This window comes from Barbatula barbatula, assembly GCF_947034865.1.
Source record: "Barbatula barbatula genome assembly, chromosome: 11".
Taxonomy (NCBI): Eukaryota; Metazoa; Chordata; class Actinopteri; order Cypriniformes; family Nemacheilidae; genus Barbatula; species Barbatula barbatula.
In genome coordinates, this window is record NC_136774.1 from 8209471 (window position 1) to 8352284 (window position 142814).

The 142814-nt window shown below is 38.6% G+C and overlaps 5 protein-coding genes across 8 annotated transcripts; 2 read left to right on the top strand and 3 right to left on the bottom strand.

The window, feature by feature from the left end:
* Window positions 1–3656: 3656 nt before the first annotated feature.
* On the top strand, window positions 3657–62414 carry adgra2 (adhesion G protein-coupled receptor A2). Its single transcript, XM_079467179.1, has 20 exons — window positions 3657–3969; window positions 4172–4481; window positions 29397–29468; window positions 44266–44337; window positions 45783–45854; window positions 46087–46158; window positions 46973–47136; window positions 49289–49502; window positions 49704–49868; window positions 49946–50144; window positions 50931–51080; window positions 51165–51326; window positions 51659–51859; window positions 52049–52238; window positions 52821–53029; window positions 55376–55503; window positions 55910–56033; window positions 56127–56275; window positions 57285–57374; window positions 58324–62414. Exons 2-20 carry the CDS (start codon window positions 4234–4236, stop codon window positions 59774–59776), a joined length of 4134 nt encoding a protein of 1377 aa, XP_079323305.1. The 5' UTR covers window positions 3657–3969; window positions 4172–4233; the 3' UTR covers window positions 59777–62414.
* Window positions 62415–62499: 85 nt separating this feature from the next.
* Window positions 62500–87033, top strand: rab11fip1a (RAB11 family interacting protein 1 (class I) a). Of its 4 annotated transcripts, XM_079467463.1 has the most exons (5): window positions 62500–63536; window positions 74868–75283; window positions 77064–77910; window positions 84925–85036; window positions 85257–87033. In XM_079467463.1, the coding sequence occupies exons 1-5, from the start codon at window positions 63193–63195 to the stop codon at window positions 85443–85445; spliced, it is 1908 nt and encodes a 635-aa protein (XP_079323589.1). In that variant the 5' UTR covers window positions 62500–63192; the 3' UTR covers window positions 85446–87033. The 4 variants fall into 4 exon arrangements, with proteins under 4 accessions (XP_079323589.1, XP_079323590.1, XP_079323591.1 ...); XM_079467465.1 differs by lacking the exons at window positions 62500–63536; window positions 74868–75283; window positions 77064–77910 and adding exons at window positions 79582–79685; window positions 80115–81671; XM_079467466.1 differs by lacking the exons at window positions 62500–63536; window positions 74868–75283; window positions 77064–77910 and adding exons at window positions 79582–79685; window positions 80202–81671.
* Window positions 87034–90713: 3680 nt separating this feature from the next.
* prlhr2a (prolactin releasing hormone receptor 2a) lies at window positions 90714–102821 on the bottom strand. The gene is made up of 3 exons (XM_079468382.1): window positions 102475–102821; window positions 93578–94063; window positions 90714–91990 (listed from the first exon to the last, which is right to left on the bottom strand). The coding sequence occupies exons 1-3, from the start codon at window positions 102555–102557 to the stop codon at window positions 91348–91350; spliced, it is 1212 nt and encodes a 403-aa protein (XP_079324508.1). The 5' UTR covers window positions 102558–102821; the 3' UTR covers window positions 90714–91347.
* Window positions 102822–132518: 29697 nt separating this feature from the next.
* On the bottom strand, window positions 132519–138119 carry got1l1 (glutamic-oxaloacetic transaminase 1 like 1). Its single transcript, XM_079468260.1, has 8 exons — window positions 137962–138119; window positions 137437–137618; window positions 136607–136727; window positions 135963–136180; window positions 135230–135380; window positions 134895–135054; window positions 133740–133882; window positions 132519–132907 (listed from the first exon to the last, which is right to left on the bottom strand). The coding sequence occupies exons 1-8, from the start codon at window positions 138071–138073 to the stop codon at window positions 132768–132770; spliced, it is 1227 nt and encodes a 408-aa protein (XP_079324386.1). The 5' UTR covers window positions 138074–138119; the 3' UTR covers window positions 132519–132767.
* A 199-nt stretch (window positions 138120–138318) lies between these two features.
* npm2a (nucleophosmin/nucleoplasmin, 2a) lies at window positions 138319–140336 on the bottom strand. Its single transcript, XM_079468356.1, has 5 exons — window positions 139793–140336; window positions 139532–139614; window positions 139293–139400; window positions 139111–139204; window positions 138319–138531 (listed from the first exon to the last, which is right to left on the bottom strand). The coding sequence occupies exons 1-5, from the start codon at window positions 139935–139937 to the stop codon at window positions 138482–138484; spliced, it is 480 nt and encodes a 159-aa protein (XP_079324482.1). The 5' UTR covers window positions 139938–140336; the 3' UTR covers window positions 138319–138481.
* Between the last annotated feature and the right edge of the window lie 2478 nt (window positions 140337–142814).

Below are 142814 nucleotides of genomic sequence, written 5' to 3' on the forward strand. Positions count from 1 at the left end.
TGCCTTTTCAATTTGTGGGAGGAGGACCTTACAGAATGTATCATTGTTCTGTAGCCTAAATGAGAAAGACCTATGACATTTTCCATGTACATCATCAAATAATGTTATAAAAAGTATAAAATATGCAAAGACAGAATTTAAAAGCATAAAACACATTCATTTAAAATTGTATATTTTCCACCGTGAACCCGGAAGTAACATCTGGATTTAAGAACATATAAAAGCATTTCAAACTAAAATAAAACATTAATGTTACCAATAATTTAACAGTATTGTATCATATACAAGTGCATTGTTAAAAAGACCACTTCAAGTGTTTATTAACATTGTAAGAACGCAGTTTCAGAAATTATATACGGGTTGAGGTAAGAAAATATAGTAAATCTGAGGTGTCTTGAACGCAGCATACGCAATTTCTAAACCAGAGATAGCCTACGTCAGTTCTGAGAGAGGCGTGCTTTCAATTTTCCAAACCAAAGGATAAATTTACACAAATATGTGAGCCAACTGAAGAATTTAGATGCAACAAATAAGAAAATGACAGAAATTGGAAATTTAAGTTACATTTGGGTATTTTTGTACAGTGTCAAAATGTTAATGATATGTGTTTTATGCTTTTAAATTGAGCCTGTGTATATACAAATACTTGAATAACAAGTATAAGAATAACATTTGGTGATGACCACATGAAAAGGGTACTAGCCTATAGACAACACCAGGTGGCGGTATAAACACAGCACTGCTAAATGCTAAAGAAATCACTAAACCTCCAAATCGGTCACTTGACTTCAGATCAAGTCGATATCCTTTATCAAGAGCCAAAACTGCTTTGAAATGAACTCACAAAGTGTTCTTTATATATATGTTGGCTGCGGTTTTGTTTTTGTGCCTTTCATTCATTTGGTAATGCTTTTTCAAGCAGTATTAATCTCTCTGAGGACTGTAGAGAGAGAGTGCAATGGGAACTAACATCAATCACCGGAGGTCATTCCTTTTGACCCTGGGAGCGCCTATCTCCTACAGTATTTCATCATCATACCAAAATGTCAAACCAAGAAACAAGAAATCAAGCACATTTGTTGATTAAAAGTAACATGTGGCTGAAAAATATTTTAGGGGTCTCTGTTTCTCTTAAGCCTAACAATATTTGTGTAATTTCCATTTCGCATTTGCCCATTGTAGGCTATTCTTTTTACCGTCGTTGCAGACTCGGGCTCCTCCATTTTTATTCCCTCTTTCTTTATTCCACCTGGAATGGACTCCAGATGTTTAACGGGGAGAAGGAGATACCGCTTGCTCGGCGATATGAGCTAGCAAAGAAAAGCAATGGGGGAGAAGGAGGGAGCAAGCGAAAGTGAGTGCGAGAATGTTGGAAAGACATAAAAGTTTGTCTGGATGCTATTAAGTACAATTTGATGTAATGTGCAGTTTGGGACGTGACATTTAAAATGGAAACTGCGCACCATATGATGAGGATTTAGGGGGTCTTGAAGGTGGGGAGGGAGTGCGCTGGAAGCGTTATTTTAAGTGCAGGATAAACAGACCTCAGTTGGAGGCGCCCATTTTTGCACGTTTCCGGAATTGCTCGGAATTGGCTTTCCTGCGGCCCTCATCCCGCAGCACAGTATCGAGTACAGCAATAACAAACGTACGTCTGCGCGGTTGTAGCCGGAGCACAGTCGCCCCTTTGTGCAAGCAGGCGGCACTCGGCCTTTTGAACCTGCGGCACCGACGCAAACGTCGACCTCAATTGAAAGCCTCTATCCGTTTTCTCGCTTGTGTTTTCAAATGGTGGTCTTGGTCTGTTTTTAAGCAAGAGCTAAGGTTTCCTCTCTTCTGGTATTAAATTAAAAGTTGCCATTTTGAAATAAAACAAGCCTGGACTTTAGCTTTGCTAAATTCATGCTGGGGACAGAGGTCTGATCATGCGTATCAAAGACTCGAGGAAATTATGGTTTGCGTGTGTCGGGAATTCTAGAGCGCCGGCTCATAAAGATGTCCGCAGTCCATATCTGGTTCCCTTTTCTTTCTTTAAAATGTAATATCAGCTCAACAGATTGGCAATGTTTTTAGCATGACAAAGAAAATCTTTTGGCTCTTTAAAATGAGCCTTAAAGTGACAGTTCACCCTAAAATGAAAACTCTGTCATCATTTACTTACCCTCTTATCATTTTAAAACTGTATGACTTTTTCTTTCAGAACACAAAAGAAGATATTTTCAAGAAAGTTGGAAACCGAACAGGGCCGGCACCGATTCCCTTCTATTGTATGGACACAAAACCGATGAAAGTTAACAATATCTATGTATCTAACAATGCCAAGTCTTCAGGGAAAGACATGATTTTTTATTGAATGCTCATAAATTTCCTAAATATAATTTAGATTTCATCGGAACTGTATATATATTTCGAAACCTTCTCACAACTGCATTACTCAATTCAACGGGTTTTCAGAACCATGAGAAACAAACTAAGAGGAAACTGTGTATAACACTCTTGGTGATCTGTTTCCTGGATGTATTCGATTTCTTCTTTTCGGTTCTCAGACCCCATGTGCTCTCTGCACATCTGAGCCAAAGCCTTATACAGCCTCCTATGGTCCAGTCGCACGCAAGAATCCAAGGCGGCATCAACAGCCGCAAAGACTGACCAACTGGGTCATAGTGCCTGATATGTAGTCAGTCTTGATCTTATCATTAATGCGAAGTATTAGCAGCGCTTATTTGATATACATGTTACATTCACACATTATATATATATATATATATATATATATATATATATATATATATATATATATATATATATATTAGGTTTTGTAAGTTGTTATTTACTTAAACTGCAATTGAATTATTGAGTCAAAAAGAAAGACATCTGACCCAGATGTTTACAAATGTTTGCAGTCATTTGAATGCGCTGAGGAGAGCAAAAGAGCAGAAATGAAATAAATAACTGATACAGCTTTAGAAAACAATTTTGGACCACACTAACATTTCTTTGTTTTCTTTGTTTCCATGTCGTGAAAGTTATAGTTCACCCAAAAAGGAAAATTCTGTCATCATTTACGGTACTTACCCTCTTGTCATTTCAAACCTTTTTGACTTATTTTCTTTCACAGAACACGAAAGAAGATATTTTGAATAATTTTGCTGACAGAAGTGCCGCCCTAGGCTACTCGTTCACTCCTATTGTACGGACACGAAATCAAAAGTCAACATCCTTTATAATATTTTTCTTTGTGTTCTGCAGAAGAAAGAAAGTCATACTCTAGTAGGCCTACATGTTTGAAAAAACAAGGCGGTTGTAAACAATGAAAGCATTTTCTTTTTGGTGAGAACGATCCCTTTAATTTACCCATGTAGTATACTAAATTAGCATTGAAAGTGCACGCAAATTGTGTAAGATCATTTGATCGTTTTCTTTAAAAAAATGGGCATAAAGATCTTCTTCAACACGCAATGCTGATATACTGTAATAGGTGAAATAAAGTTGACATTGACCTGTGTGCGCTAGGACCCAGCGCTCGGCGCGCAGTCGGGAGAGGAATGTGCGCTCTGAGGCTCAATGTGAGTGTGACAGGATGGCAGAGGAAAAGCGCCGGAGTCTTGGAATTAAGAACGGGACCGTTATTCACCGTTACGCTACGAGTGACACCAAACGCACCACGGAGCGCACCGGAGGACACACTGTCATGTTTGCTGATTGGCGGTCGGATCTTTATTATATATGAAATGCTGTTGTTTTTGGAAAAAACATGGGTAAAAGCTACTTTCAGGAATTTTGGGATGCACAGAAAACCAAGGGACTAACAACTTAAACACGTCATTAAATGTAGATATATATGAAGAGTGAGATTTTTGCGCATCCGTTTTTTTTTTTGCGTAGGTTTTAAAACGCATCGTTGTTAAAGAGGCACAGTTATGTGTTCAAGTATTCCGTTTCATTTTTTGACATGGAGGACCAGACAAGGTATGGAAATTGTACATGCTGGATTTCTTAATCATCAATGACACTTTTAAATTGAAGTGACAGTTTCACAATCCGACGTGCCGATCAAGCTATCCATTCACAGAACGCACGCTAAACTTTAAAAGCGAAAGGAGTGTCAAATAACTTTTTGTTTTCTCATTGCATTCATTCACCACTGATGTTCTAACTTATCACCACCAAGATAAACAAGTTTGTGATGTCATGGGCTGATCTGGGGCCGCACAGCTGATCGTGTGGGGGACAATGTCTGGACCCTGCATCCTCATCCCGTTTTGGGTCCGTTTGTTTCTCCTGCTGCTCATCCAAAGCAGCGCGTCGGAGTGCAAAGTCACCGAGGGCTGTCCGGAGCTCCTCTCCAGCGGCTGCAGCTGCACGGAGGAGCGCGGTAAAGCTCACCCTGCACCCGGAGCGCGGAGAAAAGTGAGCTGCGGTGGGAAGGAACTGACGGAGACTCCAGAAGACAATCTGCTCCCCAGTCGGACTGTTTCTTTGTGAGTATTACAATCTATGTATGTGGCATATTTTTCATGCAGGTTTAGTTCTAAATAAGTACAGTATTAGGCTAAGTGTATCCAAGTTCATCCAAAAGAATGTTGTTCAAATGTATTAAGCTGTAGTTACAATGTAATTACAATGTAATTGAAACATTAATGGACCATACGAGTTAAACTTGCAATGCAATGGTCTGTACAATAAATACTTAAGTTTGTAGAATGAGATGTGTCATTGTGAGTGGATGCGTCATGACGTTTGTAACTAGCAGTGTCACAATATACTGGTATTGTCAATAACCGTGATATACTACAGTATCATCCATAGTGATTAATGTCACATATGGTAATATTGTAAATAATTCAGCGCTGCCAGTGACTTACCATATCACAAAATATCCAAATCTAGGACAAATTTGAATGATCGCATTATTTTCAAAATTCCAATAGATATCACAATAATATTGTTACGATGAATTCTATAGACCACAGTAATGTTGTACTGTGTTATACAAATTATAACTTTTTAGTTGAAGTACCTTAGCAAGTAATATTGCATGCATGATTTATGATGTCATTGTAAAAAAACGTGATATGTTTGTCCTTCTGCCAGTGTTTTTGTGTTGTCTGTGTAGATATCGTAAAGTGAACATTCATATTTCCATCCTTCCTCATAAGGTTATCAAATTAGAAATTGGAGTCTGAGGAGAGAAGACACAATCTAACACACATACATTACACACTCTACACAATGGGGCCACGTTCATATTGTCTGTGCAGGAAGGAAATTAGATCCTTCATAGTATGTCTGGAGTTTTGATGACCTACTGTGCTGTTATTTTTTAGTCTTGATGAACGTAAACTATTCTTGGGTTTGAGGTATTGGACTGTGGGTGTTTGGGCGCCTTTATGAAAAACATGCAGAAAATATGCACTTAATCCCAGTATGAGACGAGGGAGAACAGTCTAGAGCTGTGTATATTTGTTTTAGGGAGGAGTATGCTATTTTTCGAATGTTTCTTGACATCTCGATTAGCGCGGAAAAGCAGGAATCGTGAACTTGCCTGTCACAAAACCCGCGTTTCGGGCTCCGCCTACCCATCGTGCCCTTCTGCTTCCTTTCCCAGTGGGAGCAGAACTTGCGTGCACATGGCCGTCGTAAAAACGTAAACATTAAAAGCACTCCAAAACCTGCAAACAAGCCCAGGAGAAGAGAACCATGCTAGGGGATTGGTTCCCTTGGAGGAGGAGGCCAGAGTAGCCAGGACTCCATTTAAAGAGGCCAGTGGTTCTGCTTAATAACCGTTCACATCTGCTCAACACATTGCCTCTGCTAAACCAGAGGAAATGGAGAGAAAAAAGCTATACAAGAAGGGGACAAAGCTAGGCTGGGTGGCAGACGACGGAGGCGTTTGGAGACAAGCTCTCGTGAACCTCGGCACCCTTAACATGGTTTATTTGTTTTCCGCACATATGGAAAGCGCACCGTGTGGCACTTTTATGAGACTTTGTGTGTTAGAAGTAAAGTATTCATAGTCTCCTGCCCCCTGAAGGGAAAATGAGGAGCGGTTAATGAAAACGTTTTAGTCAGCAATAGTTCGAGTGTTTCTAAAGGTAGTTAGGTCTGATTAATTCTCAGACATGGAGATGAAGGGTTTCACGCTTCCCTCCTAGATATACAATGTTGATGTTTTGTTGTCTGTAATGTTGCTCTCGGCTGTCTAGACAGTTTCCAAGGTGTGTTTTTAAAGGGCCAATGTGTATTTTTTAGGATCTATTGAAAGAAATGCTATATAATTTAAATAACTATGTATTCAGAGGTGTATAAAGATATTACATAATAAAGCGTTATGTTTTTATTACCATGGAATGAGCTATTTCTATCTGCATACACTGTGGGAATTCACCATGTTGTTTCTACAGTAGTCCTAAACAGACAAACTGCTCTACAGAGCATGTTTTGTAAATATGTTATCTCCTTCAGCAAAGAAACAAAAACGTGACGACATCTCAGTCCTGTGTTAGCCACCCTAGTGCTTCGAAAGTGAAGCGTGGAGCGAGTCATTGTTTGCAGTTCACAACTTTACAGCTATATGCCGCTAAGTTTCACACACTGGACCTTAAAAATGTGCTCATCAAGATTGGTTTAAAGCGAATGTAACACACACAGTTTCTGTCAATCTCATATTAATCTTGAGTACCTACAGAGTAGGTGTGCACTGGGTGGAACTACAGCACAAGCATACAATGCGTCATTGCATTATCCCTGCATAACTGTTGATTCACTATAAGTGTGCACGTTTTCCTTATTTACACATGCACTGATTGCCAACCAAACACACACATTTGACCAGAGGTGGAAAAGTACAAAAAGATTATACTCGAATACAAAGTATGAAATTCTACTTGAGTACAGGTAAGATTACCATGGTCAAAAAATGTACTCAAGTAAAACGTAAGAATAGCTTCTTTAAAATGTACTCCAAGTAAAAGTTACTTTTTAAAAGCAGGACCTCTCCTGTTTTGTTCAAAAGGACAAGGGGTCATTAAAGGAACACCTTTACAAAATAATGTGCAATTACAAAATAAAATATGTTGACACACAACATTTAAAACATTTAGGTTCATTTAGTGTCGACTGACCGAGCTGCAGCCCAGCCTGATGCTCATCTTTGTACTCCTGGTGTTACAGAGACTGCATTTCACTTTTATCCACTTCACTCATATTCACTCATATAACTCTAACATTTATAAGAGGAGGTTCTATGCATGACCGTAACTTGCCCTTAAGTCTATGGGATTTTTGGGAAGTGTGATCGAGGAAAACTGTAAGTCTGATCTCTTAGAAAAGATATAGCTCAAGTACGACCAGTCTGAAGATCTGTGTGAAGGTCGGTGGCTGTAGTTTGATAGCTGTAGGATGAGTTAGAGTCAGAAAATGTAGTCCCAAAAGAAGAAGATGAAGTAAAACATCAGGATGTTGGCTGTATAAATTCCACGTTTGTACATAAATGTGATGATTGACAGCTGTAACCAGGTCGTTAATGTGGCAAACACTTTTCCCAGTTTAATCCGCTTGATATGTATCTGCTATTGTCGGCCAAAGTCAGGCAATTTTAACTAAAAAACAGACGCTGTGTTTTGTTTATGTTCAGAGCTCCACAGCACGCTCTCGCTGTGTTGCAATGTTTACATATTTAAGAGCTTCGCATTTTGTTGTTTAGTCTTTTTGTATGAAGCTGCATATACATTATATAGTTAATAAAGTGAGAAGTGGTTTGTGCGTCGAATGTGTTGATTCGTAGGTTTTTTGGGGGCTTGTCATTGTTTACTGTTCTTTTCAACAATGAGATCTGGCAATCATGGTTATTGTTACGGCAGGGCTGGTGAGGCTTTTTTCAGGTTTGAAATGACAAGAGGGAGGGTAAATAATGACAGATTTTTCATTTTAAAGGCAAACTATTCCTTTAAGATAATCATTGTTGCAATAAAATATGATGTTAAGTGAATGCTAAGTGACAGCATTGAGACGGAGCTGTCTCTGACCAATCCTAGTTAAAAGACAAGAGATTAGAATGTGATGTTTGGGGTCAGTCATTTTGGTAAAGGTTATCTTATGGACCAGCTGCAGATCTGCAACAAAACATATGGCATTCCTCAGCTGATTAGGTTAGATAAGCAGATGGCATCCTTTAATCTGATTGGTGGAGGGGGAAAATGTGGGGGAAGGACTCCAATAATTACCCAAAACATTATACTTCTTGTTCCTCCATAGCCTGAAGAAATTACTGCGTGAATGTACAGTTGTTCGTGAGAAAATGAATGTGCAGGGGCAACACCATAATTCAGTTCACATAACCTCTTTTTATGGTAATCGGAATATATTTGAATGTATTCATTCCTTCTTTGTTTCTTAAAATCATCTGCCTTGTCTTTCTTCCATTTAATAACAGTTTTCGGGCAGAATCGGAAATAGGTTGTTTGCACATGACATCATGGCACTGCGCGAAGTGCCGGTGAAGTGGCAGAAGGTGATTTTCTGACTTTCTGAAACGAGTCTTAACATACCTAACCCTCGACCAGGTGAGCTCAAATTTACCGCTCAAGAACCTTGTCACGGCGCTGCAAAGATCAAGTTCTGATTACGTTTAGTAATATGATTATTACCATTATAATGAAACAGCTTAACGTACCGAAACAACGTCCTCTTAAAAAGAAGAAAAAAGTTCATTATAAAGGACCCAAATAACGTGGCTCAAGGCAGCGACAAACTGAGAACATAGAACTTTTGTGTTATCATGTTTATGTCTGATAAAAGTTTTTATTTATTTAGGTTTTCCGTCGTTGTTGTTTTGATACGTGATGTGAGATTTTTGTCTTTCTCCCTTTAATAAGGGCTCGTTGTTTTAACAGAAGCTAGTATTTATTACAAGTGAGGTTTGACTTACCTGGACGTTGTTCAGGTCCTTAAACATGTGGCATTTGAGTTTGTGAAAATCACTTGCTGCTCTTCAACCGCGCCTTGCTCATCATAAACACCACAACCTATTTAATGAGTTGGATTGGAAGTCACTTTTCCCGCATCCGCGCCGCAGCTCATTGTGTTGGAGCACGTGTGCTAACCGCTCGGCCACGGCCCAACCGATTTTCCTGCTTTTTTATCCCCACACTTGGCCTCTGCACTTCTTTCAAATGTATTTAAAACTCTGCATTACCCTGAATGCTCTATAGGAGCAGTTTAGATGCGGTTTGCATTTCATTGGCGTCTGCTTGTTGTTTATTAAGCAGCTCTGCAGAGGATTTGTGGCTACACCTCTGTATTAGAGTTTAACTGCTTTGACCTTTGCGGCTAACTGATCACTTTGTGTGTCAATGTGTCTGTGTGCGTGTTTGATGCTGTTCCACACATCAGCCTGTTCCAGGTTTCCATTATATCCCAAATTACCCATAAATCCTTTCAGTATATGCATACACCCATGGCATATACAAGTCATTTGGTGCTACTATGTGGTATACAGCCCAATATATTTGCCATGAACAGACGCTTTTCCACACAAGCACAAACCCACCCCCTCTTCACCCTCTCTCTCTTTTCCCCACCCCTCTTTCATGAGTTCATCCATACAGAGTGAGTCTGAACCTAAATATTTAGCTGTCCTGGTAGGAAACTGCCATGCCTAAACTCTTTCCAGATGTGGGGGAGAGCAGTGCGCTGTTTAGAGCTAATTATGTGCGGCTGCACAGTGACTGAGCTGATAAAGGGGAGAGAGAGAGCGAGAGAGAAGAAGGGTTAAAAAAGTGAAATGTGTGAAGCGGAGAGATCGAGAAAGGACAGAAGAAGAGAGGGATTAAGGGAAGGGTGTAATGGAGAGTCTTGTCGCTTTATGTCTGTTTGAGCGAAAATGAGATGTGGGAAAACGAGAGATTGTAATGAGGAATTTGATACTATGAGTATTGCAGTATAAAAGCGTGTAAACACCACATGCACATGGGTGTGTATGTATATTATATGTACCAGGTACATTTCTGTGTGATGAAGAGGAACTGTTCTGGCATTCTTCAATTGTTTGTTTGTAGGATCAGCAAATAATCTTCTCTACATAAGAATACTGGATTACCACTTCATGTGATCTTTTTAGATGTAGAAAGCTTTCAGTGTGATATTACAGTCTTAAAAAAATCAAAGTTTTGAAAGAGTATAATGCAAATGGAAAAATATACATATTGAGAGTATAATTTGATCATCCACCAATTTTATCTTATCTTTATGGATGTCCAGGATTTTTTTGAGCAAATTGTTGATTTGGCGACTCTAATTCCTGTGTTCCTGTGATCTTTCTGATGGCTTTGCTGTGTTTTATAAATCCATGGTCTGTTCAACTTGCATTTGCTCGACACGTAGAATAAACTCCACACCAGCATGCCTTATTTAAGAAGAAATTATTGAACAAAAAACCCATACCTGTGAATAACACAGCTTTTGATTCGACTGTCCTGTTACTTTTGGTCGCTTAAAAAAGGGAAAGGCTACATATTAAAGAGCTGTAATTCCCAAACCCTTCAGCTAATCTGGATGTAATAACACAAAAAGAAGATGGGAGTGTGCACTTTAAGACAGTATATATTATATAACTGTAACTCGAATACAATGTGGTACAAACATAGCTCTGTCCAAATACTTATGGACCTAACTGTATATATATAATGTTTATAATGAAGTGTTATCAATCTATATAAACACACATATATATATATATATATATATATATATATATATATATATATATATATATATATATATATAAACAATTAAATGAAGAGTTTGGTTCCAAAATGAGATCAAACTGCAGTTGGTTTGTTTAGATTTATGCCATAATAACTCCAAAATACAGCTGATTCACACAATAAAATAATGATCGCATAATAAAAACATGATTTTTGAAAATATTTTAAATGTCATTTTGGAACCAAACTCTTTATATACTGAATATATATATATATATATATATATATATATATATATACCACCAGTACCCATTCACATATGGACACAAACCAATGCAAGTGAATGGGTGCAAGTTTGCAACATTCTTCAAAATATATTTTTTTGTGATATGTAAATTTTTTTAAATTGAGTTATCATTTACTTAAGCTTATGATCCAAAAGTGTATTTGTAATGAAATGTTGAATCAAAATATTTCTTTCTGAAGCTACTTTTTGTCTCTTTGGTTTACATAATCATGATATGATTTTTTCTTTGGGGGTATCTTCTTCTTGTGTGATGAATTAGATTTCCCACCAGATCCTGTAATTAGATTAAATATATTCATTAGGTTAAAAATGTCAATCGCTTGAAAGCTCTGCTTATATTTAATGTTATAACTGCTTACTTTATGTACTTGAAGTCAAATGTCAAACTGACATTTCCAGCTAAATTGTATTCAACAAACCAACATATTACCATTATTATAAACGTACTGTGTTATGGTTGTCATGATTCTGCCGCATCATGTCATGTATGTGTGTGGTGCTACCCCTGCCACCCGTCTTGTCACGTAAGACTAGTCTGGTATAGTCAGTTGTTGTCATGTTAGTGTTGTATTTAGTCCTGTTAGTCTAGTGTAGTAAGTCATGTTCTTACCCTTGCCCTGTTATTTCACCCCCTCGCTGGTTTTTATTTTGTATTTTGTCTTTTATATTAAAATCTTTTGTTAACCCCTTACCCGCTGTCTGCACTTGGGTCCTCTTGTCCATGTTTCACCACCCCTGTTCATTTACATTTATTCATTTAGCAGAAGCTTTTATCCAAAGCGACTTACAAGTAGTTTTTTACAGTGTCACATTACTGCAGAGCAATCAGGGCTGAGGTGCCTTGCTCAAGGGCACTTCAGTCATGACCTGCCGGCAACCTTCTGATCACAAGCCCAACGCTCTAACCACTAGGCCACAGCTCACCCCCAGTTTATGACAATGGTACTGTAGGGAGTGTTCAGTGTTGTAGTTTCAATGCAACCAGCAGCACTAAACTGAATCGGTTGGACTCGTCACGTTAACATTTACATTTAGGCATTTGGCAGACGCTTTTATCCAAAGCGACTTACATAGCATTATCCTATACATTTTACATAGGTATCTGCAATCCCCTGGGATCCAACCCACAACCTTAAATTGTTAACGCAATGCTCTTACGATTCTACAGGAAAGCTGTAGTTTAAAAGATCGTTTCAAAAGATAGTTTCAAAAAAATCATTGTTTATTTTATTTGGTGTCACAGAAATCACACACTTCACCTTTATATAATTATTAACATTTTGCTGGTTTAAAGATTAAGTGTGTCCATAAGCATCAGACTTTAAAACCCGTTGTGGTTCTGTAAGTATCTTGTATGATATAATTCTTACTAAAGCTAATCCAAAGAAAACCAAAACTGAACCCTGAAGCGCAAGGGTGTAACTTTTGTTTGAGAAGTTGGCGTGACAAAAAATGGGAGAAAATGTTTATGATTTGAATCCAATCACAAATTAAAAATACCTATGTTGTGCGTTATTTTTGATTGTTCAAATTGATTACACCATGAAACCAAAAGGTGTTTTGAAGGGAGAAAATGGGAGTATTGACTGAGTAACGGAGTAAAACATGGCTTGTAAACCTGAATCTGCGATCGGAAGGAGACGAGCCGGATGAAGTGACCTTAACAACGTCCAGAGAAGCCTACGTTTCTGTAAAGCCAACTATAAATACTGCTGTTAAAAGTAATAAATCAGGTGTTAGGCTTAGACCACGTAAAAACTAATTTCTATTGAATTGAAATAAAAACCATGTGATTGAATCTTTCAGTGATCTATTTTTAGAGTGTGCACGGGACGCGTGCATCGACACAGGCTCTCTGTGTCCTGCTCGGTCCTAGTACATATCTGTGGCGATGACGCCGTGTGGTTAAAAATTTGAAAGTGAGGGGGACACGAATGGGATTTCGAAAAGTGAGGGGGGCATGCCCCCCCTGTCCCCAGAGGAAATTACGCCCCTGCTGAAGCGTAAAGTCAGCATACAAACAGCTGCCAAATACTTGACGACCAGGATTCAAGAACACCACATATGAGTATTTATTCTCCGATCAAGGTCGTCTTTTTCTATAACATAGAGCTTAAGTGACGTTGACACATATTTAAATGTTCGCTGACGCAAAGGTCCCACATACAGTCAAAGAGTACATGTATCAATCGCCATCTTAGAGTTACCCGTAATATAGAGACTCTTTCACTCAGTGTTGATACTGACTCAACAGTCGCTAATGTTTCTTTAACGTTATATCAACGTTCTCTCACCACAGATTTGCGCTCTAACATGCATATGACTTATAAATGGCTGTAAGAATGTGGGTGTGCAATGAATTTGTCATAAAGCTGTTTTGAGATGCCATTGATTCCAACTTCATCTTGACCTTGAACTGATGCCCCCTACAGAAAGCAGCTGCATCTGTAAGGCTCATGTTCCATCTGAACAACGTCTATTTGTATTACAAAAAACAAAAACTTCAGAGTGTTGTGCAATCATAACTCAGTATCCGTACGGATGTACTCGCGCGGGTCTCCTTCAGGTCAAGAGTGTGACAGGAGGGGAGTGTGTTTTCAGAAACCTTCCTGACAGACATCCGGGGAATTGTGTGGAGGGGCGTCCTCGGAACGACGGCATTCCAGGAGGGTTTATTTTTGTGGGAAAAGGCGACGAGAGCAGAGGAGAGAGAGGGAGGGAAGGGCACACGTGTTCAGAAAAGGGGCGGCGGTCCGCAATAAATCAAAAAAGCAAACAAAGACCCAGACACTGGATACCATGGGCCTAACCCATCACACCTGCCCCTGCCAAACACACTTTGACCCCTGACTCCCGATTCCGAACGTTTAGGTAGAAGTCAGCGCTCTTTGTGAGGAAATATTTTCTCTGTGGAGCTATTAAGCAGTTATGTATGCTGTGTTTATTTGTTTGACCGCTTTGGATGGGAGTTTGCGGACGAAAAATCCCCCAGCAGTGTTGTGTTCAGCGTACACACACACACACAGAGAAAGAGAGAGAGATGCTTCTCCCGAAACTCAGCGGGAATCTCTGTTTGGATAGTTTTTCCTTTCACTCTACTTGTCTTAACTGACTCCAAGAATTGTTGAACTCTCCCTCTCTGTTTGTCTTGCACTCTCTCTATCTTTTCTTCCTCTTCATTCGGATGCCTTTCTTTTTTCGATCCTTTGCGTAAGTCTGTCCTCAGCTGTCTCTTTTCATTCACCACAAAGCTTCTTTGGATCTCTGTCCTTGGTATCATGTGTCACACAAATGTGTTTTATTGTATGCAAAGTGTGAATGTGTGCGAACGGGGTAAGATCTCGCTGCATTGTGGTGATTTACTGTAAATGGTGTGTAATTTTGGTAGCTGCGGTACATTTGTACCCGGATTCTTAGAGAAGAGAATGCTGTTAGAAGAATTGCTTCATGTTCTCTTCTTTTCAGATTCAGTATTTGATGTAGTGCTCTGATACATAGTGTTGTTATTCAAGAAATATTTTGATTGGAGTTTGAGGAATCCATTTCTGGAACTTGCCAACATCAGACAGACAATGACATTAAATAGGTTAAAGGTACAGTTCACCCCAAAATTCTTCCAAATATCTTTCAGCACGAGCATTGCGTCTCTCTCTCAATGATGTGAATGTGTGTTATTTCAGGTTTGCTTGCTGTTAGTAGAAATGTGAAAGCATCGCTGTCTGTAAAGTTACAGTATATCAAATCTCTCTAATCATAGCAAACTAAAACAGAATACCCAATTACCTTTTCTTGGTTTTACACAAAGATACAAGGAAGGGACATTTTTGTGACTTTATAACTATTCACAACGTTAACACAGTCCACCACAGCAATAATTCTCTTATGAGAAAGTCTTCATTATCTTTGCATGAGAAATGTTCGTACACCATACCACATCTGTAGAGCGTAATGGGTTAGTTCATCCAAAAAGGAAAGTTCTGTCATCATTTTCTCACTCTCATGGACATTGTTGGTACATCATATTTATTTACAAAATTGGCCAAAAAACTTATTAAATCATGTTGAATACAAATTTGAACAAAATAATTGTCTGTGGTAATAGTAGCACTGTATGGACACAAAACCACCGAGACATTTCTCAAAATATCTTCTTTTGTGTGTTCCACAGAAGAAAAATTCATGTTTTTATTATGGGGTGAACTATCCCTTTCAATTCTGTTTAACCAAGAGGAAAAAACGAACAAACAAAAAGTGTTTGTTGTTGTTCACCTGATCATTGACCTGTGCATAATCATAAGCAAAAGGGAAGGTCCGATTCATTGTTCACCATGAGTTTTTCCAGCATCCGATCTTGTTATCTGGGTCAAACTATGCAAAAACAAATACAATGATACACACCACACGAAGAAGTTCCAGAAGTGCTTTCTGTTCTGCGATTTAACTGTGATGGTGGCCTTGTGTGGTTAACATTGTATAGAAATGATGTGCACATTCCAAAATGGCCAATTTTCCTTTACAGTACTACTGAAGTAGCTCGTAGCATTCTTGTATGTGTGTGCAATTCAATGCGTGGTTCTCTATTTACGAACGCAAGTCTCTTTTTCGGTTACTACTTATTGTGACATTTTCTAATCCCCGTTGGCTTGCATGGGCCGTATTTATGCGCCTGTGTATTTTCTGTTACTGTGCTCCTGCGTGTTTGTGTGTACGAGAAGGGCGTTCATGGCCACAGTTCCCAAAAATAGTGCAACGTCCTCTCCTCCATAATTAGAGAGCGTTTATAAAACCCAGATTTTAATTTTAGTCTGTGGAAAAGCCCAACATATGCGGGCAAACACACACGTACACACATACTCGCATACACATGCACTCGCTTTCGAGCACACACATCCAAAACGCAGCCTGTAATTTTAAAATAAGCAACAGTTTGTGGACTGCTCTGCGTTCTGTCCATCATGGGTCATTATTTTATTTCTCCACACACTCACAGACTTGTTTAATGTCTTCATTCTGTCTGCAATTCCCAGCAGCGTGAACGATGTTTAACCTCCTGTTTGTTGAATTTGAAGGATTTTATCGTGATGGTGGTTAACAGGTGCTGTGTTGACAACATCTGCCGTGATGTTAAAGACAGTCAGTTCAGTTATAGTGGACGTTTGGGGGATGAAAGTATGAACATGGTCATGCTGCATCCTAAAATCAAAACAAGTGTTAAAACAATGGCAGTTTTTAGACTGTTATAATATCGTGCATCTTAAAAAAACATTTTGAGTTTGATTTTCTATTTGTCAATGGTGAGTACCAGTAGTTTGCGCTTATATTAGAGAGTACTATATTAGTGGCACTAATACGCAACCTGATCTCAGGAATACGACGTGAATATGTAAAAACGTACTTTAAAAAAAGCAATACTGAAGCCCCTCCACTAACCCCGCCCCTAAACCTCACCGTCACTGATGCCAGAGCAAATCACATTAAAACTTACAAATAAGATCGTACAAATTTTTACGGAATAAACACCTTGTAACGTTTTTCCTGCCTGACTGTGTTGTTCTATGACAACTATATAATGCATTTAAAATAGGTTGTGATAGAAAGAGATATCTATTTAAAAAAACGTACAACAATGTATGTCCCAAATTACCTTAAAGATTCAACTTTGTTTTCAAATAAACCTTCATATTTCTTTCCTTTGAGTTTGCCAGGGAAATGTAACTCAAACACAAATACGCGAGATTCACTAAAAGGTATAGTTCCCCAAAAAATCTAAATTCGCTCACCATTCGTCTTTTGTGTTCTGCAGGAAAGAGAAAGTAATACAGGTTTGAAATGACCAGAGCGTGAGTAAATGACAACGTTTCCTTTTTTGAGTGACCATCCCTTTAACTTTTGAGAGATTCACATGTGTTTTTCTACATATCTGAGAAGGACTTCAAATTGTTGTATGATTTCTGGCTAACTCAATCAGCAAACCGTTGCCATACAATTACATGCATCCACTTAACTGCTGACAGTCTATGAGATGGATGGAGCCAAAATCTCCCCGTCCCTCTCTTCCTGCAGCCCGCCTGAACAAAGACATGCATTCACATCTCAAGATGTATTTAAGCAGTAAAGTGCTCGTTGTGCTCAAGGCTTGCGAACCCCGGTTCAGGTTCTGTGTGTGTGTCTATGTCATGAAAGTGTTCTGAATATGTCGGACTGACAATGACAACGACAAATAAGAATGACACCCTCCCCCATCTACATCTGTAAAAATATATACTGTATTGGAAGCCAGCCCAATTTTTTTGTCTTGCTCTCTGGACATACTGTAACTTAAGTTATAAAGTTGTGTGTCAGTATGTGATGTCAGGCTACGAGGAAATAAGCAAATTAAATATGAGTAAGTAAATAAGCCAGGGGTCTTAAAATACTCTACTTCAAGGGCCAGAATCCAAAAGTGTAAATCGGATGCGGGACAGTTTTTGTACCATAACCTTATTTCTTCGATTATTTTGTATTTCTGTTATTTCAATGCATGTTTATTACTTTAATGCTATTTTTTAATTGTTGTTGCAGTAACTTATAAGCCACATATTAAAACATGCTCACAAATATTGCATCCAGTATTTTGGGGATATTGTCTTTTTAGTTGTATTTTATAATAGTTAATGTGTTAGCTTACCCTAAATTGTATTGCTGTCAATTTACTTACCCCAGTCCTCCAGTAGGCTTCATCCAAGAGGGTGGCATTGTTTTTTCAAGTACACAACACAAAGTATTTTCATCACAAAAGTAATCCCTGCCCCTTGTGAAGTTAAATTAGAATCTTATTAAGCAAATCAATTGATGTGTGCAAGAAACTGATTGCTATTATCACAACTTCAAATGAATTCCAATCGTATTCATTGGCCCACGCACTTAGAAGGGTAGAATAGATCATTTGTAGTGCATCCGTTTACGTGGTATACCCATCCTGCAGTTACGTTCAAGGGTACAAGATGCATTATGGAACTCGAACTATGCCGTGCGCAGACCGACTGCCTGTGGATTGCCAATTATGATGTTGTAAATAACATCAAGTCCTTGGACAGACCAATCAAATCGCATTATAAGACAAGACTCGTTATGAGTAGTGGAAATTACTTTTGTATTGAATGTAGCAGCGATTTAGACTTTCAAAGAAGTATATCTCTTAAAGCACACTGTTCTCTTCACTTATTTGAAATGTCAAGGTGGCCCAGGTAAAGATGATTAGGCAGTTGACTTGGACATGGAAGAACCATTGAGATTTGATGTTAGCGATGTGCCACCATATTTCAATTTACAGCGCTGATCTGTGTGTTGATGTGGATATGGGACGTCTTTATTTCGCTAAATAACCTCAAAATATTTTTAGTTTTCTCTTAAAAAAGACTTTTATTAGCCCACTAGAATGGTTTGTGATTGTTTGGTTAGCTTTTTTGCATGCTTGTGTATTTTTTGTATGTTTAACTAAAGAAAGGTCTAATATACTGTATATCATAACATCTTAGATGGTTTAAGAGTGAGTACGTTTTTATATTTTGGCAAACTATTTAAAAAGGATGTATAGTCATATTGATTTGAACAACCTGCACACACGGTTGACCTTCGTCTTTGAGCTCTCGTGCACACATTACATGCTACTTTTCCTGAGTGGCTTTTTTCCTGCAGAGTGGTTCTCCAGACAGCCACCCAAGTCCCAGCCCGGCGAGTGGATCCGGGCTGGATGCTGGTGCGGGATGGGGATCAGGCGGAGCTTGAGAGGCAGTAAACTGTCAGGCAGGAGCAGTGGTACTTGAGGAACTCCAGAGAGAATAGCTGGCCTTTAACAAAGAGCAGAGCGGCTTCTGTTCTTTCTGCTGCTCAGACACACACACGCAGTCTCACGCTCACACACACACATGCAAGCTCTGCAGGACTTTGCAAAAACGTAAGAATGAAGACGTGTAAAAGACATATATGCTTGTATCGGAACACACCCACTGAAAACACATTCATCAAATTTACTTTACGTGGACACAAACACACAAAGACATGTAGGGACTGACAAAAGCGTCTACAAATGCACAAACACACACACTTGGCTGTTCCTGCTGCATGCGCTATGTAATTGGGCTCTTAGGCTTCATTAGTGGCAGAGCTGAGGGGACCTTTCTCTTTCTCGCTCACTAGGTTTCTCTCGCCCCTCTTTCTTTTCGCTGCTTTGTAAATTGCTACAAAACATAGCAGTCATTTTCATATGATGGACGTTTTTGCTACAATGTTGATTTTTTATAAGACTGTATCAACAATCAGATCCCAGAATGAACCATACATGAGTCACTTCACACGCAATATATCATCATTGTTCTTCTTTGCTATTTTTCAAGATATTAGTTCATTTTCTTTTGAAATGATAAAGTACTGTGTTGACAAAGTTGACAAGTACTTTTGAATACTTTTAACTGGCTAGATATTATAAAACACCTAGTGACAAGGGTATGATAATGATTTATGGCTAAATGAATAAATCACAAAATATGGAGATATAAGGTTTTAGAACTTAAATAAATTCTGTAATACTGTATGTACAAGTCGCTACGTGTCAGTGGTAAAACAGCTTACAGTTACAGTGCCAATGCTAAAACAAGTTTATGCTAAAAACAAAGAAAATATCAGACAATGGGTTAAGAAAAATAGTTTATTGAATGAATTGAAAAACGTGGATATAGTCAAATTCTTTATCATATTGATAGATATTTTTGCTTGTTTTAGGTAAATCCTACACTGTAAAAAAAATCCTGTTGAAAAACGGGTGCCAGAAATAAACCGTAAAATAACCCTTTTTACCTGCAAAATGCTCTTCTTGCAAATGTTCGGTCTTCTGGACCAATGTTGTTTATGTGTGGCAAAATGGTCTATATTACTTTGCAGTTTAATCTGTTTATGAATAATACGATGTGTTCAAAAATACATACTGTGACAGTACTGAACGTACTGAATTTGAATAAGCACCTGTCTATCGACCGTTAAAACAGTATGTTCTATATAGTATGAGTGGAGAAGTATGAATAAGTTTGCACATACTGCATCCGCCATGTTTTATTTTCATGTGACCCATAGGCTCATTCATGTCTCATCTCGCCTACTATGAAGGGTTCATTCAAATGTCCCTTATTTAAAAAGTTGTGTTTAAGGGGATTCTTTGCTAACAGTCTGTGTAAATATGCAGGATTTGACCAGACAGCTTGACAGCAGTGGGACATGAGAGGCGAGGAGGGTTCTTTGAGGTTAAGGGTATTTCAACATGCCACATTTGCTAGACAGAATACTTTCTCTTTTTGATAACCTACCACTTCACCATGGGCCCTGTGATAGGACACACACACACCCACATACACACACACACACACATTCTCTAATGTAGACTAGTGGCCCCTCTTGAGCTTTACAAACCACTATCAAACAACAGCAATCCAAAGGTTCTCTGTCATCCATCCTTCTCTTTATCTCCTCACTGTTTCATCACTTTTTTGGCCCCCTCCTCCTCCTCCTCCTCCTGCCCCTTTCGTCTTTTCTTCTGCTTTTCCTTTTGGTGAAAGGTGAATAAAAGAAAATAACCAAAATATTTCATAATGTGCACTGTCCAGTTTTGGCCATTCTGTTAATTATGCTAATGTTTGTCGTATGGAATATACCGTGAATAAAATGTAGTTGTCTCTGAAGTGCAAACTTTTTACTGATTGATCAAAGAGAGCAACTTGACAGAAAATGAAAATTCTGGCATCCTTTACCAACGCTCAAGTGGTTTCAAATCTGTATACACTTCTTAGTTCGGTTGTAGACAGAGGACGACATTTTGAAGAATATAGAAAGCAAACCGTTCTGGTGCACCATTGGCTACCATAGTAGATTTCATCATAAGAGGCATCATTAGGACCAATTTTGCAAGAATATCATGACATTGTACTATTGCACCCCACAACTTTGTGTTCATCTGTGTCTAATTAAATACTACATCTACTTTAACTAAGGTCTACAGCAGTACTTAATATTTGCTGAGGCAAATATTAAGAGACAACAGAGACAAGTGAATGTCTTTAATAGGAGCTAGTTGGCTGAACTGCGCAGAGGACCATTACATTTAAATCCCACTGTGTGACTCCAATCCAGTCTGCGGTTCCACTCTTTGGCAGCTGAAAGAGAATTACATCATAATATGAGATGCTGTCTTAATAAAAGAGCTCAAGTAGAGTTTGATAACTTGTGTAAACCAAATACTGTCATATTTTCATAGAACATGCCTACTGTAAAATATTTTCATAACTGTATAATATTTTATCAATATTGTATTCTGTATTTATTCTAACTGTATATCCTGCACTTGCTAATTGCACTTCTGGTTAGACCTAAACTACATTTCGTTACACTGTACTTGTATGTGTAATAATCTAATCTAATCAGTGGTTCTCAAACTTTTTCGTTGTAAGGCCCCCTTTTTGTAGGCTGCATCGCTTTGTGGCCACCCAAATAAATACTTATCATTTTACAATTAGGTTTTTAATTAAATAAAAAATATTTATTTATACAATATGTATCACATTCAGGTGGTCCTATTTGTCTTATGTTTGAGTGCTTAAAATGTATGATGTTTCTATCATGATATGATTTCTATATTAAAAATGTAACAAAAACGGTGCCCCCCTCGGAACCATCCTATCCACATCTCCCCCCCCCCATTTGAGAACCACTGGTGTGAACTACAGCAATAATCCCCAATGGATTACAGTGCATTTTATGACAGCTAATGGCGTTGTGGCACGACGTGAAGCCGAGTACCTAAAACACCCATAGCTGTTATAAAATGCACTTGAACCCACTGCTTTGTGGGACTTATTGCTTTTATAAACCAAAACGGTTATTCCATATGCATAGCATTGTTTCATAAAATAAAGTAAATTAAGTGATATTTAGGCTATGTAATGCGGTCAAATAACCCGATTTATAACGGCTAAGAACTTGGCTCAGCCAATCAGAATCAAGCACCAGAACTGACCGTTTTATAAACACAAATTAAAGCAACGTCAGTGGTTTATTACGAATGCTCTTTATTATATTTATTGTTGCAAAATAGAAGAGAAGGTCTGCTGTGATTTGTTCCCAGCAGATGCATTGATTTTTATAATGTGTTTAGTATCATGTACTAGCAACTTTATGACATTGTAATATTTATAGGTCTCCATATTACTTTTAGTTAAATCATGGAGCATATCTACAGTTTTTTTGTTTGAAATCTTTCTGTAGGAGATGCTTGGGAAAGTTTTCTCAAAGTAACAGGTTTCCTAAGTACAAGTAGCAGTCACAAGGGTCATTTGGCTGTCCGACGGGCAAACTGTCACTGCCTGTTGTTTTGCCCCAGAGGCCGTGTGGTTTGTGGGGACAAATTGAGCCAAAACCGCTGCATTGAGCGGCACGTAACAGGGAGGAGCTCAAAACCACCGCTGTCACCGAGGAAACGCTTTTCTTTGCCAGACTGTGTCACATTGTGCTGCTGTACAGCAGAGGGTATAATCCTGAGGAAGATGTCGACTGATTTTAGCTCAAGTTATATCTTAGTGGTGTTTTTCAGTGCGCTTAATCGGGCTGTCGTGGGATTTTTTATGGGCACCAGTAGTGGTTCTGGACTGCTGCTTTAGGCGGGATAGGACATGACCGAAGGGAAAGTCAACACTTTTAATTGACTGATATATTTTGTGAAAGGGTACCAAGGTCCGGAATAGATTTTGTCAATAAACCAAACTTGCAATACATCACAATTGCAACTGAATTTACTCAATCAGACATTGAAATCACATGTGAATAGTTGATGTCTGTAGCATTGATACTGAAAAAACACATCTTTCATCTACAAAAACAAATATACAGTTTTAGTATAAAAGAGCAAGATGCTTATAGCTTTAAAGTCACAACAGAAAGGTGTCTAATACCTAAGTGCTAATGTCCTGCTGTATTCTGTTTATGTTTGCTCTCAAATCTTGTCTCTTGATCTTGACTAATACGTGACATGACTCAGATGGCCCTAGATACTATAATGCATGAAGATGCCTTTGATTTCTTTGATAATAAAAGCATGAGTGTTTGAGTCTTATCGGTGGACTGGACAGATGGTGTATGTCTTTGATGTCATTATTGATTTATTTCAGCTCAGAAACTTAATAAAGAGAAGTTAACTCTTGTCTGGTTTATGTACAGTAGATTAACGGTTTATATTGTTCACCCTGTTGTTAAACAGAGCTGCTACTGGATATAAGCAGTTAATGTTTTCCTGTTTATCCTCCTGAACTGACTGATTTTACCCCTTTTACTTTGGCTCTCCTGTTTAACTCACTTTTACAAATGCCAAATGCTTTATTTTCACAACAAAAACTAAATCAAAGCAGAAAAAACACTTTAATCTAGGCAATACACTAAACCCTCATATTGAATGTGACCCATGTGTATTACAACAGTTAATGACCTCGTTGGTCAATTAAATGCTTACCAAGAAGTCATGTAATACAATCATAAAACAAACATAAGGGTGTAAACATTTTTATTCATGATTGTTTATTATGATGAAGACCCAACATCACCTTTAACTTATTGTACGAATTACAAAGGATTTGATTGGTAGATGTTCAGCACTGGAAAAATGTTGTCTTCGCTTTTTATTCAAATGCATTGTGAATGATTTATTAAGAATCTTTAGTTCATGTTGCATATTCCAGCTCTGGTAAAAAGATTTACATACAACAGTAAGAGTCAAGGGCTAGGAGAACGGCTACAAAATATTACCATAAGAGCAGTGGTGTAAAGTATTGAAGTAAATGTACTTAGTTACTGTACTTAAGTGTCTTTGTGGTTGTACTAGGTGTTAAAGATATTAGCATCTTTTACTCTCTACTTGACTACATTTTTGTACATTTGTTGACTACATGTACTCTTCACTCCACTACATTTTTTTTATGGCATCAAACTTTTTCTGCAGCGGTTTATTTCTGCTGCAGAAGAAGCAATAATGCCATTTACAAGGCATTGAAGCTACTCTATCTTGTGCATTTTTGCCCTTTATTACTGAAACTTGTCGACATGGCATCTTTATGTGAATGCGGGTGCATTATCAGTTAATTGACATCACTAGTGTTTTAAGTGGGAAGAGGACATGACTGCAGCTGGCTATAAGGCCAAAACCAGCATGTCCAGTTCCAACGTAGGCTATGGTGTTGATGGTTGTTGCTATTTTGAGGTGTTCAGTTTGATGCGATTGCTCTCCTCGCGAATAAACTGTTACTTGTTTTTCACTCACACGTCTCTTAAGTGTTGAGGACAAGTGCTCCTATGAGCCTACATTCAGTACAAGTAAAATACTGAAGTCCTGTTAAAATCTGACACTCTAAGACTTTTTCTCAAGTCGTTTTGGAATTTGTGACATTTCGAGTAATTGTCACTGCTGGGTGTCTGTACTTTTACACAAATATGGTTTTCAGGTACTCTTTACACCTCTGCATGAGAGAGATCAATAAATATGAATTAAATTAAATATATTTGCTTTATTTCCTGCAAGCTTTTGGTTAACCTTTTTTGTATATTTGAATATTCCCTGATATGCTTTTGTTTGCTTTTTAATTTAGTTTATTTAATTGACCATATACAGGTGCGTTTAGTGTTTTGTTCCATACATCTCATAATTGGATGGTTTAATCTAACCTGCTCAAAAGCAATTTTTTGTAAAATTTCACTTTTAGCCCCGGATATCACTTTGGCCAAGTTTGATCACTTTTACTGTAATTGTGACTATAATTTTTCCTGCATATACCTACCACCATGGTTACATCAACAGACAACACAAGTTGTTTTAAGGCTAACTCATTGATCCAACAACCCAAAGTGAACCCTCTGAAACACATGTTGACATTTATTGGATGAATGTCAATGAGAATTTATAATGTTGGTGTTTGTTGAGTCAATGAGAATTAGCCGTTAGAAGTTTCGATTTGATTGAAAGCTTTGTATTAGAATATTGTTGGATTTTGTGCTGGATTAAAGTGGAATTTCTGTCATTACAGGATGACAATTTGGAAACTCTGATCTGTTAATTCAGTTAAAATTGTGCCAATATTTTTGCTAAATGTTTCTAAAATTACATGTACAACACATTATTAGGTCTGCAGTGTTTTGCAATGTTTTCTTTAGGTTTTTCTTTAAGAAAACTGTCTAGAAGTGACTTCATATACATCATGCAATCTCTACTTAAGCGTTATTGTTACTTTAACTTTAACTCTCTCTTTGTCTCTTTACATGATGCTTGTTTTGTAATTTTATTATCAGTCCTTTTTCCTCTTTCTGCTTATTTACCTCTTCCCGTGTCCCGCTTATCTCTTCCCCTCATTCTGCAGTCCACCTGTTCTTGCTCTCCGCTCTGTCCATCACACAGCAGAGCAGGAAGCGCTCGCGGGTTGACCTCTGACCTCTGTCAGCCAAGCTCTGTATAAACAGCTCATTTTCTTCACTTCCTGTTAAGCCGAACGGGAGCACCGCCTGTTTTAGATTGTTTACAGAGCAGGGCTCTTTAAGTTCTCATGTATGCGTGCATGTTTATCGTTGTGTGTATTTTTGTGTTCGGCGGTCAGTGTGGATGGATTCCTGCCTGCTGTCTCATACCGCTTGTTCTCTCAATCACAAACTACCTTTTAAAAATTCGCTTTGAATACAGAAATAAGCAGTGTTAGATCAAAACTGTTATTGTTTTTAGGAATGTGAACATTTTATGAATTTATTGAGGCACAATAATGTTTGTTAAAGGGGCTGTGTGTTATTTTTTGAAGGATCTATTGACAGAAATAAAATAATGTAATATGCATAACTTTTTCTGTGGTTTCTAAAGTACTTTCTATATAGAATTAGCTATTTCTATCTACATACAGTACGCCTCGGGTCCCCTTGCAAGGAAGTCACCATGTTTACATCAGTAGCCCCGAACGGACAAACTGCTCAACAGAACACGTTCCGTAAATACGTTGTCTTTCGGCAAAGAGGAGAAAACGTGACAACATCTTAGTCCTGTGTCAGCCACCTTAGTGCTTTGAACGAAAGGGGTTGGTTGCAATTTGCACTAAATCTTATACACTGGACCTTAAATTATTTCAATAAATACTATGCTTAAATGTAAAATTTCCAACGTCACAACTCTTGGAAATAGGTAAATGGAATACAGGTAAATGATTTATTATTGACACTGTACAAACACTCACACAATCCTCAAGCAACTTTCAGCAACCCGAGACCTTACGTAACCTCAAACACACACTCACTTTCTAAATGATATGGTTTCTTGCTGAGAAAACATTCATTACTATCTATAGCTCTATAGTCTCTGGCTCCAATTAAAGAGTTTGTGTTGTGGCCAGCGATATCTCTTGACTCTCTGTGTTGAATTATGCAGCAGATATGTCTGGTCTTCCTCTTTTATCTCATGTCTGGCTTCAGTTAGCTCACGGTTCGTGTGCATAAGCCGAGCATTGGGCGGGGTAGTGTAGATCGGGGTTGAAATGCTATTTGAACATCTCGATGGCTGACCGTGTCCCGGTTCTCAGCCTCCTCATCCTCCCTGCGTCCTAAGAAAGTGGGATGACAGCAGTTGGTTATGGTTTGAAGTAATCAGCGTTAGTACTAACCTAACAAAGGCCAGTTGTCATTTGCATTCATTTCCAGCCAAAGGACGGAGACTCGGTTTTGGAGCACTTGTATGGGCTCTGAAATGTCCTCTTTAATTAATTAGATTACAAGCTAAATGGTTTGATGTAGTTTAGCTGTGTGCGTGTGTTTGCATCCGCGCACGTGCATGTGCGTGGTCGTCAGGATTAGCATTAGTCATATTAAAGACAGCTGTCATGAAACTGCTGGTAGACTTGGAGCATTTTGTGTGCGTGTGTGTCTGTAATGAAATCTGTTCGTTAACTTTTGTGAAAAGGGAAGAATTAAAACATCTGCTGCAAATGTGTGTGTAGAACAAGGTTCACACAAAAATTAAATGTTTTACCTGTGTTCTTTTGGGTATCACTGCTGTCCTTCTAAACCTTATATCTCCATAGTTTTCATTTTGCACTAGATCATTATTATTAGTCACCCTTTATGTTTTTCACTGGGTTTGGCAAATAACTGACCAATAAAACGTATTAAAAAGTGCTCAACTTTGACAACACAGTATTTAATCATTGAAAAGTGCAGCGTTTGTGTTTTTTTATCAGATTTTGTGTTCCCTGGTTATCGAAACAACCTGCTCTGTTAAAGTGACGGTTCACCCAAACATGAAAATTCTGTCATCTTTTACTCGCCCTCTTGTCATTTCAAACCTGTTTGACTTTCTTCCGCAGAACACGAAAGGAGATCTTTTAAGAATACTGCTGACTGGCCCCATTCACTTGCATTGGTTTTGTGTCCATACAATAGAAGTAAATGGGGTCCAGTGCTGTTCGGTTACCAACTTTCTTCAAATCATCTTCTTTTGTGTTCTGCAGAAGAAAGAATGTCATGAAGGTTTGAAATGACAAGAGGGTGAGTAAATGAAGGCAGGAATTTCCTTTTTGGGTGAGCTATCACTTTAACTCTGCTTATAGACGCTAAAATATTAAATACAGATGAAACAACTTGAAAATATATGATATTAAAGGGTCATATTGCGCGAATATGTGTTTTTCTGTGTCTTTGGTGTGTTATCAGTTGCCCATGCATGTGTTAGACACGTAAAATAGCAAATCATTAAGAGTCGGAACAAAAGATGCATTCTATCTAAAAGCAATGCTCATCCAGACCTGAAACGCCTTGTGTAACCACACACACACAAATCTACATCAGTTCATGGTGTGACTCAATTTACACTGCCCAAATGTAAACTCAGGTAAGGTACGCGAATATGTCATTACAGTTGCTTTGGAACCTGATGTTACAAATATGGTAAGAGGCATTCGGTTTCCGTCACACGCTTGCAGTCTTTGACCAATCACTGCGCACTGGTTATCTGTCCAATCATAGCACACCTCGCTTTTCAGAGCGAAGAGCTTTGTAAAAAATCTGCACGCCTCAGAGATACGGGGCAGAGTGGAGATACAAACATGTATGGTATGTGGAAAATACAGTGTTTTTTAACCTTAAATCGTGTAAACACATTGCACATCTAGATCAAACAATAATATTAGTTTTTGACGTGTCATATGACCCGTTTAATACCCTATTCCCTATGTTTACTGATTTCCTTTTACGGTGTAACTTTTTTATGTTGGAAAAGCATTTTGCCTTTGAACAACAAGACCTCGTCACTGTGTTAGCTTCTTGTTATTGTTAGTGTTTTCAATTATACCAGATCTATCAGGTTACTTATATTTGTGTTTTTGCTAAAAAAAAAAAAAATTCTAAATCCAAGCTCATGGCCAAGGTTTTCGATGCTATTGAAGAACCCTTTGGTTCCATAAAGAACATTTTACATCTGAAGAACCGTTCTGTTTCACAAAAGGTTCTTTGTGGAACCAAAAATGGTTCTTCTATGGCATCGCTGTGAAGATCCTTTTAAGTGCCTATTTTAAATAGTGTACCATGCACCATCCAAACTCTGACCTGCTCTCTTCCTCTTCCTTTCTCTTTTCTTTCCCTTCTCTGATAAGACACTCGCTGGTTTAAGGCCCATTAGCCAATGGCGAAAGGGATAATTGTTGTGGCAAAGAGCCGGGCGTGCGTTTGATGTGGACCCCGACTTCCTTTTGATGTAAAAATGTATCCAGTGTGATTATCAAGATTATCACTTCCTCCCCCTCCTCTTCCTCGTGCCCTCGCTTGTTTCTCATCCCCCATTTCCAACCCTCCATTAAACTTTGAGGATTAATTGGAAACAGCCCGCTGATGTTGATGCCGCAGTGGCGGTTAGGTCCCTGAACTTGTGTTTTGGCCGGTTCTTTCACTCTCCACACTGTACTATATATAACACCCCATATACTGTACTCTATCGTTTCATTGTAACAGTCTCAAAACTATGTGCAACATACCTTAATGGGCCCCTTTTGTAGCCTTTTCCCTCAGATTATGGGGGAGAAAATGCAGAAGTTGGCAAGAACATGTGCATTTGAGATCCCTGGTCACATAAGCATGCTTGTGTCAGGGTGTTTACAGTAGATTTGCTTTTTTTGGACACGAGTGTGAGTGTCTTGGTTCAGCAGGTGTGTTAGTGAGTCTTTATGACAGCATGTGTGTGGGGACTGCTTTCTTTGGATGCATGAGTGGATTTCATATCACGTCGCTGTCTGTGAATGTGTGTTCAGTACTGTCATCAAGCTGACCCATGTGTTTTTGCCTTTCTTTCATTTAACCAGAAATCTAAGCAACAACCGCATCCGTGTTCTGAAAAATGGCTCCTTCGCTGGCTTGTACTCCCTCGAGAAACTGTAAGTACACTCTTTCTCAACATCATCTTTATTATTAGGGCTTGACAGATGTTCTTCAACAAAGAGCAGAGATAACACTGATGCTACAGTTGCACTACAGACGACTTTAAAATGCACAAAGCAGAAACCATTAAAAACGCTGATAAACTAGGATTTGGGTGTAATTTAACTGTTATTGTTGTTTTGGGAATATTGGTATTGTTTAGTACAGCTGTTTTCAGCGTTTCCTTAACCTGGAAATGTCACATTGGGATGTATCAATCTATTATTGGTCACACATCTTCACATGATATGCATACACAGTTCATTATTTACCAAACTTGACCTTTGAAACGCAGAGAAAGGCCTGCGTTTCTGGTCTGCCACATTTGCATGCATATGGATGAAAGTATGTGGAACGAAAGGTATATACCAAGGCATGACCTGTTGTAAAAACATCTTGAACGCTCTCAGTTTTTGGTCAACCAGCTTTAAACAGTAAATGTTTTGTGATTTTTAAGTGCCTAGTTTGCTTTATGGAGCGTCCAACAACAAGTTTACGTACATACACGATGTAAAAACACTTCACAACAATTTCGGCTTTGCTTGGCAGGCTCCTAACATTCCCACACAGCAACATTACACACGCATGAAATGTAATTTAAAGGACATTGTAATAGTTACTCTTAAGAGAAAAGCAATGTCTGTTTTTTTCAGTGGTTTATAATTTTTGGCTATTTGTGAAATCATCATGTAATAAGTGAAGTGTTTACTGTATGCCCTAAACATTGACTCTTTGCTTCATTAAAGGGGTAGTTTTCCCAAAACTTCAGAACAATTCAGTCATCATTTACTTACCCTCTTTACATTTTAAACCTGTATGACTTTCTTTATTCTGCAAGACACAAAAGAAGATCTTTTTGAAGAATGCTGTTAACGAAAAACCTTTGGTCCCCATTGACTTCTATTGGCTTTGTGTCCATGTAATGGAAGTCAATGGGGACCAACGTTTTTTGCTTACCAACATTCTTCGAAATATCTTCTTTTGAGTTCTGCAGAAGAAAGAAAGTCATACAGGTTTCAAACGACAAAAGGGTCAGTAAATGATGACAGAAATTTCATTTGTGGGTGAACAAAAGATGCAGTATATGCCTCACTGTGTATACCATTACACTTTAAAAGATGAACTGTTAACGCTTAAGGGTCATGTGAAATTTGGTCTACAAACAGTGATTTGAGATCTGTTTTAACGGAAAATTCCATGTTTAGAGAACAACAGTTAAACTCTATTGATGAAATCTGTGGCCCTCTGTCCGTTAGCACAGGAAATAATTTACTGGCTGACGTTTCAGTAGGGAGGTCGAGTCAGTAAGTGTGGCTATCACAAAACTCTGGAGGAAAGAGTCTCATTACACATTCATATATCTCGCTGTGAAAAACTGTCTGGAGAGATAGCAGACGATGCAGAGGAGAGGGGAGTCTGCCAGGGATTGTGGGAGAAAGATATATGTTTAAGTTGCCGGTTGACCTGCGGCATTGTCATGTGTTACTGAATATAACCTGGCTGTTTTCTTTGGCAACAATTTACTTCATGCGAGTGTGTTACTTGTGGTTACAAGTATTCACAACACATTATAAGTTGAAATGATTTCATGAATTTATATGCACTGTTGATCATGTGTTTTAATGCACTGGATTTATGTATGAAAGGACATTTTCATTGCTAAGATAATATTGACAAAGACTTTTCCTTTTGCATATGGGTCGAGCATGGGTCTGATTACATCTGGCCGTGTGTGAGGTCATCAGTGTGTACACGTGTGTGTGTGTGTGTGTGAACACACACATGTGCACGTGTGCAGTGATTAGCCATGTGTGTGTAAGACAGGGCTGTTCTCTGTGAATAGGTGTTTTTTCGGGGTAAAGGGATCTGATTTGCTTGTTTTTGCAAGTGCAGTTTAGACCCCCAAGGAAAACCAGAGGTCAAAGAGCAGTGAAACTGGAGCTGTGCCCACAAACAGGCACTGGTACCTGGGATCGGGGTTAAACCAATGAGGGGAGCCGGTGTTTCACTGGACGTAAATAACATTTAAATGACTAAAGACAGTAGTGGGTGTTTCACTGGACACAGACTATGAGATACTTTAATAATACTTGTCTGAAGTCTTATAGTAATTATTTATTATGAGTTATTTATACATTTACATTTATGCATTTGCCAGACGCTTTTATCCAAAGCGACTTACATAGCATTATCCTATACATTTTTACACAGGTATCTGCAATCCCCTGGGATCCAACCCACAACCTTGCGTTGTTAACACAATGCTCTCACCACTGAACTACAGCTTATATATTTATTATTGGTTATCATTTTCTTAAAGCCACAGTTACCATATCACCAGAGTCATAAACCCAGACCTTAATCCATGTAGGCAAGTTCAAATATTGCATTTGTATAAGAGACATTAAATTACAAATAATTCATAAATCGAATACCCGAAACCCGCCTTGGGATCTTAAAATATTAATAACCAATTAAACAAATCATTCAGAGATACAGATTAGCCGATAAAAGATGAAATTACTTCACTCTTGAGAACCTGATCCCAGTTGATTGTATAATTTGTGACAAACACATTTTCCAGTATGCCCTGGGCCTCAACCTCCTGCGGAGTGACAGGCCTGCGTGATGTGTGTGCAATGTGTGTTATAGTGTATGCGCATGTGTATTTCTCCATTGTTGTCCACTGTTTATTCTTGTTTGATGCAAGTGTTTGGTGTGCGTTTGTGAGCGTGCACGCATCTCTGGTCATTGTTTCCAGTTTTCAGGCCGTGCGTGTAGTGTAGCGTGCTTGCGCGAGTGTGTCTTATCTGTGCACTCTGTCCAGCAGTCACTAGTTTCCCAGGTCACCATTCTTTCTCTGTTTCCCAAAAGCAAAAATGTATTTTATATTTATGTTTAATATGAATGTTTTTATGCTGTGCAAATATTAATAACAGATGTATCCGACTATTGATGCATACATACACTGCAACTTTCTTCCAGTTTCCAACAGTATTTGACTAAAAATGATGTCAAAGCATTTTACCATGACACATGTGTTATAGATACTACAAAAGAAAAAAACTTTACCTCTATGACTTTATTTGTCTGGCTGTCTCTCTCTCTCTCTCTCTCTCTCTCTTTCTCTATGTGTCGGGTGCTTTGCATCCTATTATGGACATCTCACTCAAATTGTTTTGGCGTGGCTTCAAGACTCGAAATATTGTCTAAATAGCTCTCGATCTCGTCTTAAGACATGTGTTTCTGTAAAATCACACAGAACTGTAAAAAAAAGAAATTGTTTAGTTTAATTTGGGTCTCAGGCACATTTGAAATGTGGTGCAGGATTGTACTGCCTTATGAAGGACGGTTATTTTTTAACATTGACATATGTGAGCATATTGACATATGTGAGCGTCTGGAGATGTTATCAAGTATAGCATCAGTTCTGGCATTGTTCAGCCAATCACATCAGGTGCAGTTTATCAATGTCAACCAACAGTGATACAATATACTAGACTATGTCCTTTTTACGATCCCTTTCTTAGCTCCTCATCAGCGTTCACTAGTCATGGAACAAGATTAAAAAAACTGAAAGATACAAGAACCATGAATAAACTGGATTGTGGAGTTGCAGAACAGATTTGGGAAGGACGTTATTCCTGGAAAAGAAATTTCATGGAAAGGTTGATTTTTTACAGCAAAGGATGTTTTCTATACTCATGAAAAGCATGAAAGGGAAGAATGGTGATGAGGTGTTGAGGTAAGCTAACGGCATTGGATTTGTTATATGGCTTGTAGTTTGAAAATAGTTTTTTGTCAACAACAAATCAATCTAAACCACACCTGAAGAAACAAGTGACAAAATTCTAGTCTGTATTTGGTTTTGTATTCTGTTCCTTTGCCTCAGTTCCTTATGAGTTAATCAATCCGCCCATGTTTTCCACCGTTAATCGTCGGTTATAATGTGTGTTACATATGTCCGGTTTCCTTTCCGTGGATTTATTAAAAACCGCTTGGATTATATTCAGTGAATTATATTCAGTGGATTATATGCGTTTTGTGGATATTGTATTCTGAAGAATGGTGCATTCTTCCTAACGTGGTCCGATCAACCACATCTCTCACAGCCTTCACAAAACTACTTAAAATCCATCTCTTCTGTGAATACTTGACAGGCAAATGAAACAAAAAGAACACTAACCCTCTAACATGTTTTGGTCTAGCCTTTGTTGAAACTAGTAACTTTGTATTTGCAGCTATCGTACTATTGCTCTTGTATGACATATGGCTTATTGCTCCCTGAATTCTTTGTAAGTAGCTTTGCATAAAAGCGTCTGCTTAATGAGTAAATGTAAATGTAAATATTGCACCTACTGCAAAAAGAAGGTATCTAACTGCTCAGCCTTTTCAGGCTTTTGTTCTGCCTCCAAACGAAGAACATAAACTACATTCATTCTAAGTATATTTCTGCCTTCAGCCCGTCACATGGCATGTATTAATACAGAAAGTCCTAAAGGTGCAATAGCAGAAACGACTATTTAAGGCTCAGACGAAATAACGATTGTTTTTGTTACCAGAAACGTTGACATTATAAATGCCATTCAGGGGAAATAGAAATGCTACAAATGGAATGCGTGGAATGCTTGTCATTGGGATGCATTTTTAAATATCATGTCTTGTGCAAAACAATTTGCGACATTTACGGGTGCATAAGCACACAAAATAATACCCTTGCATGCTCTAATAATGGAAATTAAGATAATTCCAAGCAAGAACGCATCTAAATATCAAGATTGAGCTATTTTTATCTTTAATTCAGAAAATATGTAAGTGCAAATCTATAAATGATTTCTGCATTAAAATGTTGCACCTACTTAACCAAACCCACATCATTCAGTTGTCACACAGTCAGTAAGATTACTCTCTAAGCATCAAAATATTGAAATAGAATGTTAAGATGTATGAAAGAATACTCTTCGGTTCACCCCCTATACGACACCAGCTGTGCAGTACAGTATTGCCGAAGGGCTGGACGAGAGTCCAGCGTTGGTTCTCTGGTAGCTCCTCTCACAGTTCTCCCTTTCATTAAAGCAGACCTCCTCAAAGAAAAGAAGTCCTTCATAGCTCGCCAAACCACCCTATGAGAGCGACGTTTAGCCATGTTTGTTTTATACCCTTATAGAACACAGCGGCTGCTGTACAGCTTCTAGAAGGCCACATGTGTCTGTGTGCGTGTCTTTGTGTTACGTTCACACATTCACAAGCACACATGATACTGTATAGCATGTATGAAAAAAGCTATTTCACCTGAACCCCCACAAGTACGGCCAACCCCGTGTTTTTTTTCCTTGATCTGCTAAATTACATTTTCCACCCAGCACTGTACCTCACAACCGCACAAGTACACGCACACAAAGATCTTCTAATGAGGTTGGACCCTGCTAATGAGCGTCAACTCTCCAAAGTGTGTGAACAGATCACAGCGGCCTGTCCGGTACTGATTTGAGCAGAGGTAATGAGAATAATGAGAGAGAGAGAGAGAGAGAGAGAGAGAGAGAGAGAGAGAGAGAGAATGAATGAAAAGTTTGGCCTGCAAGCCAAATCGGACCTGCCACCAAAATGCGTTAATCTATTAAGTGCTTATAATGTGACCGATCTAGTTTTGTTGACTGAGCTGGTTGACTTGCTGAGGACACCAAAACACTTTGGGAACAAAAACACGCCATGCCAGGCTCCCCACCTTTTGGAAAAACCTCTGTCGGAGCCACATCCAAATGCTTATGAATGCCGTCTAGGTAAGCAGCTAGCTGGGTTTGGAACAGAGCCACTTTGCCTTGTAGACTTTGCAAGCCCGAACGTTCCATCCAAAGAAATTATGCAGAGGAAACATAGAAGTTTATTCCAGTCCCTCAGAGCCTGAAGCGCATCTCAAGAGACGAGAGAGAATGCGAGGATGTTGAACTGACCCGCCCCGTCTAATATAACATAGTGCTCATGATGTTGTGTTTGGCGTTATGATTAACATCGTTTCCAATGGAGGTAAGCACATGACCTTAGCCAGCCAGAGAGTGTGTGTGTGTGTGTTGGTCACTCTTATAAAATCCTAAGGGTAGTGGCAGTGAATTTCACCATCTTTCCACTAATAAACAGCCAGACCAAGACAAATGTGGACTCAATTAACTTCTTATGTGATTTCAAGTCTTACAAATCCTGCAATGATTAAACCAGAGAGTAATACTTTCTTTTAACTAGGGCTGTCACGATATCAGCTGTTCAGGGCAAATCATCGTGGCAAAAACATCATGGTATTATCATGTTGACTAAGCACTTCATTTTAAATAAATAATGCTATCAGCCAAATTCATGTTTAATTTTGTTTATTTTGTATGTGTCTTTTACTTGGTCAAAGAATCATACCTAAAACGCAATTGTAGGGAGGCAGAGAGACTGTTTGGGTCTTACCAGAGCCGTTGAAAAACAGAGTTACGGCACTCGATCTAGCTGATTTTTGAAAGCGATATGGTGCCTCGCTGTGATGGAACAACCAGGGGTTGCTCATTTTCACACCAAAGATGACAGGAGGGATGTAGATGTGGAGCAGTGAGAAAAGGTGAGAATTTGCCTTTATTGTTCTGAAGTGTCAGCGATTTAAACTTGCTGCGGGCGGCAGCTGGGAGCCAGTGAAGTGAAATCAGGAGGGGAGTTATATATATATATATATATATATATATATATATATATATATATATATATATAAGATGTCCACCAACTTTTTTAAATGCCTAAACATGCCGCTAGTTCGCTCCATACTTCCGCATTCCATTCTTCCTATAAAGGTCTTTGCAAGTGTCGTAACTCTGTTTTTCAATGGCTTTAGGTCTTACTGTGTCTCTTAAAGTCCCAGTGAAATAAAAAATTGCACTGCCTATTTTTTCATGAAATATTGCAGTGTTTATTTTAAATAGTTTATCAATGTGGGTCATTATCTATTATTCAAATCTGTCCTGTAGTGACTATCCATCTTAAATGACGTATGTTACACGGCTTGGGGTCGGAGCATCTGTTAACTCCTCCCCTTCAACTGTCAGTCTGCTGCCAGTCCCATTTCAAAATCCAACAGATGTTTTATTCATCCAAGCAAATCGCAGAGAAAGACGAAAGCCACGGCCACTATTTTTCTCATTCATAATTTGATTTCACCCGGAAATGGGTTAAAATACAGACGTAAAACTGTCCCAACTTCCGGTTCACAGGGACTTTAAGGCAAACGTTTAATCGGTGCCGAATAGTTTTACGAACACATATTACGATACGTGTTTACACAATATCGATAATTGTGTTCTTTATATAATTTTTATAGACAATACTGGTATATGGTGACAATAAATAAAACAGACATCATGGTTGTGATTCTGGTGTAACTCTACTGAAGCTTCAGAGCTCTTTGGTTGTCAACATACAGTAGGCGGCACCTAACAACCAAATTACAGTACAGTCATCTGGACAGTATCACAAAAAAAAACTAAATCCAAGGGCTGTGGTAATGACTGTCAGGCTGTACATTATTCCACGGCTACTTGACAAATGCATAAATATACAATATGTTCATGTTTTTTTTTGTTAGTTGCAGTTATTGTTTAAGCTTGTAAAGACTGTGTAGCGACACAACACAAGGATGCACTGCCAGGTATGCATGCAGCGTTACTATGGACGGCAGTGATTATTTCGAAATATCTGATCGCTAAATGCCACAACTGATCAATCAGAATCACTCATGCCGGTGAGCCGTGTATGAGCCGTATGATTCTAGCATATGTTGTGCAGGCGTGTTAATATCAATATCATTTTTTAAACATTGCTAAACTGGTTTAAATATGACATAACTTAGATTTCGATCATCAATGCATTATTTTCTTCAAAGTGAATGTGTCTCATTGCATGTGTAAATATCTTAGAATGATTTATGTGTACCCACATCGCATTAAAATCAGTGTATTTTCAATAGGGCTGAATGGATAATATATATATATATATATATATATAGCATTTTATTTATTTATCTTTTTTTATATGCGATTTTCATATTTTCTAAACATCACTCTAAAATAAATGTTCTGCTTACGATATTGTAGACAACTTTATACAGTTAATAGCGGTAGCCTATTTAATGTATCTTGTGAAAAATATACATAGGTAATGCATTTAAATGCTATATACTTCATAAACCTATAATTTTGTAGGTTTTTTATGTACCTGTCTTCTCTATATTTACTGCTTTGTTGCTGTGAAATATTGTGAAAAGCACTAGAAAGATATTATTGAGATGAATGTGCCAAAGTCAGCACCTTTACCACCCTTAAAAGTCTTAGGGTGACATGTCATTGTCAAAATCTATTTCTTTTATTATTCTAAACCAAAATCAACATTTCACGGTGTATTATATTGAAAATATCACGATATCCGAACATTTTTCCAAGTTTAAGTCTGACTTTAAATGGTGTTCTGTTGAACTTTTCCAAGTAGGAAACTGTCATATTTAATTTTGAATGAAACAAACCAGGAATGTGCATTGCAAAAAGGAATAGGATGACTTTAATTTCACAATGACCTTATTATCATGACATAAATAAAAGAGACTTTATATTAACTATACAAAGGTTATTCCTAAAATGTTCCTGATAAACTCCTCCATATATATATATATACACTATAATGTATCTTAATACTTTTTTAACCTTTTATTTTTATGCAATATACAGTTTATTGAAATGGCTGATGAGCACGCCTGACGTACATCAGGGGCTCATTATTCAGTTGCTCAGTTATCACAGGCCTGTGTATCCAGTAGCGATGTGGGGAAGAAAGTGTTAAAGGAGCGGCGGAGAGGAGGAACAGAGGGGAGTGTATGAGGAGGAAGGGGGGCAGACTGCCGCAGCTGATAGACTCCAGATGTGACTGTTAGATAAACTCAAGGCGAGGGGTGTGTTTGTGAGGCTGTGTATATGTGCTGGTGTGGGTGTGTTTATAGCGTCTGGACATTTCACGAAAAGGAAAAGATAGAGCGTACGTTCACACCAAGGAATCGGTGCGATTGAGAAGAAGAAAGTTGTTTCGGGGTGCTTGTTATGTGTTTGCACAACTCAAATGAATGTACATTTTCACTTAACAATAACGCATAACGTTATTTTTTGTTATGTTACTTGTTTTTGTGTAAAATGATACAAGCTTAAAAGTAAAAAAAATGAATTTGAGTTGACAGTATGCATGAAATATGTTTAGATATCTGCATCTGTAGCACATCTTGGAAGTGGAACTGTAGTGTAATGGACTAATGTTTGTATTTACAGTTATTTGGGCGATGCTTTTATCCAAGGCAACTTATATTCATGGTATGTATTTTATGGGGCTGTGTTTGCTGGAAATTGAACCCGATCTATAGGCTGTTAGCATCATATTTCTTCAGTTGAGCTACAGAAACAGAAACTGTGGCATTGCTCACTGTTCATTTGACTGAATCTGAAAGACTTGCATGCTCTTTTGATTCACTATGTCCGCTTTTCTTTTATTAGGCAAATTAAATCAAATATAGATTTCTGTGCTGATTCACTAAGTAAAATAAATCAAATGAACTGAATTTAACAGCTGACTACAAAATCACAAGAAATCCTTTTTATTTTTTCTCCGTTTCAAATCTCAAAGTCCACCCACATGCAGCAGTATTCGCACATAGCTTGTGATTGTCTTCCATTCATTGACTGATATTTTGTGTTCTCTGTGCTGTTAGACAGCTGTTTCTTTGTGCTCACGCTGGTTTAGTGACAAAGGTTCAGTTCTGTATTACCAAACTATTTTAGCCCGGGCTCATATGTGGGTCTGTGGCCTGATCACTGCATCTTTATTTATTGTTAAAGGGATACTTCACCCTAAAATAAAAATTCAGCATTTACTCACCTTCGAGTTCCAAATCTCTATAAATGTCTTTGTTCTGATGAACACAGAGAAAGATATTCGGAAGAATGCTTGTTACCAGACAGACTTTGCCCTCCATTGACTTGCTTAGTAGGAAAAAATGCAATGCTTGTCAAAGTGCCCCAGAACTGTTTGCCGTCCTACATTCTTCAAAATGTCTTCTTTGTGTTCAACAGAACAAAAAAATGATAAAGTAATTTTTCCTACTATGGGAGGGGGCAAGATTTGTCTAGTCATAAGCATTCTTCCAAATATCTTTTTCTGTTATCATCAGAATAGAGCTGTTCATACAGCTTTGGAACAACTGGAAAGTGAGCCAAAAAATGACATAAGTTTCATTTTTGGGTGAAGTATCGATTTATTCTGAGTTTTTTTAAATATCTGCTTGGTTTAAGGACAGTTCATAGGAGATTCTTTCTTTTCCTGGTATGTGAGCTTACATCAGCTTGTTCTATAGTTAAGAATAGTTGAATTCCATAACATGGAGGTCAATGTAAAGTCGGCTAAAAGGCACATCAATCATCTAAAAGCAACCTGCGTAATAAAATGACTGTATATTTATATTATATAATGACAGTCCAAGCCAAGTGAAAGAATATCCTAAAAACACAAATAGTCATTTTCAAATCCATGTGCCTAATTTATCTGCATTTCTGGAAGTCTGCACATTTCTAGCTCACGTCTGAGCAATTTTCCACTATTCGGTCTCCAGCGTTTATCTTGGCATTGTCCCCTCTTTCTGCAATTGGACAAGAATGAGCAAATCTATAATCAACATTAACCACGGAAATGTAGATCTTAAATAACGCACACTATTTTTATATAGGTTTAGAGAAATATCTGCTAAAATTACATCCTGGTCTGGAAACGTTGCACATACACTGAATCTTTTCAAATCTTTGCAAAATATAACGGTCTAAACGATATTTGGAAAAGCAAGTTGCAGTCATCTTGTTGTAAAAATATTACATATGAATTTGAGACATGCATGAAAGTTATGATAAGATTGTGTGTGATTCTGTTGTCTGACATTTCAACGACTCCTAAAACATCTTAGGTTACAGAAAATGAGATGTCGACTGTCATGAATTGCACTACACTTTTTGTACAAATACGACAGCATTCCTTGAATTGAAATGATAAATGCGGTTGCCATTGACTCAGGAAGGACTGGACAGAGGACAGCTATTGCAATAATCTGAGGAAGGAGAGGGAAAGCAGGAAATGAGCTGGAAAAATAAAAAGCAGGCAGATCCAGATTTCCTGTTTGGGTTGGGGTGGGTCGATGTAAATTTCAGGGCAGCGTTATAAGGACCCCATTGTGTAACACGCTGTGTATGTGTGCGTTAGTGAACCTAGTACAGGGTCAGTTCTGCACCCCCCTTCGTAAGCCAAACGGGAAAAGCGGAGTTTTAAAACGTAGAGAAAGGAAACCAGTAAAATAAACTAGAAACAACCTGTGCGGGGAAAGGAAATGATGCGAGACACCATCTGCACCTACATCTACAAATAAACAGGCACATATATAACACACATCCAAGAGAGCCACTCACTCACACATGCACTTTAATACACATCTTACCCTACTTTTGTTACAGTAATATGCCAAGCTGCTATACATTACCTGGAACTAAAAGCAACATACAGAATAATGTATTTGCCTTATTCAGTGTGTTACCTTTTGGCTGTGTGTTATTTTTTTTTCAGTATTATTATTTTAAAGTATTTTTGCCCATTTCTCTGACAGGCCCATAGTGTATGTGGGACTCTTGTCTATCACGGCATCTTTATATTGATGTTTAATGAAAGTCTAAAAATGTTTTTTGCCACAGATAGATGTTGTGTACTGTGTATTATTTTTAATAAAAATGCTAATTTTGCCCATATGTCTATGCTGTTATCAAGCTAGCTACTGCACTTTTCTGTATTTGTTAGAAACACCGTATGTCACATTCCTCACAGCATCGTATTCAAACTAATCTCACAAAACGGTTCATATCAAACCGGCTTTACATCATTTGTTCTCAGTTTTTTGTTTCTTAACCTAATTTTAAGATAATACACATCTGTTGCCACATGATCTTCTGGAGAGAATGGAACTTCAGGCATAACTTTTCCACATATAGTAAGTAAAAGTCACAAAAGATGATTTCTGTAGTAGACAGTCATGTCACTTACAATCAGCAATGGGTCAGACTATCGTTCTTACAGTTTAACTTAAACCATGTGTTATGTTGCAATTCTTATAAAGTTACCGGCCAACTGGATACGATGTTTAATTTATCCACCAAAGCCAGTTTATTCGTTGCTTGATAAGTGTAATTTTGGACTGAACTTAACTGTGTGTCACGTGGGCTTGTGTAAACAATTGACTTTTTAATAATATCATTAACTGGTTAAAAGTTTTACATTTTGACAATGTAAAAAATACTTTATTCATTCTAAAAGATGGAGGGGATGGGTTGCTGTGAGGGTTCTCCAAAATAGATTTTACCTAGGTCCTACAAATGTTAAGAACCAGCCCTGCCTATAAATCATTTAAATGTAGTTTTAGTATTTTTGTTGTTTTCTTTTCTTGTCTTTAAGTACCTGCTGGAGCTGGTACAACGCTTAAAACTCTTCATTGAAGAAATCCCTTTTGAGAAAAGGAATAGGCAAAAACGTTTGCCCTCTGCAGCTGCATCATAAACATTAAATATACTCTAACTGGCTGTGATTTTATCACCTCGTACGCTATTTCGCACATAAAACTGACAAAGGAAACGTGGACCGAACAGATTTCAAGGCACAGATTATGGAAACCAAAAGGCAAGATTTTTCCAAATCTCCACTATGAGCTGGGTCAGTGTATTTCTCGAAGGCTTTGACTTTGATTCAAAGTGATTTAGACACATGGTTCAGAAATTGTTTCGTATGTCTTTTAAGAAGTTCATGGAGGTTCATGGACCAAGACGTTAATGACATAACTGCATTTTAATTACCATGACAAAACAACAACACTAGCTTCACGCTTGTACCGTGTGTTTGTACTCCAGTCTACACTGCCCCACATTCCCCATCTCACTGATAAGAGACTGGCTGTGTTGATCTTCACACACTTTAATTTGACCTTTACCAACACTGTGTGTGGGGGGGGTGGTTCCGTATGTGTGTGTGTGTGTCTGAGGAAACAGTGGGTAGAGACTCTTTTCATCTCAGTGCTAATGAGGGTTAGGACACGTCGGCCAGGAAATGGCTATTGTTCCTTTTCCAAAAGCACTGCTGCTGGCACACACACACACACACACACACACACACACACACACACAGGTGTTTGATTCAATATTAGTGAGGGCATCTTTATAAATGTTATCACAAGGACACAAGTTGGTTTTATTATACTGCATTTGTCTACCCTATAGGCTAAACCATTAAACAGCCCTCAACCCGGTTACACGCTGTCTATAGCAATGAATAACTTTCTCTGATGGTCACTTTCTTCCCTTTGTGTATTTACTCGAAAAGCTATTAATGTGTCAGTCATGCAGTTCCCAATAAGTAATATGGATGTGTCATGTGTGGCACTGCTCTGCATTCTGTCATGCCCGTGTGAATGTCTTGGTACCCTGCAAAGATTTACAGCTAATCTGTTATCATCCTGACTAATGTTCATTGCCATTTTCAGCACGATGATATCATGCTGCAAATCTAAGGGTTTGGAACACCCATCTCCTAATCGAAAGAATCAATAAATGATAACTTTATCTATATTGAGCTTACTGATATTATACATTTTATTGTGGGTTTCAATAGATAATAGAAGGATCTTAGTAAAAATCAAACATTCGAATACTTGAACGCTACTTATTTGATGTTTCTATTTAGAAAAATGTACTTTTTAATCAAATCCTGACGGATAAATCCAACAGCAACAATTTTAAAGTTTAGTTTACAGAGTTTCTAAGCTGGGATAGGGTGGTTGTTGACTCCAGTAAGAAGTGGCCGAATGTTGCCTTCGGGATAATTGGGAAGTTTCTACCTTCATCATTCCCATAATTCTGAGCATTTAAAAACATGACATGACATTCAGAGGTTAATGTGCCATTATTAGGCATGTTATTCCTTGCTTTGAGGGAGGATATGCTGATACTGTGAGTGTTTCAGCATATGAGGACGCATGCAGCAAAGATCTTGGATGAGAGGGAGAAGCTGAAACATTATCTTCAAAGCTTCCATTGGAGATGAATATTTACGGTTTGACAGAATCGTGGGAATGGCCGCTTTAAAAACTTCACTGCATCTACACTGTCTCTTTCGGAATTCTTCTAATGTTTGGCTGTTTTCTCTACTTGGGATATTTGCCTCATTTTAAATCCCCAGGAACAGGTGGCCAGACAAATTGGGAAAAACATAAAAAAAGAAATCCTGTAAACGCAGACCAGTGTTTATATCTTGCAAAGTGGTCTATACAGAGATTTAACTTCCCTTTCTTTAAAACATGTGCACAAACAGTATTTGTTAAGCTTCTTGTGTATAGGCAATACACTTTAAACATGTATTGTAAACATTATTGCAAACTTTACAGCATTTCATTTTTCTTTGGCAAACCTTTTTATTCTATGCATTCAAGTTACACTTTTCACTACACTTTGGTGTTATATATATTTTTACTATTGTACTAGAAATCTTTGATGGCTAAAAATGAGCATTTATAATTATATAATTCCTTGGGAAATCTACATAAGGACAACAATTAAAATTCATTTAACAATATACATTGTACATCTGCTCAAAGGCTTTGTGTTTGTTCCCTTTCTGCAGGGACCTCCGGAATAATTTGATCAGCACCATCATGCCCGGAGCCTTTCTGGGTCTCGCAGCTCTTCGAAAACTGTAAGCACATCTTAAAATGTTTGACTTTTTGTCAAATCTGATTATGTGTTTAGTGATGATTTTGTATTTATTTGGTAACACTTCACAACAAGATAGTATTTGTTTACATTAGTTAATGTGAACTAACAATAAACAATAAGTTCATACAATATTCTATTTATCTCAGTGTATGTTCATTTCTGGATTTACTAATAGATTTTTAAAACAAAAGTGTTTACTGTTAACATTAGTTAATGCAAAATGAACTACATGCACGTTTGACATTCAATTTAAAATGAATCGTAATAAATGTTGAAATGTCAGTTTCAACTAATGTAAACTAATGTTCCCCTTCAGTCGGTCTCTCGACGTTGTGTAGAAAGACTGACTGGGGGTTTGATCTTGAGAACCTACCTTCTCCGAGATAATTGTGGCGTTTAGATAGATCCCCAGTCAGTCTCTCTACACAACGTCGAGAGACCGACTGAAGGGGAACGTCTCGGTTACGTCTGTAACTTCTGTTCCCTGATGGAGGTGTCTTCATGCCACAATGCTGCGCCGAACCACTGCAGTGACCGGGAGTGCCCTCTCAGGTTCCTCAGTACAAAAGATGAGTGAATGACCGCAGCCATCTTCCTTTATACCCGTATGTACGGGGCGGAGACTGGCGTGCACGTGCCATTCGCCAAGCCCATTGGCGTTTTATAATTAATTATCTCGGAGAAGGTAGGTTCTCAAGATCAAACCCCCAGTCAGTCTCTCTACACAACGTCCTCATCAGGGAACGGAGGTTACAGACGTAACCGAGACGTTTCCCGTACTAATGTAAATAAAAGCAATCTAGTAAAATATACTAGGATGAAAAACTGTAAAGATAAATTGTCATGATCCTGTCCTCCTTGTCAGGACTTTTCTAGTTCTGTGGACAGGGTCGTGACAGTACCATTTCCCCCCAAAGAAGTGAGCCTGGTTAGTTTTCGGTTTCCTATTTGCCCCATCGTGGGTTTTTCTGTCATTAAATAAAAGTATTTAGTTTCATTTGCTGTCTTGGTTCTCTGTCAGCACCATAACAATAAATATAATGTCTTATTTAACTCCACAACCGTCATTCTCCAGGATCAGACGTGCATCAGAGGAGCTTTCTATAATAATCGAGCACACACTCGATCACTTCTGTGAATAGCAGGACACCGCTGAGAATGAACAGTGACATGTCCCAATGCTATTTAATAGCTTCTTGTTTGTTTTATTAACATTAAACTGCTATCTGCTTTGCACTGCTGACGTATCTCTCTTCACTGTGTTTATAAGAAAACAGGGTGAATGATTCAAACCCTCGAGCAACAGTAAATTTACATTGCTGACATTCTTTGTACTGACGTTCAATGTTTTTTTTAAGCCCAGATTCATGACTTGAGAACTGGATCTGAAAATAACAGCCATCTTGTTTGCTTTAATATCTACAGTGACCTATCCAGTAACCGAATTGGCTGCCTGACTCAAGAAATGTTCCAGGGACTTACCAACCTCACTAAATTGTAAGTCATTATGCCTGAAACAAATATTTATTGCTGGATGAAAAACCACAGAAAACCACTATTGCTTTTTAAAGGGTTGCTGGGCTTTGACTGAGGATGGCATATGTTTGCCAGTTTTGGCTCTTAAGATTATAATAAGCGCAACATCTACTGTAAATTATGCATTTTATGATCATACAGTATGTTATTTAGTTATGGTGAAATGACACATTCATGTTCTTTTTTATTATAGAAACATATCTGGAAATATCTTTTCTTCATTGGATCCTAATGTCTTTCTGGAGTTACACTCTCTAAAGCTGGTGTGAGTTGAAGTGAAAGCTCCTGTGCTGAATATGTTCATGTGCTGTTTTAATGGCATTGTTAATTGGTTTTCCTATAACGTAACTGGTACAAAACAGCACTCGCGACGGAAAGATCACGAGTTTGATACCCACTGTTCTTGATGAATTGTGTCCATTCCAGTCCAGTGTTTTTGAATTTCGACAAAATCAAACCTCAGGAGTGATATAAAGTCATCTAACAGCGATGTATAAAATACTGACAGCTTGACAAGACACATGGAACCTGTGATAAAAATCTAGGTTATCGCATAAAACATACATTTTGAACAAAATACGTGTAGAAATCCTACTGTTGTATTGCTTGAAAGTAAATCTGAAATTGTTATGATTGTAATGAACTTGAAATACTTGAAATATTGTTACAATGTTACAAATTTACATTTCATTATACACAGCCAATTCAGAAAAGCAGAAAATAATTTTGAAACGGTCTCTTCATTTTTTAATATCAAACCACAAGTGTTTGTTTATTGTAATATATTACACTTATAGTAGCCTACATTAAACTGGGTGTCATGTAGTATTTTAGACATTTTTAAATAAAACATTTGATTAAAAACAGGTTTGCTGGGTCTCATAACATACAAAAAATAATGTTCAAAATCAAGCATTGTTTATACGTTTGTTGCAAAAAAATTTAAATAACCGGTAATTCAAAAAAAATGTCTACCATCATTGAGTCTTCTTGTACTATAATATTTTTTATTTTTGAAGACAGTAACAACTAAGAGCAGCTTTCTGGACTAAACAACAATTACATTTCTCAATTATTAGGAACTTTCATACGGAGTTCCTGTCATGTGACTGTGGTCTGCGTTGGGTCCCTGGTTTTTTTCGCAGCAGTACGGCCCGCCTTGGGGATGAAACACTCTGCGCGTATCCCAGGAGGCTTCAAAACGAACCCCTTCGTGTGCTGAGGGAGAGTGACCTCAGCTGCGGTGAGTAAGAGATTAAAGCAAAATGAATATACACAAGTGATATATTGGTCTTACTTGTGCAGACTATTACCCAGCATGAGAATCTGATGGTGCTCTTATGGGACACTCGTTCTCTCTTGCGCGCTCTCTCTTTCTCTTTTACAGTCTACATACTTACATTATAATCTTTATCCTCTCTCACACAATAAGATTTGCCAACACATGGCTCACATCTCATCAAAGCTATTTTACGAGTTGGCTAATTCGTAAGAATCTCATTCGTACACTATGGCACGATCTGCTTTCATACCTTTAGGTTTAGGTCTGGGCCTTACTTATTGCGTTTTGGTAATAGTCATACATTTTGGTTTGATTCCCATCATACAAAATCATTACAAGTCCTGTGAGATCAGGCTGGAAGAGCAGTGGTCATTTATTTATCAGAGGTGCTGAAAATGTTGAAACTTAGTATTGCCTTTGGCTTATATTTGGTTTGAATTATCAATAACACTGCATCCCCATAGTTTGTTTGCATTGCTTAATCCACATTTCACAGCCAGCCAAGATCAAATATGATTTTTTTGACATACAAATAGCAAAGAGAAAAACTGGGGTTATTATGTTTCTCATTTACTTTTTATTAAACCTCATATTATAAACATACGCAGCATTTTTCTGCCACTTCCTGGGCCTCAAACCAGGGCTCTTGTTATTGTTAAATATCAGCTTGCTTTGCCATCTCTTCATCCACTGCTCTTAAACATATTTATGTTGGCTGTGACTGACTAGAAAAGACCCCTCTGTGGGTTTGAAGTTGTTAAGAAATATCCTCAAACCATTCAAAGACACTGATTCAGCCAGACTGGTTCAAAAGCAAACCTGATTTTGAATAATTGTATGGCGACAAAACACTCAAGCTATCATACTTCATGCGTATGATAAAGGATTATTATTATTTGGATAATAACAGAGGAGATGTTTTACAGCACAGTGTATTAGGATTCTGGTGGGAAAGAGGAAAATAGTTCGTAATCTCTTTACACACGGCGGCCACAACAAAGAGGAATAAAAGAATCAAAATGAGACTGTGTGAGAAACCCTTCAGAGCCGGCGGTACATCTGTATCTGTACTTCACAGTTAGTTACACTGGTGTATTTCCAACAATACATTGTATGGGTCAAAAGGATTGATTTTTCTTCAATGGCAAAAATCATCAGGATATTAAGTAAAGATCATGTTCCATACATTTTGTGGATGCCGCAAACAAAAATGACACCTACAAACTTCACTTGCTGCTTCCTGTAATCAATTACCCACTTAGGTTTGGAATCTATGTAAAGCTTAGCATTACTGCTTTCGGGTTCATATGCTCAAAACAATGTCATTACAGCGGCAAGCCGATAGAGTGTTTAAACAAGCCTGTTTCTTCTTAGCAACAGCCTGCTACAGCGCCTCTGATGAACAACTTTGAAGGCGATATTCTCAATATTTTGATACCTGATACCTGTCAACATTTGGGTACCTAAATTAAGGAGACCTGCAAGGTCCTCCTCGGTCCATTCATGTTCTATTTGCGATTGCGTTCAGTTTCACTTAAGAAAAAAATGAAAACAGGTGTTTCAGGGGATAAATAACAAAACAAGAGGGTTGTGGGAAAACAGAATCCTGGCAAAATATGAGTATTGACGTATAAAAGTATGATGTATGAAGTATAAAAACTTATTTTACAGGTTCTCAAATTAAAACCAGCTCTAAAGTTTCACTACTGATTTACCTTCATATACTTCTCAGATCTCTTCTCATCTTATCTCTCCAATTTCATAGTTACTGTATGTCTATGACAAGAATAGAAATGTTTGTATCATGGCACTAAAACTACAACAGTACAATCACTTATTTAAGTTGCTTCGGATAAAAGTGCCTAAATGTAAATGTTAAACATTGTTGTTGGAGTTTCCATCTATACTGGATTCTTATTGGCTACTTTCCAGTAATATTCGGTCCAAGTCATCCATTTAAAAAATATTAGCATTTTTCTATACGTTGACTAATTTGAAACAGTTAGACATATGCTTTCAGATCATAATGTTTTTAAGACCATGAAAACAATTACTGTCAAGTTTCCCTAGACTTTTGTTTTGCTTTCAACTTTTGATTCATCATGCTCTCTAGATGGTCCACTGGAACTGCAGACCCTGTCTTTGTTGCCCTCGCTGAGGCAGGTGGTGTTTAAAGGGGACAGACTGCCTTTCCATTGTACTGCTTCCTTGGTGGACAAAATCACTGCTTTACACTGGCAGCACAATGGTCGGCCTGTCACCAGTGACCTTACGCATGGGATTCATCTGGAAGAGAGTGTGCAACATGACTGCACATTCATAACCAGGTAACCCAAATGTTTAGCTGTGAAGATCACTGCATGTGTTAACATAAACCAAGAGCTAAAGGGAAGCAAACCAAACAAAGTGAGAGTACATTGGGATAGGATAGCAAGGAAATGCAAGGAACATGATGGATGGATGGAATGGAATGAACAAATTGGGATGACATGAGATATAACATAACATATTATATTTGTTTATTTTAGTGAGCTGATCCTGGCAAATGTCCGCATTGAGGCGAGTGGTGAATGGGAATGCGTGGTGTCCACGAGCCGCGGGAATTCCTCACGAAGTGTTGAGATTGTGGTACTGGAGAATAGCGCCTCTTTCTGTCCGGAGCAGAGAGTAACCAACAACCGAGGGGAGTTCAGGTATGAGAGGTGTCTGTGAACAATAATAATATTTCAAACTGTGGCAAAATATCAACGGCCCCCTCTTTGGCCTTCAGGTGGCCTAGAACTCTGGCCGGCATCAGCTCGTACCAGTACTGTCTGCAGCTGCGCTACCCCTCCTTAACTTTGGGGGGCGGTGTGGAGCAGAAGAAAGCATCACGCTACTGTGACCGTTCTGGACGCTGGGAAGAGGGAGATTACTCTCAGTGTCTTTATACTAATGACATCACGAGGGTCCTGCATACATTGATACTGGTCAGTGTTCGACTTTGAGATTTGACACTGACACGTCCCAGACGTTTCTCTGTGAAACAGGACAATCTTTAAAAAATGCATATGTTTATTTTTTGTTTGATTCCTGCAGGAAAACAAATACAATGGGTGCATTTTTTTGTATATTTCCTTCATGAAATGTCATATTAAATCATAAGAATGCTTTTAAATGCAAATACTGAAAGACATTTTTATTCTTGATTCTTTAAAAACATACATTATAATGGAAAACATAGTTTTTTCATTCAAGGAAGTTCGGTCATTCATATAAAAGTCATAATAAGTTATGTAAAAATGTAAAAAAAACTGTAAAATACGACGGTTAAATATGGCAGTAAAATAGTTAATTTAATATTAACAAAAATATAATAACAATCTTTATGCAAATAAAATGCTTTACATAATGATAAAAAATAATAGTAAAAAATAAATGTGTATATATATATATATATATATATATATATATATAATATTTTAAAGTGTTTAACATTCAATACATGGCAACCTTATACTGTGTATTTAACACATTCTGTAAGTGTTTGTGTCCGATGGTGTGACAGCAAAACATTTATATTTATATTTGTAACATAAAATACCATAAGAGAGATTGATCTCCATTATTATATTTTTTTCAAATGTTTAAGGTCTTACCATAGGACACGTGAACAGTTAATTTGTCAACTTGTTACATATATATATATATATGTAAGTTAAAGAAGCCAAAGAGAACATAATAGTTATTTAAGTGTAACATGTTGTTGCCTTCAGATGCCCATCAACACCTCCAACGCATTGACTTTGGCACATCAGGTGCGAACATATTCACTGGAGGCCGCTGGTTTCACTGACACTGTAGATGTTCTCTATGTAGCTCAGATGATGCAGAAATTCATGGACTATGTCACAGAACTGCGTGAGGTTAGTAGAACCTGACACTTTTCAAGTGTTTACTGTGTGTAGTGTGATGGTGTCTTTAAATGTTTGTGTTTTTCTGTGAGCCAGCTGTCAGAGGTGATGGTGGAGATGGGAAGTAACCTGATGCAGGTAGATGATCAGATCTTGGCTCGGGCCCAGAGAGAGGAAAGAGCTTGCAGTTCAGTTGTGTATTCTCTGGAGACTCTCGCTTGGCCACAGCTGCACTCTCACGCTCAGGATCTTTCTATTGTAAGTCTTAAAACAATCCATTGATGACAAATTTGTCAAAAGTCTAGAAATATGTAGAAAGTGTAGTAGATGAATCGCAAGCCATTTCTAGAAAATTCCAGTTCCACTGTCACAATAAGACCATTCATGAACTTGTGTTGTGGCCGTTCGGGGGTTCTCATGTCACATATTAGCATAACTGTAGTGTAAGCGCCGTCAAAATGAGGCCAGGGTCACCCAACAACCCTGTAGTCTGTGAAACAGTGAATTTCATGGTTATTAACAAAGACCAGATTGTTTGTATAGTCGAGTTGTATAGTTCATTTGACATAATGTGAAGTCTTCTCTTTTAGATTTCTCGTAACATCGTGATGGAGGCTCACTTGATTCGCCCGGCTCATTTTACTGGAATGAGCTGCACGGCCTATCAGAGACGAGAAGGGACAGCAGGAAGCCAGGTACATGATGGGATAGAGTCCCCGCTTGAACAACAGCTGCGCTTCCGCTGCACCACAGGGACACACAACACCTCACTCAATGCTTTCCCTCTTAAGGTAAAAAAAATTATTGCAGATATTAAATCAAATCTGAGCTGAGACATTGTTGAGATTTCATCCAATTTGATTTGAACTTATGTGGCTATATTATATTCGCAATAGAGCACGTTCTCTGGTACCTTTATAGCTTTACCTAAACACCATTGACCATAATTCACATTGACATGGAATTTTTTCTCTTTTCAGAATGCAGTGGCTCTTGCTTCAGTGTCTCTTCCCGCGTCTCTTTTTCCTCCGACCGCTCCTCCTGACTGTAAGCTGCAGTTTGTGGCATTCCGCAGTGGAAGATTCTTTCCATTTACAGGAAATTTCACCGCACCTTATGACCTCGCTCGCAGACGTGGTGTCAACACTCCCGTTATCTACGTTGGCCTTGGTGTGTTGCCTTCACCACAAACATTTATAAGACAATCTAGCGTTGTTGTCTTTTACTTTTTACCTTTTTTTAAGTGCTGCCTTGTTTTACAACCTTAACAGGAATTATTTAAATCAAGTGAGAACCTGTGGGAATCTGCACAGTTTAGTTCCCCTTTTCGCACGCTGTTGAGCGATCTCGCCTTTCAATAATTGTAAAAACACACTCCTGGATATATGCCCAGTTATAATGCTCTTCTCTATCATTTAATTCACTTCTGATGAATAACGGCTGCCATGATTCAAACAAAATGTCAACAGTCATCTCTGGACGGATTGTGTGGGCTTTGTGAGTAAGACACAGAGTTTGGCTCTGAAATGCTGAGCTCTAAAGTGGTTTGACTGTTAAGTGAGCTCGCCCCAGAGTTTGGGGAAAGATTAATGTTATGTACTGTATGCCTGCACTCATCATTTTAATGTAGTCAATGCGTTAAATCTAATTTTTGAAAATCAAATTTTTTCAAAAAGTCACTTTTACCCGAAGAAGCACAACTAACCCGCATCTGCCCTTTTGCTTCCTGTCTCCCGTTCATTTCTCTTTCAGAGGGCTGCAGCATGTGGAATCAGTCAGACCCCATTATTGTGTCACTGCGACACACATCACCTGGTAATGACCCTGTTGCGGTTCACTGGAGCTTGCAGGCCCTGAAGCATCGTGGGAGTTGGAGTCTAGATGGCTGTCGGGTGGCCAATACTGATGCGTCCACTTCTACACTGCGTTGCTCTGTGCTTAGCAACTATGCTGTACTTCAGGTAAAAGGGAGTCAACTTTATATAATTATATTTTTTCATGTAATTATATGATTTGAATGATTTTTACTCTTTCCCCTCCATTGTCAGGATTTATGAGAGTTTTCGCTTTTATAGCAGCACTTTTACACATCTTGTGAAGGGATAAAGCATATACAGATCCAAAAACAGCTTTTTTTTAAGTGTATTTAAAAAAAAACTACTGACATTCGAGAGGTGCTAAAAAACGAGCAAATAAAGATTTGGATAAAAGCGGAGACTTATCCTTTATATTATTAGGCCAGGCGTTTGCGTTTGATTAAACCATATATAACTATATAAATAATCATATAATACTTACAGTATATATCAGTAATATAAATAATATATTTTTGCTAGATTGTAGTACCATAATTTAACCAGAGGTGGGTAGAGTAGCCAAAATCTTTACTCAAGAAAAAGTCACTATTTTAAAAATTACTTGAGAAAAAATTTAAAATTATGCAATGAAAAAACTACTCAAGTAGCTAGTGACTTAGTTACTTTGCACTGATTATACTGTATATGCCTACTTTTCATAAAATGTATATTAACGTCGACATTTTAATCAATATTTTAATTATTATTATTATCCTAAGCAGATATATTTGCAGTATACACAGAGAGACTAAAGAATAGACAAACACAGTAGTGACAAGCATTTCTTTAAATTCAATCTAGTCCTAATATCATTGTAGTCCACACAACTATTTATTTAGAATAATAGACAAACTAAAGTGAACCTGCAGAGTTTTGCGTTTACAATGCATTTAACTAAACTCAGAGCATTTCCTAAGATGATCTAGAGCATCTGCAGTGCTCTCTTATGGGAAATACAAACTGATTTTAGATTCAATTATTGTTTTACATGTTGTGTGACGTGTGTTGTGAAAAGCTCTTACTTGTAAACACACAGTAAACCGTGTACCACACGCCCATCAACAAGTTTCATACCTTCTGTTGTTCAAAATGTATATTTCTGCAAGCCAATGTCTAACAGGTCGCGCGCATGTTGCTGAGTCTGACGAACAGGTCGCGCGGGTGCGCGCATATGGTGGGCATTTATCATTGCTTGCTAAAAATATGACACATTTGCAGTTTTGATTGGATAGATATATATTCATATCCACTTCATATCCGCTCTTTGTGTTCTTCGTGTTCTTAAGTTTCCTGCAACAAGGAGTGAGTAATCCGCCTCTTCAGATGATTCAGATCGTGCTGCGAGCTGATCAAATCATTTGAACTGATTCGTGAACCTATTCAGACACTTTTGCCCATTGTTCAATTAATGCTTTCAAAAGAAACGACCAATCGTGAATACCCGTAAAAAGAGACGACAACCTTGAAATAAACAAAGCATTTTATAATGCATATTTTAAAATGAAGGAACGAATGAACGTCACGTAATGTAACGAAGTAAAACTACAGATATTCTATTAGAAATATACAAAAGTAAGAGAAAAAGGATCCACTTTTGCTTTTACTTAAAAAATACATATGTATTTTCCAAAATGTTACTCAAGCAAATGTAACAAAGTAAATGTGGCGTGTTACTACCCACCTCTGAGGTGAACTTTTGTTATTGTGGGCGGACCAGATTAGTTTTTAACAAGTACAGTTTCATTAAAAATAAAGCAAAAATATATTGGTAAACTGATGTTGTTACTATACAGTAGTTATCGTAATTCATTTTGAAAGGCTTGCCTATGTAAGGTGTTTCAATTCAGTCACTTCAGTCGCTTCCATCTTAGGCCTGAAAGGCAGTTGTCTAGATACAAAGGGTTAAAGTTAAAAATAAGAATTAATAATAAGAAATGATAAGTATAGGTAATATAGGTAATAATAATAAGTCCATTGTATATTATTTTTCCACACAGTTCCATAAAAGGTCAAGCAAGTACAGATTCTGACAGCTTACTGATTCATATCTCTGTTGTAGTAAATCTTATCTTTCTAATGAGTATTTCTAGCCTGCCCACCCCTAGTCGAGTGTCGTTCCTTCATATAGGGAGGACAGGTCTCCCATTACAAACAGACAATTTACACTTTAACTCTTCATCCTGACATGTGTCTGGAGAACTTGAATTTTCGGCTTGATCTCAAACTGTTTTTATTATCTGGAAAAGGGTATTAATTTGAAAGCAGATGGGCCGATTTTGGCCATTGTTAGAACGTTTTGGCACTGAAGAGCTGTATTTCAAAATACAGACATCGGAGCCCGCCTAAAAGCTGCTTGTATCATACAGGGTCCCAGGAAATGTTTCTTGAGGGTTTCTCTGGGGTAAAGTCATAGACCCAAGTGTTTTTTTCATGTTTCTCCCCATATTTCAGGAAATGCCGGATTTCCCGGGATCAAATCCAATTTCAGTGGAAGTTCTCCACCCTGTGATCTACACCTGTACTGCAGTGCTGCTTCTCTGTCTCTTTACCATTATCATCACCCATATACTGCACCACAGGTATTTTCCTAAGGTTTTCAAAGGGATAGTTCACCCAAAAATCATTTACATTTGAGATGTTCCAAATTTGTATAAATTATTTTGTTCTGATGAACACAGAGAAACATATTTGGAAGAATGCGTATAACCCAGCAGATCCCCAAGATTGACTTCTTAGTAGGCAAAATGACTTCATCATTTTTCTTGTTCTGTTGAACCCCAAAAAATACATTTTGACGAATGTAGGACAGCAAACAGTCCTAGGGCACTTTTGACCACCATTGTATTTTTCCTACAATGAAGGTGAGTAAATGATGACAGAATTTTCATTTTTGGGTGAACGATCCCTTTACATGTGACACGTTCACACACGTGCTAATACTAAAGTCCTGGATAGTATCTTAACAGTTTTATTTTCTGTGGTCAGTTCAATCGGAATCACAAGGAAGAGTTGGCACACCCTCTTAAACACATGTTTTCACATCGCAATGACGTCTGCAGTATTTGCTGGAGGCATCACGTTGACAGGATACCCAATTGTATGCCAAGCAGTAAGTTCTTATCGGTTCCTAAACCCAGACAAAACGTGTGGCATTGAAGGTCGATGCTTTTTATGTACTCACGTATCTGTATGTTTCCTTCAGGTGGGGATTGTTCTTCACTACTCCTCCTTGTCCACATTATTATGGATCGGTGTAAGTGCCAGAGTTATCTATAAAGAAGCTTTATTGAGGTCTCCACAGCAGCTTGAAGGCGAGACTGCTGCACAGCCAACCCAGCGGCCCATGCTCAGGTCAGTCATGTCATCACACGAAAAGTTGAAAGATCATATCGAACTGGCACATCTAGAGTTGAAACTATGGCCAAGGTTGTTGCAGGACATAAAGGCCAAAAGAGTCTTTTAAGAGGCAACTGAATGGACCACCGTGATGTAAAAAACGGACTAATCAAAGACCACCATTGTGCACAAGCTAAATCCATCTGCTGTTAAAGAGAGTCAGAAATTGGAAAGAATGAAGAGCGAGAGGAAACTGGGGGTATAGAAAAAGATTAAAGTGGACATAGAAGTTGTAAATCTAACATGGGTTACACATATCCTCAGAGACGTGCCTGCAAATATATTTCCTCATTTCAACCATTTTAACCTAGACCTCCATGCTCTCCATATACCCTGGGGAAATGTGCCCAGATCCCACGCCTGCCTCCTGGGATAAATCATTCCTTTCTCTTTACTGTCTGAAGCACCATTTCAAATGACAGACAGGAAAATAGGACCGGCCTGATGTCACCACATAAATGTATTTGGCAGGCTAAATGAATATCTTTCGAAATGGTACAACTTCACAATGAATACGGGAGAGACTTCTTTGTTGAATTTCAGTTGAATTCATGTTTTGTATGCCATTATCATGATTTCTTAACAAAAACATTTCGTTTTTTTAGCAGATCTCTTAGATTCAAGATAAGAAACGAAATAAAAAGTACGGGCTGTACGCACAGTATAAACATTAAGAAAGTACAAAAGATGCACGGCATAAACTTTAGAATACGATACACATTATAAGACGCCGTTTGTTCGTATGAGAATATTACACACTTAAAGGGATAGTTCACCCAAAAATGAAACTTCTGTCCTCTTTTGATGAGGATAAAAATTAGATCGTCTTTTTATGATACAGTAGATACATATGAATAGCTGTAACCTTAGCAGCACTGTTACTGTGTTTCATTCATCATTTATTTGTTCGGATTTCCTAAGTGTCTCAATATGCTTCCCTCTACATTTCTATTTCTTTTTGCAGGTTTTATTTAATAGCTGGGGGTGTCCCACTCATTATATGTGGTATCACTGCAGCAGTAAACATCAATAACTATGGAGACAACATTCCTTAGTGAGTACAGTATTTAACAATGATTTTTAATCTTCAATGGTATTTAATCTTGCTTTAAGTCTTGTCCCTGTATGTTCAATTAGAGTAATTTCATTTCAGTGTAACATTTATTAAACAACTATAGAAATAAGGGCTGGTAAATAGATCATATATTTATAGAGATTACAAATATAACTTTGAAAAATGTTAGTTACAGTATTCCATTCATGCTGGTCCTCATTGAATCACAGTTTTCTATTTACAAAGCCTGTCTGCATGAATTAAGGAAATTAGATCCTTTAAAACAAATGCCCAATATACACTAAAAGTGAACACAACAAATCAAGTATTACACGTAATACTATATACAGTATAATTACAAAAAATATGTACAGCTACTTTTTTGTGTTCATGATACATAACTATTGTAAATGGCTTATGTGTCTTTAAGAGTTTAAAATAACAGCAAGATTTCATATTAATGTATGATTTCTGTTGTAACTGTCCATTCTTTATGTGCTTCTGATGCAGTACACTTAAAGGGACAGAGTGACCCAAAAAGGAAAATTCTGTCATTATTTACTCACCCTGTAATTTGTACTGTATACATTTCTTTGTTCTGATGAACACCAAATAATATAGTTTGAAGAATGTAGGAAAGCAAACACTTTTGACTACCCTTATCGTTTTTCTACTATGGTAGTCAATGGTGGCCAGGAACTGTTTGGTTACAAGCATTCGTCCAAATATCTTTGTCTGTCTTTTGGGTGAACTGTCCCTTTAAGATATACGTACATAATATAAATGTTTTTTGTCTGATACATATTTATTAAAGATGCTGGCCTTCTCATTTACAGGCCCTTTAAAAAGTGTCTCTTGTATACAGAGCTTGCATTGTGTTTCTGTGATTTGAATAATTATGACCTTTACCCTCTCTGACCTTTTTCACTGATCCTGACCTTCTCTGCAGCTGCTGGTTGGTATGGCAACCCAGTTTCGGTGCTTTCTACATACCAGCTGGATTGATCATTCTGGTGACCTGGATCTACTTCCTGTGTACTGCTTGTTGCCTGAGGCACCAAAGTTCCAAAGATCCTCCTTGCAACGCATCCATCGCATCACCCTTGCCAGAGAGCCAACCGGCACTCTGTGGCAGCACCAGTATGCTGTCAACAGACTCTGCGGTGGGCCCAGTGCATGCTGGGACTGTGGTGGAAGACCAGTACTCGTTGAAGGTACAGTGTTTGGCACTGGTGGCAACACATTTTGTTTTTTTGGGACTGTGGTGTTGCGCCGCTATGGCGGTTTGGCATGTGGATAGAGAACGTAAGCTCTTCAGCTGTCTGTATGGGGGACTGGCTACTGGATTAGGAATTTTCTTGATCCTTCATCACTGTTTCAAGCGTCTGGATGTCCAGACAGCATGTCTAGGGTGTTGCCCAGGATACCGTCAATCCCAACCCATGTCGGTTTATACCCATCCCTGTACTGTCACAGTTGGGGTCCAAAGTGCCTCCGACAGGGGCTCCCAACTTTTCGTAGGATGTCACCTGCCGACAGACCCCAACAGTTACTCTTCTTCTGCCAGGTCCTCATCTACTCAAAGCGGAACTACTAGCATGGCCGCAGGGCCTTGCAAACTGACCAACCTCCTGCAAGTGACGCAAGACAACACAAACAATGCCTCCCGAGGCCCAGCGGGAACTAATATCAGCACAGGCACAGAGAACAATGGCCACAAGCCTGCCAACAACCTTCTGCCCAGTCTGAGCAGCACGCTGCCCATCCAGCAGCCTCAGAGGAGGAAGGCTTGTAGTAGAACCAAGGGTGGCAATACCCAGTACCACCACAGAGGGGATGGCAGAGGGCACTTCCGCCTGAAAGCTCTGCGAGCGGGCGGAGGAGGGAGTATGGGTGCTTTAGGACCCTTGGGAACAGAGCAAATAAATATCCACAATCTACACAAACATGCTTCCAGTGAAAACGGAAGTCTACGGAATAACCATTCGGAAAGCCAGAACGGAATTCTGACCAATGGACGGCACAGAGGGGAGGGACTTGCGACAAGCCCCTCGGAAGGAAGTGATGGAGGTAGTAGTGGAAGTAGAAAGCCCTTCCCACTGTTGCCCTCAGTGGCAAGTAGGTTTGCCCTACAGCAGAATGCTCAAAGGCGCAGCGCAAGCAAAGACAATCTAAAAGTGGCCGCTGCAGCTGATAGAGAATCCAAGCGGAGCTCGTTCCCTCTTAACGTGACAACAAATGCCGCTGGGACAGTCAGTGCGACGGCCTCGTTGTCAACAGTTTCAGCACCAAATGGCACTCTAAAGGGCTCCGTGAAAGAATTGGACACTAGTGGGACGGACCAATCGCAAGGTTCGGTTGGTATGAGGAGCAGGGGATGGAAAAGCGAAACAACAGTATAAAAATAAGCTGTGGGTATCATTGAAAGAAATCACATTTAAAAATCCAAATTAGACTCCAGTACAGTACCTGGGTATCTCAACACAATATTTTTGCTTAGAGGTAAAGTCAAGTATTTGTTTAAAGTATTTCTAAAACATTGATAACTCTTTCTGCACTATTAGCCTATAAGTCAGTAAAATGGATAAGTTTCTTGCCCAATACCACTTGCAAACGATATAATTAAATATTGAATTGCTCATTATTTATCACAGCTGTGGCGTAACTAAAGCCTACTGACTATTTTTAAAAATGAAAGAAACAGAAAACTATGTTTCATAGAGTCTTGAGTATTCTGGGAGCCAAAGCCTAAATGTATATCTCCTCAAGAGAAACATTCGGCTCCTTTTAAGATCTTCCAGTATTTAAGTTTTTCTGTTGGTCTGTGATATTTCAACAGTCCACCCGAAACATGCAAGAGCGGTTGCCAGATAACTGTCACTTGTTTGTTGGCATTGCTTTTAGTGTCTCTGAATGTTGTGGTGTCAGATGAAGGACGGAATGAGAAGTTACATGAGGCTATTTTATGCATATGAGCATATGCAAAAGTGGAAGAGCTGGGGTAACAAAATATGCAAAATCGCTTTTCGTGTGTGCTTTTTATTTAACACCACTTAATCTAATTATTAAAAGTAATGCATAAGAGTCATTTAATTTTGCCAATGGATCTGAAGTTTTTATCTTCAGACAACAATCAGGTTGGATTCAGCTACGCTTGTTTGATGTTTTTTTTCACTAGTCTGTGTTTATGTCTGTTGTTTGTTATTATTCACACGTTTTCATTTATGTGTCTGTAAAAATGTACATTATGTGTTATGTATGTATTGTTCGACCATTATAGTGTTATTCATTTTTATGATCTCCTTAGCACTAAGTAGCTAATGGTATCCTTTGGTCAGTCTGACACAAATGTGGAAAACATAGACTTGACACAGATCAACAGCCCAAAAATGTCCATCCTATGTTAATTGGTACTGGAAATGTAAATCTGTTTTCACTGATAAGAGGTTTTTATCAAAAAGTGAATTTTTCTAGGTCAACCTTTTTTTCTGGCAAATAGCATCCCTATAGTTGATTTATAGTGCCCTCTGCTGGCTAGTTTTTGCCATTAATCAAATGCACTGATAAAGAATGCTGTTATTGGACAGATTATTTCAACAAAACTTTCATAGTCACTCCATTGTCACCGATGGATTTTATGAGGAAGGACACGCTTATTTTGTTGTAGTACCGTGTAAAACATGGACTTTTTAAGCACTTGGTTTAGGCCTGTCTTCAACTGATGGCTATGAAAGGCTATGAAGAAAGAATTAGAGATATACTTATTATGTATAATTATGTATTTATAATATACATATCAGTATTAGTGTTTTTGTCTAATACTAATGTAATTGTTATTATGCAATACATGATATTCAGTAATGTACATTGGATTGGAGGCCTAATAATTTTTTTAGAACCTTTTTATCTAAAAGCACAGTATCGTATCATTAAAGGTCTGCATACATACATCACTCTTTTTTGTTTCACCAAATATAAAAACAAAACATTTAATTCAGCTCAAAATTGACCAAGATCTGAAGGAAAAAATATATCCAAAAAGTCACAAGGTTTAAAAAGTCAAATTTCCTGTGTTTAGCTTACACTTCAAAATAAAATGATGTTGTATGTGCCAAAGAGTCTTCATGCCAGACACCTCCGTAAACATTTATTAAATATGAGGAGTTTAGGTCCAGAGATCAAAAATCCTGTTTTTATATTGTGCCGTCAGATTAATATAAAATCAAACTGCAGTTGTTTTGTTTTGAGCCATCAAAAAATGCATGCTAGCATATAATAAAAACATGAATTTTTAATCTAATTTTGAAACCAAACTCTTCATATTAAAAGATCATTATATTGTGACCACCGAACGAATTCTCCCTTTTTCCAAATCAAATTCGTAAAGCATTTCATTTCATGGTGACATCATTATTTGTATTATTAATGTAAGTTGAACCGTTGATTGTGAAGGCTGATAAACATTGAACACCCCATGTCATTACAGATTTCATATTCTGTATTATTTTGTAATGCAATAATAAGTGCCTACACAGTCAAATCACAAGAGGACTGTGGTCGTTTTTCTTTAAAATTACTTTTAAAATGTTAATGGTTTTTGTGACTGTGTGATATTTGCATGAACAATTTTCTTTGCCTTGGCCACAGGCCCAGAGCCTCTGGTCAGTAAAAAGTGTTATTCTAAATATTGTTTTGATTGCTAAAAAGGGAGCTTTCGATAATAACATATGTATTTATATTTTTGTCAGTCACTTCAATATGAAAATGAAAGCAACATTTTTGTATCGATTTCAGTAATATATTTGCTCCAGATTGTGCCTTATGAATGACCCGATGCAAAATAAAGGTAGGCCTTTTGAGGATAATCATCCTGATTATTTTATTTCTTTAATAGGTTTGCTAGAATGTATCGAACAGTATGTGAATGGGGAAAAGTCGTGTTATTTTAAGCAGCCTGCATGTTTTGCATTTGCCAATTACGTAACTTCTGCTTTATGTACTGTGTAAAGTGCCATCCAACACACGAAATAAAGCCAATCATAAGTGATCCTTGTTTCACTGACGCTCAATCTCACCTATCGGAAGGCGGTATTCTAGAAGAGGCGGGACGTACACCGATATGGTCATTGCGAACAAAGGACGAACAGCGTTCATACCGAGTTTGGTCATGAGCAGGAGGACGTCATGGGTCTAGAAGTACGAATCGCTTATCTGTATATGATTAGTTTAAATGAGGGAATATAAGTTTAAAGGTCCGTGTTGAAAAAACAGAATGCTGCTTATGAACAGTATTGAAGCAATGTCACTGGTTTGAGCTTGTTTTCCCACGTGTACGGTTGGTCGGGGTGCGCAAATAAACACGCATGATAGCATAATCTGAATGACTAATCGGCTTAAAAACACGCTCAGACTTTTCTATTGGTGTCTCGCTGAAACTGTCCCTATAACAATGATGCGTTCGGGTTGTTATGGAGAGGAAGTCGGGGAATACGAATCTTGCTTTGTATCTCCGTAAAGCGTAAACTGCATTTTTTCAAGCATTTGCAGCCAAATAAAACGCTCCGCGTGGGTTCCTAAACTCTGCGATCGTCCGTCTCGTCGTAATTTATTCATAGTTTATGGTGATTTATCTGATACCTGCATCACCTGAGCGCTGGTGGACACACCGCGCGCGTCACGCGTTAGGGCGGGGCTTACGGGTCCTCCCATCCAGTTACACACCCGAGAGAAACACATACGCGCGGGTCCGGACACAGAGCCGAATACCAGACCGGATAGAGCGAAGAAAAGGCCTGGACGTAACCGAACAGTGCCGAAGATGTCTTTAGGTGACCAGCAGTGGTATCCCACCAGTGTACAGGTAACGGTACTTCAAGCGCGAAGCCTGCGGATCAAGGGCAAAAATGGCACGAACGACGCGTATGCCATTATGCAGGTGGGCAAGGACAAGTTTTCCACCTCTGTGGCGGAGAAGTGCGTCGCGCCCGCTTGGAAAGAGGAAGCGACGTTTGACCTGCCGCTCGTCCAGCAGGGGCACGAGGAACGATGCACGCTGTACATCATCGCCATGCACCGAGCCCTAGTCGGGCTGGACAAGTTTTTGGGACAGGCTGTCATCAACTTAGTGGACCTCCATGCTAACAAATCACGCCAAAAAACAGAGTGAGTGTCATTCTGTGATGTGAAGTATACAATAAACGTTTCAAAGGTTACGTTGGCCACATTGAAAGTTAGTTTGTAAAAGTGGTGCTAAACAGTGTCATGTTATGTTTGCTCGTTGCTTTTGTTTGGGCAGATATCAGCACCGCACCCTTGATAAACAATGTTGGGCAAGTACAAGTACACTTTGCCTCCTTGGTGTTCCTACAACTGTTCCTCTTGTTTGTGTCTTCGTGAATATTAAGTCACCTTCAATACTAAAAGACGTGTGATCTGTATTTGTCTATTTATACAGACGAAGCAGTAATGGGTATACAGCGTTTAACACTAGACTATAAAGTATTTGATCGTCTGAATATTATAGACTATTGTACATCAATATCACGTGTTCTTCTGGCATAAGGTTTATGTTAGTCACACTAATACGGCATCTTTATTCTAAGATGACAACAGAGTTCTGCCTGCTTTATATAGTTCTGCAAGGGCTTTTAATGTCTACCAAATGGATATTTGAACATTTAATGAAAGTGAAGCTGAAATGTTGGTTTGTGGGGTGTTTTAAATATTGTTTCAGGAAGTTTAACTTTGATGATTCGTGTTTTTAATTTGACGTGTTTGTTTAAACTGTAAGCAGAACAGGTTTATTCCCTTTCAGTTTGCGATTACGTATTGTGTGACAAACTGCATGACTTGCATTGTCGGTATTTACATATATATAGTTCACCCAAAAATGGTCCACATCGACTTGAACATAGTCATTTCTATTCCTAATATGGAAAGTCGATGGGTACCATTATTGGTGTACTATTCCTTTAATATGCTCACAAATGTTTGAAAAATAGCACTTGAAAGGTTTTCTTTTTTTGCTGTATTTTGTTGTCACAACTAAGTGAACGGAATGTAATCCATCACAAATTCACATAGAGGGCCTAGTGAAATTACAAATAATTGTAATGCATTCCTCTTCCCCCATCCCAGACCTGTACTACGCACATAGCAGCTATTCATTAATTGACGGGCATGTGTGACGCACAAGGTTGAGCTAATGGATTGTGACAACTTTTGCTTTCCAGCAACATTTGTGAGAACACTGTTGTTATTCTCACGAACCCCTGAAATATCGTGGCAGTAAAGATTTGAATTCTAAAACGTATAATTTAGGAACACAAAAAACATTCATCATAAACATTATTGTGTTATCACGTCCCAATTTGTCTGAATGCATTAGAAGTTGTCATTTAAGTAAATTTAAAATATTGTAAAAACGGTTGGATGTTCTACTAGATGTTGTCAAATTACAAAAAAGATCAATAAATGATTGATAGAATATTCATGTGTAATAAACAAAGAAATAGTGGATGAAAGAAGTGTCCAGGACTGATAATATCATCATCCGTAATGTATTTTTAAAGACTCTTTAAACACACAAATATAATTCAATTAGGTTTGATTTAATCTGAAAAAACACATCTACTTGGCCCTTTTAAATGGCGTTTAAGTTTTACATTTAGTAATTTATCAGATGCTTTTATCCAATGCAAGTTGAGGAAGCAATAAGCGATATGTCATAGAGGAGCAATAATACAATAGGTGCTAATACAAAATTACTAGTTTCAACAGAAGCATATCAATACCTTTACCAATACCCCGGCTATCCATGGCCTATCGAGCTTCCCGCTGTGCTGCAGTATTGCTGCCTTCAGTCGTAATCCTGCAGACGGTAGCCTTGCGCCAGTGGCTCCTCAGCCAAGCGCACAAACCAAATGTCTGAACCTGTCGCAACAACACTGCATCAGTAGGGTAAAACTAATCTGTTTCAAGACGGCCTAATATGTGGGAAATATTAGTAGTTCTGTCTTGGCAGGGTTCAGTTGGAGGAGATGCTCTTTGATTCCAAGCTGAGATGCAGGCTGTAATGCGAGCTGTTACAGTGGTATCGTCTGGGTGTCATTAGCATAACAGTGATAGGAGAAGCTGTGTGCCTGTATGATAGGTCCTAAAGATGATAGGTCCTAAAAAAGCAGCGGTCCAAGCACCTATCCCTGAGGGACCCCAGTGATCATGTGGTGGGCAGTGGACAGCGAGCCCCTCCATGACACCTTGAAGGATCTGCTAGATAGTTAGGATTTGAACCAGCAGGGAGGAGTGCCTGAGATTCCTAAAGATGACCGCGTTGACATTAGGATCTGGTGATTGCAAATAAGACTCCGCCTTGGCTAGCCGCAGTGCTTCTGTGACCGATAGCAGTGCAGTCTCAGTGGAGTGGTTTGTTTTGAAGCCAGACTGCTTGTCATGCAGTAGTTTATTCTGGGATAGATAGGAAGATATCTGGTTGAAAACTGCCCTTTCAAGTGTTTATGCAATAAATGGGAGAAGAGAGACAGGTCTGTAACTGTCGGTTGTAGAGGGGTCTAATATGGGTTCATTAAGTAGGGACGTGACTTGGGCCTGTTTGAATGTGGATGAAAGTTACAAGTTGACAAATAACTTTATATTTTTCTTGTTAAAAACGAACTAGAACTTATCTTGTCACACTGTACATACTTTTCCCCTTCTCATTACCAATACAGGTGTTACATGTTTAATATTCAATTAAAATATATGAATTAATGTATGATAAATAAAAACTTGCTTAGCTTGTTTTTAGCAAAATATGATTGACATTTTGAAATGGTTAAAATGTAAGTAAAAGTTTTGAACTTCTTGTTTTAAATTAATATAAAGTGTATTTAAGTAAATCATGTTTGGCATCTTAGAAACCAAGATTTCGTGAAAATCACCCAACTAGATTTGTTTAATCAGTGCATTAACTTTAAAGAGTGGATAACAGACGCAGTTTCTGCAATATTAATCTTGAGTACCTATACAGTATTATTGCATACGTCATATCTTAAGAGTATTAACTTGCCCCACAAAAAGAGTAGTTCTGATTGGATCTCTTCCCTCCCTAACATTGCGTCTCATTTTTATCTGTTGTCTAAAGTGTCAGTTATATTTCGTCACAGTCTCCGAAATTAACTCCGGCCCGGCAAGTTCCGTGCTGTGTCTTTCTATGACACTTATTATATGCTACACACTACTGACACGTTTGCTGCATTAATAAAGTGTGCGTGTCTCTCAAGATTCAAATAAGCTTTGTTGGCATATTAAAATACATTTTACATTGCCAAAGCACAGGAAAATGTAATATGAACATTCTGTACAAATACATATTAAAATAATCTGTAGGTTGCTGCTTGATCATATCGCACGTCCTCGCAGGCCGAACATGCTTTTTTTGCTTGTAGATGGTACAGTCTTTGCTTTATTATTCTGAATGTTTTACTCCTTGTACTTGCTCACCCTCTCCACAAGGCCCAGAATCACTGTATCATCAGCGAATTTGAAAGTAGTAGTGGAGCTGTGAGAAGACACGCAGTCATGTGTATATAGAGAGTAGAGTAGGGGATTCAGGACACAGCCCTGTAGCGTTCATACACTCAGGGTGAAGGAGTTCGAGGTGAACTGGCCTACTTTCACTAAATCAGGTCTAACAGTGAGAAAATCTTAGATCCCATCGCGGAGTGAAGAATTCAGGCCAAGATTCAGGAGTTTGGAAGTTAGCTTACTGAGAACTATAGGATTGAAACCTGAGCTGTTGTCAATGAATAGCAGCCTTACATAATTTCCATTGTTGCTGTCAATGTGCGTGATGGAAGAGTGCTGGATGTGAGAGATGGCATCCTTCAGCAAACTGAAGAGGGTCCAACGTATCAGGGATAGAGGAGCAAATTTAGTTTTTACAATATTCTTTCAAAGACCTTTACATGACTTTTGACGTGAGGGCAACGGGACCGCAAGATTAAAGAGTTCCTGTTATGAAAGAACCTTTCTGAAAGTGCTGGATGAGTGTATCAAACACAGAAATACTATGTCTAACTTGTTAGTTTACCATGTTAAAAAGCATGAAGAGCCAGCACGTTTAACAGTGTTCAGAAGTCGTAATGCATGAAATAGCATGTTAACAAATGTTTAATTACTAGCCCAACCCTTTGCATAGGGTCCTTTGAAATATGTAAATTATTTCCCCAAATTCCATTTTTTCCAATTAAATTTTCTGGAATCTGTGTTTTCCATTTTCTTACGATACTATAGTAATATTTCTGCCCACATGAAAAATACTTCAGTATACTTACAGTATAGGAACACACCTAGATACTACAGTTTTTCTGAAACTAATGAAAAAATCCCGAAAAAATATCTGCCGTAATGCACAATTATGTTATTATAGACCAGTATCTCTCCAGTGCCTTTTGCATGTTCTTCTTTTGTTTTTTTTACACCTACTTACATTAAAGTTATTTTTCTTCAACGAAGGAGATAATGAAGTTTTTTTTGTGTGGGCGTGTCAGAGTTAATTCAAATAATTTTATTTTGACGGTTTGTCGCAAAGACCTTTTCAGTGCATGTTTGACAGTAGCTTTAGCACCTGTGGTTATACTTGACTTACTTGACATAAGAATGGAATGCGTCAGACTTGAAACGCAGCCCATGCAAGAGATATTTTGCTGCATAGCAAAGTTCAAGTTTGGTGAACTCTGACCTGCGAATTCGTGTAGCGTGACTGCGTGGGACCAATAATGATCAAAGCGTCACTGCGTGACCTCTCGGTACAGAAATCTAAAGGATGGGGGAATGGGTCTTGGCAAATTTCATAACACCTTCCGAACAAATTTTGCATGCTCGAAGTCTAATCTGACCGTGGCGTGACTCAAATGAAGCGGTGAAATGCTCATGAAATAAACTCCGAACAGCTCTGGAGATGTGTTTGCATCCCCATATAGTCATGTGTCCTCTTTATAACTGTGGAGCTTGTGCTATATAAAGTCAGGCTAGTCTGATCTGTACGTTGTGAGGTATATAGAGCTTACTTTGAGTAGAACTATGCGAGCTGTTCACCATACAAATACAAAGGCCAAAGGGTTTTCTCTTTATTTGCCTATTACGTCAGCTGGTTGATTTTTCCATTGGCTTTCCTGGTCTGGCCTAGCAGAGAGAGACAGATGATGTGAGACTTGCTTATTTGCCTTGAGTTTGCCCAAGTGACATGATTATCATGTAAAGCACTTGTGTACCTGTCTACAGAACACTTAAGACTTTACGTTCTCATTCATTGTTTTAATAGTTATGATGAGGCTGTTTGGGCGTATAGGTTTACATTTTATAATTGGAACGCAATGATGTGAACCATGCACGCACCTTTGTGTTACGTAATGGCTTTGTAAATCTACGTCAATATGTGTTGTACTTGAACTTTAACGTGTGAAACCTTTCTTTCTTTATTTCTCATGTATATGTTGCTGCAGGGGATTAAATTGAGCCTCTTCTCTTTTTCTAGAGTCCACTGGTCTTGTGTTACTGTCCTACTTCATGGTAATGTTGATATAGCAGCTTTTGACATTGAGTCGACTGTTCATTGTTCTTCATAGCTGAGAGTGGTGGATCTCACCTGACGGGTCTTCTTTTAGAAATTTTTCAACATCTGTAAATGCTGTGTTAACTTTGATGTTCATTTAGACTGATGTATTATTATTATAATTGTACTTAGTGGATCAGTGTTATATTTTAAGCACAAAGGAAACTCTAATGTCTAAAGGTAACAATAATGTCAATGATTTTCTTCTTTCATGTAGGCCGATAAGCTGATATGACTTGCTGCGCACGTTTGTTTGTCTCTGGTTAGCTGAGGGCCTTGGTGTAGTGTTTCTCTTTCACACATGGTTACCTGTTTTTTAATGAAGGTTATTAGTGGGAACTCATGGTTCCTGTCAACTCTTTCCCAATGTGCTCCAAACACAGAACAGTTACAGCAAGTTGGCTCAATAAATCAGTAGCTTTCCGGTTTCAGTTCATGGCATGTTTTTATTTATTTATTTATAAATTCACACAAAAATGATCTCTCAGTGTCTACTTCCCACTCAAGTGGTTCAAAACCCCATTTTCTCTCATGAAAATAGATATTTCCTTGCATTCAGGTCATATCTGAAAATTAAGTTATTTTTCAGTTCCATATCATTTAAATGCAAAATATGACATATGATCATAAAACTGAACTTCACATTAGATTTACATTGGGAAATTATCAATAACATAGATAATCAGAAATTGAGAGGTTGAATGGGTATTGGACATTACACAGACCTGCATTGCATCAGGGCATCACAACTCAATGTTTTGGCCCAGCCACAAATGCAGTTTTAGCTGATTGAAATTGCATATGATCAGGATTAAACTTTTATCCATAAAATAAAAATGTATTTCAGAATATCTAGTTGTTAATCTTAACAAATAAAAACAGATCTAGTGTCAATATGTTAATATGATCTAAAATCCTATAATTTTGAGTTGATTCATTTGCTGGTTGCTGCAAATAACACACTGTTCCTAATGCTTAGTGTAGTTTACTGTTCATTGTTTGAAGCATTGAGGTGAGATTAGAAGCCGGAGTGGTTTATCAAGCAGTTGGCATTTCCCTGTCTTGAGAGAAACAGTTAGGCCTCCTGTCATTGCTGTGTGTGTGTCGGGGGCGCTCAGCTATGAGGAATGTGTAGGATGTTGATATAATGTCTATTAGTGGAGTTTACAGCATGTTCTCATAACTCCTGCTTGCTTCCTTGGAAAAATGGGAACTTTTAGATTTGTGTGACGAGACTAGACACAAGACTGGGTTCACAAGAAAGAGACTAGATTCTTAGACATATAGGAAACATTTTATTCACCTTAACACAAAATGCAAAAATGATCAAATCAACTTGTTCTTTATGAAACACATTAAACTTCTATTTGAATGAATTATAATGTGCAGTAATAAACAATATGTAAACACTGCAAAATGTTTGTCACAAACTCAAATGACAGGCAGTGGTTGCACAAAACGTATGCTTTATTTTCTCAACAGGCATAGCTTTTAGTAAAGAGCTGCGGTTGTTTTCTCTATATGCTTTTGCATAGTGCTCGTGTTAGCAGAGGTGGTGATCATATCGCACTGTCAATCCTCCTTCCTCCACTGACTGAACCCTCATAACCTTTAACAGTTAAGAGACAGATAACCTGTTTCTGAAGAGGTTTGCCTGTGAATGTATTTAAAATAGCAAAATGTGAACTTGCATTTGCCATACTATACTTATGGTACAGTCAGCTCTGTTGCTGTTCAGCCGCATACTGCGCGCTCCTAAAGCGCAGGAAACACTAGTGCTTATGTGCAAGGCGCTGCAGATGCGAGAGACGCGAGGACATTGAAACCTGTCATTTTAGCGGGGGTTTACATAGAAAAACTGTGGGAAAGTAAATAAATAATGAATAAAGCTCACAAATAAAGCAAAATGGGCACACATTTCTTAAAATGTAGATGCGGATTCATTCACAAAGTAAATACTCAATATGGAACACATTTTTAATAAAGTTTTAAAAGAGTTGTCCGAGGCTTCGTGGGGTTGACGTTGATATCAAGCGACCTTAAGTGTAGTCTGTTTATAGCATTGTGTTAGCTTTTTACTTCTCCCCATTGTATTTTGGCTTCAAAAGTAACAAATGTGGGTTTCATTTGTAAAGGTTATCTTGAAAGAACATTTTCGGGAACGTGATTAAAAATGGAGTTTAGTGCAAGGTGCTTTTCAAATAAGATGATGTCGTAGATATTCTGGTGCTCTGTTAGTTTGTCATGCAGTCCCTTTTACCCGAACAAAATTTGTTTAACCGAAGTCAATTTCTGGGGCGCTGACTTGTAATTATCTTCTTGAAAGAACTTTCCTTATCTAATTCCAGACAGTGGGTCTCATTCACTAAGCATGCAAACATATACTGTTAACGCATGCAATACATTTTTTCAGATTAACGCATTAAAATTATATTTAATGCCATTAACGCAACATCCGTTTTTTCTGTTATCGCCGTGTAGCGTTACATAAAATAATCATGCTTTTATTCATATAAAGGCATTTAAACTATTAAGGCGCAAATTTAAATGGTTGTATTGACACGTCCAGTATAGATTGACAGATTCTGGCTGTGGAACACGGCTCAACGCAACACGACAGCGGTCCCGTCTGGTGTACACATAGGCTCTGTCAGAATCTATCAGACAGCGCACCAGCGTCAAATTCTTTTTCATGCTTGAATGAACAAAAACACAAAAGATTATGCCAGAAAGCACATTTTTTCAAACTCGTCTTCAAAGAGTTAAATAAAGTCATAGCTTTAATGAGGATACTTCTGCATTTCATGTATTTAGCAGTAAAGACTGTAAAGTGTTTGAGAACTTTATTTGTTTTCTCTATGTTTCCTACCTGTTAGACAGGGCACACTTATTATAATGGGGTTGATTAGTGGTAGAAAAACACAAGATATTTAATAAAGAATCAGTTGCAAAGCCAACAATATAAGAATGTTAAAGAAAAGTGTTGTTTCTACATTAATTTGGAGATGCGATATTATAATAATGTAAAAGTATGTTTAAAAACATAAAAGCTTTGTGTGATTAGTTTGTTAATTGTTTTTAAACAATTGACATCACTTAAATAAACATTCTAAATAATGTATGTTTAATTTCACTATACGTGTAACGTGTGTGATTAATCGCACGAAAAGGTTGCGATTAATCACGATAAAAATTTTGAATCTATTGACAGCCCTAATACATATACAGTATATATATATATATATATATATATATATATATATATATATATATATATATATATATATATATATATATATAGATCCTTACATGTGTGTATATATATATATGTTTTTATTATTTTATCATATACAGTGAAAGAGTAAGAAATGCTGCGTTTGACTGTAGCTCAATCTGCAAGGTTTCTCTGAATAGCAGCGCTTTTGCAGCCTGCTAACAGGAACTCCGTAAACTGTGTGTCTGTATAAAAGGTGTTTTATTGTGTATGAACTGATTTTGAGGACTACACGCTTGGAATTACTTGCGAGATTACATTATCCTCCCATCTTTTTGTCACAACAGACTCCAGGATTCATCCAGATCACATGCAATGACTACAGCAACACTGTGACACCACAAAGCTGAATGTGATTAAACGTGACGGGTGCACAGTGGGAGAGGCTTCTGGAATTTTATAGTTGCCTCCGTATATTAAGTTGTAGAAAGTAAAAACAGTGTCTTCTTAAAACGCGTTCTTAAAAGTTTCATGTTTTCTAAATTCATTTTAAATTCCTCCGAGGAAACAACTAACATCTGAACGTTTCTACTAGACAACATATTTTATTCCAGTCATATCCCAACAAATACAGTCCCACTCAAATTAATTCCCTCTCTTTCTCTAAAAAAGTACATCACATTGCTAAATAAAATGCGTTGAAATTACTTTTTATTTGTTGTCTTGAAGCATATGTCTAGGAATTCATGTTCCTTTTAGTATCCAGAAGTCTAGTCCAACCCTGAATTCTTGGAATGCTGCAGAAGCCTCTCCCACTGTGCACACGTCACGTTTAATCACATTCAGCTTTGTGGTGTCACAGTGTTGCTGTAGATCTGGATGAATCCTGAAGTCTGTTGTGACAACAAGATGGGACGATAATGTCTTGCATTCAATGTTAAAGTGATTGTTCACCCAAAAATGTGACTTTCTTCTGCAGAACACAAACAGAGATATTTCAAGAACCTTGGTAAAAGAACAAGGATGGTACCCATTCACTTCTATTGTATGGACACAAAACCAATGAAAGACAGTGGGTACCGCCATTGTTTGCTTACGAAATTCTTCAAAATATCTTTTGAGTTCTGTAGAAGAAAGTCATACAGGTTTGAAATGATTCTGTAAATGATGACAGAATTTTCATATTTGGGTAAACTATCCCTACAACAGGAAGTGAACTCTAGAAGTCTCTTAACTGACAGCTTTGCTGAAGGCAGGTTTATAGTCCGGCGGAAATAAGGAGGCAAGTGCAGTCAAAACAAGACCAATGTTTATCAAGAGTGGGCTGAATGTTGTTATCTGTGTGATTTACTGGTACAAGGTTCAGCCTCCATGTGAAAGAACTCGCATTGAAGTCCTTCCTTGGCCGAGAAGTGCAAAACAAAACAACACGTTGCAAAACGTCTCGGTTACGTTTGTAACCTCCATTCCCTGATGGAGGGAACGAGACGGTGTGTCCCATCTGACGGTTCGACACAACGTCGAGAGACCGACAGAAAGGGAACATGTTAATAATGCATTACACAGATCTTGGGAATACTTGATTCTGATTGGTCAGCTGTCAAATTCTTCTGTCAGGTGTATAAGGTGTAATGACCACTGGGCCGTTTCATTTAAGTTGTCCCAGGTGAATGCTTTAAGCTAGTTTCACACCTCGCATTACTTTTTGCAAGATGTGTGGAAGTATATAAGTTATATTGCAAACTGGATCATAAGTGAGGATCGGCTTGCTCTTTTAAACTGATTCATGGTTTTGGTCTATGAAACATATTTATACTGATAAAATCAAATATAATATATTTATAAGACTGCCCTCTGACTAGTCTATTAAAAAACGGACACGGACGTTTGATAACTTTTCACAGGAAGGTTGTATTTGGGCAATTCCAGCATTGTGGATGTGACATTTTCAGTCAAAACTAGAATTTCTTCAATACCAATACATAACCTGTTTATATTTTGCTAAACCCCTGTAGGGAGAGACCAGACATCAGAAACTCTGTGTATGCAGTTTTTCTTTTTTTTAAAAGAAACCAATTCATGTGTACTTTGTAGAACATACTCGTAGGATTTCGGTCAATTAAAATGTGCAGACCAGAAGCACTTCTACCAAACAAATGAAGAAGAGATGGCTCTTCATAGACCACAAAATAGTTATTTTATTTTAATTTTCATATCCAGAATATGGATCATTTTGCATGTGACTATTCTTTTATGGACGTGACAATTGATCTACCTGACTATGGCAAAATCATGATTTAAAAAATTTAAAAGAGTCCTCATGTGGGTATATGAACCATCAAATGTTGACATCTTACCTATCAGTATGGTATAAAACCTTTGGTAAACCTTAAGGTTGATATTTGCATGGAACTGCACATTTTATAACATCTTATCCTATATGTTTAAATTCAAAGGTTGTAACTGTTAACATAGCTACATATAATGTAATATAACACAGTCAATGCAAGAAATGTAAGTATGCAATAGCCTACTAAACTTCATGGACCACTGGGCTCAAGTTAACACCTGGGAAACTCTTAACTTGTTTTTTATCATTCCGCATAACAGACAAGGAACAAAACAGTTTTGAAGTCTAATAAAGAACTCATTTTCTTTTTTTCAGCTGGTACAAGCTGGTTGATCGAAATGGTAAACAAGATAAGGACCGAGGTGAAGTTTACTTGGATATCCAGTACATGCGGAATAACCTGACAGCAAGCATGTTTGACCTCTCCATGGTAGATAAGCCTCGGTCCGGCATCTCCAAGCTCAAAGACAAGATCCGCGGGAAAAAGAAAGACGGTTTCTCGGATTCGACTTCTGAGATCGTGTCCATGGCGGGAACAGACAGTGAGGTGGAAGGCGAGGACTGTTTGGATTCTCCCAAGAAGAAATCAAAAATAAAATCTTTGTTTGGACCAAAAACAAACCTCCACAAGAATGTGTCTAAGTCCATGTTGACCTTGGGCACCCTGCCCGAGAAGAACAGTCCTCTGAGCCTTAGCAGATCGTCAGGCCTTAATGTGGAGTCCCCTGATGGTAAGATCAATGTTATTCAGACAGTTTAGATTGTACATTATGTAGAATATATACTTTATTCTTGTATATATTGTATATAAATGAGGGAGTTAGTTCTTAATGTGATGTAGTACTTGTAGGATTAGAATTAAAACTAAAAGTGTCTGCTTTGATTTGTTTGTGTACAATTCGTACTTTTTCTAATTTAAAAACGTGAGGTTTGAGCAATATTTTTGTCTTCACGTCTGAGATCACATTACTCAGAATATATTTAGATAATTTTAATGATTTTACTTTCATTTGTTAAACTTTGAAATAATAATAATAATATTAATGTATTATTTATTTACAATTATTTTGAAAAATTACCAAATTTGTATGTAAAAAGAAACATTTCAAATGTTGGATCAAGGTTATTTTGGTTTACAAAAATTAAAACTTTAAAAAGGTTCCTGTTTACTGAAATCAAATCTATTTCGGCCTATAAATGATTTTCTAAACAGAATTATTATATTAAATAAAATATTGGCATAAAATTATTATTATAAAATAAATCTCAAATTTGAAATGTTGCCTCTTAAATGAACTGAAATAAGTTTAAAAGGAACCTTGGGTGCAGAGAGATGTATGGCTTAATATATTAACAATTAGCTTTTACTTTTATTAAATGTGAAAATTTCATTACCAGTTAATGTGAAATCCACCATTATCGTTTACTTTATACATTATGAGAATATACTGATAAACAATAATAAGATGCTTGCGGTTTGGTTGTTTATTCTGTATTCGAGCACACGTGAATATTATCCCCATCAGCTAATGACTGAGAGAGAAGACTATAGACTACTAAAAAGTCAAAATAGGAATAAAATACATTTTATAATAGTTAAAAACATTGCGATCGAACCCATGACCTTGGCATTGCTAATGCCACGCTGTTACCACTGAGCTACAGGAAAGCTCAGTCGTTTTAGCATTTTTTATATTTTGATTATTTATATATTTATCCTACATTACCTTATATTTACTGAAGAACCGAAAAGTGTGTCTGTGTTCATTTTGGCTGCCATTTTACATAATCAAAAAATAACATGGCGGCCCCTCTTAGGTTAAAATGAGTATTACATTTAAGTTTTGTTTTAAGGAAATAAAATATTTGATGTGTTTCTAATGACAAATGCTAAGCCATACATCTCTCTATACCCCGAGTTCCCTTTGAGGTACTAAAATAATAATAATAATAAACAAAAACTAAACTAAAACTGAAATAAAAAAAAAAAATTAGGGATACCTGTATCGGTATCGGGCCAGATACTAAGCTCGTGTACTCATAAAAATGCACCGATGTGACAGAAATTTGTTGTACTTTGAAAGTTTTGTGAAAAGACCCTTACAATTATATGTGAATAAGTGTTTATTCATTAAGTGTTTGAGGTGGAGTTGTTTGTAACTATGGATCTATTCTATTTTTATTAGTCTCACTGTGTTTGTAAATGCATCGGTATCAGCGAGTACCAGAAGAATCGGTAAAAATTGGTATCGGCGCATTCCCTAAAATGAATCTCATATAGCAACATAAAGAATAAAATGACAAAAGCATATAACAAATTTGATAAAACTAAAAATCTAAGTCTAAAAAAGAAAAGAAAAGGTAATAAAAAATATGAATAATACTAAAATCTAAACTATAAACCTACAGATTAGTGATTTTCACTAGTCACACATTGATCGTCACTGTTTACGGTACATTTTATACATCATTCAATATGGCAATAATTTATTTTCACATTTTCTTCCACAGTGAAAAAGAAGTTTAAATTTCTGGGCCACAAAAGCAATGGCAGCACAGACAACAAAGGCCCCTTTTCTCTTCTGAGCCGCTCTAAACAGAACGTGTCAGAGCAGAATAACCTCTGTATAAATGGCAGCCACGTTTATGCGGAAGACAAAGATCCTAAACCTGGTTTCGGCTCCACGCTCAGTCTAAACAGCTCCGGAAAAGGGTCAGTAGAGGACGTTCGAAAATACCATCAACGAAATATTTCCGACGTCTCCGTTGATTCATTAAAAGCTCTGAGCATCCCCTCATACAAGCCTGACGTCAAGGACAAAGATCCACTTGTCCAACAGCGCCCTCTGGAGGACAGGAGCCTCGCCTCGCACGAGAATGAAGAGAAAGCTAAGAAACAAGAAGCAAGAAGCCTGAAAGAGATGCTGGACCGACAGGAAGAGCAAGAGAAGAGGAGACGGCAAGAACAGGAGGAAGAGAGGAAACGCAGACTAGAAGAGCAGGACAAGAAACGGAAGGAAGAGGAAGAGCTGCAGAGGAAGCGGCGCGACGAGGAGGCGCAGCGAGTTGAGGAGCAGCGGCACCAGGAAGAGAACAGAGTAACTGAAAGGCTCTCCTCTCTCTTTGGCATTGGTAAGAAGAAGGAGGAGAAGAAAGAGGAAGCAATCGCTCCAGAACCCAAACGTCTTGAAGCGCCGTCCTCCTTAAACCGGTTTGAAGATATTCCCCTAACCCCAGATAATCCAGCCTCTTTAGTAGAAGAGAGATCCGTGGACCCCCGGATGGGCGGCCGGACCGTCCTCTCTCCAGCGCCACCCACTAGTGCCTTCTCCAATCGCACGGCCGCAGTCAAGCCAAGGTTAGTGCTCATATGACATTACTAAAGACAGAAAAAGCTTATCCTGATGCAGTAGATCAGGTATCATAGAGATGATAGTATCTTTGTTGTTGTCGTGACCCAAGTAAGTGGTTTAGGGTTCATGTTTAGGATAGATTAGAGGTTCACTGACTGTTTTTCAAACAGTCAAACCCCCTCTAATGCAGTTAGCTGCTTAAATAAATCTACCACCTGAGAGCGGAAGAAAAACCCCGGCTGTAACTCTATACTACTAACATCTCTCTCTGCTCTGAGGAATAAGAGAGGCCTGACGGGGAACTCCTTTGTTCATGGAAACTGGTTTTACATAGATGGTTAAATATTACAAATGTAAATAAGATGATGATGCGGGAGTGCCGGGACATTAAGTCACGTTTGTTCACTAAAGCAGTTTAAAACATGGCAACATATGCGCGGTATATTATAGACTTTGTTCTAGCTTTGGAAAGCTGCATTCAAAAGTTCACCCGAAAATGAAAATTCTGTCTTCACTTACTCACCTTCTTATCTTTTTAACTTGTATTACTTTCTTCCTTCTGCAGAACACAAAAGAAGATATTTTGAAGAATGTTGGTAACTGGCACCCATATACTTGTATTGGTTTGGTGTCCATAACAGAAGTGAATGGGCGCCAGAGCTGTTCGGTTACCAACTTTCTTTAAAATATCTCCCTTTGTGTCCTCAGAAAGAAAAAAAACAGGTTTGTTAAATGATTATTCATACATGTTGGAATTGACCAAAGGGTGAGTAAACGATGACATCATTTTAAGGTGAATTATCACTTTTGAGAGTTCACTTTAAGCCTGGAAATCAACTTTATTTGAATGTACTTAAACATCAAACAAATAATATAAAATTAAAAAGTTGATAATGGTATCTTTTCAAATGTTTTCATCATTTACTTTAGTATTTATTGTAAAACTGTTTTTTTGGGTGGACTATCCCTTTAAAGCAAAAATGCATACAGATACTTAAAAATTTCAAATGCTGTACTTTTTACTAGAATTCTAATAATTGATGATGGCTTTATGATACTTGTAATTATGAAATGTAAAACTGACAATTTCCTTAAACAATTTTGTTTGTCTTGTGTACGTCCATTATATCCTAGTCAGTGTATTGTGAAATGATGAGTATCTTGCTTGTCTGGGATGAGAAGATGAGATCATCTTTTGCTTGTGAATGGTGGGGTTCAAGTATCAGGGAGTTTCTCGGGAGAAACTCATGTGTTCTCATAGTATCTCCATGAAACATGGTGTCTTCCACTTGTCTGCAAACATTTATCATTATCAAGACTGAAGACAGTATACGAACACTGTTTTTCAAACGTAATACTTTTGTACTTGCATTTTACCTTATTTATAACTTTCATGGCTTTGTTTTCATGGCTGTTAATGAAAGACTGCTAAATTTAGCCCCTTGTGTATGCTTGACCTTATGTCATTCATAACGTGTTTCATAACCATTTATCTCTTAGCATGGGCATGACAGCATTGCATGATTTGCATTTAGAAATGACGACTTGTTTCTACGTAACCTACCTGTCTTGTTTGACTGAAGGCGATTGATTGTTTAGAGATAATGTGAACTGATTGTCAGGTGCGGATCCTCTGGTATGGAGAGAAACTAGTTGTGGAAAGATCATGTGAGTTTGTGCTCCTACAGACAGTGACAAAGAGACATTGTGTGAGCACAGAAGTCTGAAGGATTTATTTAGCACTGGATTTAGTTCTGTTTTCTGGTGGTTTATAAATATGGTGAGTAGATAATTTTTCCATAGCTGATTATAGTAAGACTAAGAACATGCTTTTGTTGTGTATGTTCTTTGAAACGTTTAGATTTGAGAGATCAAGGCTGTTTTTCTTGTCTTAATATAGAGACTGAAAAGAATCATCTGCATTTCATTATATATTATTTGAGATGCCAGTTAGAATCTTTTGTTAGAGCATTAGATATAAAGAAATTAATTTGTGTCTCTCATCTACAGTATCGGTTTAACATTTTACCTTTTTAGGAAAATCTTCATTGCTCGATTGTTGTGTTAATATGTAGAGTTTGAGGTCTGATAAAGAATTGTAGAGGTTGGAACATGAAATCCATCTGTCAAAATGTTCATTGTATGTGTTTAGTTATGTATTTAGATTCACTGCAGATGAAAGTTTTACAATGTTTTTACTCTTTGGCAGATTGGCTACAAGTGTGTTGCCTGAAACGGATAATAGCATATCCCAATTTTCCCTTAACCCTTCTACGCTTTCCCTGTCCCTCCCTAGTGCTCCTTCCTCTGGTATGTTTTCTGAACTTCATTCTTCTCTGGCACCACCTAAACCTCCAAGACTGTTCAGTGAATCCCCTAGAAGCAGCATGGAAGGAGTTGACTCTTTCAAAAAGCGACAGGCCCCCCACCCCCCTGGTTTATCCATGGGCTCTTCCAAGACTGAAAACTACAATTTAGATAACGGGGCACAAGTGCATAACTCCAGTTCTGTTCCACTTCCAGACTATGAAACGCTCTTCCCCAAGAAAAGACATGGGGTGAAGTCCCAAATGCGTTGGGATCACGTTATTGCAGAGGTCAGCCAGAGAAACTGGGATCTCTCAGAAGAGATGAACGTAGATGGACCTGTGGCTTTAAAGGACAGAACCTCTCTGAGTCTCAACCAGCACCAAAAGAACCAAGAGGCATCTCATCCGGCCAACTTAATACACAAGGAGCCACTCATCCCACCCAAACCAGCTTCTGCTTCATCAAAACCACTGGTTGAGGGTTTTGTACAGTATAGACGGCATTTACCTCAGGAGACAGAAAGAGAAGCTTTCAAAGCAAGAGAGAAGCCAACACCAGCCGCTAGAACCCTCAATTCAAAGGCTGATAAGGATTCAGTCGCTGAAGATGTTGCTAAAGACATGCCTTCAGTCAAACCCAGACAACGTTCAGTAATCAAGGACCCAGTCGGACAAGTCCAACCAGACAAGCAGGTTATAAGTCAACCTGTGGCATTAGAAACAATCCAAGCTGAGAATGGTGGCATATTACGTGCACCCACAAAAAAGGGAGCTACCCAGAGAGAAAGTTTCCATTTGGAGGCGTCAGATAAAGCAGTCCACTCCACGATACATTTTTTAGAAAAACCTGCCAATGAACCCAAGAAAGAAATTTCGTTTGACCCATTCCCCAGTGATAACTTAACATCTAAAGAATCTTGGGCTGTACCACAGCAGAACAAAAAAAAAAAAGATGAACTCTTAACAAGTGGCCTTGATAAAAAAAGGAATCTTGAAGTTAAGGCGGTTGTGCGTGCTGATCATAAGGATGCCATATCCGCAAGCAAAAAGACAACTGATTCATTCACAAAGACCTTTGAGAACAGAACAGCAGCAAAAACGGAAAACAAGAACCAATCACCCAGTTTCACTGAGCAAGCCAGAGCCACGTTCCAAAAGAATTTTTCACTCCGAAAAAAGAATTCTCGCCAATACCAAACTACCACAAAAGCCATGACGGAGAAAAGTGGCCTGGACAGATCGGTTTCTCAGTCTTCACAAGATACTGACGATGTTGAGCTGACTGTAACTAGTGTTGGGATGCCCAACAAAACAGATTCCACTCTAGAAGCATCTGACCCATCTTTGGGTGGCGTTTCTGGGGGAAAGACCACGGTTAGTGCTTGGGTCTCGCCTTCAGAGGCGCAGGCAGTTACATTGCAGAATGGTAGTGGACTTGCAGTTTCAAATTCGAGGAGGTGAGGATAGTACCACCAACCGTATCTCAACCCCCCCATACTAACAACTACTAAAATTTTCTAACAATTCGTCGTCCCCAATGTTCTTTGAATCAACAGCAGCCGTTTACCCTTAAACTACTCTAATCAATATCTGGCCTTACTAGATTTAAAATGTGTCTTTGGCATTTGTTCAATTGGTTGCTTGGTGGTTATTTCTGGGGATTTTCAGTGTTGGGATTGTGACATAAGGTTTGGTGCTTGTTGTTGCTGATCACATTTGGTCTGTGTTAGTGGCGCAGACATTTTGAGACTTGTGCGAATGAGGAATTGAGCAGGGTCATGACAACACTCATATGTTTTGCTTTGTGGGCCATATAGAGATTTGGCTTAAAACAAGTACATTCAAGATTATAAATGGAGCCATCTGTTGAGATGAATGATTCTAGCTTGTGTTGCATGATATGGTGTTGCATGTTATTTTTTTTCTTAAACTGCATTGCATTCACTTAATCTATTGCAGAGATGTTTCGTCCACTCTGAGTTTTACGCTTTCATTCCCTGCTGTGCTTTAAAAATATTGTTGTATCGGGTTGGGTGTATTTGGAATGGTTTACTGTAGTATGCTACATTGTGACAATACAGTGATTTTACGTTAGCTATTTTTATTTAACTACATTTATATGCTCACATGACACTTTATAAGGTACACCTTTTTTTCTAAAAAGAGCCATTAAAAGATGAATACATTGTGGTCGAATCTACTTGAATGGGGGAAGACAGACGTCTTTAAAATCACTGGTAAAATTATAATTAAATTACATATTTCAAACCCAAAATTCAATTATTATTCTTAAGCTCGCGTTGCATTACAAAACACATTTTGTCAAGGTTTCTTTAGCAAGTTTGCATGCGCACATATTGGCAAGCATCTCTGTATAGAGCCCCACCACGTATAATTGTAACCACCACATCAATCAGCTGATGACTAGCTGGACTTTCTCTGAAAGGACGGCCATATTGAGCATTGCATTCCCTTCCCATTCATAGTAACGGCAGTGCCGCATCTTATATCTCTTATATTAGGACATGGTCAGTTTCAATATTTTTTTATAAATTTATTTATAGTAAATAATGCTGAGTTAGACTAAGGTGCCAAATGTATGCCAGGAAAATACTCCCCACACACTTTTGCTTTAGCCCTTCTTTACATATTGTGTTTACAGAGATGTTCATATCATGGTTGCAACATGCAGTTATTGGAGTTACTGTTGCTTTTCTTTTAGCTTGAACCAGCTTGAGCCATTTTTCTCTCATCTCTTCCATTAACATAGCACTTTCACAGCTCGCTTGATATTTTTTCCTCTTTGTACTATTATCTGTAAACTCCAGCAATGGTTGTGCGCGAAAATACTAGTAGATCTGATCAGGAGTTTCTGAAATACCCAAACTAGCCCATCCGGCAACAGCCGTGCCACATTAATAATGCTTTGTAGTGGCTTCCCCACTACGATTTGCTCTTCAGCACAAAAATATATTTTTCATATTTTTATATTTATAAATATAAATATGTGATACAAATTTAAAAGGTGTACCTAAAAAGTGTGTGTAAAAAGTGTTTTTGCATTCTTTTCAGCTGTCATTCATAACTTTCAAAAGGTTAAAACAAACACATTGTATTGCACAATATAGTATCTATCTCATCTGGTTTGGTCTTATTAAAGAGGCAGTTCACCCAAACATTTCAATTCTGTCATCATTTATAATACCATGACATTTACATTAACATTTAGTCATTTATCAGATGCTTTTATCCAAAGCGACTAATAATGAGTTCAGGGAGCACTAAGCCATATGTCATACAAAGAGCAATGATACAATAGGTGCTAATACAAAGTTACTACCAGACCAAAGTTAAGCCAGACCAATACCTGTTGAGAGAACAGTATCTGTCAAGTATGAGAGTCAATAAGGGATGAGCAGGGCTCAATTTTCTGGATCCTGATGCGTCACCTCTGAAATCCGATCGGGCACCTCATTTGGCAGAACCCGCTCATCAATAGCTAATGGAAAAACATTCGTGCTGACCTGTCGTGTGCATATATTTCATTAAAAAGCATGTATAATGATTATAATGGCAAAACTATTTAATTTAGATAATGAACAGGCTGTCAAGTTTAAGATGCTAGAATATTATAGCGTAGGGGGCCGGCACAATCGCTTGAGCTGTTCCATATAACGGCAGAAACAACTTAAAAACTCTGTGATGATTTATGGTCAAACCGATGAGACTGGGATTTCGTCAGACACGTTAGATACTGCAAAGTTATCTACTTTTAGTCGTGTACACACTTGCACTTAAAACAGAGCATTCATCTCCTTTCCTTTTATTTACAGTATTTCTGGAGCGCTGCGCCTCACAGACTGAACCAAACTCAGCAGCATATCTTCAGTTTTTTCACTTTCCAGTTGTTAATCTGTTATAATAGATGTCAAACATTCCGCGTATATTTATTAGTGTCGCGCGTTTTGCATTGTATATTGAAGTACAGAGAGTGAGATTTGTGGTGTTGGACAAATGCTGCGAAGAGACGCCGAAGAACTGGTGAAATACGGCTAACGGTGTGGGCTGTGTTTGTTTTACATGCAGAAATATTCACAACATCATCATTATGACAATAAACTGTTTCCGTCACCTCACCTTGCCTGAACTGAGGCAAACTGAAGTTAAAACTGCTTCTCGCACATTCAATTTCTTTTATAATTCTGAGATTATCCTCGCATGTCCGTTTCCATTTAGGCTTTTAATGCGCATTTTCGAAACATCTAAATAGTTCGATAGAAACTATTGCACATTCCGTTACTTCTCCCCACCCCACCCATTTAACTTGCCGGATCTGCCACGCCCCCTTAGAATTTACAAATTAAGCACTGGGGATAAGATCTGTTTGTTTGCTGACATTCTTCAAAATATCTTCCTTTGTAACGTATACAGATTTGAAACAATCCGAGGTTTAGTAAACAATGACAGAATTTTCATTTTTGGGTGAACTATCCCTTTAACTTCGACCTATTGCAGGTCGAGCAGTGTGTTATCTGCAGTACTGTGCAGAGCACTCACATTTTCTGTATGCAATATGAGAAGTACAGCATTCCAAAAATACCCTGCGTCTAAATGTTAATGAGGGAAAATCGAAGGACGTCTTTGTTCTCTTTTCTGAGGGTTTAATGTGATGTTTCATGATGACATTCCTAAGTCTGTTTTCTTTTGCAGGCCTCACCCGGTAAAACCCATGAGCACCACAGAGAGCCAGCCCACCAGTGGTGTCAGCGTGGGGAAGGATATGAAGACCCTCACCATAAGGGAAATGGCTGAGAAGTCAAAGGTACAGTTATTTAGTAGCGGAATTATCTTTTATTCTCTACTAACCCTAAAAAGTACAAAATAGTTAAAGTATGTGTATGGATTATAATATTGAAAGAAAAGGGATTGCAGTATGTATTGACTTTGAAATAATAAGCTTATATTCTATGGCCTACTTCCACTTATTGTGTCTTCACTGATTACATGTTTTCCTTCAATTTGCATTTTCACTGCACATGCAGAACACTGAAAGCACCCCGTACACTCAACTCACGCAGGAGGAGCTGATCACGCTGGTGGTGAAGCAGCAGGACGAGCTCTCAAAGAGAGATGACAGGGTCCAAGAGCTGGAGGATTACATTGATAACCTTCTGGTCCGCGTCATGGATGAACAACCGACTATTCTGTTTTCACTTCAATCCAAATGTTAGGATTCTAGCATCCGACTCCACTGAGACACTTTAGCACTGTGCGATTCGATTCGGCTGGTGAAGCCAGATATGTACTGGATATCAGTCGGACGCAACTCTAGTGCGTCACCTCTTCTGCTTTATATATTAGTATTCATTGCATACATATGCACATCCTAACCTGACCGCTAGAATCAGATCTAACCGTAAACGGCAGGGATCTCGAGGGTCTGCTTTTTAAAGCTCAATAATGGGGTGTTATTGTTTTTCTATTTGGATATAAGCTGGGTTCAAGCTTTCTCCATAATCTCTCCAACAACAAAAACACATCCAAATTCTATGCACAGTTTGCTTTTCGTTTAGGCAAAGAGAGGGCTTCATAATGCATGAATTATTTGTACAGTGTCTAAAGTTCGAAGAGCTTGTACCTTGTGCCTGATGTGATTTTCTGTTAAGATCATACTGCTGCCGTGCATTAGGGCTGATGCAGCCTCAAATCTTTCGGGACTTGAGGTGTAAACTGTTGCTGGGAATGTGCTGTACGTTTCGACTGTAAACTCTTTTTTCTTGAAAATTGTGATATATTTATGAAGGAGAGATTATGGAAAATATTCTAAACTACTTTTATTGAAATTTCTTAAAGCAGAATTATAAATTGTGACTGTTTATTTCAGCTTTTGTTTCAACACTAGATGTATATAGAGTTTTAGTTTTCGTTGACCTGGTCAATGGTGGCTGTATTTGTATGTTTGCTCATTTCAGAAGTCAAAAGTGCATGCACAGCTGAACAGGCAGCCAGCCAGCTGTTAAATCCGTCATGTTCACCGAATATTGGTTTGTGTTTGATTTTCAAAACGGTTAATGCTAGTGTCTGCTTTTGTAGTATAGCTATATTGACCAGGGATCACTGTGTGTCCTTTTAAGACTTTTTAAAAGAGAATTGCTATTTAGCACACAATACAGTGGTATAGGTGGACTTCTGTACATACTGTAACATACTGCAGTTCTTTAATGAGAAAGTAATAACTGTGTGGTTTCCTGAATTGCTGGTAATTTGGTACTTACTTGTGGCCTATACACGGAGAGCTTATGCGTTGGGGATCCAAAGATGTGCAGCCTTCCACTTTGTTGCAGTACCAGACCAAACCCCTCATTTATTATTCAGTTTAATTTGACTTGATTTCAAACTGGACTCTAATGTGTAACTATGGGGAAAGCAATACTCCCATAAAAATCTGGTTATTTGTTTGTCTGTCAGTGATTTTCTGTGTTTTGGTCCTAAAGCTGTATCTGCTAACCGTGTTGTAATGTATTCATTTATTTTAAGTCATCATGAGACTTTATAACCGGACGCTTCCAGTGCGACATCTCTTCATAGCAAGTTGACTGTTAATAGACTCTAATGTCTGAATTTAAATTAAAAGCCTTTAAATAAATAAAGACGTTAAGCACATGAGAACAAGATAGCATATGTTTTGTAGACCTGTGCCTTCTTTTTTTATTTAATATTCTTTTAAGCCTTTAATGTGTACTGATGTGTCCGAAATAACAACATAAAAGTAATTTGATTATGCCTGACTAAACTGAATAAATCTTAACTAAATATGTAAACCTGTGTTTGTGTTGTACATTATGCTGGTTACACTTGAATGTTTAGCACTATAACTTATTAATTTAACAGATCAATAGTGCATACAAAGGAAGTATACATGACATGTCTAACTATTTAGTGGGCCTAACAGAGCCAGAAGTGTTTGGTTTCTAGGGGTTCACGTGTAATTCATAGTTTTAAGTATTGTTGTTTCTCCATCCACGTGTTACTATGCAAAAGGTATCATATGCTGTTAAGTTCAGTTGTCATTATAAGCTAAATTGATTTATTTATTGTTTTAACTGTGAAATCCCAATTCATCTTCCCATTAAATTAATATAACCAGTAAATCATTTGAAAGTTCATGGACTCGAGAAAGTCTCTGTTTGAGGTGCAGTGGCTTTGTGAAAAGGAAAGAGGCCTAGCACCATATAACATAAGGCACTTTCATCATACTACATGCTGTAAGTCAAATGTGTTTTAAAGAAGGTTTCATATTGACCGAGTCTGCAGCTTGACTACCTGTTGTCACCAGTAGATGGCACTCTAATACTGTTTTAATGCACTATTTAAGCCACAAGTTCTGCCAGGCCATGGACCCAAAACTGCCCAATTCCTCTTGTAGAACTTGTGTGGCTTTCCTCTAAACTCAATGTTGAAACATGAAATGCTTTCATGGAGTGTAACATATTTTTCCATACAATAAAGTGAATGGTGACCGAGATTAATAAAAGGCGTACAAGTTAAAACTTTAGGTAATAAGTTGTCCTAAGGGCTCTATGGGCCTTATGTTTCTGGTTAAAGTGGACTGCAGATGATGCGGCATCAGATGTGCAAAACCGTACAACTTAAACACTAATAATGTCATTTTGTTATTTTAGAAAAGAGTTCTGAATTTAGGTTTTGTTAAATTGTTTTGTCATGTCTTAAATGGAAATGGGCAATAAGTAAACCATGAACATACTGTCATAATATTTACAATATTTATATGAACTATGGCCACTGGGTAAAGCTACAATTACTATCCTAAATAATTTTTATTGCAAAAAATTCCATGTTGACATAAGATTGGGGTAAGCATGTACCACTCTCATACTGAGACATATGTCATGAAGACAAGAGCTGTTGTTGCGAGGGGAGGAGAATATTACAATATGAATAAAAAAACAGTCATGTTCTTGTAGCTTCATCGCTATCTTGAATATATCTACTGTTTGGATTTTAACTGCTGTCAAAACCTTTTATTCATTTCCCGAACTTGTTGCCTGTGGGACCTTTGGCGTTACAAAACGTCAGGTTTGTTTACAGGCATTTACAGCCCCAGCTGTATTACTTCCAACAGCAGGTTTTTTGTTGTGTATGTACAAGAGATCTGAGACCCTCTTACTTGAGTGAGCTTCACCTAGGCCACGAGAGATCAAGAGCTGAATGTGTGTTGGTTACTCATTTGTCTAGTGCTGCTTGTTTTTCTTCCACATGTTTCCTGTCATGCTCTCTGTGAATCACTTCTATTATTGAAGCATTGCTCGCAGAGTTGTCTCTCTTTGATGTACTGGGATGGCAGACCTGGAAAAAATCACTTCTTTCATAAAAGGAGATTGGGTGCATAGAAGCGAAAACGAAGAAAATACATCAATGTACTAAATTGGTCATCATGGTAATAGTACCTCTATCTTTTTTATTGGGTTGTCTTTTGTTGCCTTATTATAATTTCCGGCCTGTTGTGGCGAGCTATCAACAAACCCCAGCACTTTCATATGTTATATACTGTGGTCTCTCTATCCTTTGACCTGTTTACTTCTACAAATTCTCTTTCTACTGTCTTTTACAGCAGGGTCTCTTTGAATTAGTATGTCTGTGGTGGTGCTCTTTCCTCTACTGAAGCACAGAATAATTATATAATGGCTAGGTGGTGGCATTCTAAATAGTTTTGTTACTTTGCAGTTGCTAGGGTGTTCTGACTGGTTGCTAGGGAGTTGTTGTTGTCCTTGGTGGTTAAGCACTGGCCATTCGAGCCCACCCTTACATCTAAATATGCTTCAGGTCCATGTTTTAATGAGGCATTCTCTCACCCGATTTATATCCTCATTGATCCACACAATTTGATTTATGCTATTAAATTGATAGTTCGCCAAAATGTAAGTTCTCTCATCATTTACTCACCCTCTTCTCCTTCCAAACCTTTATGTATTTCTTTCTTCCAAATTCACTTCTATGGGGGACAGATATCAACATCCTTCAAAATGTCGTCTTTTGTGTCCTGGAAGAAAGAAAGCCATAAAGGTTGTGAATGACAAGAGGGTGAGTATATGATGACAGAGTTTTAGCAATATTGATTCTTACCATGAATTAAACTATTTGTCGGTGTCTAAAAATGATGAGTAAAATACATTGTTTAACTTATTTTGATGAGTAGTAATGTAAAGTGTTTTTACAATTTAAAATAGTAGCCTTAGTAATGGCTATTGGTTTGTAAAGCCAATTTAGGCATCAACTTTTTACAGTGTACTCTGCTGTTCTTAAAAACACAAGTCTATTCAAAAGCAGGAGCATTTTTTAATTATTAAAGTGACAGTTCACCGAAAAATGAAAATTCTGTCATCATTTATTCTCCCTCAAGGTGCTCAATGTATGAATTTCATTGTTCTGCTGAAAAGAGATGCAACACAATCTCACCATCCAACTTGGCAATTCCACAATCACTCCCTCCGAATCAGCCAGAAACCTGTGAGTTATATTTGATGAACAGCTGTCCGTCAATGATCACATTGCAAAAACAACGCGATCCTGCCGATATGCCTTATTCAACATTCGCAAGGTTAGACCCTACCTCACTGAGCATGCGGCACAACTCCTTGTCCAGGCCCTGGTCATCTCAAGGTTGGACTACTGCAATGCTCTCCTTGCTGGTCTTCCTGCAAATGCTATCAAACCACTTCAGATGGTTCAAAACCCAGCAGCACGCCTCATCTTCCAACATTTGCTTTTCATCTCTCTCCACTGGCTACCGGTTGAAGCCTGTATCAGGTTCAAGTCACTGATGTTTGCCTACAGGACTATGACTGGATCTGCGCCGGCATACTTTCACACCCTCCTACACTCCAACACCCCATCAAGAACCCTGCATTCAGCAAACGAGCGGCGCCTTGTATTGCCTTCTCATAAAGGCATTAAATCGCTTTCCCGCTCATTCTCCTTCACAACTCCTTCCTGGTGGAACATTCTTCCTAGCGCGGTCCGGTCAACCACATCTCTCACAACCTTCAAAAAACTACTTAAAACCCATCTCTTCTGTGAATACTTGACAGACAAATGAAAAAGAAAAACTCTCTCTTCTCTCAACAGGTTGTGGTAAGTACTTTTGTTGAAACTACAAACTTTGTATTAGCACCTATCGTACTATTGCTCTTTGTATGACATATCGCTTATTGCTCAATTAACTCTTTGTAAGTCGCTTTGGATAAAAGCGTCTGCTAAATGACTAAATGTAAATGTAAAGAAATAGATATTTGGAAGAAAAGTTGTAACCAAATCGTTCTGGAGCATTATTAACTACCAAACACTACGGTATTGAATGGGGCCCCAGAATTGTTTGCATATCTACATTCTTCAAAATATCTCGTTTAACCGAAAAAAAGAATGTTTACAGGTTTAGATCAACTTGAAGAGACATAAATGATGACAGAATTTTTATTTTTGAGAGAACTATTCCTTTAATTTCATATTTCCAAATTCATCCATCATTAATCACTTCCCTGTGAAAACTGATCCGTTATCCGATATAGTAGTTGGTATATGAATATAATATAAATCATGACCACCAGTTCACACATTGTTTATTAATTCAACATTGTTACATATATACATTTTTACAAAATCATTGAATTACATAGTCAGACTCAAAATTCACTTTCTCTTGCCTGCTTCTTTCTCTATTTTTAACCATCTGAGATATGTTTACATAATCCTCACTTCAATCTCAAAAACTGAAGTATTTCACTTTTTTGAAAGCTGCATGTATATCAAAAACTGTCTTTTGCTTCATATCCTCGGTGACGTTTTCTGTGTGACAACACCCAAGACAACATCTAAGACCATATTGAAACCAAGCGAAGCACTACCCCCGCTGTTATCTATATCAAAATCACAGAAAGTATGGTCAACCTTTAGGCATACCAACCACTTTCTTCTGTTTTTATGTAGTAGATGTATCGTTTGTTTGTGTCCATCTGATGTGTCACACTTTCCATTCCATAATCCTCTAACTCAAACAATCTGCTACTCTATGTGACTGCCACGGTCTTTCAAGCAACTCTTTTAAACTTTTCCTAGTCAGAGAATGACACTAGCCGCGGCGCAATTGTTAGCTGGTATCCCAATGCCGATTCGTCGATGGCAGGTAAACATCTTCCGCAACTCCGCCCTGAAGCGGTCGTGCAGCCATGCGTACAAGAAAGGGTTACAACAAGAGGAACTCATTCCACACCAGTGACACAACAGCTGGATCAACAGAAAATAATGCTTGTCGATAAGGTCTATATCGATATCTCGAAGAACGTTAAAAACGCTTATCGGCAGCCAGCAGATCCCAAAAGCGGCAACAACCAATGACACAAGGCGGAACGTCTTCCGCTTCCGCGCCCGCTGAGCTTCCGCTTGGCTTTGGGTACGATGACCTGGCACAACGCAGTTCCGAAGCTTTACAGAAATACACAAATAGGAAATGCAGAGGGCGGAGAGTGGAAGAACGTATGTTATGAAGAGCGTGCTGTAAGCGTAGGCTAGTCGCTCTTTCTCCTGACCCATCCAGAACTCCTCGCAGATGGTGAAGCCTTCGTCTTTGAACTCCACGTGGTAGGTGTGAGCCACGGCTGGAGCTACCAGACCACACGAAATAATCCATATCCCAGAAAGAAGGTACGTGCAGGCCAGAACTGAGATGCGTTTCTTCAGAGGATGAACTGTGGCGTAGTATCTACAAGTTAAAAGGACAGTTTTAGGCAATAGAGGTCTCACATTTTCTCAAACTTGTTGGCCACTTAAATGTTTATCTGTAAATCTGGTTTGCAAAAAACAATGTCAGGCTGTATTTTAGGATGTCCGGCCTCTGTGAGGCAATTGTTTCTGCTTTAGTGGTTTACCGTAAAGGGTTAGTTCACCCAACAATGAAAATTCTATAATCATCACTCATCCTCATGTCATTTCAAACCTGTATGACTTTCTTTCTTCTGCAGAAGATATTTTGAAAAACGTTGGTAGCCAAACAACATTGGCCCCCATTGCCTTCCATTGTATGGACTGTGACGGATGGTACCTTCACCCCTTTTAACTGGGGTGAAGGTACCATCAGTCATCGTTATTAAGTTTTGATTGAAGTTACAAAAGACACAACACATTGATTATGGTTTGAAGTCTCTTTATTTGAACAATCATTTAAGTTGGCGCGCACTTTTAACGTATTGTTTAATACAGATTTTCTAACTGTTTGTGTATGTGTTGGATGCGAGGTGCCGAGGTGGCTCGTTGCTAAAAGAGGTCCGGACGGAAACCTCTGCAATGTTTATCGTTCTAGCCAAGGAAGCAGCCAGCTCAATTATGGTTCCTGTCATGGGGGACGTTTACAGTGTTTGTTTACCTTTTCTTCATTATGTGTAGTTTGGGATCTATTGGTGGTGGTATGGATTTAAATATTATGTTTAAAATAAGTAGTACTTGAGTATGTGTGTGTATTTTGTGCAGTTTTCAGGACATTTTAAAGAAGTTATATCATATTGTATTCTCGACAGACTCTAAAATGGATCTGAAATGAAATGCATTTTGTTTGCTTAAAGAAGAGCTGAACCCGTTGGAAGCCTTGAGATGCTCCGCATGAAAAGATACTGTTTTTGCGCTGTACGGTTCGCTCTTCAATGGGCACACGTTTCCTCATCTCTTGTCTAGACTGCTTGAATGGTTCTGCATCTAAAACCCCAGCTGTAATATCACAGGCTTTTAAAGATGGCCAAGTTTCATAGTGGGTAAAAACAAAGTGGATGAACCAGCATGTGCAGGTGACAGTACTAGTCTATGCCTTCACCTTCACTAAAATATTTGTTAATGTCTCCGTTATCCGACAAAACACCTTTTTTTTCTGTCTACCATCATTCATCATTCATGGAGATGGAGGCTGAAGGTTACAGTCTCTATAAAGGTAAAAAGATGCATTAGACACTAGGATTCATCCTTTCAAAAGGGTTAAAGGGATAGTTTACACAAAAATGAAAATTCTGTTTCAAATCTGTATAATTTTCTTTGAACAGAAAATAAGATATTAAGAATAATGTAGGAAAACTACAATTGTTTTTGCTACTTTGTGCTGTCATTTCAAGTTTGTGTCCCTGACGTCACTGAGGAGGGCGGGGCTATTCCCAAATTACAGAAAGAATCCAAAAACGTATAGACAAAGGATCTTGTGCAGCACAGAAGAAAGTCATACATATTTGAAAAGACACGAGCCTTGGCAACTGATACAATTACAATGTTTCCAAATAGAATTAGATTGCTTCTGAAAAGCAAGACTCACCTATCCACCCCAATAGCTGTCAGCGTGAACACAGACACGTACACCGTCACGGGTTGAATGAGGAACACTAGGTAGCACATGAATCTTCCAAACACCCACCCTCGAGGATTAAAGGCGTATGCCAGCGTAAAGGGCACGCAGGTGGCACACATCAGCATGTCAGAAAACGCCAGGTTACCGATGAAGAAGTTGGTGACATTGTGCATCTTTTTGGTATGGCATATGACGTATAGTAACAAGTAGTTACCGAAAACTCCAATCAGGACCACGAGAGCATAGCAGGGGATGATGAGAGGTTTAAAGGACTGAAGGAGCTCCACGCCCACAAACTGTGGATTGTGCTTGGTTGTGTTTGTTGACTGTAGCACTACTTCGTAGACTTGACCCATGCTGGAATTTTCCACGATGGCATTTTCCAAACAACACGAGGGCATGGGAGAGACAAGCCATTCATCTTTGCTATCCATTGTTCGGGCTGGAAAAGACCTACAGCGTGAATGGTGGGGTTTGTGGGATATAGACAGGGAAAGAGAATGTTTTGAGTACAGAAATATTTTTATTACTTTCGTCAACATGTAATATGTATTTTGCATACAATGCAATTTTTATGATGGACATTTTCAACAACAAGCTGAATAGAGCTAAAAGTATGTTATTTACTCTTGAAAGCAAAATATTTGAGGTTAGTTGTACTTCCAATTTCATTAAAATGGCACGGTGGCAAGATAAACTGTAAAGGTGATGCAATTTTCCCCTTCCATTGACAAAACTACTCCAAATATTGGGCCACAAAAGATTTTCGGTAATATTTTTAAAGAAGTCTATAATTCATTCCCCACTCCATTTTGTAATTGTTGCAGCAAAACAAATTGTTTTTAGCGGAAAAAGTTAAGGTATACAGCCTGCAAATGCGACCTCTGGAAGATTCAGCCTTCCGTTTGAGAAACTGCAGAATGTGCGATGTGATGACATCACATGACGTGTCTTCGGCTAAATTATGCACAAAAATCTTGATTTCTACGATCGCAGAATCTTGCAGGGACTGATAATCCTAAAACTTTCTATGGACATTTTTATTATCTGTGGCTAGCTTGTCTTATTAAAAAGAATTGCACTGAATTTGCAAATCAGTAACAGATGGGTTGAAATGTCTGTGATGAGGAGGTGAACCATCCGAGAACACCACGTAGGCGTGTGTGAAGTGTCAAACTCTTTCAAACGTGTGAATGACACCATTTAGATCCGCATGAAAGTTAGGCTGGCTCATGTAATAAACTTTTTCAAACTGTAATGAGCACAACCATCCCAAAACTCTTTTTATACAATACTGTAATCTTCAACAGATGCGTCATTTTTTCAATACCAAGCTAAACATCACAGATGCACCAGTTATAAGCCCTGACTCAATTTTAAAGGCTGGTTTCTGTACTACTGGTACAAATGAACCAGCAAGAATTAGGTTACTTTCCCTCTCAATAAATGTGCAGACGGGCTGCTAAAGAGATAAATGAAAGCCAGTCTGATGTTTGAGCTTTCCGACTGAAGGATGTTACAATCACACATGGGCCTGTTTCACTTGCGCTGAAATGCAAATGAGCCTCTTTCACTATTACGCCCCAAAATTAAGTGAGTAAATGGCTCGACGATTAAGGATAAATGCGCTTTGGTCTTTCTTTTAACAAGCTGCTGCAAAACAAGGATAGTATTTTCAGTTTTTTGTCTGTTTTTACATCTAATTGTCTGTCAGTGAGTTTTGTTTGTTACAAGAGCAGAAAGAGTCTGACTCACTTGCGGTACAATCGTTCATCTTCTCCATCAGGCCTTTTGTGTGTAACATGTTATCAAAATTGACACATTTATCACCTTTGAAAAGATGTTCAAAGGTACACGGGGAAACTTTTTTTCTGCACGCTGAAAAGTGACTCGTAACGTCTCAAAATCACCGAAAGATCTCCATGGAAATCAACTTACATTACAAATGGTTTATTTATAGTCATTAAGTTGGCATAGGATATGTAAGTTAACAGACCAGGTATTGACAAACATGTGGATGTACTAAAGTTGATGGAGGTTAATGAGTTGAATTGTCTGATTCGAGAGATTCTTTACATTTTTAAAGCAGTGTTTCACAACTGGTCGATCCAAAAGTGGGTCGCAAGAGCGTTCTGAATGTACAGTCAAAGAAAAAACATCAAAAAACTAAAAAGTTATTCTAAATGTTTTTCTGATGTGAGACCCTTATCTTGAAAGACGTGCGCGAAAGCTGTTGACAGCTGCAGTTTAAGTGTAGTGCCTGAGAAGAACAGACTGCGTCCAAAATTGCCTACTTTCATACTATATAGTAGGTGAAAATGAGTATTGCTGCGTTTCAATTCGCCTTCTTATACTAATCCTAAGAGGAGGTATTGTTTTTGAGTTGGAATCGTAGGTACTTCTGAGTGCATGGCAAAGGAGATTGCACACACTGGGACATACTAACATGTATTGGATGTGGCCGTTGTTGCCTAGACAACATTGTGGCCAATAACTGTCACACACAGAGGCGTATTAAGACCTCATGGTGCCCCTGGGCAACAGCCCCAGAGGTGCCCCCCATCCACCCACCTTCCCACACGCAATAATCCACTTATAAATCCACATTTATAAATCTAAAGATTTTATAAGAATTACACATTAACATGACAGTTTTATGGAATAAAACACAAAAAACAACTCTGTTCATCAAGTATTTTTAACAATTAGGTCTACTGTAGTTAAGGGGCACCTGCTTTCTGTTGTAATGTTACATTTCTTGTTTTGATGTAGTGAAAGAAAATCACTAACAACTATTTTGTGTAATGTACAACAAAGTGTAAATGTTGTGCGTGCCACAAAGTGGGTGTTCAGGGACATAGCATATTTATAAAAATAACATGAAACGTTATTATTGCTATTTTAACTGCTAGAGAGACGGGTTTCTCTAAACAGACGGGTTTCATTGCACATATACTCAAACGCTTTTTTAAGCACCGTATGTGTATATTCTTCTTACAGACTCCTAAACGATCATGAAAAAAGTGTACTTCACTAGAAAGTAACTTTTACACATATGAGTTGATTGCTAGTGATGTCACTTTCACTTTAAAACGCAGGTTGGACCTTAAATAGTGCCTTTACCTTCACTAACTACTAGCTTACATATCGGCACTATACCAGCTTATTTCTGACGCATGCCATGTATATATACCTTTAGAAATCTGTGCTAATCCCCCCATTTTTAGTCACTGCTACAACAATGCGTGTAAGCTTCGTGTACACTTGCAGCTTAAAGTGTAAGCGAAAGATGACTAGCCTTATAACACTCACTTGCGATTGGCCGCATGTTAGTTCACTCAAATCTATGTAACAAAGCAGATAACATGGGCGAGAATGTGGGTGAGGTGTGTCGAAAAAGTGCGAAGGACAGAACCATTTTATTCGAAGTGTGGGGTATTCCAGCAAATGGTGCCCCGCCTATTTAGCTCAGATGCGTGACTGAAGTCTTAAAAAACAAGTGCTTATTTACATTTATAATTCTTTTATTTTGTAATGCTGGTTTATTTGGTGCCCCTAAAGTCTTGGTGCCCCTAGGCACTCGCCCAATTGGTTAATATGGTTGACTTATGCCATATGGCCATATGGTTAATCCGTCACTGGTCACACACATCAAAACATGGCTTAAAATGTATTAATTCATTATTTCCTATGTAATGATTACTGTATACTTACATTTGTTAATTTAGTGATGCATCAGTTATATAATTTATCAATGCAGTGGAGCGTCACTAAACACTAAACTGAGTTGTTGGTGATATCAGCCGTTAAAGTATGCATCATTCTGCACTTCGAATTTCTCCCTGAAGTACTAGACCATCCGGAAATTGTTGGAATACTATTTTCAACATTCTACGATTTGGAACGTACTTATTCTACTTGCGAATACAATTAGGACGGATAGTATGCGGATTGGAATGCAGGGTATGAGTCATGAATAATATGTCTGAAACCTCAGTATGCAAAAATCTGTAGATGAGATAAACCTGGATGGTCTACTACTTTCGTCGAGATTCGTGAGTGTGGATCAAATTGACACTTATCTATCCCATGATGCAAAGGGAGCTGAGCAACGGTCAAATTTCAAAAGTAAATAAAATAAATATAGCAGAAAACTTTAAGGCAAGACGTCCATTTTTGTCATGATTCTGCCACATCATATCAGGTTTCTCTTGGTCTAGTGGCAGGATCATGACAGAACCTCATGTTTAATGTGGAGAGAGGCAATTATTGTTGATTTGGCTTGCAATATGTTCCCTCCAGTCTCATCTCTGTTCCCGTCCTCTGGTTTCCTCATTATTGCTGTTAATTATTTTCATGCCCCACACCTGTTTTTGATTTGTTCCCTTATTTAATCATTGTGATTTGTTTTGTGAGTGCTTGTGCCTTGTCATGCTAGTCTTGTGTCGTTATTTGTAGTTGATGTCAAAAGTTAATTTTAGTCTTGTTAAAGTGTAGTTAGTCTTGTCGTGTTATTATATGTCTTCTGTTACCCCCTCGTGGGTTTTTGTGTTTATTATTAAGTCTTGCGTTAACCCCTTTCCTGCCGTCTGCACCTGGGTCCTCTGTCCATGCTCACCACCTTTTTTGTTAGTATTTTAGTATCAGTCATAGTTTTAATCCGAAAAAAAGTGGCATGCACTTTGATGTAGATGGGAAGATGTGGGTCCCATAGCACATTTTGGGTGAAATTGTATAAATCACACCAGGGTGCTGAACAACCAAGAGGATGAGAAAAATAGTCACACCTGTCAACAACATTTTCCTCTCACGCAACCCTCCCATTTTTTTATTTCTCCCGTGAAACTCTTATTTTCCTGTTTTCCCTCCCCCTGAAACGGAGGGGGCACTCCTAGTTATCCTGGATTTGGGAACCCAAATGTTGACAGGTATGTAAATAGTATGTGTAAAATGTTTCACTACTTCAGCTCAGGACAAGCTGTTGCATGCTTCAAAACTATTAATATAAAGTATATATACAATTTCTTAATAAGTACAGTATTTAATATTTTGTAATGTACATTGTTAAGGAAAAATTGTTTCATGTATTGTTCCATTCATTGTTCTACTAATTGAAAGTTGGCTGACATGCCTACAAGCCTTTTTTATGGCAAGTTCCACTGTGAATAGTTCCATTCTGTTTACAAGGACTGCTAAAAGTATTCAACACACTGTTATTTTCTCATGGACAATAACAAATGTGCAGACTACGAGGAACAGAATGTGCCTAATAGAGAAATGGGCTTTCACAGCAAACATACCTGATATTTTATCAAAAGGTGTGAATCTGGTCTCCCACATAACTCTTTAAGATGTGAAACTCAGCTTGCTTCTAAATGACACACAAGCTAAATCATCTTTCAGTTTGAATGGACAGGCATTGTGTGTCTTTAAAAGTATGAGTTACAGCATACTGTAAGTTGTCTTACACCACACTGACTGTTGGTGTGTCATCCCTGTGGGTTCTCTCAATATCCTCAGCAGGCAGAAACATGGACTAATGGAACTATAGAGATGGTTTTAAAGTGTTAGAGCAACGCTAACATTGTGTCGAGACTGACAGAATGGGGTTCCTGTTGAAAACGCCACGGTGCTGCACCGCGTCATGATTTCCAGCGGAACGACACTGACCGGACTAGGCGAGTCCCGAATGAGCGTACTCGCGAATCGTAACCATCCAGTGGTGTAGATAGACATCAATTCGTGTGACCACGACGAGAGGTTCTTACTACCAGCCGTACAGGCGGTGACCTTGCTACTCTAGACGGGACTACCCAAGGAGGGGAGTCACTACGTGTGGAGCACTTGCCCAGGTACAAGGGTTCACCTCGTGAGGGAAACTTGCATATACTGGGCGTGAATACTGGGCGGTACTCTGCCAGGCTCGTACACCCCAAGTGCTTAGTGATGGATGCCTATACTTCGTCCAATGGAGGAAATAGGGAGGCTGGAATAGCGCCTGAAGAGGGGAGAGGGCTCTTCACAGGCGTACGCCCAGCCACCGTCAGTCTCAATCAAGACCCGGGCCGACACAGGTTCGACGCCCGTGCGAAAAAAGACTGGATGCAGCCCAACCCGCAGCTTGCAGATGTCTGCCAGAGAGGTGCTCTGAGCCCGTGCCCACGTAGAGGCTGCACCCCGGTGGAGTGGGCGTCACTATAGTGGTCAGGGACCTGAGATCGGCACGCCAAGGGGATGGCCTCCACGCCATTACTTGGGTCGCCTTGAGAGCGAGGTATGTGGCGGTGCGCAGGCCCTGCATAACCACTGGGTCCTGCTTTCCCTCGTCTAACCACTCCGACACCTTGGCCTCGTGGAGCTGCAAGATGGCCCTGGCCTGAAGGGCGGAGGCAGCAGACCCGCCGCAGTGTAAGACCTCGACATCAGTGATGGTGAGGACGAACACACTTTGGAAGGGAGCCTTGGATGTTGCCTCCAGGTGGCACGTCTGTGGACACAAGTGCACTTGTGCCACCAGAGCAGGCTCTACCTGGGATACCGACATAGCCCTTAGCTGCTCCAATGTCGAGGGAAGTCACGGCGACCAAGCCTGTACGCCCGTAAGCACGCCAAAGGGGACGTTCCCGGTTTTCGTGAGCTCGTCGTGCACTTCCAGGAAACTGGCACCGGGGCGGAACGCGGTTCCCCATGTGCTGTGTCCAGGTACCAGGAATCCAGCTGTGAACTGCAGGGAAGGGAACTGCCACCAGATGGTCATGGCGGTCTGGGCAAGTAAGCCTAACATCTCCACATAGGGCTCATCCTGGGCTCGACCGGCCGTAGCCGGGAGCTGCATGAAGTCCTCAGCGCCTGATGTCAGGAATCCCCACCCGATGTTGCGGCTGAAATCTCATCCTCTGCACGCCGTGGATCCACTATGGGACTGTCTGGCGACGCCCATAGGAGACAGGTTCGGTGAGTGTGACGGGGTCTGGGCGGTCCACGGCAATACTGCGACGGAGTTACGCCCACTGGGACTCCCATATCGCCACTCGCCACCGCAGCCGACTTTTGTCGACTACATGTCTACCACAAGAAAATATTCATTTAGTTTCTGCACAGCCGTGAGCTCAAACCGAGAGCTGACTGTTTGAAAAATCGTGTAAGATGTGTGAATGCAAAGAACAGTGTCTGTCAGTGTCCAGCTTTGGCTGAGCACCTGAAAACAACGAAGAGTGTTTCCAATCAAACGGAGTATGACAGTGTCATCTAAAGCTACAACTTCTCTCAAGTGAAAATTGGCTGAATCCATCATGACGTCGAGTATTTCACAGAAAACTGATGTGTCCTGTCACTCACACATCTATATAAACAGCCATTCTTTTCACTTTAATGACAAAGCGTGATTGGATCTAAACAATCCAAGGTATACGTCACCTGTCGTGACCTTTTAAGCTCCCTGTGATTTCTGTATAATGGTGCTAAAGGAATTGCATTAACCTCTAGACCACAGCTCTAACATTCATTGCTGTTGTTAACACTTGTGATATGTTCAAAATAAATCAATCACGGTGTGAACGAACGCAGAATAAAACGCGAGTGGCCAATATGTGACAGCATGCAATAAGTTCTCTCCTTTCATTTCCCCTTTAAATGCAAATACGATTGATCAATTGATCTAGTGCCAGACGAAAACCTTCTTAGAGCTTTTGAAATCTTTTGTCTGGCTTAACGCATTCAGACAGTGAAAATATTTCTATTAGTAGTTCTTGTTTGTTTTGAATTAGAGCTGTAAGCTCTCGTTGTCCATTTGAACAGGGTTGTAAATCAAAGATCCCATGGCATCGGCCCATAGTTCTGGGACGTCCCACATACACCTTGCATGCAAAGACTGTAAAACTGCTAATAATGCATGCATCAGAAATGCTGTCAATTAGCCTTCAATATGTAGGGTACCATGTAGGGTAATTCAATATGTTTTATGAAATATTGCATGGCACAGTTAGTTACCAATGTACCAATTTGCATAAAAACTGAAACTTTTCAAAGCCATGTTCTGCCAGAATGTAGTGAAGCATAAGTCAAGGTTCTTCATTGAAATGATAGGCTAATGCATGCAGCAATTCACAAAGAACAGGGGCATTGTGTTTAATCGTTAGAACTTCAGTTCTTACAAAAGCCTTCAATTTATTGAGAAAATATGGAACGTGCCTCGCCGGGGTGCACGTTTTTCATCATTCATGCTCACAGTCAAAGTGCCAAAAACTTCAGTTGTAGAGGAATTGAATCCTTGAGAACGTCACACAGTTTTACTTATTGTCTGAGCGATGCACAAGCGCCCTCCGCGCATGACGCCCCCTGCGGCGCGCTCAGCCACGCACACGCGTACACGACATTATCTTTTCATCAGTTCGTCAATCATAACTTATCGAAAATGAATTCATAGATTTATAGAAACCAACAATAGATGTATTAATTACTATATAATAGACCAACAATACATCTACGAACTGTTAAACCCGAATAGACGGCGGAATAAATGCACAGTTTATGAACGAAATTTACCTCAAGTAGGAGACAAGCAAAAAAATGCAAACTTTAATTATTTGTTAACCTCCCAATTGTCTAAATTCAAAGATTTGATTAAACTCTTGTCAGTTCTTAGACTGCAGTCTTAACACATTTATTGCAATATTGTATTTATCTGGGCTAATAACAATTTATTATGTTAAGTGTACGTTGAGTGAACGCTTTACACCTTGACTATGCGGGACATTTTATACCCTATTACACTTCAGTTATACCTGGAACAGTTTCTCCTGGCAATGCACGAAACAACCCAATTCACACATATGGAATATAATAGATAAGAAGAGATGTCTCACCTTGGCAACAGAGATGTGCTTAGTTGTTTTCCACCGTGGACGCGCAGTTGCTCGTGCCCACTCCCGTTTTGTCCGTTTATCATGAGATGCGCCACCGGACAGAAGTGAGAAACTCAGACTTGTGTTTCCCGCTGGAGAGGCGGGGTCATGTGAAAACCGAGTATTGATGCGAATCATAGATTGTCGCCTTGAACCTTTTCTATCGAAGAGCCTGGCACATGCATAAGGATAAAACAGGCATGTTACACAATTTCTTTCATATGAATCAATGGTTCAACTGAAGTTCCGTGAACATGACAAATGATCAATTGTTTGCTGTGAAAACGTCATTCGATAAAGCATGTCTAGTTATTATGTGTGTGTGCACATCAAGCTTACTTGAAAAATACAAGAGATTACAAATCTGTCAAAAATCTGTCATAATTATTTGTCGATATTGCTAACCTGTATGCTGTATAGTTTGCGTTTTTCCTAGGACACAAAAGAAAAAAAGGAAAACTTCAAAATGTATCAATTAATACCTGAAATTAAACGGGCCAGTTTTATTTAGTTTGAATAAAAGTATAGTTTTAATTTGATAAATTCAAAAAAGTATCAAATCAAAATTATTTCATTTTAAATCTGAAATCTATTGATACTTTCATAAATATACATGCAATTTATATTCTGCATCCTGTTTGGTGCTTTATGATGTTAGTAAGGATGTTCATGTTAACATGCACAGCAACACTGCAATACAACTGTGAAAAGTTGCTACATGTATATACTTGTTGTGTGCCGCAGGTTCCCTTGTCAGTGGTTAGCATGTTAAGTTTTCTTTTGTATTGTTTTTTGGATGTGAAATTTCACAGGGCTCGATACTTTGACCAAATCTCTAACAAGCAGAGTTGCAGTTTGAAGACAGAAGGACTCAGATGTTATGAGCACAACTTAAATGAATGTGTTTTCTTTGACCTCTATTGATTTTCTGAAGCTCAGACTGGATTTCTTCTGTGCTTTATTTACTACATTTTTCTTTAACAATCCATTATCTGTCTGTTGCCTGTTTACCCGGCCAATGAAGAAATCGTGTTTGTGTGTTGTTTGATATTCTCTTTTATCACCTGTCAAACTGCCTTTTAGTTTAACCATGCATTACAATTTTGGTAATGAATTTAGCGTCTGCTAAATGACTAAATCTAAATGTAAGTTACATTTAAACCAAATGTCACACTATAAACCATCAGCCATGTTGCGGTATGCCCGCTATAACTGACACATGTCAATCGATCATGGTAAATATTAGCAAACTAGATGGTGCTCAGACCAAAAACTGATTAATTTGCAATAAAAACATGTTCTGGATATTTTTTAAAGTTGTAATTTTACAGTACTGATTTACTGTATGTTGATGGTGTGAAAATACTTTATTGAAGCCCATGGGATTGAAGCACAGAAAATACTCTTTCTGCTCTGTGACTTTAATAAAGGTGTTGTAGACTTGCACAACGGATAACGTGGGAGGCAACGTAATCGATCAAAGCCTACAGCGCCAGTATTGGTTATGTGTCTGAATCGCATTGATATCATATAAACACAGAGACTCCAAAGCATTCAAGAGGAAACGGTTGCTTGGCATGCAAGGTGGAAATGGCTATTGATTTTAGATCATGACTCTGTGATTTACACAAAGAGTGCATTAACAAAATAGACTTTCAGTTGCAGAGGACGATGACCGTAGAGACAGGAATATTCTGATTTGTGTAACTGGTCTGGCAGGCGCAGTAACGACACAGACGAGTAGCTAAACCAACAAGCCCCGGAGGCTGCTTTATTGCAAGATACACAGTGCTCAGGTAAGGGTTGTGTGCAGGGAAAAAGCTTTAGGTAGTCCGGGCGTCTGTGAGTCTTGTGATGGTATCCGGGTGTGGTTTCGGCGTGCTTGTGTGCTCTGCCGGTCGTCAGCCGCTGGAGTATACTGGCACAAAAAGATAAATTGTTATTGTTAGTTTGCATCAGTTTGCATCAGGATGCGGGGCGGACTGGCAAATTTCGCACTTGGGTCCAACAGTTCCGCAGCCGGTTGTCCTGTGGTCACCTGCTGGAAGAGATCGGCAAATAGGTTAGCGGGAGGAGAATCGCACTCACCCTCTGGTTCGGTCTCCGTCGCCATCATCACTGGTCGGAAACCCCGCGGTCTTGGAGGGCGGCAGGGTCGGCGGCAGCTCCCTCTCCCGGCTGGCTGTATTGCCGTGGTCAACCGTTGGTAGGACCCTAGCCAGTCTCTTCCTAACAGTACTGTTACAGGGAGGTCATGTACGTCTAGAGGCCAGGATCCTGGAGTGGAGGAAATGGTGACCCGTCGTGTCAGAACTCTGCAAGTATCGCTATGAACACACGTGATGGGGATCAAGGTTTTCACTTGGGCCAGGGTTGGACCACTGCGGGTTGCTCCTGAGTCTAAAGTTGCCATGAACGGCTTGCCGTCGATATGGACTATCCAAAGCGACTTACATAACATTAACCTAAACATAGGTGTCTGCAATCCCCTGGGATTGAACCCACAACCTTGCATTGTTAATGCAATGCTCTTACCACTGAGCTATAGGAAAGTACAATATCATTGAAAGACCAAGAATGCTTTTATAAAAGAGATGGTTTAAGATACAAGTTGATGCCAGGTCTAGATGCATCTGATTTCAGGTCACTATAGTTGTCACAGTCTTGTCTGCCTATTTCCCCCGGACTGCTTCAGGTTCTCTCACTTGTCTCTTGTAAGCGATCCCCACACCTGTCAGCATTCGTCCACATCATCAGGAAACTATACTTACTCTTTTTTTCCACACTGCTGTCTGGCCTGGTCAATGTTTCTCTGTTTGTTATTATTAGTTCAAGTTGAGCTCCTGTTTATATTTGTGTTTAATACATCTCAGTGTTTGCATTTCTCTCCACATCTCCGGTCTGTGGCTGTCTAGAGACAATAGTAAAGGCATATGTCTGCCAACCCCACAATGAGCAATCCTAAAAAAAATGGATCGACCAACTGAAAACTCAAACACTAGTTGCCATGTGAGGCGACTCGAGCTTGATTTGCTGTTATATTTGGCAACAGCACAGAAAAAGTACTGTATCTGTTCATGTTATTGCTAGATTCACCAATCAAAATAGGCTTTAAAACATTACACATGCATTCACACAAACACCATACATTCAAAGGAAAATGTTGTCCCATGGGCTGCAAACACAAATATAATTTCATGTATTTTCTTCTGAACACAATGCACCTCTTTACACCTCTTTACAGTCTATAAGGAAAATAAAACAATATAAATATTTATATTAAAATAATATACATACACCAGTATAATAAATAACATTAAACAAAATGTTGCTATTATAATAAAATATTTCAAACAAACATGCGGTACAGGAAAACTGTATGGTTTGACAGCTCAGTATAAATATTTATTTATAAATGTTTCTTAGGCTAAAACCTAATTAAATGCTACCATACTTCTTTACAACATTAACACTTTGCCTAGAAGAGCAAAAGCCATCTATTCCTTTTGAACACATTACGAATGTGGGCTATTTCATTACGATCCTTTAGCATCCAATCTTATGTGTGGTCTGTGTTGAAAGTTTTCATCATTTAATAGTCCATATAACCTACATGCGGTCAATACATTTCACAATGCATTCGTGATGAAAAATGCAATTTAAAAGGAAAATGGTCCATGTAAGAAATATTTTCCTATCCTAACAAGCCATACATCAATGGAAAGCTTATTTATTCAACTGTTAGATAATGTATGAATCTTGATATCGAAAAACTGACCCTTTTGGTCCATATTGATTTTGATCTGAACTTTTTGGCAGTATTCAAGATTTTTCAAAACATTGCATCTTTTTTTGTTACTGTTTTGTTATTGTGAACATTTTGCAAATAAAAAAGATGTTTTCATTTAGAATTTTGAAAATAATTGTTGAATGAAACAAATGATAATTTTACTTAAACACGTATCTGTAAAAAGTAAATTCAGAAAAAAGTGGAGCAGTTTTCCGCGTCTGGCTATTGATCGGCCTTGAATTGATAACAGTTTGTGTAATTATGAGTACAATTATTTGAATTGGACATCAAATGTACAAACAGATGCAAAAGAGAGCACAACCAATTCACAATCCCAATTACACTATTATCAGGGCTTTTGTGCTCAAATGGTCTGACCTTCTAATTACTATGAGAAGGACAATTGATATTAAAACGTTTAACCTTTCTGTTATAAGAGCTTGAATCAGACAATGTTTCAAAGTCCTAAATGTCCTGTATAGAAAAAGAAACGAAAATGAAAAAGAAAACGTTTTGCAGTATTTCCTCCTGCACACCCTGTAGGCACATTGTCTGAAGGCCTTTTGTCAAAAGCCTTATTGTGAAGGTCTATTTCTCATGCAGAAAAACGTATATGCGGTCATTGTTGAGGGCTATCTATAGATTTCTCTACGTAAAGCAGTCGACTGCTGTGACTCCACCAGGTGAACTCCTATAACCTCTGCTATCCTCTATTCATTTTCTTCAAACAGATAGTAACTGAGCGGACAGATATTTAATGCCTCAGGAACGGAGAAGTCAATGATATTTTGTAATATCTACACCCATTGGGAGAATAGTGTGATGCATGCTCACAGGAACAAAGGTGAAGGCCAGCCAGTCATGATGTTTCTGCAACTGCGGCTCAGTTAAAACGTGTTTGCCAAAAAAAGTTTTTCCATCCACAGACGAATGAGTATGTTATTCAGACTTTTGCTCATGTAAAAGATGTTCTGTCCTTTCTGTCCTTTCAGGGACGCTGTGTTGCTAATAGCGAGCATTTATTTCATAAGGTTTTGTTCACTCTCTGCAGCTGCATTTTAAAAATGCTGGTTTATTTACAACCCACGGTGGGTTGAAAAGGACAAGCTCCGAAATGCTGGGTTGTTTTATGCCATGGTGGGGTCAAATATGAAAATTTTCTGGGTTAGTTGAATCCATTGGTTGGGTTTGCCCCTTTTTGCCCCAACCATGGTTACAAATATATAGAGTGTACACTTTGTAAGACAAACCTTATTTATTTAAGACCGAAGTATAATTAGTGTAAAATGATCGAATGTACTGTATCATGGCTTACAGCTATTTGCACTTTAAATGTTGGTGGTTGGATAATATGTGTGCCATACACTGCATGAAATTACAGCATGTTGCAGAATTCATTTTTAACATGCCTGTTAATTTCATTTGCAATATTACAGTAAATCACATGCACACAATCATACGCTTTCCTTCCTGATGGTCCCCTCTGCTGTTGGGAAGAAAGATGGCTCTACATCTGTGTACCTGGATATAGTGTTTCACTATGAAAAGGTCAAAGACTTCTGGTGCTCATTAAAAAAAGAAGTGGAGAAAAAAAGAGAGGTTCGCATAGATGTAGATAGATGTAGATCTATGTACATAGACTGCTAATAGGCTAATTAATGGAACTGTGTCGCCAGTGAGCTATTGATAGTGCTCCATCATTACCAGTACACTGACACAATGACACGTTAGTTATTTCATCATTTAATCACCTCGTGTTATTCCATCCCTGTATGACGTTCTTCTACAAAGAACAAAGATATTTTGAAGAACATTGGTAACCAGACAACACTGACTCCCATTGACCTTCATTGTATGTATACAAAACCACTGCAACCTTTCTCAAAATAGCTTATTTAGAATTATATAATGTTCACTATCCTTTAGTTATTCTATAGGGAGGTCAGTTTTTTATGCCGTTACTGTATGTAAGAGCTTCCTTTATGGTCAACAAGCCCCTAAATTTGTTTACAGATTAAGAGCTCCTATTTTGTCTTGTTTTCAAAGTCTTTATTATGTCTATGGTGTGCTAAACAATAGGTGTTATTGTTTCTAAATGCTTTATACTGTATGTTACATATTTCACCTGTGTTTTACACTGTCATCTCAATTATCAGAAAACAGACTGTTGAGTTCCTGGTTCCCTTTCTGGCGGTCTCAGACATTTTGTCTGTGTCAAGGGACAGCTCTTTGTCTGTGTCAAGGCACAGTGGGGGACTGTCTCCAAATCGTGGACGCCATCCCTTGGCTTGCCGATCTCAGGCCCCTGCCCACTGTAGTGATGCTCACTCCGCCAGGGTGATGCTCCTCGTGGGCATGGGCTCAGAGCTCCTCTCTGGCAGACATCTGCAGAGCTGCGTACGCCTGCGAAGCGCCCTCTCCCCTCTTCAGGCAAGTAAGTGCACTATTCCAGCCTCCCTACTCCCCTCTACTCTGGAGCTGCTAAGGGCTATGTCAGTATCCCAGGAAGAGCATGCTCTCGTGGCACAAGTGCACTTGTGTCCACAGCCATGCTAACAGGAGGCACAAACCAAGGCTCCCTTCCAAAGCGTGTTCGCCCTTGCCATCACTGATGTCGAAGGCTTTCACTGCGGCGGGTCAGCTGCCTCCACCCTTCACGCCATGGCCATCCTGCAGATCCACCAGGCTAAGGAGTTGGAGTGGCTCTCCGGGTGACCGAAGTGACGGCGCGCACACTGGGTCTGACGACGTCCACTCTTGTGGTCCAAGAGAGACACCTCTGGCTCAATTCTGCGCAGATGGGAGGCATCGAGAGAGTCCGCTTTCCTGATGCACCCATCGCACAGCGTGGGCTGCTTAGGCATCGTCGAAAACTTTTGAGTCTTTTGACGAAATAGCAGAAGAAGGCCATCAGCCTCTCCGCCGCGACCCGGCCCCCACTAGTGCGTCGTGGTCCCGGTTGGTGTCTGCATCCCAGCAGCCCCGTACCTCCACCCATGGTTCTGGTGTCCCCTCCTCAGGTGGCCCCCTATGGATGGTGTTTTTTTCTGCGCAGATGGGAAGCATCGGGAGAGTGCGCTTTCTTGATGCACCCATCGCACAGCGTGGGCTGCTTGGGCATCGTTGAAGACTTTCGAGTCTTTTGACGAAATAGCAGACAGAGGCCATCAGCCTCTCCACTGCGACCCGGCCACCACAAGGGCGTCGAGGTCCCGGTTGGCATCTGCATCCCAGTAGCCCCGCCTGTCAGTACCTCCGCTTGTGGTTCCGGTGCCCCTTCCTCAGGTGGCCCCTAGCGGACAGTGGTTTCAACGGAAGACGTCAGCTCCCTGCAAGGAAACGGCTGGCAGGAGCCACCTGGGGAGACCTAGGACAATCGGGCGTAGCGTCCTTGTCAGCAATCTTGCTGTTCAGGTTGATGCATATGAGACCGCTTCAGCACAGGCTTCAGAGTCAGGTTCCCTGGAGAGCGTGGTACACTGGCACAGGGCGTGTTCCCATCACGCCTATCCACTGGTGCACCCTAACCCCTAGGATAGACATGTCCCTCTCCGGGCTGGAGTCCCATTAGAGCAAGTGGGAGGCGTGCCGTGGTACGGCAGACACATCCCTGCTCGTTCGGGGTGCCATGTGCAACGGGCAGGCAGTGCTGGGGTTTGCGGACAGCTTGCCTTGCAATGTAGATGCCCCTGCCTCTCATTTGGCGAAAAGCACATGCTGCAGACAGCATAGCTGCCCTAGCGTATGTCAACGGTCAGGTGGTGTTCGTTCATGGCAGATGTCGAAATTCGCCCGACGGCTCCTCTGGAGTCAGCAGTGGGTGGTGTCCCTGCTCTTTGAAGGTCCCTCCGCAGAAGCTGGCGACTCCATACCTGCGGTCCAGCACATTGGGAGCAGTGCGGGCAGGCACAGGGAGTCCTTTTTGCCCCTGCACACCTCCCATTGGCTGCTTAGGTACTCCCTAATCGAGACCTCCTTGCTACGGATGCCTTCAAGCTCAGCTGACTGCGGGGCAAGCGGGAGTACATCTTTCCCCCCTGTGAGCCTCCCCACACAGGTACTGTGCGGAGCCAGGGTAGAGGACCTTCGAAGTCTGCTAGTTGTGCTCGATTGGCCCAACCAGACTTGACTCTCGGAGCACACACTCTGACAGCCACTCCCCCCTGGCAAGAAGGGCACGGTCTGGCACCCGAGACCAGACCTCTTGGACCCCATGTCTGGACCCTGGACGGGACGAGAAGATCCGAAGGGACCTGTCTCCCGCTCTCGTGAGCATGGTCCCTCGGGCAAGAGCACTACCACTAGACGACTGTCGCTATAAGTGGCGCCTCTTATCGCGCTGCTGCCCTTGAATCTGTGTCTTGCCGATCAGCAGATTGCTAAGGGGCACACTGGGGGGCTAATCCCCCTGTCATTATCCGTACCCTCCTGGGACCTTAACATGGGACCTTAACTCCTGGTAAGCCTGCGTAAGGCCCCGTTGGAGCCCCTGGAGAATCTGGCCTTTCTCGAAGGATGAATACGCTTCTCCTGTTGGCGCTCCATCAGGAGGTTAGGTTATCAGCACGCACTCTCTGTGTCCAGCAGGTGCTTAGAGTTGAGGTACCCCACGTGGGCTAGACCCCAAACTGGCCACATGCCCAGAGTCCCCAACACCCCCACGCTGACTAGGTGGTGGGAGGTCGTAGGCCTGCAAAGCTATTTTAGTTCCCTTTCGGACAAAAAATCCATGCCCGGGGAAATTTACCGGGTGCCGCGGCAATACGCATTACCCACCGTCGCAGAAAAATGCGCTTTACAAGTTTATGGTGAGTTAGCAGCAGCATTAAGTTATTGCTCTTATAACCAACCAGTTAGAAAGCATGGGTTTTATGAATGTTTACTTTGCCCCTTTAGGTGAAAATGACAAGAACAGTCCGGTGCATGTTAAAATATTGGCATTGGCTCATAAACCAGACTGCACATCTGATTGGTAACAAATGCAAGACTTGACGAGAGCGCTCCTTCTCAAAGGTATCTTTTATAATAATTTTTCTCGATTTCTTAAACACATTTCTTAAAACTATGCCTCGTAATCTCACACAGTAAACAGAAATCCATAATATCTCACTCAATTTCCCTAAACATCCTATTTCAGAAGCTCTACACCCAAAACCCTTCACTCTTGCTGAAAGAACTAACTTTACCCTCAAACATCACACACAAGCCCTCAAAAAAACACACTAAAACTGGAAGGTTTCGTTGCTTGTGGTTCTCCCCCTCAAAAACATTTTCACATGGACACAAAAGTATACATTGGCAAATGTTGTAATAATTAATTTGCTACACAGCAAAAAAATATCCCGCCACAGCATCCCGCCTTTGTTCTAGGTCAACCAAGTGAATCTCATCCATATCACAGGCAATATTGGCCTTAGCCAGGCAGTGAGGGTAAAATCCTCTCGAATGCCTGATCAACATCTGGCATGCATCTACTGATATGTCTAGGCAGGCTTCTTGCTTCTTTCATGGTCTGGAGGAGGTGAGCATGGATATAAGGTTCTCGGCCATACACTTTCCACCGCAATGCAGAAAAAAACTCCTCTATCAGGGTTAGAAAGGGAAAGTATGCAGGCAGAAAGATGTTAGAAAACCTTGGGTTATTGCTAAACCAGTCACGAACCAGAGCAGCGCGATGGAATCTAGTGTTATCCCAAACAACAGTGAGTCTGCTGGCTGTGCTGGTTCCCTGAGGTCCAACTGTAACATATGCTCTTCTTAGACCATCAAGGAAAGCAAAGAAGAACATAGTGTTAGATGGTCTTAGAAATGCATGACCGTGGAGTACCCCTCGTTGGCTGCACACATAGTGACAATCCCTCCACGCTGACCAGGGACATTTACAGTACAATAGCCTGATGGCCAATTATGTTCTTCCCCCTTCTCCTTATTTACATCAGGTTGAAACCAGCCTCATCCACAACGATAATTTCATGGGGAACAGGCCAGCCTTCAATCTCAAAGATTCTTAGCAAAACACAGGAAACACAGTAGAGTAAATCCCTACCCTGAAGCACAGTTCAAGAGGGAACAAATGGCAGTAAAAACTGCTATACTGTGACAGTACACAATACTTCATACGATATCAAAACTCATATCTGAACATATTCCAATCATTGTTCTTTCACTCTGTCAGAGTTTTGTTTGAAGGGGATGTGGTACGCCTGTTTAATCTGGAACCAGTGGTTTCGGAGGATATGATCAGTTGTGGAGAGGCGGATGGCATTTATCCCTCGAAAATTATGATTATCCTCAATAACTGTCCTATGAATCTCTTGCAGGCGGATTACATGGTTGGCCATAACCATGTTTACAAGCTCCCTCTTTTGCTCCTCCAACAAAAGCCATGGCCTACCTTCACCAGGTTTTCATCTCTAAGTCCTACAAAAAATGAAGCACTCATTACTGTAACTTTCACTCATCCTTTTTACAGAAAAAAAAATGGAAACATACTGAATCTCTATCTGTAAGTGAGGCAATTTTATGTATTTCTTTATTACAGTAGCATAGTGCAACAGTTTATGCAATCTAAAGTTACTATACAGAGCAGCCTTACTTTAAGTGCACCTACCTGTGTTCCTCCCTGAAGGTTCTGATGATGGAGGCGACGGTGAAGCGAAACGTTGCCCAGCCTCCCTGATACTCATAGGAATGGACATGGTCAACTAAAGTGACTCGAATTTCATCCGATGAAGATGATCAAGCCGATACATCAACTTTGCCAAGGCGATTAAAGCAGGATGTAAAGGATTGGTAAGGTTTTATTAAAAAAACATTATGTTAAATAGTTAAAAACTATAGCCAACTGTTTTACCTTTTTTAAACAACGTTATAAAGACTATAAACAAACAGCCATAAACATCATACAGAGTTTGTGTGAGAGAGAAACATTACAGCTCGCATTACAGAAGGCAATGGTAACACAGTAAATAACACGAGTGCTTTGGCCCTTCTTGATCAACTAGTGTTACGACAGGTCTCGTCGCGAATCAACAAAGACAATAAACCCCATTACAAACATGATATTTGTTGCCTCTAGTTGGAACATAATTACTGATTATTTGGATATATGTGGCCTTTTTCACGATGCGCTTCACAGATGCTTTGCTGCATAACTCGTTTGTAACGAGTGGATATTTCAGTCCAAGTTGCTCTTCTATCAGCTTGAATCAGTCGGCCCATTCTCCTCTGACCTCTAGCATCAACAAGGCATTTTCGCCCACAGGACTGCCGCATACTGGATGTTTTTCCCTTTTCACACCATTCTTTGTAAACCCTAGAAATGGTTGTGCTTGAAAATCCCAGTAACCAAGCAGATTGTGAAATACTCAGATCGGCCCGTCTGGCACCAACAACCATGCCACTCTCAAAATTGCTTAAATGACCTTTCTTTCCCATTCTGACATTCAGTTTGGAGTTCAGGAGATTGTCTTGACCTGGACCACACCTCATTCAATGCATTGAAGCAACTGCCATGTGATTGGTTGATTAGATAATTGCATTAATGAGAAATTGAACAGGTGTTCCTAATAATCCTTTAGGTGAGTGTATATATAATGAGAACCTAAGCCTACTCAACGACTGAACTGTTCAACATTTACGTGGTTTACTGGTCTGAACAAAAGAAACTGCTACTTTTTACCACAACACATTTATCCGTGTTAAAGCGACAAGAAGCAACTTTTTGACCTTAAAATAGTATCTCTAAAATTATTTTTGCAGCAGGACACTTTTAACTGGATGAATTTGACTGCCGTTTCTAACTAAACAGCCTACTATCGGGATAAATTGCACTTGTAACTTTGTGTTCGAGTCGGTAAAAGCCCCCCGCCTATCCCCTGCTTTACGGCATATGTCACATTTTACTTGTAGGCTGGGAGAATTAGCCAGCAGCAGTAAGACGAAACTATCCATAACATTAACATGGCAGAGCCAGCCAAAAAAACATAGAGGGTAAACAAGAGAATGATCGGACACGAGGTCGGTCATGAATCAATATCGGACGGGCATACACTTGGTAGCGCGAGCTGCAAGAGGCAACGGGTTGCAAAACAGATGGAGACTTAGTGGTCCTACTCCTGGATTTGTAAGTTATATTTGTAGATTTTTTGTTACTGTCCTGTTCTTTTGAACGTATTTGTTATTAATCTGTCATTGGTGCACCACCGGTTCATACTTTATAACCGTAAGGTAGCTGAGAGATAATATATTGTTGCCGGTGTCGATAGCTAGCATGTTGTCGTTTCTTGTCATGAATGTGTGTAGTGCTTGTAAATGAAGACTAAAAAACCACAATGTTCCTGGAATGCAACATGTCACATGTTTAAAAGCATGGATTTTAAAGATATAATTAAGGTTTTCTGCTCAGTTAAAGTTCGAACAGGAAAGAGCCTTTTTAAAGTATTTTTTGTGAAAAACTCATTGAGGAAGTGATTGCAAATGTTTTTGCTGATTTTGGAAACCTGTTTGTTTGAAGTTCATATATGGAGTTGATGTTTTTTTAATAGCCTGGAAAGTTTAGTAGGCTATGAAAACTTGTGCTTATGTAAAATAGAAACTAAATATATGTATTTAATCTAAAATAAAGTTAGATAAGTCGGGCTGTCAACGTTAACGAATGCGATACATTTTGTTCATTAAAAATATTGAATGCAATTAAACGCAGCATCCGTTTGTTTTGTCATCGTAACATTACATAATCATGCTCTTATTCATGTAGACTTTTAAACCACTTAAGCACACTTTAAAACAGAACCCAAGTTCAGGGCATGGGTGGTACGAGACAACTTTTATTAACAATAAAACAAAACAGCCACAATAGGGAAAAACACTGACAAGACTAAAATACAAAACTTCAAAATAAACACTTCCCATGGGGGGGATAAAACAAGGGTACTAAATAGACAAGACTCACGATGTAACTAAAACCAAAATGACACAACGTCTTAAACACAAGAAGATTAACTAAAACCAGGCAGGGAACTCAGACAGGCAGTGTAGGGATCAATCTGACAGGGCAGTTAAACGAATAAACAGGTATGTAGTATCAAAACTTACGCGCACGACGGACAAGGAAGTCTGGTAAAAACTAGAACAAACAAGTAGTACGAACGAAAACATGACAATAGACACAAGGGCATTATATGGGGAAACTAACAAGGGGTAAATTAACAAGGCAGGTGCAGGGAATGAAACACTAATGGAAAGCTAACGAGGATAGAACAAGAAATTAAATATCAATAATTAGAAAGTTAGATAAAATAATTCGAAATAAATATAAAATGAAATTAAAATAGTATAAAATTAGATAAAATAAATTGAAAATTAAACATAATAATAATAATAGCAACACAATGTCATAAACACTGTACAACTGTGGCATGGCAATAAATGAAGGGGGCCCTTGGGTTTGCTTAAGACCAAGGGCCCAATGTGTTCTTAATCCAGCCCTGCAAGCAAGCAAGCATTTAACTGAAAGTAACTCATGGAGAATATAATGGTCAATATGGATAGATCTCATTCAAGGAACCTTAGAAACTACTTGAAAGGGGAGACGAAGGTGGAAGAAAACTTTAAACCGACACAAAGCTCACCCATATTTTTAATGTTGCAGGATGTACTTACCATGGTGTTTTATAATCACATCCCTATTTTTCATGTAATTGAATTTGAAATTGAAAATCTAGTCATTTAAATAAGCCCTATTGCTAAAGAAGAACTACTGTATAATCCTTACTTCTGTGTTCGCAGAACTGACTCTCTAACCAGACAAGCCTTTTGTGCAGCAAAAATGAATTAAACATGATATGTGAATTTAATACACCTGAGTCTTCGCTTCTGAGTCTTTCTGAGTGAATTTGAAATACGGAAAACACTGCTTTGGATTTTTCGTTGACCTTTGTTAGTCTGACAAACCTTACACACACACACACACACACACACACACACATACACATATATATATATATATATATATATATACCTCAGAGGCTCCATGTGAAGTTTGAGCCTCAGGGCATGACGCAAGAGACCTTTTACAAAATGATTTATTAGGCCTCATAGAGGGACGGGAGTGTGAAATTTCTCTCATTAGATGTGCTTCATTAAAACGACTTTTTATTTTAATATTAGTGAATTACAATGCCAACCATACTGGATGACATTGGAGGTGTCTCTTTAAGTTTATAAAGCTTTTCAATGCATGTTTTGCTCTGAAAGTGCCACTTTCAGTCACATCCATTACATCCGTATGTTCTATAAAGTGGTGCAATGGTGTGTCATGCATTCTGACTTCTTTACAGTGTTAAACGTGCTGTCTTCTCATGCTTTACATGGTCAACTTGTCAAAAAACGAGTTGGACGTATTGCGTAGTATTTCTGTGCTCAATTACACTCCCTAGTGTTCGTACAGATTTCTGAAAGTTGTTTTTAACATGAAAACTTGTTACGTAACAACTTTTTGGAGATTGTTTGAAACTGATAAATGGACCCAGCGCTATAACATTCTGGATATGAACTGCACACCGAAAGTGAAACTGCTGTCTGTGTTTTGTTGGCTTTAATTGCCACACGTGTCGCATGTTTTGGGAAATAATCGTACAGCTGTATCTGTCTTTTATAAATGTGATCAAACTAAAGACTCTACTGATATTTGAAGGGTGCAGTACTTTTCTATAAGTACTCAAGATAAACATGAGTTATACAGAAACTGTCTGAGTTTGGGCCGCTTTAAGTGGACTGCTGCAGCTGTTTCCACTGCATGACGTGACGTGTCCTTTCTCCTAGCTGAACGCAGTTATCTTTTCTTCTCCAAGTGAGTGTGATTTGAAATGAGAGAACATTTTTGAATTTCATATACTGTCAAAGAACTAATGACTTTCTGGAGATCAAAGATATACAGAGATATGTGTGGGATCAGATTTAATGCAGCCTGAAAGATTTGGAGGAGAATTAAATGAATTAATATTGTGAAATGGTCGTACAGGAGGAGTCAACTATTACTGTGAGTGAATACAAATTTTCACTGCAGGTGAAAGATGCAAATGGTGCTACAGTGTGATAGTGATTGACTTCCATTTTGTGGACACAAAAACATTTCTCTTGTGTTTCACATAAACTGATTTTTTGCTGTATGTTCCATGCACATGATATGGCTATTTCTTTTAAGTTCCTCTAGAAGGTGTTGATGCTGTCTTTCACTTATAATTTTGCAGGCCTTCATTTGTGATGAATCACATTGTCTTGTCATTTGTATAATTGGAAAACTAATCAGTTGTGCTTCTTGAATCAAAATTGAGAAACAATTGAAGGGCCCAGCTGTGATAAACATCATCTTTTTAGGAGCACCCTCGAGTGGGCGGCTTATAAAAGCATGTCTAAACAGGATGTAAATGTTGATTTGTGCTGTAAAAATAGCTCTAACTCGAATCAAACAAACAAATAAGCAAACTTGTTTTTAGCAGTTCAGAACTTAAGCCTATTATTTTAACTTTCCATGCAAATCTAACAGCATTATGCTATGCTGTTGGAGATGGTTGCCATAACTTTGTTAAGTGTTTGCTTTTGTGTTCTGTTAGGTTTCTGACATCTCTGTGATATTCTGCTCCCCCGGGTAAATGAAAATGCATAATTTTTTATTACGTTCTCCACCATGCAAAATCCTATGTGTATAAGTGGAGAATTTGTTGTTTCATTTAGGGTCACAGAACAAATATGACGTATAAATGACATTAATTCCTGATTGTGTATGCACACTGTTACGTCCTTGACGTATATATATTTCTGTGTGTATATTTTATCTGGTGAATATTGTGTTATTGTGGCATTTGTTGCTGTGTCTCTCTCTCCCCCTCACTTCCGTGTGTCTCTCTCTACTACCGCACTCTCATTCTAATTAGCGGACAACTACCTGGACCTGTTTCCCAGACTGCCTGACCTGAATGTTCATGGCATAAAAGGACAACTTCACGCTAGCCCCAGAGAGCGAGAGAGAGACAGAGAGATGTCCCTTTTGTCTGAACTTGTGGGAAGTTCTAAAAAAAGGGTTATAGTGTTGAAAAATTACTCCGTATGGTGTATGGTGTATGGTATGGGTACCGAACTATAATAGATAAACAAAGACTGCTCCGGTATTTGTAGGGAGTGGGCTCCTTTTCTTTTCCTTATTGTAAGTCCTTTCATACCCCTAGACTTAAACTAGGGACATAACAACGCCAGAGGCAAAGTGAATATCTGCATACCATTATTCACACTACTATCGATTACTATGTACGTTTGGGCAGAGATAATTTGTCAGCAAGTGATAACAATATGTTTACTAAAAAATGTCTGCATTTCAGAAACCAACAGCACTACAGCTGAGCATAGTTCATAGCACATGCCTCATATTTGTGGATGTATCTTGAAACATATAGCTTCTCGGTGTGTTTGGATAATTTGACTCGTGCTGCAAAAGGTTTTTCACAGTTATGCCATATAGAATAACACTTTTGGGTTCCCCAAAGAACCATTTACTTCTTAAAAACAAGAAGTGAAATTGTGTTTTTAAGAGTGTTCTTTAAATCCTTAACCTCCAATAATAGTGGTATTTGCTCTTTTATATTATATGTTATTCCCAAATTTGCATGATTCCCTTTGCTTAGATTTTGCTTTCTAAAGCCTGTCTAATAGGTGAATTACTAACAGCTTTTCTTCTTTCTGTAAATGAACACTACGTTCAATTTTTGAACACAACAATTATGCAAGATTTTAAACATAGAGAATGTGCTTTAAATGAGGTGATGTTTTGAACAGAACAGAAAAGAACAAAATCTATTTGAGCTTTTAAAAGCAGGCTGTATTAATCCCCCATAACAAATGCCTAATGGGTTATTTTATTAAATTAGAATACATCGATGAATGTGTGAGACTAGATTTTTAATGATTTAAATATGTAAGAACCATTAATCTCTTCCACTAACAAAATGTGCAAATGTCTTCTTTCACAGACCAGGGATAAAGAAATACTGAATTAGCGAAATTGTTTTGTCAGGCTTATGTTGAGACGCTAAACAAGAGAGATGAGTGCTGTGCTTTTCAGGACTAATATTTTTGACAGAGAATAAGCCAAAATAATTACTAATCCATTGGTAAGAAGCACAAACAATGTTACAAATAAACAACCAGAAACATGTCTATTCATAGACATGAATGTGTAAGTCCGCCAGTTTTACAGTTTGGCAGTGCCATTTTTGACTCTTTAAGTGTTTTGCCTATATCTACGAGCTGCATCTGTTTGGTTAGCTTCTCATCTACACAAGAAACTGTTGCGTAAGAATCATCATGTTAAATTCCCCTTTCAGCAGTTCAAGTCGTGTGCATACCTTTCATCAGTAAATCGACAAAATGTGAGTACATGGGTTAAATACTTTCACACCCTCATACACCCCATCAAGAATCCTGCATTCAGCAAACAAGTGACGTCTTGTATTGCCCTCTCAAAAGGGCAGTAAATTTCTTATTTGTATGTCCTTCCTGGACATTCTTCCTAAGTCAGTCCAGTCAACCACATCTCTCACAACATTCAAAAAACCGACTTAAAACCCATCTTTTCTGTCAATACTTGACCGAGACAAATCCCTGCTTAAGTCTGGGTGACTTGACGAGGCGCAGGTAAGAACGATCGGCAGCCGCAGAGGCTTGATTGAGCCATTTCCATGGCGACGCTGATTGGCCATTGGCCCACTCACCACACTATAGAGAGAGAGAGTTCTGCCAACAGAGGTCCAAACACTGGAGCGTCACGTGATTCATGGAGCCTTCAGATAGTTCCAGGAAGTTATGATTTTTTATGTTATGAACGCCATATGTTTTCCATTTTTTTATTCATGGCTTTCGTCTTTAAATGGGTTAAAAGTTTACCTCCGTTGGTCTGTTTAGTAGCAATGAGTAACTAGTAACTTCGGGGAACTATTGAGAGCCTGTGTCACGTCATTCATAGAGCCTTCAGATAGTTCCTGGAAGTTAGGTTTTCTCTTTAAATGCAATATTTTTTATTCACTAAATGGCTTTCGTCTTTAAATGGGTTAAAAGTTTACCTCCGTTGGTCTGTTTAGTCGCTGAAACTGTGAAAAAACTGTTCCATTGGAGTCAACAGACGCAACTCTCTCTCTCAATGGCTCTGGTATTTGCACTTATTTATGACATATCGCTTTATTGCACCCTGAACTCTCTGTAGATTTGTCTGCTAAATGACGAAATGTACTGCACATGTGAGTACATTGACAAATGCTAGAACAAAATCTGCCAGTAGAGGAATGACAAGAGTACAGCTCATTTTTCTTTCACTGTCCTCTTTCTATTAAGACAGAAGCGGTAATTAAATTGGTCAGATATAGATGGAGATGTAGATGGAAAGTGGGAGGCAGAACGAAAGTTTAAAGGGAATGATATACCACCTTCTGTTGTATATATCAGTATCGCGCAGAATGTAAAAATAGACTGGTGAAATGCCCTCTATTCTTATTAATAATTCAGGGTATACATTTCATACTTAATCTTAAAGATTTTGCTCGAATTTCCAGTCTGTGTTTGGTTCTAATATAACAATTTATTTTTTATTTAATTTATAATAATATAGTTTTTTTATATATTTTATTGTATATTAACTGCATTGAATTAAAAACATAACTGAACAGTTATATATTCTTTGCAGTGATAATTTAAGTTTGTGCCACGTAATGTTTGTTTATGTTGTTATTGCAGAAACTGTCAAATGGTTCTTTAAAACAATACACAAAGCAAGCTATTCATTAGCTGAAAAGCAGCTCATAAACTTGGTTACCAAGATACAACTTTTGGAGCAAGATTTTTGTGTTGTTTATAAAGTTTTTAGTATATGGCTGGCTAATTTCTGGGCTTACCCCAGTTGGTTTTGACACATTGGCTATTGCTACATGTTTACTTCTGTTTACCTTGAATCTTTCAGACTTAAATGACTAGCTTCTATTTCGCAGGCCATCTCAAACAAAACTGTCCCTAGAAAGATTACTTGTTCAAAAATCACTACCCAACAATATACCTCCCGTTTTTACTTTCAACGCCAATAAAGAACTAGCTGTGTGTGGGCTATCTTGCCAATATCTTCTAGTATTTCAAGCAGAGTCTCAGCTAATTCTAACTGCTTTGGCTGTGACAGCACATGCTTCACAATCAAGACACGCAATGACCTCCAATGTTGTGTTCCAATTCCCATAGAATTGTCGCTTATTAGGATGCGAGTTGGAAAGCAACTGGTGTCTGCTATTAGAAATCTGATGTGGAAAGTAAAATTTGATGAGCAAATGGGGAAACTACAATTTTATTGTTTAGCTGTTTTTAACGGCTGTTTTTGGAGACTGCAAGTAATAACTCAATGTCCGTTTGGCTGCACGGCACACTGATACATTACAATAATACAGCAGTACAACATTAAATGCACTATATTTTAATCGCGTGAATTACAACAAAACAACTTAAAAGAATTGATTCTGATCAATTATTGCATTTGTTGTGCTCGCTATATTACTACCGTTTCATTTGTACGTTTTATAAAGATTTGCTTTATTAAGATTTGCAGTCACGGTTGGGTTTAGGGGAGGGCCTTTAGAACGCCTGTTTTTTGCCGTGTACAATTGACATTGTAGGAATTGACGAATTAGCCACTTTGTAAAATAGTTACAAATTCCTGTGAGATCACGCTGTCTGGAACAAATGTTAATTTCAAGTGTACGTGGCCTCATGTAATAGTGGCAGGATCAAATTGACAGTGAAAGGTCGTATATCATCTTCCATAATACAGCACTTTGTGTGTTTTAGTACCTGCTGCCCACAAAATTAGTTTAGGCTGGAAATGTACTCGAATGTGTTTTTCGTTCCGCCTGGTATTTAGATGATACGTTGTTCTGCATCTGATCTAGTTGCTATAGAAAAATATGATGGTCTGCTGCAGTAGACTGATAAACTGGCTGATAGGTGAATAAAAAGCGTTCTTGTCTCTGCCTGTGTTTTTGTGTACATGGAGGTGAAGGGTTGAGCAGGGACACATCACTAATGGATTCACATCATGACAGTCATTAATTTCCTTCATTGTTCACTCCGTCATTGAGAGCCTGCGAAATAAAAGCAGAGGAGCAGATTACATCCCCTCTCAGCCTGCATTATCAGAAACGCTGCAGTATTACTGCTGATGCAACTCTAATTACTGCAGAGGGAACAGAGAGAAGAGACCATGTTAAATCAGAAGCTTCTTTTATTGACTACCATGTGTCATTCAGAATCATATATAAATCATGTATCATTTTCAAAGGTAAACGGGAAGAGAAAAGAAAACAGAAAGACAAAACATGGGTCATTGATAAAGATTTCAGAAGTTTTATTCATATTTATAAGCGTTTCATTTTAACAGCCGCTACTGGACAGGTGGTAAAACGAGATGAAATGAATGAGTTCTGGTACGGTTTTGTAAAAATGAGAAAGTCTGAGCTGACTGGGAATAAATTGACCCAAAGTAGTGAAAAAATTCAAAAATTTGTGTTAAAATATTGAAGCAATTGAGAATTTCTTTTTAATTTATTTCCAAAATAAAAAATATCATGGTGAACAATAATGTATATCGATCAATGTGTCCTCGCATATAGTCTTTATAGACCCCTTCGGAAAACGTAAACAATGCTGGCCCAATGCTGGTCCAGAAGAATGTCCTGTTTCAGTTTTTTTACACTGCACAAACATTTAAACAAAATCTGAAAAATGTATAAACAAATAAAAATGTTAAGCAGATATTTTCAAGGTGTAATCTTTAATATTAAAACATGTTTCTGGACCAGTTTACATTTGCAAAGTCGTCTACATGAGTGCCAACAATGGTTTTTTTCTGACTCAAATAAATTAATTATGAATCTTTTTCTTTCAACAAAGTACATTTACTATAAACATGTACTTTATATTTGATAAACGCGACGATAAAATGCACAACTTTTAAAATGTGAAAGCCCCTTAGATTTCTGTGTTTTTAGGGAACAGCAAATGAAGTGTGTAATGGGCACTGTCATCTGTGTATTTTATACCATACAGATTATCTAGAAATCACATACTCATCCTGCTACCATTTAAAAGTCCACTCCGGGGTCACACAAATGTTTTTAAAATCTTGTCTTTGAAATGGATTACTTGGAAAAAAATAAGGACGAAGCAACTAATACTAACCCAGATAGGAACTCCCTCTGTTTATAAAGCATCCCAGTCCGAGACCTCAAGAAACCGTAACATCAACATTTTTCAGATGCTATATTTTTAGGTCGGGTAAAAGCAATAAATTACGATACAACAGAATACAGCCAGGAAAACTTTCCGGAATTTTTCCTTGAATCATCATTTCTAGATGCATTGTGGTCATTCCAATCCACTGTCTGTCCAGTGAATTTCATCAGGAGTGACAGTCATCCAACAGCAATGTGAAAAACTGACAGCATGTAAAAAAATTTATTTTTGAATTGATCCTAAATAAATATACTGTATTTGTCATGAATTGTGAGGGGAGAACCCAAGTGCAGGCAGACACGGATGAAGGGGTTAACAGATATACTTTAATTATATGATAAAACAGAAAACAAAAACCCACGAGGGGGTAAAACAAGACAGGATAAATAATAATGACACTAGGACACGGATTAACTAGACTGAGGAAAATAAACACTAGGACAAAACTCAACACAACACAACTAGACTCACTAAACACGAGGTAACAAGAATTAGACAAAAGCACGGTAGTATTGAAATCCAACTTACAGACTGTGTAAGGCATATAACATACAATGAACGAGCCCAGGACAATGAACACGAAGATGTTTTAAAGGGGAAACAAACACAGGATAATTACTAAGGGGCAGGTGCGGGTACTGAAACACTCAGGGAAGGTTAACGAGACAAAAGGGCGGGAAACACCGACGAGACACGAGAAAGCACATGGCAAGTCAGAATCAAAACAAAGCCATGACTTTCTCACACAAAACCTAAGGCTATGCCATGACTCCGCTGCAAGACAAAGAATAAACATGACATGATAGCGGAATCTTGACTTGTTTTCTTTGCGGTAAATGAGATCTGAAAAAATACAGAGCATCTTTATAGTTTGACCTGTTTCTCCAGTTTTCATTTTTTTCAAAGAAAAACAATATTTGTATTTGAAATTTGGCAGACATATTCTTAGTAGTTCACAGAATGAAACAAAAATTATAATTTTACCTATACACTTACCTCCAGATAGTCAATTCAGAAAAACTAAAAATAGTTTTGAAATGGTCTCTCAAATGTTTCTGTGGCTGTACAGTATATACTAAATATAAACGATACATCGCAGTAAAAGGTCATATTTACAATTTAACAATAATATAATTTGGTTTATAGAATATTTCACAGATAAATAGATAGCTAAACAATAGAGTGAGAGTATTTAGTGTCACAGTTTTTGCAATAACAATTTTCACAGTATGTAGTGCATGTGAAAAAAATATTGTTGTCGAATCATGATAAAGTGATAGTGTCGTGTAGTCTGTTCTCATTAGACCAGTCCAAATAGTCCAGTAGGCATTTTTCAAACCAAATTATTAATAAGATTATTAAAAATGGTATTATGTAAAAATTCAACTGTTTATTCATAATATGGCTATACTGAATGGTAGTGCAATTTATTTATGTTTAGCTGTTTGGACTGATATTCTGTGAAGGATCTCATTGATTTATTGGATTGACCTTTGTGAAATTTAGCTCTAAGGATCACAAACTCGATCCCAAATGTACCTTGTTACAATATGTCAAAGCGTTGGATTAAAGGCCAGACTAACTTTATCAAGGGCTGGGACGAAGTCAGGAATTGACCGCTCCTGTACTGTGGCTTTTTGCCAATACTGAATCACTGAATCAATATTTGTGGGCATATTTCCTTAAAGGGCAGTACCCTTGTAGTTTAAGGTTTGTTGTATGCAGTGCACATTCCTGTATTTTATTGCATGTTCTGCCTCTAAAAATTGCTTTCCTTTCAGCTGATAAAAAATCACGCTTTCAACTTTCTCTTTTTACTTTCTTTGAGAGAGATCTTTTCTTGTTTCACTCAAAAATAAATCTGAATCTTAAAGTAAAATATGTGGCAAGCTGTATTTCACATTGAATTTCCTTTCTTTGTACAGGTATGTCTGGGGAAAAGCAAAATACAGTTCTTACATGAAAAAGCATTCATGAGTCCCTGGCTCTTTAAACAAAGCATGCCTACAAAGGATGAAGAAATCATAAAGACTTATTGTGCAAGCATCAATCTCTATTTATTCCTTTATTCTATTTATCACACGGAAAATATCAAGGTCTTTTAAAAGGTATTTTTTTGTTCCATGAAAGAATATGGGACCGACCAAACTGGCATAATTCCAATAAATGATATGCACAATGGTAATTGTGTACACTTGAATCCTTTGGTTATGATTAAACAAAGTGTAGGTCTGTTTACACATGACGTCAGTCTCCATGTTTATTCAGACTGCACAAACAAGGAATTTCACTAGTGCTTTTAGTATTTTAGTATGCATAATCTCTAGAACACATAATACCTAGAAATTCTTAACAGAAGTGAGATGTCGTGCAGGAAACACCCAATTCTGTGCAAGGGAACACAAGAGGTCAAAACAAAAGACTATCATCAAAGCAAAACATGTTTGATTTCTGCTCAAATATAACACATGAATGATGTTTCATGTATAAACCACCTATGAACAAAGGCCCACATTCTGTACTGTATACTGAGATATGGAAATATCTAACATGTTAAATTACTTTCCTCCAGCTTTCGTTGAGATCGCAATAATGTGGTACACAGTGAAGCATCTTTTCTTAGCTTACTGCTTTTTCCAAAATAAACTCTTGTCCAATAAGAACAGCATGGATTGGCATCAGATGAAAATATTGGACACACACAAGATCCTCAAGCTGTGTTTTTGGTGGTTTACACAGTATGTAAACAGGAGCTGTGAGTCATCACATTTAGTTAGTGTTGATGAAACACTCAAATCCGTTCAATGACTGTTGGTCTTCAAACGAAATAGGCTGTGAAGAGTATCTGGATTGTATTGAGCTGTCCTTGTGTGGGCAAAAAGCTTAACAGTCAACATGGCATCTCGGTTATCCCTCATCCCTCATGGGTCTAAAGATCTCATCAAAAATGAACCTTTTGAGGTTCCTGGAGATTGCAACAGTGGGGGATCCTTAAAGGCTAATTTTTTCAATTGGAACACTCTCTTATGGCGCATTAAAGAATCAGCAGAGTTGCTTTTGGAATCCTTTTCTAGTCACCATTTCAGTAGTATTATTATTACTTTTGTTATTATTATTATATTACACATTATATAAAATGTCATTACACGGACACAGCACCATGATTCTCCATAAAATATTTATTGCGTACATGCAAAGATTTCAGACAAAACACACAAAATTAGAATAAATCTTTTTAACATCTGATTGTGATATGTATAACATAAACAAAGCAAAATAATTATGAAATAAAGCATCCCCACCCCACTTCGGCCATAATACTGTCGCAATAAAATGTATAATTCACAGATTATGCATTTATCAATTTAGATCAAACATTAGCTGTAGCATGTTCCTTCCTTGTGTTTAGGCATAAATGGAGATCGAGGATTATCCTTTCATTAAAATGATGTAGGCTTTTGACTGTTTGTACATGTTGTGGGTTCCACATTAATGGCAACGTGACCGTGACAACAAATTCAACAGAAAACACATGGAAGCTATACTGTAATATACCAAAGTAAATTTGAAAAAGAAATCAATAGATTGGTTTCAGTTTAATATTCAGTCTTTTCATGTAAATAATCTTGATTAAGATTAAACAAACTTTTACACTTAAAGGGATACAGTGCTGCACCCAAAAATAAAAATTCGGTCATGATTTCCTCACCCTCTGATTGTTCCAAACCTGTCAGATCATCCCCTACTGACTCCCATTTATCTATTTTCCCTAATATGGCAGTAAAGTAGGGATGAGATCTGACATTCTTCCAAATATCCTCCTGTGTGTTCAGCAAAACAAAGAAATGTATACATATTTGGAACAATCTAAGGGAGATTAAATGATGACCGAATTTTCAGTTAAGTATGCCTTTAAGACAATAGACTATTGCTGACTTAATGCAGCCGACAGACACAGAATGTATTAACATGTTAATATGTTATGAAGTTTAGTTCATGTACTGGACGGAATAAATTATAATAGTCACTAAATCAACATATGGTTTACCTTAATAAACAGACCGTTTATTTCTGCTAGAACAAATATATGTTTGTTTAGCCTTTGAAAGTATATGGTTCAATAAGAAAGTACAATGTTTTTAAAGTTAAACACATATCTTTATTTACATTCATAGCCGCAGGATGTGGGGGTGCTGAGTGGGCTGCAGCATCCCTGACGACGAGCAAAATAAAACTTTTTTACGGTGTTAAAAATATTGAAATAAAAAAATTTAACAAAAAAGAAATACAATAAATTGTATTAATTTTTCTTTTAAATAACATTCATTTAAAATATTAATGACTAAACTATAAAAGGTTTGAAGCCCAAACAAAGCCAGAAGAGACAGAACCTCGAGTTTGAAAGGCCAAGCGGATGAAACAGCGGACTTTAACCCGAAACCACCGAGCAGGCCTATCACCAGCAGCAGCACCTCCGAAGCAAGTGAAGCGACCGCCCCGTCTGACCTGCCACACCAAACATTCAACTTCAGTTTTCCTGGAAGACAGCATGCAAAAGAGACATTTGCGGGTTGGTTCCACAAACGGAGGTGGCTACATTACATTGAGGAAGATTATTCGGGTTTGATTTAACTGTGTAAAAGCAGTGGAGAAATGTCTCATCCGTGAAGACAGTGTGAGGTTTGAGGATTCTAGAACTGGCGGAAGGCCACAGAAAATGTACAAGCACAAAAAATCTAAACTTCATACCGATGCCAAACAAAAAAAAATCACTGCTCTTCAGAATACCCCAATTACTGCTCTTTTACCTGAAGCTTCCCGCTAAATTCAAGACACAGCAAGGCATGTTTTGGAGCTAATATTCAGGTCAGTGTTGTTCCTAGGAAAGAAAGGATTGGCTTTTAGGGGTGATAGGCAACCGTGATGGCATTTTATATGAACTGATGCTTAAATGTACATATAACCTTCCACGAGAAAGAAAGTGGATTGAGAGGAGAGACAATCCAGAGCTGTATGCATGCGCTATTCAATGTGAGATTGTGTCTTGTGCCACAACTGGTCCGAATTACGAATTACGGACTGATAAGCTGATGGAACCACAGAATTTTCTTGGATTTTACAATGCCCCCGACAGCAACAGAAAGACCCTGTTCAGGTGCTTTAAAGATGTATTTCTCCGGCTAAACATCCCGATTGAGCGTCTCCATGGATATTGTTTCGATGGAGCTTCTAACATGTAGGACGGTTTTTTGGGTGTTCAGGCATTTCTTAGAAAACTATGTCCTAGGTCCCTCTTCGTCCACTGTGCTAACCATTCACTTGACCTCGTTCTTCAGGAGACCGCCTGCGAAGTGGGTCTCATCGCAGATTCAGATGGTAATCAGTGAATCTGGAAAACGCAAGGAGCTCTATAAGTCCATATTTGGCTGTGATGAGATTACTGATTACTAGCTAGTTACTAGTTACTTTACTAGCCATATGTCCAACAAGATGGTGTATATGAACAGTAGCTGTCAAACGTGTGCGTAGTGCATACAGAGAAATAATCAAAACACTGGAGCAGCTTAAGGAAGACAAAACTGTGATCAGAGACACCAGAGCTAAGATCGGAGGCCTGCTCAGGCAGGCAGTGAAAGCTAAAACCTACTACGGACTCCTGTGTTTTTGAAGCAATAATCGAGCCGTGTGAGTCGGTGGCCAGGAGTTTGCAGTATACCAAATTCTACGAAACTGTGGACTTGGTCACAGCAGAAATAAAAGGAAGATCCGATCAAGAAGGTATGAAAACAGCAGCTCTCAGAGAAAGTGTGCTTATAAAGGCAGCAAACAAGGAACAAAATGTGGATATCGATTCCCTTCACCTTCTGTTGCACTTTGATAAAGCCAGCCTGGAGATTCAGCAGACCTCTGCACCGATTCTCCCAAGACAGTTAAAGACATAGCTACACACATATCCAATCTCCATCCACCAACAAGGGCTCTTTTCCAAATTTCAGCTGCTTCATTGGAGAGAACATTTTCCGCTGCCATCTGAAAACATGGTTACGCACAAGCATTACGCAAAACAAAACGGACCCACCTTGCTCTGATGCATGTTCAGGGAAATATACTGGATAGTTTGGACATTAACGCACTAATGCGGGACTTCAACAGCGTCAACCCAGAAAGAAAGGCCACATTTGGGGTTTTGCATGCAGGCCGGTAAGGTAAGGTACGAGTTGATTGTGCAGTTGTGTATAATCATGTGAATTGTTTGCCCATGGAGGTTTATCACAGGTTGACACAGCTGCCGCCGTGTAGCTTGTAGTTTCGTTCATCAGATTGTGCTTTGGCTTTATGCATACATAACATTTATTTTTGTGCGTGTTTGTTTTATATGTCTCATATAATCACACTGGCATCCTTCTTAATTATCGGCAGCAGTTCGCCATTTTGCTTTGTGCTTACGAAAGTACTAATCAAAATGTGCTTTAATGCATAATCAAGCACGAAAGAAATCGTAATACTGGTGCGGTTTCTGACAATGATTCAGTGACTCAGCCTTAAGCCTGTGTATACACCAGATGAGTTCCAACGTTCCAACGTTGTTGTAGCTATGTGTTGTCAGGACTCTGTCCTTCCTGTCTCGAGTCATGACATTGCCACGTCTTTCTGTTTTTTTGTGGAGACACGTGGCTTTTGTTGTTACTTGGTACCTCGTGTCTTCCTGTCATGTCTCTCAGCCCTGCCCTCATGTCTCCCGTGTTTCATCCCAGTCACCTGCTGCCACTCTCCCTGTGTAATCAGTCCTCGTTAGTGTCTCCCTTTTATCTAGTTAATAAACGTTGTAGTTTCCCTCTGTCCTTCGTTGGTGCATTGTCTTGTACTTAATATTTGTATGTACTCGCGTGTTGTACTACCCTGGTTCTCGTTGTCAAGTGTATGGACATATTATTTCATAGTTCTTGATTTGTTTTGTCCCCATCGTGGGAAGTGTTTGTTTGCAAGTTTTTGTTCATGTTTTCCCCGCTCGTGGGTGTTTTTTTTTGTATTTTGTAAAAGTTTTGTATTGTACCCTACGTCTGCCTGCATCTGGGTTCTGTCCTCCCCATTTCTGACATGTGGGGGCTCAGTTTTTCTGTTGTAAAATTAATTTGGCCAAAATAGAATTTATAAAAGTCGAAATGCTAACGTGTGCACAGTCAAATATGTTCAGCCCTCCGAACCCAAATGTCTCGGACGTCAAATACATAAAATATGAACATTTAGACAATGTTTCTGGCGTCAAGAAAACACTGTACTTATTCGACGAGATCTTTATTTACCCTTGCTGCTGTGGAAGGAACTACAGTTCAGTAAAGATAGAGGGGGGTGGAGCCACAAAGTTTGACTGACATAGCGTACCCAACGAGATTTAGTCTCGAAGGTCTTTTTAACCTTTCATTGTCTAAATATTTGTAAAACAGGCATACAGTGTGAATAATATTACAAGATTTAATAAAAAAGGGCATATGCCCTGCACAGGCTGAGCCCTATCTGTGCACGTGCCTGGTTTCCGTTATTAACTAAATTTAAGCGGCTCCGTCCATGGCACAGTCATAACTTCAGTCCTGGGAAGAAAAAAAGATCACAGTCCCAACTGTATACCACATAACAAAGGGTTTACATTGTCATTTAGCAGAGGCTTTTATCCAAAGTGACTTAAAAAGAGTTCGGGGAGCAATAAGCGATAGGTCATACAAGAGCAATAGTACGATAGGTGCTAATACAAAGTTACTAGTTTCAACAAAGGCTTGACCACCACCTGTTGAGAGAAGAGGGAGGGTTAGTGTACTTTTTTTTCTTTTCATTTGTCTGTCAAGTATTCACAGAAGTAGTTTTTTGAAGGTTATGAGAGATGTGGTTGACCAGACCACACTAGAAAGAACGTTTCCTAACTTATAGAACCTAACGTATAGTTATTTATAGAACTTATAAGTTCAACTTGGAACTTTTTTGATAATTAGAAGTTCATATTTGAACTTTAAAGTTCTTTTTCTAACTCTAAAGGTTCATTCTCTTCTAGGAATGTGCATGTTGGTTAAGCTAAAGTATAACCTTGGGTTTGTCCCTTTTTAACTCAATGAAAATAGTGTATTTTAAAGTAAAGACCGGTCATTTTCAGTTAACAACACCTAGTCCTATTAAGCGAATTGAAACATTCGGTTAAGTTCATAAATAGTTGGACAGAAACACATCTTTTGTTGTTTTCTTTATCATGGATAATTTCATCATCCACCACTTTTATCATGGCCAAGCATTTGAAGGATTGTCTGAAGGGAAATTTTGATTATATATTAAGAGAAGAAAGAATTAAATGGACCATTTAACTTTTATGCATCACTTAATAGTAGTTTTCATGATTGGTAAGTATTAACTCACGCTCGAGTTGTTCCAATTCTTTGTAAATGTTGTTGTGTTGCTGAACACAAAAAAATCTATATTTGGAATGTTGTTTGTCAGCAAAGAGTTCTTTTAGTTTCCCACATTTTTTAAAATATATCTTGTGTGGAGCACAACAAATAACAGCGTTGGACGAACTTGAGGATGAGAAATGATTTAACATTTTAGGGTGAAGAGCAAAAAACACAGCTCCACCTTCAGTGTGTTGTATTTGTTTTGACCAACAGAAGGTGCTGAAAGTTATAGCAAATATCATTCATACTCTACCAATTAGCAGCTCATGCCAGTTTTTCCATTAACAAACTGGCAGTGCAGTCCAAACTGCATAAATTATACCCTCAATGAGAGGTCACACCTGTCATTTGTCAAACTGAAAATGACAAAAACTATTTTTTTAGTTCACAGACCTTCCAAAACCTTCCTCAACCTTAGGATTGTTCAGAACAAAGAATGTAAAACCAACGCCAATATTAGCTTAATGCAGTTTATTCTTCAATGACAAAAATAAGAAAAAGATCTTAAGGTCACTGCATGGAACCACTCGTTCATTTAAAGCCATTGCCTTTAGTTTGAGCTGCCTTGACATGTGAACTACCGAGAACAGTTGTTTACATAAAACTCACATTCACTATTCTACTGATTTGGTATAGCTTTACACTCAAAACATCATCACTGAATAACTAATTGCATATGGAAAAATCTTTGTAAGATCTCCATGATTCTATAATCAGAGTTGAGAGGTCAAAGCTTGGTGGATGGATTCCGTCACATAGGCGAGGTTTCGACTGTTAATGGCACTAACATTAAGACAGCCATTGGGTAACAAGTAGATGTGTTTTCTCCGAGCCAAAAACTCAACCTGTTGAGCTAACAAGAAAACATAAAATTAACACTTTATATAATATTTTATATAATGCGTAAATGCATAAACTTTTATATATATTGTATTCTGTATTTATTCTAACTGTATATCCTGCACTTGCTAACTGCACTTCTGGTTAGACCTAAACTACATTTCGTTACACTGTACTTGTATATGTGTAATGACAATAAAGTTGAATCTAATCTAATCTAATGTTCAAATGCATACACTTGTATAGCCTGGTGTTTCTCAAAGGGAGCATTCTGAGAACGGTGGGGGGCGCAGGAGGCCAGATTTTTGAAAAGGGGCCTTCAGCTCGTGCCTTGACCTGCACTCAAAATTCTCAAATCCTGCCCCGATTTATATTTGATATATAACAATTTTATAAAGATACAATGTTTTTGTGAGTGGAAGCTGCATTGGTTTTAACCAATTAGTTAAATCATTAAACATTCCAACAAGCCCCGAGACCACAACGGGATCAACTCCTTGAGTGCACAAAACCGGAGCAAGCTATTCCTGCATGTGGCCTCCCAACACCGAGAGAGTCAAAAGAATAAAGTGGGTCGAAACACGCAGACCATCTGTGAATAGGTGTTAACATTTTGCCAAAGACATTTGTCTGTATGACTTAAAGCAGTTTGTCTTTATAGGCTATATGCATTTTACAGTTATTTGTTATGTTATGTTGAGGACCGCTGCGTAGTTTATTATATTGAGCTCCTCTTGTAGTGTTATCATTGTTTTTCCGATCTGGTAGCTCACCAATATTGACTGAAAGTGGAATAATAATAATACACTGATTATACATACATATACTGTATATGCACAACTCACCATTGAGTCCAATGCAGCAATAAAGCCCCCCAGGTTTTATTATGTTTTCCAAGCACCCCGGACAAGCCAAGAGACGCAGTCTTTCACGCAGCCGCTCACGCATTAGCATGCAGCGAACAGCCATGGCCTTCAAACCCTCTTGCCTGAAAAAACAGAAGCTTATTTGGCTGAATAAACACCATTTTTAGAGAGAATGAAAAGCCACAAATTCATCACAGAATCAGTCTTGTTACGTGTGTAATTTCACAATGGACACACAAATGGAGATGTTATGAAATGGCAATTTCTGGAATAGATTCAATAAAATAACCAGTTTGGACTCTTGTAACAGTCAGATGTTAAAATATAAAACGGGAGGTCCTGAAGTGCTTGTCTACAACCCAAAATATTTATCTTTATGTATGCAAGGCCATTCAATATTATTGTCTAAAATCTTAAACAGTTAGATGTATATAGCTACATGTGAAACATTAAGCTGGGTTGGAAAGTTTGTTGTAAAATGTTGGTAAAACTTTACAATACGGTTGTATTTGTTCACATTAGTAAATGCTTTAGCTAACATTAAGCATATATATTTTTAGCACAAATGAATCCTTGATCATATTAGTTAATGACAATACAATTATTTATTTTAGTTCATTGTGAACAATTACAGCTTTTGATTTAAAAAATGCATTAGTGAATGCTGAAATAAACATGAATTATAATTAAAGTGATGGTTCAAACATAAATAGAAATTCTGTCAACATCTGCAGTATTCATACAGGTTTTAAATGACAAGAGTAGAACACAAAATAAGATATTTTAAAGAATGTTGGTAACCGAACAACGACGGTACCCATCGACTTGCATTGCTTTTGTGTGAATAGGTGTTAACATCGTTCAATTTGCATAAAATATTTTGTGTTTTGCAGAACAAGGAAAGTCAAACAGGTTTGAATTGATAAGAGGTTGAAGAACTTGTGACAGAATTTCCATTTTTGTGTGAACTATCACTTTAATAAATGCTGTAAAGTATTGTTCATTGTAACATTGTGTGTTAACTAATACATTACAAAATGTAACAACATACCGACGTTGTTCACTTGAATACAGTTAATCATATTTTTTTCAAAATATGGGTAAATAATAATTTGACTTCGACTTTTAGCTTACCACTCGGCCAGATGGGCAGGGTTGTTCAGCACAGTGGCCACCACTCTCGCCCCTTCCATTGAAGGGCGGGACCAAAGTGTCTGAACAAGTCTTTCAGCTTGAGATTGGACAGCCAACAGGTTCTGCCTTAGCACACAAAGAAGATGCCCAACTCTTTCACCTGTGAATGCATTTATCGATCGAAATCTATCATGGCCAAGAACATAATTTAAAGGGACAGTAGACCCACGAATGAAAAAATATAGATTCTGTTATCATTTACTCGCCCTCAAGTTGTTCAAAAACTGTATGAAAAACTTTATAAACCGTTACATTAATTCTAACAGAAAACATACCGTAGAGGCCAAAGTTGTGTGAAAAAGACTGAGCGCAGAGCAATTCCAGTCCCAAAGAGACGCAGTGCCGAACAGCCCAGGCATCCTGCTCTAAAGAGCCACTGCACAATCCTTGAGCAGGAATCAGGACGAAGGGAAACAACTGACGCTTCTAAATAAACACAAACAGAAATAATTAGTCAAAAATACTTTGTCAACAGTTATTCCTAGAACCGATCCTTCCTAAACGCGGACTACACAGGTTGCATAGGGCCCCTGCCCCACCCCTTAAGTACTGAATCAAAAACACTATTGTAAACAAGTATAGCTATTTTTTTATTATTTTTTTAACTTGTGGGTTCAACTTTAGAGGAACAATTTGGAAATTTCCTTTTTAAAACTTAATTTAATTAATTACCGTTAAATACTTGAATATCACCCATTGGACGGCAGGTAATGAAATGCGCATGATTTTACAAATGACAGCGTTTGCATGTTGTGATTTCTACAAACAAACTGTTGTCCTTAAATATATTATTTATTGTTATTATTTATAAGTTTGACAAGATCAAAACATCTTCTGTTAGAAGTCTGGTGGCATGCAACCAAACTATTCTTTTATTCATTTCACAATGTTCCAAGGCCCTGTTAAGGATGAAGAAACGAGAAAGGTTTTTGAAAGTCTCTGCTGAGATGCTCAGTTGAAGAATGTCTGATTTAAAAACTTTTTCATCTTTTTATTCTGAGACCGCACCATCATGACATCTGCAACGCGTTTCCACTCCTCCTGAGAGAGGTCAGCGCCAGTGGGACTGTGCCCTGAAGCGAACAAGACCACCACACTGTGATCTGGAGCGTTTTCCAAATCATTCAGCATGTCATCCACGCACAGCCCGCTGGATTCAGCATCCCAGTACCGGTAGGATCTTACATCCTCAAATCCTGCTGCCTTGAATATGTCTGCCAGTGATTCTGCAATGAAAAACAATTGCTTGGTGTATTTTGTTGAACACTTTATGATGCTCAGACAAACTTCCAAAATATTAGTAGGATTCATCTGCAGTTTTGGTTTAAAAGTGCTGATCTACTTTTTTGATGAGATTCTAGAACTGAATCGAATGCTGAACTAACTGACATGGTACTATACCGGTGTGCCAAGTTCACAGTTTTCCTTTTTTTTAAGTATTTGTGTGCAACTTGTCAAAATTGCTTAAATAAACACAAAAATAGTGTAAATCTTACAGGTTTTTTACAGTGTACCATAGAGTTATTTTCAAGAGGAAATTGTACAAAGTGCATACAAAGTATTTAAATGGCATGTTTGGGGTTTTGGGGCTGGGTTTTGTGAGGCAGATCTGGCAACCATGATAGTACTGTATGTTTATGCAGTGTACTCACCATTACAGGGAGAGGAGAGGAAGATGGATCCACTCCAGGAAGAACTGGAGCAGCAGGTTCTCAGCAACTCAGCACCCAGACGAACTGCCCCAGTACATCCAACTGTTTGGACACCGAGCACCTATCACAATTCCAAAAACATGTTCACGAAGCCGGTTCATCTGTCCATTTGGAAGTTTGGTTCCATGTAAAACAGTCTCACATGCTCAGCAATATTACTATCATGTTATTGTGGGTCCAGTATACACAGTGTGTATACACAATGTATAGCAGACTTTTTCTTTCCAACGGATGTCTTCATTCAACGACTTGCTGATTCAATTGGTTGAAAAGCTCTTAAGAAAAATAATTCGTAGCCTGGGGTTGTCTTGGGCCTCAAATGACGTGTTAAATAGAGCACACAAAAGGAGTTCTACAACAGCAAGGTGCGAGCGATGGTGAACCCATGCAACATGAAAACCAACATTAAACTATTGTACCAGTGTGATGTTCATCAGTTCAGGGCTAGTAAAGTGATCAAAGGCTTCTGTTGTGTGTGACTAATCCTTTGGCGTCATATGTTTCCTATAACTCAGCTACACGAAAGCTTTATATAGTTTATATTTATCATTGCCATTTAATGATAGCACTGTCCAGTTTTACACTATCTACAAACAAACTGCAAATGTACCTTCAGAGCATTATCTGTGTATTCAGCTTGCCGGTCTCGGTTGATGACAAGCAAGATTGGGGATTACCATAAGCGTTCAACAATTGTGTGGATTTATATAAGAAATGCTCCATTTGTCTACTACAATGACGTCGGTTACAGGAAAATGGATAAATGTTACCCTGCTTTGCAGAATAGCTGGGCTGTCTGTGCCCAATGCAAGTTCTGTTGCCCTCCTGCTGAATTCTGGGATACCGAGGACAGGTGTATACTCTGGGATAAGAGTGGGGTCTGCAGCGATCTGCTGCTTAATTTTTCGTATCAGAGGAAGCCACGTGGTTTGTCCGTGCTCTCCTAAATACTCTGGTCACAAACAAAAATATTACGTTTATGCAGTTGACGGTGGTGTGATTTCATACGTGCAGCCGAAGTCAATGCTGCCTTCTAAACTCATCACATTATCATGAGTCACATCCCCTATAATTGGAAAACACACATTTTCTAACATTATTAAAAACTACATTCTTTTGTGCAGTTCATGTTCCGTCTATGTGCATCTGCCAGGAAACAAATACCACCAACAGAGCCCAACACAGTTTATTATAACCAATGCATTAAAATGAAGGCTATTGTGTTTTTTCCCTAGAGATACAATACAGTGCAGGTTTGTGACCAGTGGAGGGCAGAGGTAATAAAAGTCACTCACCCCTCCCTGCAAGATTGACTTTATCGGGGTGCGTGTCACGCTTGAAATCCTCTATAAACTTGACCGCGCTTGACGCAAACGGCGCGTCTCCAAACACAGACCGAGCTGACATCGCGTGCGTGCGCGTTCCGCGTTCGCACAGCAAGCTCGAGAACTTTCTCAATGAAAAGCGCTGTTTGTCTGTTGCCAAGATGCGATGTGACTGTTTCCTAGCAACGACTTGGGATGGCACTCTCGCACTGGCTCGCATATGTATTGCAGCCATGTGACCTAAATATGCTTCAAAACAAACCTGGATGCATCATGGGTTGCTGCTTTGCATCTCTAGTCATGAAAGAATGTCTTTAAGTCACAAATGGAGAAAAACAATATAAATTCTTTATTGCTTTACATTACTTGCTGTTTGTTATTAGCGGTTTTTACAAATTTTCAAGGCGAGCAATAACAAACATTTCTTCGTCCTGATGGGACAGTGTCCAGTAAACTTTGCAGAGCCACACATGACTGTTATGTAACAATCTCAACCCTCATCATCATCACCATCACCCTCTGTCATTTCAATGGGATTCACTATAAAAGGGAAAAACGTAATGTAAAAAATAAATGTAGCTTCTATATTACAACTGACACACAGATATGCGAGAATACAGACTAGAACATTTTTGTAAACATTTAAAATGGACACTATCAAGGTGCTTTCGTTTTCTAAACAACTTATTTAAAAAACAAAAAAAGAATAATAGTTCAAATAAAATTGAATTCTATAGACTGTTGTGAAGGATGTTCCAAGATAGCACAATCCAACTGGCTCACGTCTATTTGACGTTTGCATTTACATCTTAAAGACATCTGCAATACACAGTTTGCTCACCTCAAGACCTGGAGATTTGGAAACATCTGCTGCGTAAAATCATCTGCTGAACATCATAGAAAGAGCTGCTTTACATGTATTCTAAATCTTACGGACATCTTCTAGAAAGCAGACGTCTCCGAGACATATTGCAGATGAGCAAACTATGTATTGTAGATGTAAATGCAGAGGTCAAATAGACGTAAGCCAGATGTATGTGTGCTATCAGGTTGGAACCCCCATTTGACTAATTCCTCTATTGCTTCACAAATCTAGGAATCCATTTCGCAACCACTTACATGTAATATGCTGACCAGAAATATACACGGGTCCTGTTCCAGTGCACAGTTTAAAGGTGACAGGAGGTGTAAGCTCCAAACTAGAAAAACTGATCTGAAACACACCGACAATATTTGTACACCCACAGATAACATAATACATAAAGAGTAAACCATAGCATCATGCAAACGATCACATTCACCATTGGCAAACAGTGGCGCAGGGTGGCAATGGGTAACGGTTTGGATCCGACCCCGTCGCAAACAGTCACCACATGCATCTCGTCTCCTGCTTCCTCACCGAGACATATCTGTGAATCCACGAAAAAATAGTATCACTGCTTTGTTTGTGGGTTATCAGGCCCATTATAATACAAAAAGGGACCCTAAACAACTTTGATGAAGAAATTCTCAAAAGCAAGAATTAACAGATTGGCATTACGGTTTTGATGAAAAGCTGGTTCTCCAGAAGATCATCCTCTGCTTTAAAGACAGCCGTGGTATCGGAGCCACCGAGTACACAGCCTTTCATAAAAGACAACAGTGAAGTAAGAAAACATTAGTATTGTCAAAACAATGCAGGTTATTGGTTTGCATGTGCCGTATGTTTTGGTTTGCAAGCATTGGAAACAAAACTGGCCCTTTTTTTCTGCAGAGATGCAGAGAAAGTGAATATATACAGGACGGAACTCAAGCTGCTTACCCCAGACCACACATGCTTTGTCAGACACAGACGATGAGCTGGATAAATCAGACAGGCCTACTGAAAACATGGAGTCATTCTGGACAAAACAGGTTTTCATTTCAACAGGCAACCTTTCGACCAGCAACATCTCAGCAAGCACCATATTGGCCAACAACAACACTTAAAGTTTGGGCGCCGCTGTTGCTTTAAATGCAAAGCCAATGAAATTGAGAGGGAGGCGCTTTAAACGGGAAACCATTTTAAGGTGGAACGAATATTTAGGCGAATAAGAAGGAGCTGGCAGGTCACAGGTGAGGAAACGGTCATTGATTTTAAACCTCTCACAGAGTTTGTTTTCCTCTTGCGAAAGTGCGGATGCAGCTTTGCCTCGAACGTAAATGGGTTCACAGACAACCGTGAAATATCAACAACGTGCAACGAACAACCACAATAATGTATCAAGATTAAACTAAGTGTCTGTTTTGCTTTAATTCGCCACTATCATCGACGCCAACGAAGCGACAGAGCACCAAAACTCTCCAGAGGAGTTGAAAAGATGAATTGCAGGTGTTTTTCGGCTAAGAGCGTGATGCTCTAAATCAGACACCAGGTGGCGCTCTATGACTATCAAATAGGTTGCCAAGTGTGTGTCTTTCGCGCAGCAAATCTCTAATTTAAAGAGTTCTTTACACTTCAGTTTTTTGTATGTGTTTCAATAGTCAGTGAAATATTGCATGCTTGCTCTTTCCATCTAAACATGTACACAAACCATAACACGTTTAACCAAAGGTTATTCCCCTGGATACCAGGTTATTTTAGTTTACAAAACTGAAAACTTTGAAAGCATGTTTGTTTGTCAAAAAAAATATTGGCCTAAAAAGTATTGGAAACAAATTACCTAACAAAATCTGAAATGTTTTCTCAGAAATAAACTTGTTACTAAACTGATATTAATAAACATAAAATGAGTTAATCTTATACAGAAAACGTATAAAATAAACCAATAAATAATAAAATGACAAAAGCAAGTTGCGAAATATTTCACTAAAATTAACATAAACGTTTATTTAATATATGAATACAAATGCTATAAATTGTAATTATTTTATTTTGTGATATAAAATCAAAGCTGTAATAACTCTGCCTGGATAGAGTTTTAACACTGTAAGTGATTGTTTCTTTTTACGTTCTTTTCTACACAAGAATGAGTCAACCTTAGGTGAAACTCATTTAAAGCAAGTAGGTCAAGCAGTTGTTGCACAAGTATAAAACGTCTGTAGTCGTCTTTGAAGTCCTTTTTCCTTTTTAAGTATTTCTGTGTTCTATGCTTCTCATTTATTTACTACTAGTAAGATATTTGTCCACATAGAAATAGCCTACTGTAGTATACTGTACCTGATTATTCACTACAGTAAACTGCAATAGAATTTCTAGGTACTTTAGTGTTTTTAAACCTTACTTTAGTAAATATTAAAGTATACTATAGTGTTTACTAGTCAATCATTTTTTCATCTGGTTCAAATTAACCAAAACAAATAAACCGAAAACGCTTCAGTGTGTGTTTGACGACAGCTTCTCAAATATGTAAAATAAACCTATAGAGTAGCTCTGGAGATGAAGCTTGTGTTTTTTGTCCTCACTGTGATGTTCAGACACGATAGGGTCACGCGTCTTATATGTTAAACTGTCCAAGTCGCTCACTCATAAGCGCAGAACAGGCAGAAGAAATCTTTAAATAGGAGGATTCGGCTTTCGCTATTCCTTCCTCTTTTTTCAAACAAATCTTAACATCAAACAAATCACAGGGCTCTAGATTTATGGCCTCAATGCAGCCAGAAAACAAGTTTTATTTGCAAAAACTCAAATAAATAGCTGTGCGCCATCGGAGGCCTTTTCAATAAGTAGGTTCAACCAACATTCCTTCACAACTCCTTCCTGGTGGAACATTCTTCCTAACTCGGTCCGGTCAACCACATCTCTCACAACCTTCAAAAAACTACTTAAAACCCATCTCTTCTGTGAATACCTGACAGACAAATGAAAAATAAAGTACACTAACCCTCTCTCTTCTCTCAACAGGTTGTGGTCTGGCTTTTGTTGAAACTAGTAACTTTATTGTATTATTGCTCTTGTATGACATATGGCTTAGTGCTCCCTGAATTATTTGTATTCTTTGGATAAAAGCGTCTGCTAAATGACTAAATGTAAATGTAACTTCAAATGTGAACTCTAGTCGATTTACACGAGATGCGGTCTCTGTGTGATCAAAATGTGTGACTTGAATGACTGCTTTAATGAATGGATGAATAAGTTAAACCCCTTGCGCTTTAAAACAGGGGAGGAGATGGAAATCTGGATTTACCAAAGAAAACCTGTTCCAGTATTCTCGGGTTTGACACACCTCGCATTCTGAAACGGAAAACCTTCTTTTCAGAGTTAATATACTCAGAGTTTTCACTACACCTACTTTCTAAAACGGGCCCCAGTTAATCCCACACACCAACAAGCACAACGGGGTTTAATGCACAGGCAAAACTGTATCGGACGCGTGCTACACTGGGAAATGTATTTTTGCGCCAGACAGGTTTTTCGTTTTCTATGTCGTAGAATGTCAAATTTATTGGAGAGAAATGACACAGATCATGTCATTTGGCTGCATGTGCATTTATCAAGCCCGGTTTCCAATCACATGAATGGAAATCTTTAGTGGTTCACGTGTTTCTCAACACCAAGTCCTTTAACAAATATGTGGATGGACAAGCTAATGCTTTCTCCATCGGGTTTTTAGGTTTCTTTTCAATAACTGTGTGTGATGAATTGTGTATTTTGAATTGTAATTGTAATTTGAATTGTCACATGAATTCCTGTACACATGGTTGTTGTGAGCGAGTTGAACTGGTGGCTGTGTTGCTTATCAGATGACTAACCAATCTAGCCTGCTTTATGACATTTTTATCTCTTCTTTCGTGTAAAATTCCCTAAATTCAGTTTTTAGTCCTTTCAAAATAACACACATAGGTGAATCTTTAGCTGAATCCCG

Excerpts from the sequence above, each read along its gene's own strand:
- rab11fip1a (XM_079467463.1), top strand. The coding sequence starts at position 63,193 with ATGTCTTTAGGTGACCAGCAGTGGTATCCCACCAGTGTACAGGTAACG. Across the intron at positions 63,537-74,867 it reads AAATCACGCCAAAAAACAGA|CTGGTACAAGCTGGTTGATC; the intron begins GTGAGTGTCATT and ends TCTTTTTTTCAG. Across the intron at positions 85,037-85,256 it reads AAATGGCTGAGAAGTCAAAG|AACACTGAAAGCACCCCGTA; the intron begins GTACAGTTATTT and ends CTGCACATGCAG.
- got1l1 (XM_079468260.1), bottom strand. The coding sequence starts at position 138,073 with ATGTCAGCTCGGTCTGTGTTTGGAGACGCGCCGTTTGCGTCAAGCGCG. Across the intron at positions 136,728-137,436 it reads CAGCTATTCTGCAAAGCAGG|GTGCTCGGTGTCCAAACAGT; the intron begins GTAACATTTATC and ends GAATTGTGATAG. Across the intron at positions 135,055-135,229 it reads ACACAACTTTGGCCTCTACG|GTGAAAGAGTTGGGCATCTT; the intron begins GTATGTTTTCTG and ends ATGCATTCACAG.
- adgra2 (XM_079467179.1), top strand. The coding sequence starts at position 4,234 with ATGTCTGGACCCTGCATCCTCATCCCGTTTTGGGTCCGTTTGTTTCTC. Across the intron at positions 29,469-44,265 it reads TTGTACTCCCTCGAGAAACT|GGACCTCCGGAATAATTTGA; the intron begins GTAAGTACACTC and ends CCCTTTCTGCAG. Across the intron at positions 51,860-52,048 it reads TCAATGCTTTCCCTCTTAAG|AATGCAGTGGCTCTTGCTTC; the intron begins GTAAAAAAAATT and ends TTCTCTTTTCAG.
- npm2a (XM_079468356.1), bottom strand. The coding sequence starts at position 139,937 with ATGGTGCTTGCTGAGATGTTGCTGGTCGAAAGGTTGCCTGTTGAAATG. Across the intron at positions 139,401-139,531 it reads ACCAGCTTTTCATCAAAACC|ATATGTCTCGGTGAGGAAGC; the intron begins GTAATGCCAATC and ends GTGGATTCACAG. Across the intron at positions 139,205-139,292 it reads TGCGCCACTGTTTGCCAATG|ATCAGTTTTTCTAGTTTGGA; the intron begins GTGAATGTGATC and ends GGTGTGTTTCAG.
- prlhr2a (XM_079468382.1), bottom strand. The coding sequence starts at position 102,557 with ATGATAAACGGACAAAACGGGAGTGGGCACGAGCAACTGCGCGTCCAC. Across the intron at positions 94,064-102,474 it reads AGCACATCTCTGTTGCCAAG|GTCTTTTCCAGCCCGAACAA; the intron begins GTGAGACATCTC and ends TTCACGCTGTAG. Across the intron at positions 91,991-93,577 it reads ACAGCTATTGGGGTGGATAG|ATACTACGCCACAGTTCATC; the intron begins GTGAGTCTTGCT and ends TTTAACTTGTAG.